Genomic DNA, 116,768 nt, shown 5'->3' with positions numbered 1-116,768 from the left:
CACCGTCCCTCCACTACTTCCCTATACCCCTAAAGCAGGGGTTCTTAACCTGGGGTCCATGGACCCCCAAGGGGTCCATGGATGGGATACAGGGGTTCCGTGAAGGTCAGAATAATTGAGAACAATTTAGCGAGATTGCGTGATGCCGTTTGGCATCATTAACATAAAAAACAAACAAACTCGAAGTCTTGAAATATTCTGGTGTTCGTTGACACAAGCCTACCCTCGTCTGGCAAAGCAAGCTATGGTGCTGTGATTCCGTTTGCAACTACATACCTTTGTGAGTCAGGGATTTCAGCTCTTGTTTCTATCAAAACGAAAAGTCGAAATCAACTGGATGTCAACGATGACACGCGTGTTGCCTTGTCAAAGACCACTCCACAGTGTCATCTTATTCAAGCCAAACAGCAACAACAACTCTCTCACTGAAATGAACTTTTGAGCAGACTTAAAGTTTTGTTTTGTTTAATTTGCTCAAGTTGGATGTATTTCATTTTTTCGAGTGGCCATTAGTTTTTGCATGAAAAAGAGTGAGGAACATAATTCTTTGTAAAGACTGTTTTATACTTTGTGATACACTGCGTGATGTAGTTTTCAGTAAAATAATGTATATTTATTCCATGCAAAATGTCGTTTGTGCTTATGTGCATTTTTGCAGGGAAGGGGTTCATAGCGGTCACCAGATTCTCGAAGGGGTCCGTGACTCCAAAAAGTTTAAGAACCACTGCTCTAAAGGATGATCCTGGGCTGCATGAGGGCAGTTTAAGCCTGCACTCCACGCGGTTCACAGTTCAGATGGACCTGCGACTACTACTACTACTACTACTACTATCTCTATCTATCTATTGCCAGACGCCTCAATTCCGTTTGGGGTGGCCACAAACAAATCGCCTCCAAGTCGCCCTGTCCCCCGCCATTTCACTGCCCTGCTCCCAACTCACACCCCCCTCTCTCATATACCTCTCCACCCCATCCCTCCATCTCATCCTCGGCCTCCCCCTCCCTCTTCCCCCCTCCACCTCACTCACATACACTCTCTTCGTCAGTCTTTCACCCTCCATCCTCTCCACATGGCCAAACCACCTCAGTGTGTTCCTCCTAACGCTTCCTATCACATCCATATCCACACCACAACGCTCCTTTATATCCTCATTCGTCAGCCTGTCTCTCCATGTGACTCCACAGGCTCCTCTTAAATAACTCATTTCCACTGCTCTCACTCTTGACTTGTGTCCTTCCAACAACGTCCAAGCTTCACTTCAGTACGTTAGAGTTGGTATCACAATACTGTCATGTAGTAACTTTTTCACTTCCATGCTCACTTCCCTGTTTCTTATCACTGCTTTCAAGGAACTACAACTACTAATGTTACTACTACTACCACCACCATTACTACTACTACTGCTACTACTGTTTTTATTATTAATATTATTATTATTATTATTATTATTATTATTATTATTACTACTACTACTACTACTACTACTACTATCACTACTACTACTACTACTACTATCACCACAATTACTACTGCTACGACTACTACCGTAATACTACTGTTATTATTATTATTATTATTTTATTATTATTATTATTGTTCTTGTTATAATAATAATAATAATAATAATAATAATAATAATAATAATAATAATTATTATCATTATTACAGGGCATTACTACTACAACACTACTACTACTGTTATTATTATTATTATTATTATTATTGTTATTATTATTATTATTATTATTATTATTATTATGATAGGTGAGGGCGCTTTGTGGTAGGTGGGGGCGCTCACCACCCACTCACTCGATGTAGTGCTGCTCTCGGGTGTCTGCCCTTTCCTCTCCATCCTTCTTTCCTTCCATCCTCTTCTGTGTTTCTTTCCTTCATTCTTTCCTCTTCCTTCTGCCTGTGGGTGACTCTACATTGAGTGACAAGCCAAATGGTTTCCTGTACACCAGGAAACCATTTACTGCGCTGGGTGGTAGCCATAACACCAAATTATGGCGCCTGGTGGTTTAGTGGGTAATTAAGGCGCTCCATTCGGATTGAGCCGGTGAAGGTTTATATCCAAGGGGTGGTTGGGGTTTATTGCTCATGTAATGCCACTCAGGGATGAGTGAGGCTGGTCACTCTCATCTTAAATGTCAGCACCAACTTGCCTAGCCCCGGGCTCCTACGCTCCTCATGGGACAAAGTAGAATTGGATGATGGATGGATGGAAATAGGGAGGTGAGTATGGAAGTTAAGAAGTCACTGCATGATAGTATTGTGATCCCTACCCTGACGTATGGAAGCGAGGCGTGGACCTTGCAAGAGGGGAACAAGTCAAGAGTGAGAGCAGTGGAAATGAGTTACTTGAGAGGAGCATGTGGAGTGACATGGAGGGACAGGTTGACGAATGAAGAAGTGAAGGAACGCTGTGGGGTGGATGTGGATGTGGTTGAGAAGATTAGGAGAAATACACTGAGGTGGTTTGGACATGTGAAGAGGATGGAGAATGAAAGACTGACTAAGAGGGTGTATGTAGGTGAGGTGGAGGGAGGGAGAGGGAGAGGTAGACCGAGGATGAGGTGGAGGGATGGAGTTGAGAGGTATATGAGGGAGGGGGGAGGATGAGTTGGGGGGAAGGTAGTCAAATGGTGGGTGACAGAGCGACTTGGAGGCGTTTTGTCTGCGGCCACCCTTTGCGGGATTAGGGCGTCGGGCTATAGATAGATAGATAGATTATTATTATTATTATTATTATTATTATTATTATTATTACTAGTACTACTACTACTACTACTACTACTATTGCAACTACTTTACTACTACTACCAGTATTATTCCCATCATCATCACCATCACCATCCTACCATCATCATCATCACCATCACCATCACTACCATCATCATCACCATCACCATCACTACCATCATCATCATCATCACCATCACTACCATCATCATCATCACCATCACCATCACTACCATCATCATCACCATCACCATCACTACCATCATCATCATCATCACCATCACTACCATCATCATCATCACCATCACCATCACTACCATCATCATCATCACCATCACCATCACTATCATCATCATCATCACCATCACTACCATCATCATCATCACCATCACCATCACTACCATCATCATCATCACCATCACCATCACTACCATCATCATCATCACCATCACTATCATCATCATCATCACCATCACTACCATAATCATCATCACCACCATCACTACCATCATCATCATCATCATCACCATCACTACCATCATCATCATCATCACCATCACTACCATCATCATCATCACCATCACTACCATCATCATCATCACCATCACCATCACTACCATCAGCATCATCAACATCACTACCATCATCATCATCACCATCACTACCATCATCATCATCACCATCACTACCATCATCATCATCACCATCACTACCATCATCATCATCACCATCACTACCATCATCATCATCACCATCACTACCATCATCATCATCACCATCACTACCATCATCATCACCATCACCATCACTACCATCATCATCATCATCACCACCATCACTACCATCATCATCATCATCACCATCACTACCATCATCATCATCATCACCATCACTACCATCATCATCATCACCATCACCATCACTACCATCATCATCATCACCATCACTACCATCATCATCATCACCATCACTACCATCATCATCATCACCATCACTACCATCATCATCATCACCATCACTATCATCATCATCATCACCATCACTACCATCATCATCATCACCATCACCACCATCATCATCATCATCATCACCATCACTACCATCATCATCACCACCATCACCATCACTATCATCATCATCACAATCACTACCATCATCATCACCACCATCACCATCACTATCATCATCATCACCACCATCACTATCATCATCATCATCACCATCACTACCATCATCATCATCACCATCACTACCATCATCATCACCACCATCACCATCACTATCATCATAATCACCATCACTACCATCATCATCACCACCATCACCATCACTATCATCATCATCATCACCATCACTACCATCATCATCATCATCATCACTACCATCATCACCATCACCATCACTACCATCATCATCATCACCATCACTACCATCATCATCATCACCATCACTATCATCATCATCATCACCATCACTACCATCATCATCATCACCATCACTACCATCATCATCATCACCATCACCATCACTACCATCAGCATCATCAACATCACTACCATCATCATCATCACCATCACTACCATCATCATCATCACCATCACTACCATCATCATCATCACCATCACTACCATCATCATCATCACCATCACTACCATCATCATCATCACCATCACTACCATCATCATCATCACCATCACTACCATCATCATCACCATCACCATCACTACCATCATCATCATCATCACCACCATCACTACCATCATCATCATCATCACCATCACTACCATCATCATCATCATCACCATCACTACCATCATCATCATCACCATCACCATCACTACCATCATCATCATCACCATCACTACCATCATCATCATCACCATCACTACCATCATCATCATCACCATCACTACCATCATCATCATCACCATCACTATCATCATCATCATCACCATCACTACCATCATCATCATCACCATCACCACCATCATCATCATCATCATCACCATCACTACCATCATCATCACCACCATCACCATCACTATCATCATCATCACAATCACTACCATCATCATCACCACCATCACCATCACTATCATCATCATCACCACCATCACTATCATCATCATCATCACCATCACTACCATCATCATCATCACCATCACTACCATCATCATCACCACCATCACCATCACTATCATCATAATCACCATCACTACCATCATCATCACCACCATCACCATCACTATCATCATCATCATCACCATCACTACCATCATCATCATCATCATCACTACCATCATCACCATCACCATCACTACCATCATCATCATCACCATCACTATCATCATCATCATCACCATCACTACCATCATCATCATCACCATCACTACCATCATCATCATCACCATCACTACCATCATCATCACCATCACTACCATCATCATCATCATCACCATCACTACCATCATCATCATCACCATCACTACCATCATCATCATCACCATCACTGCCATCATCATCACCACCATCACCATCACTACCATCATCATCACCACCATCACCATCACTACCATCATCATTATCATCATCACCATCACTACCATCATCATTATCATCATCACCATCACTACCATCATCATCATCATCATCACCATCACTACCATCATCATCATCACCATCACTACCATCATCATCGTCACCATCACCACAATCATCATCATCATCATCATCACCACCATCACTACCATCATCATCATCATCATCATCATCACCATCACTACCATCATCATCATCACCATCACTACCATCATCATCATCACCATCACTACCATCATCATCACCATCACTACCATCATCATCATCATCACCATCACTACCATCATCATCATCATCACCATCACTACCATCATCATCACCATCACTGCCATCATCATCACCACCATCACCATCACTACCATCATCATCACCACCATCACCATCACTACCATCATCATTATCATCATCACCATCACTACCATCATCATTATCATCATCACCATCACTACCATCATCATCATCATCATCACCATCACTACCATCATCATCATCACCATCACTACCATCATCATCGTCACCATCACCACCATCATCATCATCACCATCACCATCACTACCATCATCATCATCATCACCATCACTACCATCATCATCATCACCATCACCATCACTACCATCATCATCACCATCACCATCACTACCATCATCATCATCATCACCATCACTACCATCATCATCATCACCATCACCATCACTACCATCATCATCATCACCATCACCATCACTATCATCATCATCATCACCATCACTACCATCATCATCATCACCATCACCATCATTACCATCATCATCATCATCATCACCATCACTACCATCATCATCATCACCATCATCATCATCATCATCACCACCATTACTACCATCATCATCATCATCATCATCATCACCATCACTACCATCATCATCATCATCATCACCACCATCACTACCATCATCATCATGACCATCACTACCATCATCATCATCATCATCACCATCACTACCATCATCATCATCATCATCACCATCACTACCATCATCATCATCATCATCAACACCATCACTACCATCATCATCACCATCACCACCATCATTATCATCATCATCATCATCACCATCACTACCATCATCATCATCATCATCATCACCATCATTACCATCATCATCATCATCATCATCATCATCATCATCACCATCATCATCACTACCATCATCATCATCATCATCATCACCATCACTACCATCATCATCATCATCATCATCATCACCATCACTACCATCATCATCATCATCACCATCACTACCATCATCATCATCATCATCATCAGTTCCTTTTTCGCCTCATCAGGGTGAGAGGGGCCAACCAGCTTGCCACTCAGTGCATAGTCACCAGTACGTACGCTGCATCGAGTGAGTGGATGGTAACCGCGAAAAAGGAAAAAAAAACAGTTAAAGCAAAAAAAAAGAATTATACGCATTAGTGGTAACTGATGGAGAATTAACAATATATACATTAATGTCCACGGGGTTATCGCTGGCCGTCTCAATGCCCTGATCATGTGAAGGTATTTGCCGTAGTATTGAGGTCAAGGTGGGTGACGCAGCCGGGACGCTACACACCACACTCACCCTGACGCGCGTGTGTGTGTGTGTGTGTGTGTGTGTGTGTGTGACAGAGAGTGAGAGAGAGAGAGAGAGAGAAAGTCAGACAGACAGACAGACAGACAGAGAAAGAGAAACAGACAGACAGACAGAAAAACAGAGAGAGAGAGAGAATCTTGCTCAAACCTTTCGTAATGTAGGAGTTAATTAAATCCAGCTCTAACCTCTCTAGTCATATACGCTCGTCTTCTCGTCGGTGAAGGAAGCTCCCAAACACCTTCTCCTGAGCGATTTATTTTGCTTATTACACCTTACTGTCCTAGTATGTGTAAATAACGTACCAAAGGATAGTAAACATTGGCGGTAATTTTTGGTGTGGTGTTGTGGCGGTAATTATAGTTGTGGTGTTGTGGCGGTAATTATAGTTGTGGTGTTGTGGCGGTAATTATAGTTGTGGTGTTGTGGCGGTAATTATAGTTGTGGTGTTGTGGCGGTAATTATAGTTGTGGTGTTGTGGCGGTAATTATAGTTGTGGTGTTGTGGCGGTAATTATAGTTGTGGTGTTGTGGCGGTAATTATAGTTGTGGTGTTGTGGCGGTAATTATAGCTGTGGTGTTTTGGCGGTAATTTTAGCTGTGGTGTTGTGGCGGTAATTATAGTTGTGGTGTTGTGGCGGTAATTATAGTTGTGGTGTTGTGGCGGTAATTATAGTTGTGGTGTTCCTTGCCTCATGTTAACTGTAACCTCTTCTTCCTTTCAGATAGACACGGCACAACAAGATGGCGTTGCGCGTCACGGTGCTGGTGTTGGTGCTGGGCGGTGTTGTGTTCTGCGAGACGTTTATCCCGTCCTCGAGGAAGGTGGTGGCTGACGAGGATCCGCCCCGCCCCACCACCCTGTCGCCCCGTCCCCTGCCCTTCCCGGCCCGACCCCAGCCAACCGTGGATGACCCGGACTCCGACCCCAACGCCGCTCCTGATGACATCCCCGGCTGGGACCCTGACGTTCGCAGGGAGTCTGGTCTGCCACCCACAGTGTCCACTCGTAAGATCCCGTCCCTGTCCTCGTCTTCCATCCGTGTGCGTCCAGCCATCGCCTCACGCAAGAGACCCGCTCCAGCCCTGGTGCCACGCATGATCTCAGACTCCCCCTCTCCGTCTCCCGTCGTTGTCTCACGGAGAATCTCCCCACTCCCAGCCCTTCCCAAATCCCGTGAGATCGTCGTCTATGATTCTCGTTCAATCCTGAGGCCTTCCGGTATTTCCCCGGAGGTCCCCACTGCACGCAAAATGCCGTCTTTCCCCTCACGCAAGAACTCTGCAAGCACCGCCTCCACTGAGATTATCATCGCGGATCCCGACCCAACATTCGACGCACTCAAAGTTCCGACCTTCAGTTCACTCAAGGACGACCTCCCAGTGTCCACCCCACGCGACAACCCGACCCTGTCCATCCTGCGCATCCGCCCAGTCCCATCATCACTCCTACGCAGCCGCAAGGAGCCAGAGCCATCGTTAATCCTACCCACGCCTGTTGAGTTCAGCTCACCATCAACGTCCTCCCCTATCATAATAAGGAGACCAGTGCCTCAGCCAGCATCTTCAAGCCTGCCACAGGGTTCCAGCTCTGAACCCAGCTCTCCTGTCCTACCAGAACGTACCCCTGTTGAACGGGTTTCTCCTCTACTACCCAGACGTCCCTCTCTTGAACCGGCCGCTCCTTCCTTTCCCCGACGCTCATCTCTTGAACAAACCTCACCTGTTGAAGCCCAACGAACCTCTCCTGAATCAACCTCTCCTGTCTTTCCCCAGCGGCTTCGGGAACCACCCTCTCTCAGCCTCCCCCAGGGCTCTCAGGAATCAAACTCTTCCATCGCATCTCAGAGTCCCAGTCCTGTCCGGTCCCCATCAGTCGTCATCAAGCGTCCTTCTCCAGTCCTCTCCTCCCCTATCGTCATCCGGCGACCCAGCCCCGCCCCTTTGTCCATCCGTATCAAGCGGCCGGAGTCCTTCACCACATCGAGGGAGAGAGTTTCAATCCGTGTTCCCCTGAAGCGCATCAGTCCAACCCAGACCACTCCCTCCCTAGCCAAGAGTTTTGACGCCTCACCCGCGCCTGCCCAGTCCACACCCGAAACCAGGCCCGGCATCAAGTTCCCATCCCTGCCTGTGAAGCCGAGTCGCCGCATTTCACTGCAGTTCCCCACCACCACCACCACCACCACCACAGAGGAACCTGCCACCACAACACCGTCCTCCACACAGCGGTCTGCCATAGCCTCCTTATTCCCAACAACCACCCAGGACACCCCCGCCACCGAAGACTCAACTCTGAGCCCTCAGCAGACGCCTGTGGAGTCCTTCTTCCGTCTGAGAGATAATTCCCCTTCATTCTTATCCTCCTCCGTCAATACCTCCACCGCGTCATCAGTATTCCGAGACACCCCAACCACAACTCTGTCCTCCCCTGAAGAAGAGAGTACCACCTCGCCCTCCCTGCCTGGCTCCTCCCCCGCCGTGCGACTGTCCTCCGCGCCTATGATGCTGGTGGCTGGGTCCCGCAGGCCGCCGCCGCCGCCTGTACCGGTACCCACGTCGTCGTCGCAGGATGAGCAGACCAACACCGCCGACACCTTTGACCCTCGCAACCGCTTCCTCTTTAAGCTGAAGCGCAAACAGGCAGAGAAGGTGAGTGTGTTGATGCTCACGGCGGCCCACAGCCTGAAATACGGTAGTGGTTGTGTGACATTTGATGAGTCTTGATTATTAGGCAGGAATGAGTCACCTTGGATACTGTGCATGGTGTGTGTGTGTGTGTGTGTGTGTGTGTGTGTGTGTGTGTCCATTTAAAGTTGGCCTAAAATTGCTCTCTACACACCTCAAAATCTGTGCTGCAACAAATCGATTGACACTAGAATACACTGCAAGTCACGAACATTTCTATGCAAAGGACTTAGTGGTAGGTGGTGGCGACCATCATCCACTCACTTGATGTAGTGCTGCCTACTTCTTCCTTAACCTTTATCATTCTTTTTCTGTGTCTGTCCTCCTCTCTTCCTATTTCTCACCATCATCCACTCACTTGATGTAGTGCTGCCTACTTCTTCCTTAGCCTTTATCATTCTTTTTCTGTGCCTGACCTCCTCTCTCCTATTTCTCACCATCATCCACTCACTTGATGTAGTGCTGCCTACTTCTTCCTTAGCCTTTATCATTCTTTTTTCTGTGCCTCCCCTCCTCTCTTCCTATTTCTCCCATCTTTCCTGTCACTTCTTATTGCTTTTCTTTCCTTTAACCATCATCCACTCACTTGATGTAGTGCTGCCTACTTCTTCCTTAACCTTTATCATTCTTTTTCTGTGTCTGTCCTCCTCTCTTCCTATTTCTCACCATCATCCACTCACTTGATGTAGTGCTGCCTACTTCTTCCTTAGCCTTTATCATTCTTTTTCTGTGCCTGACCTCCTCTCTTCCTATTTCTCACCATCATCCACTCACTTGATGTAGTGCTGCCTACTTCTTCCTTAGCCTTTATCATTCTTTTTCTGTGCCTGCCCTCCTCTCTTCCTATTTCTCCCATCTTTCCTGTCACTTCTTATTGCTTTTCTTTCCTTTACAGGTGGCTTTACATTGAGTGACAAGCCAAATGGTTTCCTGTAAGCCAAGAAACCATTTACAACGCTGGGTGGTAACCATATCACCAAACCATACGTGCTCCCTACGTGTCAGCAAGTGGGTTGGTGGAGGGTTAGTGCCCCTCCCCGTAAAACAAATAACTCAAAGTCAAATGGCCACCCCTTACGGGATTATGGCGTCTGGCAATAGATAGATAGATAGATAGGACAGAGAGCCGTAACATTGTCTTACTTTTCACTGAGCTACAAGAATTAAAGTCCAAAATTAAATCTCCAACAAGTCAGAGTGAGAGAAGTATTGCATTTATTCAGGCCTTTGGTTCCTTCTTTCTTGCTTTAAAAAAAATAATAATACGTCCTTCATGTGACCATATAATTCTTGGCCCATACACTCGCCGGGTAAGGAAGCTCCCCAACACCTTTTCCTAAGCGATTCATTTTGCTTGTTACACCTGACCGACCTCTTCTGTGTTATATAAATCCTCCCAAGCTCCCCAACACCTTTTCCTAAGCGATTTATTTTGGTTATTACACCTTACTGACCTCTTCTGTGTTATATAAATCCTTCCCAGCTCCCCAACACCTTTTCCTAAGCGATTTATTTTGCTTATTACACCTTCCCGACCTCTTCTGTGTTATATAAATCCTTCCAAGCTCCCCAACACCTTTTCCTTAACGATTTATTTCGCTTATTACACCTTACTGACCTCTTCTGTGTTATATAAATCTTTCCAAGCTCCCCAACACCATTTCCTAAGCGATTTATTTCGCTTATTACACCTTACTGACTTCTTCTGTGTTGTATAAATCCTTCCAAGCTCCCCAACACCTTTTCCTTAACGATTTATTTCGCTTATTACACCTTACTGACCTCTTCTGTGTTATATAAATCCTTCCAAGCTCCACAACACCTTTTCCTAAGCGATTTATTTGTTTATTACGCCTTACTTACCTCTGTGTTATATAAATCCTTCCAGCATCGCTATACAAGAATTAATTACCCATATCCAAAAATAAATCGCCAAGGAAGAGGTGTTAGGGAGCTTCTTTAACCAATAACAAGACGAGCTGTTGGGCCAGAGTTACGTACGGGATTTAGGGCATGGCAGAGTGCTGGAGAGGGGCCCCTTCGCTTGGTGGCACTGAAAAAGCTGGGCGACTCCACTGCCTGGTTATGTGAACGTTCCTTAGCCTTCCCCTTATCTCCTGAAAGGCGGATGGTGGACTGAAGGAGGGGGGCATTCTCAGCCTGCAGTCTACGGGGTTCAGAGAGAGAGGGGGGGGGGCAGTAAGCAGGTAGAGGAACACGTGCTGATGTAAATAAGAGAGAGAGAGAGGCAGTAAGCAGGCAGGTGGAAAAACACATGGTGATGTAAATAGGAGAGAGAGAGAGAGAGAGAGAGAGAGAGAGAGAGAGAGAGAGAGAGAGAGAGAGAGAGGCAGTAAGCAGACAGGTGGAGGAATACATGGTGATGTAAATAAGAGTGAGAATAACATGTTGGAGTGGCCCTGGTGAGAGAGGATAGTGTTTGGAAACTCCCTGTGCTGTTGTTTGCAGATGATACTGTGTTGTTGAGTGAAGACGAAGGGGAGCTGCAAGGCTTGGTGGATGAGTTTGGGAGAGTGTGTAAGAAACGGAATCTAAAGGTGAATGTAGGGAAGAGTAAAGTGATGGTCTTTGAGAGAGGTGCAGTCAGTGAATGTACAGCGAGGTTGGATGGTGAGGAATTGGAAAATGTGAGTACGTTTAAGTACTTGGGTAGTGTGATGAGTAAGGATGGAGGTTTGGAGGGTGAAGTGCTTGAAAGGGTGCAGCAGGGAAGAAAGGTTGCTGGTTCTTTGAAAGCAGTGATAAGAAACAGGGAAGTGAGCATGGAAGTGAAAAAGTTACTACATGACAGTATTGTGATACCAACTCTAACGTACGGAAGTGAAGCTTGGACGTTGTTGGAAGGACACAAGTCAAGAGTGAGAGCATTGGAAATGAGTTATTTAAGAGGAGCCTGTGGAGTCACGTGGAGAGACAGGCTGACGAATGAGGATATAAAGGAGCGTTGTGGTGTGGATGTGGATGTGATAGGAAGCGTTATGAGGAACACACTGAGGTGGTTTGGCCATGTGGAGAGGATGGAGTGAGAGACTGACGAGGAGAGTGTATGTGAGTGAGGTGGTGAGGGGGAGTGGGAAAGAGAGGCCAAGGATGAGATGGAGGGATGGGGTGGAGAGGTATATGAGAGAGGGGGGTGTGAGTTGGGGGGGAGGGCAATGTAGTGGCAGGGGACAGGGCGACATGGAGGCACTTTGTTTGTGGCCACCCCTTACGGGATTAAGGCGTCTGGCAATAGGTAGAGACTGACAGACTGAACTAATGGCAAACCTCGAATTATAACTGGCTTTGGGAGGGCGCGTATCGGCTCTTCCTTAGGTATTACACAGCACATCACACCACAATGTCCTTACGTAACTGAGGCCTGCTTTAAAACCCCTTATATATCATACGTGAAAAATATATCAGGCTCCTCTTTTACTTATAACACGGTTTGCTGTCCAATGTATCGTCAGTGTCGTTACTGGCTCCCTTCAGCCTCTGTCTCTTCGCCGCACTGTTGCATCTTTATCTCTTTTCTATCGCTACTTCAATGGTCACTGCTCCTCTGCACTGTCTGCTTGCATCCCTCCACCTCTACGACGGGCGTGTAGCACCCGTCTAGCAGCAAACTCTCATCCCTTTTCTGTCCAACTCTCTAATGCAAGAGTTAACCGTAACTCCCAGACCTTCGTGTATGCAACAGGTCAGCTCTGGAACTGTCTCCCTCTTTATGTATTTCCTACTTCCTATGATCTCCAGTCTTTCAAACGCAGTGTGTCCAGGGATCTGGAAATGAACGCATCTTGAATTTGGCTCTCTTTTGTACTTTTTTTTTTTCTTGGAAGGAACAGTTTGCTGGCTCCTGGCCTTTGGTTCCTTCTTCCTTGGATAAAAAAAAAAAATCCACTGATTGGGGTCACGGATGCATAACATTATATATATATCGTAGTTCGCTGGCCCAGGAATCAAGAGGCCTTTAAGTACCTGAGAGTGTAGGTGATGTGCCGCGGTGCTTTGCTCTTTACAACGCGTCTCACAAGTACTGTTAGATCTCTAGTGTCCGTTGTAAGTCGTGCACCATCACCGTAACGCGGCTGGTACAAGGAATTACTGTGTGCTCTTACTTCCTTGACTTAGAGTACGGGTGACATTTTACGTACATGCTGATTTAAGTAGTACATGCTGATTTAAGTACTTTCTTGAGTACATTTTTCCGCCAGAGTTCGAGCAACATTACAGCGCAAAAACTTACAAAATATTCAATAATTCAGAAGAACAGAATTGGCTTCCTGATTCCATATTTCTCGCCTATTTCTCACAAGCTTCGATCCTGTATCTGTCTATCTATTGCCAGACGCCTTAATCCCGTAAGGGGTGGCCACAAACAACTCACCTCCATGTCGCCCTGTCCCCCGCCATTTCACTGCCCTGCTCCCAGCTCACACCCTTCTCGCTCTTATACCTCTCCACTCCATCCCTCCATCTCATCCTTGGTCTCTCCCCTCGTTCCCCTCTCCCTCCATCTCACTCTCATACACTCTCCTCGTTAGTCTCTCACTCTCCATCCTCTCCACATGGCCAAACCACCTCAGTGTGTTTCTCCTAACGCTTCCTATCACATCCACATCCACACCACAACGCTCCTTCACTTCCTCATTTGTCAGTCTGTCTCTCCATGTAACTCCACAAGCTCCTCTCAAATAACTCATTTCCACTGCTCTAACTCTTGACGTGTGTCCTTCCAACAATCTAGTGTGGGCAGTAATAACAGTGTATATATATTTTTTTTATTACCTCACCGTCAGGGTATATGATTAAAATTCTCTGATTCTGTTTCCTCAAAGTTGCTGTACGTGGAGAGACAGACTGACAAATGAGGAAGTGAAGGAGCATTGTGGTGTGGATGTGGATGTGATAGGAAACGTTAGGAGAAACACACTGAGGTGGTTTGGCCATGTGCAGAGGATGGAGAGTGAGAGACTAACGAGGAGAGTGTATGTGAGTGAGGTGGATGTGGAGTTACATGGAGAGACAGACTGACAAATGAGAAAGTGAAGGAGCGTTGTGGTGTGGATGTGGATGTGATAGGAAGCGTTAGGAGAAACACACTGAGGTGGTTTGGCCATGTGGAGAGGATGGAGAGTTATAGACTGACGAGGAGAGTGTATGTGAGTGAGGTGGAGCGGGGGAGAGGGAGGGGGAGTCCAAGGATGAGATGGAGGGAATGCGTGGCGAGATATATGAGAGGTGTGTGAGCTAAGAGCATGGCAGTGAAATGGCGGGTGACAGGGGGACATGGAGGTGATTTGTTTGTGGCCACCGTTTACGGGATTAAGGCGTCTGGCAATAGATAGATAGATAGATAGATAGGACACCTGTAACCTGCCATATGGAGTTATTATTGTCATTATTATTTGTTTTTTCCTTCTATTCCTCTCTATTCATCTCTGTTCCTCTCTGTTCCTCTCTATTCATCTCTGTTCCTCTCTATTCATCTCTGTTCCTCATCTCTGTTCCTCTCTGTTCCTCTCTATTCCTCTCTGTTCCTCTCTATTCCTCTCTGTTCCTCTCTATTCCTCTCTGTTCCTCTCTATTCCTCTCTGTTCCTCTCTATTCATCTCTGTTCCTCTCTATTCATCTCTGTTCATCTCTATTCATCTCTGTTCCTCTCTGTACATCTCTGTTCCTCTCTATTCCTCTCTGTTCCTCTCTATTCATCTCTGTTCCTCTCTATTCCTCTCTGTTCCTCTCTGTTCCTCTCTATTCATCTCTGTTCCTCTCTGTTCATCTCTGTTCCTCTCTGTTCCTTTCTATTCATCTCTGTTCCTCTCTATTCATCTCTGTTCCTCTCTATTCATCTCTGTTCCTCTCTATTCATCTCTGTTCCTCTCTGTTCCTCTCTATTCATCTCTGTTCATCTCTGTTCCTCTCTATTCATCTCTGTTCCTCTCTGTTCCTCTCTATTCATCTCTGTTCCTCTCCATCTCTGTCTTTCAGGAGGACAATGTTATCGGTAGCAGCCCGTGTCCTCGCGGTACGGAGGGTCGTGCCTGCAGACGCCGCCTAGCCATGTCCTCGCGTACGTGCACTGACGGTACGTATGCATGCTGTGTTGTAAGGTGTTAGGGGCGCCTGCACGTGATGGCACTGATCTCCAGCTGGTTCCCGGTTACACACGCGTCCCTCTACGTCCCAGTCCCGGGTTCACGTTCAGATGGGATTGCAAAAGAGGCATCACGAGTTTTACGATCTCTCAAACACACACACACACACACACACACACACACACACACACACACACACACACTCACTCACTCACCCCCCCCATACACACACCTCCAAATATTCACTTATAAATCCACACACACACACACACACACACACACACACACACACTCACTCACTCACCCCCCCCCCACACACACACACTCACTCACTCACCCCCCCCACACACACACACCTCCAAATATTCACTTATAAATCCACACACACACACACACACACACACACACAAGGTGAAGTCAGTGGGGGCGTCGGCTAATGTCACTTATCAAGGACGTCTGATATAAATAAGTTAATTGCCTAGACTAATTATGCTTGCAGGGGGAATACACCCTGTGAAGAATTGCAGGCGGATTTATGGGAGTGAATATTTGGAGGTGGATTTATAAGTGAATATCTGTGTGTGTGTGTGTGTGTGTGTCTGTGTGTGTGTGTGTGTGTGAATATTGGGAGGTGAAATCTGGGACTGCAAGTATTTGGAGGTGAATATTAAGCCTATTTTTAATGTTGCAATAGTTGGTAAAAGGACTGCATATATTAAGTGATGTATTTATGCAAGAAAGAAGGAACCCAAGGCTGAACACCTGCAAGACTATACCCTCCATGAAAAAATAAGAGAGCTAAATTCAAGATCATATGTACAGTATCTTTATCTATCAGTCGGTCTATCTATCGATCTGTCTACCTACCAGATAGACTGATAGACTGATAGATAGAATAGTAACAAGATAAAAAAAAAATCTTTGTCTCATTAATTCCGGCTTGCAAGACGCACTGCTGGGGTGGTATTCTCTCCCTAACACCTCTTCCTTAGCGATTTATTCTCAGATACGGCTGGTTAATATCCTTTTGTACGTTATTTATGCAGAGTGTGGTGACGTTAGAGAGCTTTAAATAACACTTGCGAGGACAGTAAGGCGTAATAAGCATATTAAGTCGCCTAGGAAAAGGTGTTAGGGCAGCCGACAAGAACGGGAACCCTGAACTCATAGGCCGTACTCTCCCCGGGTAAGTAAGCTGCCTAACACCTTTTCGTAAGCGATTTATTTTGCTTACTTCACCTTACTCTTCGTGTTGCATAAATCCTTTCAATATCGCTATACTCTGCATATATATCGTGGAAAAGGATATTATGCAGCCATACCTAAAAATAAATCGCTAAGGAAGAGGTGTTAGCCAGCTTCCTTGAAGCCCCCTTCCCATACCCCCTCCTCCCCCTCCCTCTCCTCCCCCTCCCCATGCACTCTCCTCCCCTCCCCATACCCTCTCTTCCCTCTCCCATCACTCCCCTCCCCTCCATCTGCCCACTCTACATTCCTCCTACCGTCTCACTTCTTTTCCTCCTCCCCCTCCCTACTCCTCTTCCTCCCCCACCCTCACTTCCTCCCCCCTCTTGCCCTCTCCAATCTCATTTTCCCTCTCCCTCACCCTTGCTCCCTCCCCCACCCCCACCCCCACCTTCCCACACGGGTCACAGCATACCTCTCAGGTGTATACTCAAGCCTACAGTATATTCTTTGCGTATGCTTGGAAGAAAACAGATTCGTGGATTAATAATAGGAATTTTAAGTCTATAAATATACCAAAAGAGTATACTGTGTATGTCTATCTATCTATTGCCAGACGCCTTAATCCTGTAAGGGGTGGCCACAAACAAATCGCCTCCCTGTCGCCCTGTCCCCCGCCATTTCACTGCTGGGCTCCCAGCTCACACTCCCCTCCCTCATATAGCCTACCTCACCACTCCATCCCTTCACCTAATCCTCGGCCTCCCCCTCCCTCTTTCCCCCCCTCCACCTCACTCACATACACTCTCCTTGTTAGTCTCTCCCTCTCCATCCCTCCTTCTCATCCTCGGTCTTCCCCTCCCTCTTCCCCCCCTCCACCTCACTCACATACATTCTCCTCGTTAGTCTCTCGTCCTCCATCTCATCCTCGGCCTCCCCCTCCCTCTCTCCCCATCCACCACACGCACATACACACTCCTCGTTAGTCTCTCGCTCTGCATCCTCTCCATCTCTACACACAATCCCTCCATCTTATCCTCGGCCTCCCCCTCCCTATCCCCCCTCTACCTCACTCACATACACTCTCCTAGTTAGTCTCTCGTTCTCCATCCTCTCCATCTCCACTTCATCCCTTCATCTCATCCTCGGCCTCCCTCTCCCCATCCACCTCAAATACATACACTCTCCTTGTTAGTCTTTCGCTCTCGATCCTCTCCATCTCTCCACTCCATCCCTCCATCTCATCCTCGGCCTCCCCCTCCTTCCCTACCTTCCACCACCTCGTTAGTGGCTCTCCATGTCTCCACTGCATCCCTCCCTCTCATCCTCGGCCTCCCCCTTCCTCTCCCCCTTTCCACCTCACTCCCATACACTCCTCGTTAGTCGCTCTCCATCCACTCCATCCTATCCTCGGCCTCTCCCTCCCTCTTCCCCCATCCACCTCACTCACATACATTCTCCTCGTTAGTCTCTCGCTTTCCATCCTCTCCACTGCATCCCTCCGTCTCATCCTCGGCCTTCCCCTCCCTCTCTACCCCCTCCACCTCACTCACACTCGCCTTCCATCCACATGGCCAATCATTCATACGCTTAATCACTGCCTATATCCTCACATCCTATATCCTCACATCCTATATCCTCACATCCTGTATCCTCACATCCTGTATCCTCACATCCTGTATCCTCACATCCTATATCCTCACATCCTGTATCCTCACATCCTGTATCCTCACATCCTATATCCTCACATCCTATATCTTGACATCCTATATCCTCACATCCTATATCCTCACATCCTATATCTTGACATCCTATATCCTCACATCCTGTATCCTCACATCCTGTATCCTCACATCCTATATCCTCACATCCTGTATCCTCACATCCTGTATCCTCACATCCTGTATCCTCACATCCTATATCCTCACATCCTATATCCTCACATCCTGTATCCTCACATCCTGTATCCTCACATCCTATATCCTCACATCCTGTATCCTCACATCCTATATCCTCACATCCTGTATCCTCACATCCTATATCCTCACATCCTGTATCCTCACATCCTGTATCCTCACATCCTGTATCCTCACATCCTGTATCCTCACATCCTATATCCTCACATCCTGTATCCTCACATCCTATATCCTCACATCCTGTATCCTCACATCCTGTATCCTCACATCCTGTATCCTCACATCCTATATCCTCACATCCTGTATCTTGACATGTTATTTCTTTATACACACACACCCACACACACACATGCTTATTACCAACACCTCTTGTCCCCTCCTTTCTCTCTCTCTTTCTCTCTCACACACACACACACACACACACACATCTACTGAGGCGAATGACTGAGAATGCGAAGAGAATTACGTTTATGGCTGTATTGCTGGCTTTATAGGAAGGTACACACACACACACACACACACACACACACACACACACACACACACACCGGTATATAACAATATGAATTATAGCCAGGAATGTTGCAGTATTGAGGTGCAGTATACTCAGTGTTGCAATGTTTGGAGGTGAAGTATATTTAGGTATATTTGGGTATATTTAGGTGTATTTGGGTATATTTGGGTATATTTAGGTGTATTTGGGTATATTTAGGTGTATTTGGTTACATTTAGGTATATTTGGGTATATTTAGCTATTAGGCATAAACAGCGAGGGATGTTAAACCAACTATATGCCATATCCAAAAATAAATCGCTATGAAGGAGGTGCTAAGGGTTAATGGGGATAGCGGTGACTCTCCCAGGACCTATTTTTTGCCTATTAAAATCGTCTGGGGTCCGCTAGAGTTGAAAAAAAAATGGATCTGTCCCGATCATGAGACGGTTAATATTTAAAGGAGGGGGAGAGGGATGATCTTCCCCTTGGTCTTGTCTGTTTATACTCCATATGTACAAACACTAAACAAACGAAGCAAAACAACAAACAAACGAAGCAAAACAATCATGTAAACAAACGAAGCAAAACAACGTAAACAAACGAAGCAAAACAACAAACAAACGAAGCAAAACAATCAACGTAAACAAACGAAGCAAAACAATTAACGTTTAAACAAACGAAGCAAAACAATCAACATGTAAACAAACGAAGCAAAACAATCAACGTAAACAAACGAAGCAAAACAATTAACGTGTAAACAAACGAAGCAAAGCAATCAACGTACACTGAAAAGATGAAAGTAAAACGCTGCGCAAACACTGAGTTCTAGTGTAGCTGATGCATTAATCTTCTGTCGGGATTCATTACATCTCCCACAGTTTAAGGATTGTCAGGGTACAGTTAAATTTCTGCAAATGGCTGATAAACTTTTTGATGTACTGAACTCGAGAAACAAATTTGCTAGAGGAATGGTGCAGCACTCAACCTGAGACAGAAGTAGTTTCAATGTCATTCTTAGATCAAGCATTTGCTATCTAATGACTATCACTAATTCTGATGACATCCTCATGTACAAAACTTCTAGAAAGACACCTTTCATTGGTTTTGGCTGCCATTAAGAGTGTTCAGGCACTTTATAAACAGTTTGTAGGTGTAAATAAGCCACTCCAGTACTTTCTAACTTATAAGCTGTCACAGGATCACTTAGAACTCCTTTTCTGTGCAATTCGAGCATCTGGTGGCTTTCGAAATAACCCTTCTGCGTTAAACCTCATGGCAGCATACAAGAGACTCCTTCTGAGGCATGGAAATAAAAACGTCAAACGGGAATGTCTCTGCGCAAGACCTCACTGAAGTGCTCACATCTGCAACATCTAGCAGTGTCATGAAGAAAGCTTTAGAGGATAAAACTGAAGATATTATGATGGCAAGAAGATATGATATCATTCCTCGTAGTCCTGCCCAAGAAGATCATGATTATGTAGACTGTCCAAACTTTACAGATGTGTCAGATTATAAGGAAGCTGCAGTAGGTTACATTGCCGGATATGCAGTTAAAATGGTAAAGAGAAATATTTTATGTCCAGACTGCTTGTCTGCACTTACAGCAACAGAAATTAAGAACAATGATAAAAGTTGTGCATTGATACTGGTTAAGGACAAAGGCGGCTTGATAAAGCCCTCTATGAGTGCTGTGTCTGTCTGCAGATCCACAGAGAAAATATTTCAGAAAATGTTGAAAAGTCATGACAAAGAGCTAAGTAACATTCCCAGAATTTCCTCTCTAGTTGCATATTCTGTATTGAAAGAGACTGGTAGCACTGCATTTAAAACACATAATTCCCATATGTTTGAATGTTCACCTGATAATAATCACATTTTTTCTCTTATTAAAGCAGTGAAGCTTGCATATTGCAAGATACGTTTGCATCATCTTACAAAAGCAACCACTGCTAAAGTAAGAGGCTGTTATGTTAGGAAAACACTAAGTTAGTATTATTTAAGAACCAGTAAGTGAGGGCACTCACCATCCCTCAATTAATGTAATGCTATTAATAAATTGGTATATGTTCGCTTCTAATCGTTGATTTTTGTGTATCCAAAGTAAAATGGTGCGTAGAGACAAGGTAAGGGGACCGGGAATAACTTTTCTTCTCACTTCATTCAGAGCGCAATAGTAATGGAGAAAAGGCTTAAAATAGCTAAAGTAATTATATTGATAACTGCTGTATCTATTTACATCAGGATATAATGCAAAAAACACTCGGGAAAGGTTAGTATTTATGAATTATGATGAGCTGTACGGGAAGGTCGGGACTCGGTAGAGTGGGCATCCTAAGATGGCCGCCGCGCCGGGCCCGCTGGCTTCACTTATCGCCCATACCACAACACAGGGACGCGCGCTCTATATGTATAACTCTGTGAAACCAAAGCATAACAGTTTGAACATGTTAAACAAAGTAAGGCAATCAAGCGAAGGAAAATCTAAACAATGAGAATCCTGTACACAAACAAATCAAAACAATCCCAACACTGCATGCCTTTACGTAACAATGATTGGTCACGATTTAAATGGAGAAAGACGCTCACTTCAAGGCAATTCGTAAATATAACAATTCGTAAATTCAACAACGACCCTATATCTCAGATCCCACAAAAACATCGGCACAAATAATTTAGTAATATTGTGGAATGCAGTTTAAATGGATGACCCTTGACCACCCCTGGGTAAACACGAACTGGGTTGGGTGGGCGGGAATTTCAAATCTTCAGTCCGCTGACGTAAGAGTTCCTTATATTCTAGCTAAGGAAACGATTTTATTCAGCTATGGAGAGACTATTCATGTTGGAAGGGTTAGATATAAACCTCAGCAGCCTCATCACTACTACAGAGCCTTGCAAAGTTGAATTAATACGTCTGTTAGTCCCCTGATTCAAATGGCAGCTACGTCATGGTGTTGCATGGACTAACGGGTTGTGGTCCGTTCCTGCACCGCCAGCCATGCACACAAACACGATTCGTTAATTGTGGCTCACCTTGGCGGCCGTGGTTTTAACTCGAACCGTCTGACATTTTCATTTCGCGGGGAAAAACAGGCGAGCTCCTAAGATTAACGCAGAGATGGAGTGGGCGTCCTTACCAGCACCTTGTAAGACTGGACAACACATTCACGAGTTGCTGGTTACACCGGACATGTCGGCGTATTATTGGAACATACCCGTCAAAGAGTGCAACTGATGTAACCTCTGAGTACAGCAGTGTATGAAATTATATTAGTAATTCTTTTTTTGTAGTTTTGCCGTGCTGTAAAATGGCAAGTGAGTACAAAAGTTAACTGGTAGAAAATGTTTTATAATTCCACCAACGCCGTACCGCCTCTGCTGCTAATGTCAGTTGTGGGGACGCTGCTTGACCGAATACATTTTTCTTTTTAATAACAGAACGGAGGAAGGAAAAACGAATGAACGAAAAAATAATCCATACATCCTTTTCACAGCATATGATGTCTAGCAGTACGTCAAAGTTTCGCCAACATCGGAATTGAAACTGAATTTATCATGTCTGTTTTTGCAAGCAAAGTTCAATGATAGGCTAATTAAGCTGTTGGTAATAATACTTTCATAATGAATACGGTACATGGATGAAAAATACGATACGTAAAGATAAAAATAATCCATACATCTTTTTCGTGGCATAAAATGTTGCCTAACAGTACTGTCAAGTTTTCGCTAACATCGGAATTGAAAGTGAATCTAGCATGTCCGTTTTTGTAATCCAAGTTCAATGATATACTAATTTTGCGGTTGGAGAAATAATACTTTGATAATAAATACGGTACACTCGATCAAAAAGGTATCGGTGCACAGGGGGTGCGATGCCAACCGAAAAGGTTGGAACAACTGCTGACATTACCAATGTGTCATTGTGTATCATCAGTGTCTGTCTATATAAACATTATATTTGCTGTATGTTTGCAAGAGGATATTGCTAGTTGGCGATATATAACACCTGCCGACATATAAACATTACATTTGCTATATGTTTGCAAGAGGATATTGCTTGATGGCGGTATATAACACCTGCCGACATCAGGGCCACCAACGTGTGGTAGGTCGGATACTAATATTTCAGTGACCTTCGTTCTGTGGTGCCAAATGTTTCACGCATATTGTACACCGACACTTTTGTGATCCAGTGTACACGTGCCTCCCTTGAGCGTCAATTAAAATTTAAATACTGCAGTGACGGTAATAGCTATATGTCTTTTACGCTAACTTGGCCTAGATTTTCGGCCTTTAGTAGCTTATTTCACGTGGCTCAGTGGCAGAAAAGGCGGTACTACTCCTCTACGATATTTTCTTAGCACTTCTTCGTGACTAGGACCATATCCTAGTGCTCGTCTCTTGTTAAAACTCAGCATTCAGGATGGAGAGACGGCAGTTTTAGGCCAAGTTGGAGTAAAAGGAGTATGGTAACCCCGCAGAATAAACATTGCCAATGCCTGCGCACCTTAGCGTGGTACAGTGAGAGCTGAGCACTTCATCTCTCAGTCTAGTTCACTTGGCTTCTCCGTTGCTCCTGTTTACTCGACAGCACAAATAGGGAGCTGGATGTAACAGTACCGTTGCGTATCGTTTTAACTGTTAGAGGAAGGTGAGTAACAGTTGTAAAATCATAAACAACCATTTTCTTACCATTGTGTACGAACTGCGGAAGGAGTTAATAAATACTCTTTGTCTGCAACACTACAGGTGGAGATCTAGCCGTTCTTTTTGCCATATCAAGCGACCTCTCAACCACCATCTCCCTTGCTCAGAATAAACCAGTCATAATAGATGATAAGGAGTAGGTTCCGTACATGATAATTATTTTAAATATTGCACCCTCATTATCCGAATTACCTCAGTCAGTCTCCCAGAAAATAAACCAGTAATTTAGATGATAATGAGTGGGTCTCGTACATGATAATTATTCTGTTTACTGTACTGTCTGTCTCTACCCCGACGCCCTAATCCCGCAAAGGGTGGCCGCAGACAAAACGCCTCCAAGTCGCTGTCATCCACCGTTTGACTGCCCTCTCCCCAGCTCACTCCCCCCTCCCACATATACCTCTTAACTCCATCCCTCCACCTCATCCTCGGTCTCCCCCTCCCTCTCCTTCCCTCCACTTCACCTACATACACCCTCTTAGTCAGTCTTTCATTCTCCATTCTCCCCACATATCCAAATTGTATTCTCATTATTCAAATTACCTTCGTCTACCTCCCAGCAAATAAACCAGTCACATTAGCTGATACTCTGATGCATAATTTTATATATACAGCAGTAAGGCCGAGGATGAGATGGAGGGATGGAGTGGAGAGGTATATGAGAGAGGGGGGTGTGAGCTGGGAGCAGGGCAGTGAAATGGCGGGGGACAGGGTGACATGGAGACGATTTGTTTGTGGCCACCCTTTACGGGATCAAGGCGTCTGGCTATAGATAGACAGCAGTAAGCAAAAATTCGCCTACGTTTCTCAGCTGAACGTTGCGGTGGAAGACACAACAAGAGAATATGGGGAAGAAGGATAGTCTGTCTTTTAGGGAGGAATGGTGGATATGGAAGGCAGTGTTGGGAGAGGACTGTATGCGAGCTTTTGCTGTGGACTGTACATAATAAATTCTTGGGTCATAAAATTTACAAAAGGCATGGAGGTAGGGGCGCTCACCATCCACTCAGTCGATGTAGTGCTACTTGCCTTTCCTCTCTTCCTTGCACTTCCTTCTTTCATTCTTTCCTCTTCCTTCTGCCTATGGGTGACTCTACACTGAATAACAAGCCAAATGGTTTCCTGTACACCAGGAAACCATTTACTACTCTGGGTGGTAACCATATAACCAAATTTTGGCGCCTGGTGGTTTAGTGGGTAATTAAGGGTCTCCAATCGGATTGAGCCGGTGAAGGTTTATATCCAAGGGGTGGTTGGGGTTTATTGCTCACGTAATGCCACTCAGGGATGAGTGAGGCTGGTCACTCTCATCTTAAATGTCAGCACCAACTGCCTAGCCCCGGGCTCCTACGCTCCTCATGGGGCAATGTAGGACTGGATGGTGGATGGATGGATTGAGACTTCCAGAATGCTATATATTTTGAAAGAACGGAAGAAGCGTTTTGAAATTTTGTGATGTTTTTATGTAATTGTTTACCATAGCCTGCTGGGACTGTAACCCCTTCATTACGATGACGTGTATATTCTTCCTCCTATCCCCAAACTATTTCATTTGGCTGAGGGTAGGTGAGGAGGGAGTAGGTGTAGATAAAGGCGTAGATAGAGATACATAGATGTAGATGTTGATATAGATATAGATAAAGATGGAGATATAGATAAATATATAGATATAGATGGAGATAAAGATATAAAGGTGAAGATATAGATATAGATGAAGATATAGATAAGATGAAGGTAAAGATATAAGGATAGATATGTAGATAAAGATATAAAGATAGATATGTAGATAAAGATATAGATAGAAATACAGATAAAGATAAAGATAGATATAGATGAAGGTAGATATAGATATAGATGAAGATAAAGATATAGATGAAGATATAGATATAGATGAAGGTAGATATAGATGAAGGTAGATATAGATACAGATGAAGATAAAGATATATAGGTGAAGATATAGATTAAGACAAAGATATGGATATAGATGACGATATAGATATAGATGAAGGTAGATATAGCTATAGATGAAGATATAGATACAGATATAGATGAAGGTAGATATAGCTATAGATGAAGATATAGATACAGATATAGATGAAGATACAGGAGTAGATATAGATATACATGAAGATAAAGATAGATATAGCTGAAGATATAGATATATATTATAGATGCAGATAGATATAGATATACATGAAGATAAAGATATAAATATAGATGAAGATAGACATTATAGATAGATAGATAGATAGATATAGATGAAGGTATAGGTATAGATATAGATAAAGATAGATACAAATGAAGATAACGATCTATCTATCTATCTATATACCTAGGCTGCTTCCCCCAAGGAAAGGGAGGTAGCCGAGACAGGACGACACACTCCCCATTTACTCATCCATTCAAACACATTCATTCGCATCTTAGCCCCAAAGGGGAGAACGGACAGATCCTCACCGCACCACACCGCACAAGGGTCAACTGCGCAGTGCAGTCAGTGAGATCCGCAGCAGGGCCCGACAGCAGAGCTGGTTTACCCCTGCCACATCATAATAGATATAGATATAGATATACATAATAATACAGATATATAAAAATACAGGTATATAGATTTTGTCATTAACTTCTTCACTGCCATACGTCTTTAGGCCCGTTTCTAGCCGGTTAAAGAAGCTGCCTAACACCTTTTCCTAAGCGACTTATTTTGCTTATTCTACCATACTCTCCTATTCTGTGTTGCATAAATCCTTCTCATATCGCCATACTCTGCACAAATAACACACAGAAGGATATTAACCAGCCATATCCAAGAATAAATCGCTAGGGAAAAGGTGTTAGGGAGCTTCCAAGTCAGACATCTTTTCAAATTAAATAGAAAAATAAATCCTCGGAGTGAAGCGGCTGAGTTATAGCAATAGATTAGCACTAAAATATTATACTAGTCACGAAGAAGTGCTATAGAAGGGACGTAGAGCCATAGTATTGCCATATTACACCACTGATGCTAGTCACGAAGAAGTGGTATGGAAAGGACGCAGAGCCATAGTATTGCCATATTACACCACCGATGCTAGTCACGAAGAAGTGCTATGAGAAGAACGTTGAGCCATAGTACACCACTGATGCTAGTCACGAATAAGTGCTATGGAAAGGACGTAGAGCCATAGTATTGCCATATGCATCACTATCTATCTAGTTATCTATTGCTAGACGCCTTAATCCCTTATACGGGGTGGCCACAAGCAAATCGCCTGCATGTCGCCCTGTTTCCCGCCATTTCACTGCCCTGATCCCAGCTCACACCCCCCTCTCTCATATACCTCTCCACTCCATCCCTCCATCTTATCCTTGGCCTCCCCCTCCCTTTCCCCCCTCCACCTCATTCATATACACTCCTCGTCAGTTTCTACCTCTCCATCCTTTCCACATGGCCAGGTTTAATACGCAGAATAAATCGCCAAGGAAACGTTGTCAAGAAACCGATGGGAACATGGGAATTCAAAATGACGAGACAAACTGGAAATATCGCGTATGGTCGTTTCCACCTTAACTTGGCCCAGATTTTCGTCCTTATGCAGCTTATTTCACGTGGGTCAGTGGCAGAATAAGACTACTACTACTCACTATCCTCTCTATGGCACTTCTTCGTGACTAGCACCATTTACAAGTGTCATTTCATCATTACAACTCAGTATTCAAGATGGAGAGGCGAAGAAGAGCTATATTGCGCGATCGTTATTTTTTTAAACTGACGTACGGTTTTGAAATTCGAATACTACGGCTCAGTATCCTCTTCATGGCACTTCTTCGTGACTAGCATCATTTATAAGTGTCATTTCATCATTACAACTCAGTATTCAAGATGGAGAGGTGGTAATTTTGGACCAAATTAGAGTTAGAAGAATACGAGCTTCTATGTACTGAATGAGATTGTCAGAGAGAGAGAGAGAGAGAGAGAGAGAGAGAGAGAGAGAGAGAGAGAGAGAGAGAGAATCTTACCAGCCACTTTTAGCGACGATTTTGTTCAACAAAATGAGAGAGAGAGAGAGAGAGTGTGTCCCGCCATTTTTTTTAAACTGGCTATGGTTTCGAAAATTAACGGCTATGTATTTCTATGTGTCTGTCTATTGCCAGACGCCTTAATCCCTTATACGGGGTGGCCACAAACAAATCGCCTCCTAGTCACCCTGTCCCACGGCCATTTCACTGCCCTGCTCCCCGTATACATTCAGTAAGATAAATAGACAGCGAATGATAACTTTTGAAACCCACTGATGTCATGTTCGCAACCCTGTTCGCAGCCCAACAGAGACTGCGAACGATAACTTCTGAAAACCATTGATGACTTGTTCGCAGGCCAACGAACTTTTCAAAATGCTGTGTACGAGTTTCATAATTAATCCTTAATAATAACAATAATAATAATAATAGTAGTAGTAGTAGTAGTAGTAGTAAGTAAATAATAATAATAAAATAATAATGAGTAAATAATAATAATAATGAGTAAATAATAAAATAATAATAGTAACAGTAAATAATAATAATAATAAAGGTGATATAATTGTCCTGTACATTATTAAAATTCCTTTGCCTTTAGTACGCAACATGTCCTTCATTTAGGTGTCAAAATCTTCGTTCGGGAGGAATTTTAAAAGTTCCCCCAAAGTCCGGAATTTTCAGCTGCCATCACATTATCTCAAAAAATTTAATATACCATTACACTCTAATGACGAGAGAGAGAGAGAGAGAGAGAGAGAGAGAGAGAGAGAAAGAGAGACCTTCGTTGTTTTCGTCAGCTGGTAAGTGTTGCCAACTTGGCTGGTTTAGCGCCAGCAGTTAGCTAAAATGTCCTGCCTTTTCCTCTTGTTCAGCCACGAGCTTTTATCCTTTCCTTCCCTAGTGCTGTTATAGACGTAAAATACATGGTAACTGCACACAGTTATTGGCTTGGTTTTCATTTTTATACACTGTGGCATTTGTTATTCTTGTGACCTTATCCTGCATCTAAGACGCTTTAGTTATTTTACAGTCATAAACTAGCCAATTCTTTACTTTGCTTGCTTTTCACGATATTGTAAAGGGATTTAATTCCCGAGCTAGGTAACTATGGCCATATAGCCCCGCTAGGTTACAGGAGCGCGCTACCACTCCCGGCACGGCAGTCCCGGGCGAGGCTCGAACTCGCAATCCCCCGATCACGACTCCGATGCTCTACCACTGAGCCACCGTGCCCTCATTATATTGTAAAAAGATTAGACTCTTATAAAGTACAGCAGTACTGGTGTGTGTGTGTACAATATATATATATATATATATATATATATATATATATATATATATATATATATATATATATATATTACATCATCATCATCAGCCATTTGAGTATCCACTGCGGATCGGCCTATCCCGACCGAAGTCGGGACGATACAGCCAATGTATCTCTACCAAGTGGCTTAGGCTGTCTGGTAGAGATTGTATGTAGGGTGAGAAGTGCTTGTCTTTATCATTCTATTTCTGTGCCTGTCTTCCTCTCTTCCTATTTTTTCCCATCTTTCCTGTCACTTGTAATTGTAATTGTACTGGCTTTGGATGTGTGTGTAGTCTGTGAACCAAGCCGACTGGGTGCAAGCATACTTTACAGTAAGCGACACTGGTTCAACCACAGCACCCATTGTGTCCTCCAATACAGTACGTGGCCGGGTGAACACTCCCAAAATTTATTACCCTGGCGGGGCGCGTACCCTTTCTCACCCGTGTACGAAACGCACACTACCACCGTACCACAGAGGCTCATATATATATATATATATTTATATATATTTATATATATATATATATATAAAAGGTTTCATAACGTCATAGGCCCAAAGTGTGTGTTGGGGGGGGGGGCATGGGTGTCAGCGGGGGCGTCCAGTATTTTGACAGTTCAGACATGGCAACCCTGGCCTTCAGCACTACATGGAACCCATTACACTCAGCCTCTCACAAGAACTTAATTGGGCACCGGTGGGATATTATAGGGTGGCCTCTGTGCTGCCGGTATTTCAAAATGGCTTCAAATTTCCCGCTAAATCGAGTAGAGGAACAGAGGGAGTGGACAAGTGAAGAGGGATATGAGGGACACACACACAAACACACACACACACACACTACTAAGGCCTTGGATGTTGTGCCGCCGTAACTCCTTCCCTGTAAGAGATCTGCGCTAAGATATATGAATTCTTCTGGATGTGAGAAGACTAACATTTAACACGCACCATTTTGTCATTTGTGAGTTTGCGGGTACAAGAAGGTTCAAAATATATGTCTATTGCCAGAAGCCTTAATCCCATAAGGGGTTGCCAGAAACAAATCGCCTCCATGTCGCCCTGTCCCCCGCCATTTCACTGCCCTTCCCCCAGCTCACATTCCGCTCTCATATGCCTCGACATCCCCCCATCTCAAATTATCGACATACATTATTTTCGCAATATTTGTGCAAATCATATTTTTAACAGATGAATACCTTGTGAAAATAGCTTTGACAATATTAAACGCTTCGTGAACAATGTTATATTTCGAATTAGCCGAAAAATTAAAAAAAAAAAAATCCTCAAGCACCATGAAAAAACGGACGGTCTTCGATTTTGCACTGTCCTTATATACGGCTGAATCGAAGCATAACGGTGTTTGGCAAGCAACTGATATATTGTCGAAGTTATTTTTATAAGATATTTTTCTGCAGTAATGACAATTTGTGCTAATACTACAAAAATCATCAATGTCGACATTTTACAGTTCATGCAGCCTCAAAATCATCTTGAATTTGGCTCTCTCTTGTATTTTGTTTTTCTCTTGGAAGGAGCAATTTTGCGGGCTCGCGGCCCTTGGTTCCTTCTTCCTCACACACAGAAAAAACTAAGGCTTTCTCTAACTCCCATACATCAAAGTCTTCCCATAACTGAATATAATCGTGTGGTGGTGGCGAGGATGATACGCAGAGACGCCATTGTAGTGAAGGTATTGAGTGCTTGAAGCTTACAACAAGGAAATTAACTGTTTTGGTAAGATTTCTTTTTATGCGAGGAAGAAGGAACCAAAGGCCAAGAGCCCGCAATAACTGTTCCTTCCAGAGAAAAGCAAAATACAAAGGAGAGCCAAATTCAAGATGCGTTCATTTCGAGATGCCTGGACACACTGCGTTTGAAAGACTGGAGATCATAGGAAGTAAGAAATACAGACAGAGGGAGACAGTTCCAGAGTTGACCTGTTGCATACATGAAGGACTGGGAGTAACGGTTAACTCGTGCATTAGAGAGTTGGACAGATGGAGAGAACATGCACAAGTTTGATATCTATGTTTGTGTTATATTATCGATTTATACATGACCGTGATGGGTGAGGGTATGGCTGCTTTCACTGGGCAAGATGCTGACAGTTTTCTCAATTCTCTCTCTCTCTCTCTCTCACACACACACACACACACACACACACACACACACACACACACACACATTTCTGGATTCTGCGTTGCCTCATTTTTAGTTGGGAGTAAGGGTAAGGGTGAAGACGACAACGAATATAATAATAATAATAATAATAATAATAATAATAATAATATTGATGATAATATTAATAGTAATAATAATAATAATAATAATAATAATAATAATAATGATGATAGAGAACAATAATGAGATAAACTACAGGTAAAAAAAGGAATATGAAGGTGGCTGGAGTGTGCTACATGGAACGAGGAAGAGTTGGGGTTGTGTGTGTGTGTGTGTGTGTGTGTGTGTGTGTGTGTGTGTGTGTGTGTGTGTGTGTGTTCTTACCTAATTGTATCTTTACAGGAATGAGTCCAGCTCGTACTGTCCCGTGTCTTAAACCATATTTATCGTACATATCCTTAAATTTGTGAATTGTTTTGGCACACACTATTTCATCTGAGCATTCCACTGATCAATTGCCCTGTTTGGGAAGCTGAATTTCCTTACGTCTTTATCGCCTCTCTTTTGTGTGTGTGTGTGTGTGTGTGTGTGTGTGTGTGTGTGTGTGTGAGAGAGAGAGAGAGAGAGAGAGAGAGAGAGAGAGAGAGAGAGACTAACCCTGTCCCACACCCACAGGGTCGTGTCAGAAGTGTCGCAGCGGGTGTTCGAACCTCGACCCATCTGAGTGGCCATCTTGCTGCCGCGACCACCTGCTGTGCTGCCGCCACCTGGCCGCAGCCTGCCGCACCTGCAACCACCCGCAGCTGCACCCCTTCTGCTCCGCCGCCTTCAACAAGTGCACGTAAAGAGGGTTGAACAGATGCACACCCAACCCTTGATCATGGTGTACACAGAGCGGATCAAAGCTTTATAAGAACTTCATGTACGAATGTGACTGAGTGTACTTGAGGAACAGTGGGTAGAACTGCACGTCATTTTACCCACGTGTTGTACAAGACGCCATCACAGTCATGAGTGGTGTACACGGGTTCAGGGTAATGCAGCACAGTGTACTAAAGGCACAGCATCACGTCAGCAGATGGGTTGATATAGTAATGGCTAAAGTAGGTGTGGGAATGCCTAGTGAGGTACACCCGAGGAAAGTTCTGCCTTATACACCTGTCTGCCAGTTGGGACCTTTATGCGTGAAACAACCACTAGTGAAGCTGTAGCCAGACACTCAAATGTCTGTGTGGGAGGGGAGAGGTTAAGGGAGGAGGAAGGCTGGGGCAGCTGATGGTTCCTACCCCTCCCTCTTCCATCCCCATCCTTCTCACACAGTTACCAGATAGATCAATGTTGGCTCCTGCTTCACTACCACTTGTCTCACATTTACAGTTTTGAAATCGTGAGTGAGTGTGTAACGTGGAACTTTCCTCGGGTGTACATACATATAATAATCCATTAATCATACTCTGTCACTGCTTCGACACTCTTCCCGTGTTTACTGCAGCAAGAAACTTTGTTTTCATAAAACATTATCTTGCACATAGAACTGAGACCAACTGCCCATAACAATCAGAAGCATGCAGAGCCGTCGCATTGGAGCAGATTTGGATGATGTTCGTCTGCTTTAGAGTAGGTTTGGTGTAGTTTATAGTGAGGATAAAGTGGAAAGGAATGACCCCCCTCCACCTCCCCTCAGTTATCCCTCCACCTCTCCACCCCCGTCCGTCCCTCCACCTCTCCACCCCCGTCCGTCCCTCCACCTCTCCACCCCCGTCCATCCCTCCACCTCCACCCCGTCCATCCCTCCACCCCAGACTGATGCTAGCCAGTGTAACCTTATAAACAGCCACTCCTACATCTCACCGTCTCTGCCTCTGATTGGCTATGGGAAGGCTCAGTATAATTATCTCTTATGGTTGTATTTTATTCAGCCTTACTTAAGAATGGAAGGATATTATATGGACTGGTTATATTATAGTTGTCTAGTTATCCTCAGCATGACTCTATATATATATTTACTACGTAGCACAGAGATCTATCTATCTATATATAATGTATTAGTTCAAATATAGTTTTATAAAGCATGTATAAGCACAGTGCGACTGCGAGTTAGCCTGGATGAGAATGTGAGAGCAGTGTGCCTGTGAGTGAGTGAGTAATTGTGAGAGAATGAGTAACTGTGCGAGAGGGGCAGCTGGGCGGGCTGGAGGTCGGCGCTGTTGTGTGTCTTCGCCAAAACAGACATCGGCTCCCGCGGTCTTTTCCTTTACGTAAAACCCACCACACTTCACGCTCTTGGGAACTGTCGGCTTCTCCCAGGCGAATCACATCATCTGGTAATCACATTCTAATCATCTATAACTGCAGCAAGAGCAATCAAGGGTCATTATTGCAACGAAGTAACTGTATTCGTCATTAGCGCACTCCCGCCAAAATATCTGAAGAGAAACAAGGGTGGTGAAACAATCCGTAGTCTACTTCTTACATTTATCCTCCTAAGTGATATTAATGGCAAAGTTAATTATATTCAGTGCTTAGTCTTGTTGATATATTGGTTCTGGGAACTGCTAACAGAAGCGATCGTTTCAGTGGTGGTGTAAAGCCGAGTTTGCACCAACATCCCTGCTGGTGCGGGCGGATAAAGGCGGGAGTAATTTGAACCACTGTAGCCCATACAATTGGCCCCACTGGACGTGGACGGGTGTGGGCGAGGAATTCTATGGGTCACAGTGATACAGAACTCCCGGCCGCACCAGCATGCGTTTGGTGTGGCCGTGCATAATTCCCCAGTGGCCATCAAAACGAAAAAAGAAAATATTGTGTTAATAAGCGATCCCTTGCCTGCCCAGCGTGCCTGCCTGCCGCGGTGTACATAGCCTCTGTTGTTTTGTACAGGTTTTATCCGCTACTGACAGTACATATAAGCTTTTTGCAATTATATGTTTAATAAAGCTATTTTTTCTACGTGTGTTTTTTATTTCTCCTTATATCATCATCACCACCACCACCACCACCATCATCATCATCATCATCACCACCACCATCATAATCATCATCATCATCATCATCATCACCACCACCACCACTACCATCATCATCATCATCACCACCAACACCACCATCATCATCATCATCCGGACCTCCTTTCCCACCCTAGGGCAGGGTGAGGAGTAGCAATGTCCAGACAGCCCAGATCTGCCCAATCCAATGGGCCACGTTTCCATTCACTCACCATTCGAGCCCCCGGAATCCTGGCTCTATCCGATACGCCAAAAACATTCACCACGTTCTGTAGCTTCACATAAACGTATCCGATAGAGTCAGTCCAGACGCTGCCACGTTAAAAAGGGGTGCCAAATCCCTGATCATGCACTTCTCCTCACAACATTCATCCAGCCAGCTCGATCTCTTGTCAGTCCCCTAGCCTCACCAACTTCTTAAATCTATCTCTATCTATCTATTGCCAGACGCCATAATCCCGTAATGGGTGGCCATTTGTCTTTGAGTGTATTTGTTTTACGGGGAGGGGCACTAACCCTCCACCAACCCACTTGTTGACACGTAAGGAGCATGTATGGTTTGGTTATATGGTTACTATCCAGCGTTGTAAATGGTTTCTTGGCTTACAGGAAACCATTTGGCTTGTCACTCTACGTAAAGCCACCTGTAAAGGAAAGAAAAGCAATAAGAAGTGACAGGAAAGATGGAAGAAATAGGAAGAGAGGAGGGCAGGCACAGAAAAAGAATGAAAAAGGCTAAGGAAGAAGTAGGCAGCACTACATCAAGTGAGTGGATGATGGTAAGAAATAGGAAGAGAGGAGGACAGACAGAAAAAGAATGATAAAGGCTAAGGAAGAAGTAGGCAGCACTACATCAAGTGAGTGGATGATGGTGAGAAATAGGAAGAGAGGAGGACAGACACAAAAGAATGATAAAGGTGAAGGAAGAAGTAGGCAGCACTACATCAAGTGAGTGGATGATGGCGAGAAATAGGAAGAGAGGAGGACCTTCAGCCGTGGACAAAAATTCTATACCATATCTGAGGGTCCTTCTATAACTCTATTAACACAGGGTGACCCAAAAGCACCGTCCCACTAGACTCGCCTGGCATTAGCTTACGTGGATGTGGGATGGCTCAGGCTGCTGGTGTGGGCGTAGGTGTGGCAGTGGAGTAAATACACGACAAATTTCCCGGAGAGGGGAGCGTTACACATGGATCAGCTTATAGTACATGTTCTATCTATCTATCTATCTATTGCCAGAAGCCTTAATCTCGTAAGGGGTGGCCACAAACAAATCGCCTCCATGTCGCTTTGTCCCCCGCCATTTCACTGCCCTGCTCCCAGCTCACCCCCCCCCTCTCTCATGTACCTCCACCCCATCCCTCCATCTGGCTGTAGCGAAAATAAATCAACACAACTCGCTAATATCACACACGAGAGCTTTAAGGCGCCTTAGGTAAAGGTAAACCAGTCATGAATAAGTGCTTTAAGGCGCCGTATGTAAAGATAAACAAGTTATATATGTGAGAGGGGGGTGTGAGTTGGGAGCAGGGCAGTGAAATGGCGGGGGACAGGGCGACGTGGAGGCGATTTGCTTGTGGCCACCCCGTATGGGATTACGGCGTCTGGCAATAGATAGATAGATAGAACAGGTGGCAGCCCTATGAGAATGCGGTCCAGTACTTCAGCTCTTCGTGGTGATGTGTAAAGACGGGTGTGGGGAAGGAGGAGGGGGAGTGAGAGAGGCCAGTGTACCGCACCACACCCCACTTCACCGCCTTTGTTTTGCCCTCCCTTCGCCTGAGACAACGCAATCACTTCACCAGTGTAAACAAGGAGGAATTACACCGCTGACCAACCAACACCAACAACGGCAAGAGTGGGGGAGGCACGCCACGCCTTCATGTGACTGGCGTGTGAAGATTAGCGAAAACATTGCATTTCGTGTACTACTGCTGCTGCTGCTACTGCTACTACTACTGCTACTACTACTATTACTACTACTACCACCACCACCACCACCACTACTACTACTACTATTCCTGTTGTTGCTGCTGCTACTACTACTACAACTACTGCTGCTGCTGCTGCTGCTACTACTACTACTACTACTACAACTGCCACCACCACCACCACCACTACTACTACTATTATTGTTGTTGTTGCTACAACAACAACAACAACAACAACAACTACTACTATTACTACTACCACCACTACTACTACTGCTGTTGTTGCTGCTACTACTACTACAACTACGGCTGCTGCTACTACTACTACTATACTACTACTACTACTAACAACAACAGCAACAACAATTACTGCTACTACTACTACTACTACTACTACTACTACCGTTGGTGCTGGCGCTACTATTACTGTTACTACTACTACTACTTCTATTACTTGTACTACTTCTATTACTACAACTAGTGCTACTACTACTATTGCTGCTGCTGCTCCTATTACTACCACTACTACTACTACTACTGCTGCTACTTACTACTGTGTGTGTGTGTGTGTGTGTGTGTGTGTGTGTGTGTGTGTGTGTGTACAAACCCTAGGGTCACGTGTACACAAGAATAAAGTTCAGTAATAGCCAATGACTCGCCATTCTCACGCTTCTTAACCTCTCGGTGTTGACCCTGACCCAAACGGGATGAAGTGGGGGGTTTTGAAAGGTTAACTATACGCGGTTTTATTTTATTTTATTTTTTTAACTGGGGCGAAGATGCAGCTGACAGGTTGGTCATGACTGGCTGAATACGTGTCCGAATAACATTTACTGACCCAAATGTCCCTCAGATGTGTGTTGTGAATTATGCTGACGAGTAAAGAGATTATGAAGGAACGTTGCATTCAGCCAACCATCACCAACCTGTCATGTGCATCTTCGCCTCGATAAACATAATCATAATAATAATAATAATAATAATAATAATAATAATAAAACTGAGTAGTGTCATCATCCTCCATCCTCTTACCACGCCCAGACCATCTCTGTCTACCCCTCCTCATCACAATACTAGGGTAAAAAAAAACACTGGGTATACGTAAGAAACCTAAAAGCTTAGACTCATGAACGTCGCAACTATAAGCCGGTAGGTGAAGGGCGGTACGCTAAACACCACCCACGCAAAAACCCACGTGCAGCATCCCTGGACGAAAAGGGGGTTGATCGGGGTGTAATTACGCAGATACCGTTCCCATCGCGGCGGCCAGTGCGAGTCCTCTCACGCTCAGGCGATATCGCGGCACGACGGTCGCAAAGAACAAGGAACCAAAGGCCAGCAACCCGCAAATTGTTGCCTCCAAGAAAAAAACAAAAACAACTTGCTGGTCTGCTTTTATCTGACGTAACTGGACCATTCCCTCAATTTGAATACTTAGTCGAGAGTGCATGAAATAGCCAGCCTTAGTTACCGTATGTGGTAAGAATGAAACTCCTTGGTTACTAGTCAGATCAAGGCTCCAGTCTGACTACACCTGGCCACCAATTGCGCTGTAAGGGGTTAAGGATTTTTGTCGGGTTAATAATGAACGTGCTATAGTGACCAGAGGAACAAAGATGGAGTCGTGAGAGAGGTTGCCACTGAACTCATATTTCCATCCATCCATCCATCATCTATTCCTACACTGCCCCATGAGGAGCATAGGAGCCCGGGGCTAGGAAAGTTGGTCCTGACATTGAAGATGAGAGTGACCAGCCTCACTCATCCCTGAGTGGCATTACGTGAGCAATAAACCCCAACCACCCCTTGGATATAAACCAACACAGGTTCAATCAGATTGGAGCGCCTTAGTTACCCACTATACCACCAGGCGCCATAATATGGTTACATGGTTACCACCCAGCGTAGTAAATGGTTTGCTGGTGTACAAAATTTCACTATCAGTAAATAAAAACTGCGTCACATGAGCTTACTCAGTCAAACTAACATCACATTCATACTTTTTTTAATGCAAGAAAGAAGGAACCAAAGGCCAGGAGCCTGCAAACTGTTCCCTCCAATAAATAAAAACAAGATAAGAGAGAGCCAAAGTCAAGTGCGCTCGTTTCGAGATGCCTGGACACACTGCGTTTGAAAGACTGGAGATCATAGGAAGTAGGAAATACAGACAGAGGGAGACAGTTCCACAGCTGACCTGTTGCATAAATGAAGGACTGGGAGCAACGGTTAACTCTTGCATTAGAGAGTTGGACAGAAAAGGGATGAGAGTTTGTTGCTAGATGGGTGCTACGCGCCCGTCGTAGAGGTGGAGGAATGCATGCAGACAGTTCAGAAGTGCAGTGACCATTGAAGTAGCGATAGAAAAGAGATAAAGATGCAACAGTGCGGCGAAGAGACAGAGGTTGAAGGGAGCCAGTAAGAGCAGGAGAATTAATGAGGCGAAAAGCCTTTGACTCCACCCTATTGGGAAGAGTTGTATGTGGGGAGCCTCCCCACACATGAGAGTTGTACTCCACACAGGGGTAAATAAAACCCCTGTATAGTAAACAACTGTGCAGGGGTAAAGAAGGTGCGGAGTCCAAGGAGACATCTTAATTAATTAAATGTGTCCATACTGTTTGAAGTAGTGTGGGACAGTGAGAGGCCAGATTCTTCTAGGCTGTGTGTGTGTGTGTGTGTGTGTGTGTGACTCGAATCAAATGACTACTGGGTCGACTCAGCTTCACTCTGCATGACTCTTTTGATGTGAAGATGGGGTCCTGTTGTTGGTTCACTAAAAGCAGTGATGAGAAATAGGGAGGTGAGTATGGAAGTTAAGAAGTCACTGCATGATGGTATTGTGATCCCTACCCTGACGTATGGAAGTGAGGCGTGGACCTTGCAAGAGGGGAACAAGTCAAGAGTGAGAGTAGTGGAAATAAGTTACTTGAGAGGAGCATGTGAAGTGACGTGGAGGGACAGGTTGACGAATGAAGAAGTGAAGGAACGTTGTGGGGTGGATGTGGATGTGGTTGAGAAGATTAGGAGAAATACACTGAGGTGGTCTGGACATGTGGAGAGAATGGAGAGTGACAGACTGACTAAGAGGGTGTATGTAGGTGAGGTGGAGGGAGGGAGAGGGAGGGGTAGATCGAGGATAAGGTGGAGGGATGGAGTTGAGAGGTATATGAGGGAATGGGGAGTGAGCTGGGGGAAGGGCAGTCAAATGATGGGTGACAGAGCGACTAGGAGGAGTTTTGTCTGCGGCCACCCTTTGCGGGATTAGGGCGTCGGGCTATAGTTAGATAGATAGATGAATGAGGCGGTGGCTCATTCGGTAGAGAGGTGGCCTGCAGTCCTAACGGACCCAGGCTCAAATCCCGGCTGGGGCAGAGAACAGTTTATGTATTTGCATTTCATTAAATCAGGCTTTACTGATCTACCAGAAGACCCGCCGACATGTCGTAAAAATACCCCCGCTAATACCCATACACCAGTCCTGTATGAGACAGCCCTAGCATGTATACAGTATGGACGGTTGGTGTTAACGCCGAAATGGTGACATGTAGAGGTGTATGGTGTGTTGGAGGACTGCTGGGCCTTGACAGCAGGCTGTGAAGCCTATGCCCAGAGTCGCACACTAAAAATGAAAGAAAGAAAGAAAAAAAACTCGAACTTGGCCCAGCTTCTCGTCCATCTGCAGTTTATTTCACGTAGCTCAGTGGCAGAGAAAGACAATACTACGGCTTTACCTCCTTCCGCAACACTTCTTCGTGACTATCACCATATTCTAGCGTTAATCTATTGCTACAACTCAGCATTCAAGATGGAGGGATGGCAGTTTTAGGCCAAGGTAGACAGAGTATAGTGCCTCTTCTTTGGTAATTCCCTTAGCAGTTTCTCGGATGCTATTTATCTTTTTTTTTTTTTTTAATTAATAACATTCAGGATAATGGTAGGTGAGGGCGCTCACCATCCACTCACTCGATGTAGTGCTGCTTTGGGTTTTTGCCCTTCCCTCTCTTCCATCTTTCCTCTTGTCTTTCTTTTCTTCATTCTTTCCTCTTCCTTCTGCCTATGGGTGACTCTACACTGAGTGACAAGCCAAATGGTTTCCTGTACATCGTGATATCACGTATGCTCCTGCTATCTTCTCCTGAACACTTGCCCTGTTATTCGACATATACTAAGTCACTGTATCACTGTTACGCTAAATTTGGGGCAATATCACACTTAACATAAGTCACTTATGTGGTGGGGGCGGCGGGGAGACACGCCGGCGACAACTTTGCTGGAACAGGGGCACCGCCAGGGGAGGGTGTGCCGAGCAGGCACGGGACGACTCGCAGGGGCGTCTTCTCTCGTCCAGGGCTGCAGGTGGCGAAGGGGCCCGTAGTCTCCGGGCTGGGTACAGGGGTGTGGCCCTCAGGCCTGGGGCCAAACAGGTCCAGGAATCTCTGGCTCAGGTCTCGGCCGGAGGTGGAGGTCTTCCGCCGTCGGGGCGTGGGGAGATCGCCCAGGGCGTCCCGGGGAGGGCCTGGAGTACCCTAGGACTGCGGCCCCCAGAGTCAAGGGGCACCGTCAGGGAGGGGCTGCGGCACCGACCTGAATCAGGGTCCATCAGGTGGGTCTTCTCCAAGGCCAGGGTAGGGAGCAGAGGCCGGGGGAGGCTGTAGGGCGTCTCTGGGGTCCTTCTGCGTTGGAGGTCCGGACACTCGTCTCACATAATAACAGTTACATTGACAGTAGGCCTAAGACCCCTAACCCAGTATTCGCAGACACATTAGGTCAACGCAGTACTTGATCCCCATCCCATGTACCTATTTTGACCCCAATAATTCTTTCTATAGCACTTTTTGTACCTAGCGTCATATTCTAGTTTTACTCTAATATTACAGTACACCACTTGAGAGAGAGAGAGAGAGAGAGAGAGAGAGAGAGAGAGAGCAAATTTAGGCCAAGATTAATGTTACGATTCAGCATTCAAGATGGAGAGATAGCAGTTTTAGGCCAAGTGAAAATGAAAATGGTACAGCAACAATTCAGCTTGTAGGGAGTGATTCAATCCACATACAATCTCTCAGAGAGTAGAAAACTAACATGCGGATGTGGTTGGGAATATTAGGAGAAATACACTGAGGTGGTTTGGACATGTGGAGAGAATGGAGAATGAAAGACTGACTATGTAGGTGAAGTGGAGGGAGGGAGAGGGAGGAGAAGGCCGAGGATGAGGTGGAGGGATGGAGTTGAGAGGTATAAGAGGGGGGTGGGTAGTGAGTTGGGGGGTGGGCAGTCAAATAGTGGGCGACAGAACGACTTAGAGGCGTTTTGTCTGCGGATACCCTTTGCGGGATTAAGGCGTCGGGCTAGAGATAGATAGTAAAGCCTTTAATGCATGGTTTGCCAGATACGGGGCTGGGTGTACATGGAAGGAGGGTTAGCAGCTACATTGGGTGACCTGGAATTATTGATCTTGTCGCTGTAACTGGTTGGTGTTAGGAGAGGATGGAGAGTGAGAGACTGACGAGGAGAGTGTATGTGAGTGAGGTGGAGGGGGGAGAGGGAAGGGGAAGCCAAGGATGAGACGAAGGGATGGAGTGGAGAGGTATATGAGAGAGGGGGATGTGAGCTGGGAGCAGGGCAATGAAATGGCCGGGGACAGGGCAACATGGAGGCGATTGTTTGTGGCCACCCCTTACGGGATTAAGGCGTCTGGCAATAGATAGATAGATAGATAGAATTTTGAGAACAATAAAAGGTCACAGTCACAGGGCAGGGTCAGCTCAAACAGTTTTTATTTAATTTGGACTAAAGTTGGTGGAAGTGTTGGTGGTCAAGGAAGAATGAAGTGATTTGATTTTAAGGGCAATCACACGAAGGTCAAGGTCACAGGTTGAAGTCAAATGTTCGGCTCCTAGACCAGTTAGTGGGTACGGGTGCTGCGAATCTACGTTATCGTCCACAGAGAGGTTAGTTTATGCTTCTGTAGGCACCTTTAACACACCTCTCAGCAATATAAGAGACACAGGCAACACACAGCTTCTTGTCGGAATGTCTCCCAGTGCGTCCATGACAAAGCACTCTTGCATTTCCTCTCCAGAAAGAAAAATAAAGCGGAAAGCCAAAGAACGAAGCAAACATTCACCAGCATTTCTTGTTTTGTCTTTTATTCGGCACGTAGTCTAACCTGGTGAAAATTCCAGTATTATGCTTTTTCCCAAATAATGCATACAGCCCAACCTCTGGTCTGGTGACAAAGCTGCGAGAACTTAGCACAGCTAGTTCAAAAACGGCAAGAATGAATGTAGGAATATACTTTAAATTTCTCCCATCACTTGTCACACAACCGAGGACCATTTAGATTGTTTACATCCAGCCAGGCCCGTGGACTGGGTTTGATCCTCTAGGAAGTTGAAAATATCGACAATAATAATATCTGCCCATAGTAATATAAATCGCATTTTAGATAGACAAATATCATGTGAAAATAGCTTTGCCATAATATCAGGTACTTGATGAACAATGTTATGGCTGGATTTAGTTGAAAATAAGGAAAATAAAAAGCATTTCTCAAACACTGACAAAGATGGGCGGTCTTGGATGTTGTGCGTTCCTTTTTACGGCCAAATCGTGTCATAACAGTCTTCGGCAAATACTCGACGTTCTTTCAAAAGTATTTTCACACGATATTTATTTATTTTAAAAATAATTTGTGCCAATACTAAGAAAATTATCAGCGACTATTTTCAATTGCCTTGGATCCCGAGACTCGTTGGTGGTGAGTTAAATCCATTCCCTGCTGTCATATACACTCAGGCCCAGTCAGATCATCCATTTTATTTTATTTTAATTTATCCATTGCACTTCAGACCAGCCATGATCAGCGCCAAATAAGTCAATGAAGGACTAGGTCAGGTTATTTCGGTCCTTTCAAGTTACTCTTGGTTCATGAAGTTGGTAAGATTAATACAGATTGAGTCAGGTCAGGTTTATGAATGCGTATGCCAAAAACCAGTCCTGTCAGTGAAATGATTACCTCCGCCCACGCAACTGCACGGAGGTTATGCATTCACCCGGGTTTGTTTATGTACAATATATTTCAAGGGGTTGCTATAGGATTTAAATAAATCTGGTGTTTACGTGGGCACTGGGACAAGGAAGTGTTGATTAGATTTTGAGGCTGATCATGATATGGATGCAGAACTAAATCACACACACACACACACACACACACACTCGAGACTGAAAAGTCGTGAGTTCTCGCCGCGGCCGGGTAAGCTGGGAGAGGTAGCACTCTCCTGTCACCTATGAGCCGTGGCTCAGTGGGTTAGAGCGCTCTGACGGAAGGGTCGGAGGTTCGACTCTACCCAAAGGTCATTGGTAGACATTAGGAAGGGCATCCGGTCATAAAATGCTACACGCTCCAAAACCAAAGTCCTCTACGCAACGGCAACGCCTTAGCCCTTATGGAAAAAAGGGGACACGGCGTAAAACTCTCTCTCTCTCTCTACCGTATATATATATATATATATATATATATATATATATATATATAAATGAAGGTATGTGCCGTCTGAGTGTTCTCTAGTTTTTGATGTACGACATTTCAAGTCTGTCAGGGCTGGGTGGGCTGGGCAGAGGTGAGTGGGTGACAGGACCTGGGATGGTGGTGAGCAGTGAGCCACGACAGAGGAAGAATGCATTGTGAATACAGTATTGGCATTATGGGTCGACTGGTGGTCGAGGCAGTGAGTGACATGTTAATCACCACATCAGAATGACGGAATGAGAGCGTTAGGTGCAGAGCAGTGGGTGGCAGGGCATGCCAAGGAAAGGATATGCAGTGGAGCCTGATGTAGCTGTGCTGGTGGAGTACAGGTCAAAGGGGAAGGAGGGGAAAAATGGGTGGGGTGGGTGGAAAGGGACGGGTGGATGGGCTGAAGTGGCAGTGGCCTGGCGAGCAGGGTCAGTTGACAGCACGCAGTGAGGCAGGGCGTTGTGTGAAGGGCAGTGGTAACAGATTTCTCCAAGAAGTTTGTTGTTACACGTGGAGAGGCATAGGCGTAACAGGCAGGGATGGTGGTGAATGGCAGTATGGGGAGGGGCAATACACCCTGTGAAGATGGCCGCTGTAAGTTTGCCTGTGCCAGCGTGACGGCAAACTGCTTCAAAACTTTCTACAGGGGATTCATGGAGTTACACGCTTTGGCCTGAGCGGATTACAACTGACATTCTGAAACTTATGTTCTCTGACAAGGAAAGCACGTTTTTACCCCTGTTTGTTAGTCTGTCTGTCTGTTAGCAGGATTACTAAAAAAACTAAGAGAAAGATTTGGACCAAATTTGGTGGGTAGACAGCCCATGTCCCAGGGAACAATTGATTAACTTTTGGGACCGATCCGGGTCGTATTACAGATTCTGATTCTGGCGAACATTTTTTGCGAAACCCTAATCGGTGATGAGAAAACCTAACCCATTATGAAGAGTGGTTTGGAAATTACGTTGCCCTTGTCGGAGAGAGGCGCTCCACTGAGTGCCCCTCTAGATGGTAAGAGTTCCTGAGAGCCTGGCAGACCTATAAGAGTTGACACTTTTAATCACCTGCAAAAATAACACCTACCGTACCAAGAAATTATATATATTCTGTTCTTGATGACAAACGATTTTATTTAGGCAGAGATTTGCGTGAAGAGTATGACTATATTCGTCAGCTTCGCTTCAGATTTTACATTTTGTGTGTGTGTGTGTGTGTGTGTGTGTGTGTGTGTGTGTGTGTGTGTGTGAGAGAGAGAGAGAGAGAGAGAGAGAGAGAGAGAGAGAGAGAGAGAGAGAGAGAGAGAGAGAGAGTCTTAATCACAGGTAACGTCACATGATTTTATTCAATTTAGGAGAAACCTGGAGCTGAAGGTGTTACAGGCAAAAACAAATAGCAAATAAAAAGAAATAAAACAAATAAATAACGGGGTAGGATACAGAAATTTATTGGAGCTATCTATCTGTCTGTCTAATGCCAAAGGTCTCAGTTCCGTAAGAGATGGCTACAAACAAATCGCCTCCACATCGCCCTGTCCTCTGTCATTTACCTGCAGTCCCTACAACTCACAACGCCCTCATTTTCTCTCTCAATCCCTCCAAGAGCTCCTCGGCAACATGATAAAGGCAGCAGTACGTAGGCGTTGCATCAAGCCAAAGGGACTGTATTGCAGTGCAGACGTACCCACCCCGGATCGTAGGGCGACTAAACCCGGTGTCCTATGCTCGGAGTGACATGCTGGAAGTCACCGTTCCGCTCAGTGCGCATGCGCCGAGTGGCCGCTTAGCTTCTGTTTTGAAAGTATCCGCATGTTATCTCAAATTTTGTGCCATTTATCAACAACATTGTATGAAATACATGTGTCAGGAAGATAGCTGGATGTCTTATAGACCTGTAGGTAACTATAGGTCGATATATGGATATATATAAATAAAGATATATATGTATGTTACAGGCAGATTGTGAAATTAGTCATTTCGTGATTTAAGATTAGTTTAATTTAGGTTTATTTAGGTTAGGTTGATCTAGGATAAGGGTAGGTTAGGTTTGGTTAGGTTAGGTTAACTTAAGCTTAACAGAGAATCTATCTATCTATTGCTAGACGCCTCAATCCCGTTTGGGGTGGCCACAAACAAATCGCCTCCAAGTCGCCCTGTCCCCCGCCATTTTACTGCCCGGCTCCCAACTCACCCCCCCCTCTCTCATATACCTCTCCACCCCATCCCTCCATCTCATCCTCGGCCTCCCCCTCCCTCTTCCCCCCTCCATCTCACTCACATACACTCTCTTCGTCAGTCTTTCACCCTCCATCCTCTCCACATGGCCAAACCACCTCAGTGTGTTCCTCATAACGCTTCCTATCACATCCACATCCACACCACAACGCTCCTTTATATCCTCATTCGTCAGCCTGTCTCTCCATGTGACTCCACAGGCTCCTCTTAAATAACTCATTTCCACTGCTCTCACTCTTGACTTGTGTCCTTCCAACAAGGTCCAAGCTTCACTTCCATACGTTAGAGATGGTATCACAATACTGTCATGTAGTAACTTTTTCACTTCCATGCTCACTTCCCTGTTTCTTATCACTGCTTTCAAGGAACCAGCAACCTTTCTTCCCTGCTGTACCCTTTCAAGCACTTCACCCTCCAAACCTCCATCCTTACTCATCACACTACCCAAGTACTTAAACGTACTCACATTTTCCAATTCCTCACCATCCAACCTCACTGTACATTCACTGACTTCACCTCTCTCAAAGACCATCACTTTACTCTTCCCTACATTCACCTTTAGATTCCGTTTCTTACACACTCTCCCAAACTCATCCATCAACCTTGCAGCTCCCCTTCGTCTTCACGCAACAACACAGTATCATCTGCAAACAACAGTACAGGGAGTTTCCAAACACTATCCTCTCTCACCAGGGCCACTCCAACATCCACTACCCTACCTTGTACCTCTTTTATTACCCCATCCATGTACAGATTGAACAACCATGGAGACATGACACATCCCTGTTTCAACCCAACTTTCAAAGAGAAAAATTCACTTAGTTCACCATCCACACGCATTGCAGCCTTCGCAACATCGTACAGACTCTTCACAACATTCAACAACTTCCCATCTACTCCATATATTCTTAACACTTTCCACAATCCTTGTCCATCCACCCTGTCATATGCTTTCTCCAAATCCATGAAAGCCGCATACAACTTCTTTCTCTTCTCTAGAAACTTTTCCACTAAAGATCTAAGAATGAATATCTGATCTACACAACCTCTTCCCTTCCTAAAGCCTCCCTGTTCTTCTCCAACTAATTTTTCTGTTCTTTCCCTAACTCTGTCAATAAGTATCCTACCATACACTTTTCCTATTATACTAAGAAGACAAATGCCCCTATGATTACCACACACTTCTTTTTCCCTTTTTCCTTGGTACAAGGGAATAATTATACCTGACTTCCAATCCTCCGGGACTCTACCTTCCTCCCAGACCAATCTGCACATCTTCCACATCCATTCTACTACTATCTCTCCCCCATGCTTCAGCATTTCACCACACACTCCATCAATTCCTGGGGCTTTCCCCGATTTAACTTTCTTCATTGCTTCCACAACTTCTATCCTACTGATTTCTTCCTGTCTTCTCACCTCCCTCCTTCTCCCAGCCATTCCCCAGCCACTTATACTCGCATTACTTCCATCCTCTATGATCAACAATTCCTTAAAGTGTTCTCTCCATCTGCTCACTTTTTCTCCCTTCTCCACTAGTAATCTACCATTTTTATCTTTCACTCCCCTGCTAACTTCACTTCCACCCTGTCTTGCTCTTTTCACCTCTTTCCAGAACATTTTCTCCACTTTACACTCAAATTCCTTCCAAATTCCTCATCCACTCTCTTCTTACTCTCTCTTACTAATCTTTTCACCTCTCTTTTTCTTTCTACATATAACTCTCTCTTCCGCCTCTCAACTTCTTCCACGCCCCTATTTCTCATCCATTCATTGTATGCTTTCTTCTTTTGTGCCACAGCCTGTCTCACCTCTTCAGTCCACCACGCTGTTCCTTGCACCCCCCTCCGTCTTCTCTTCCTCCCACACACCACATCACATGCTGCACATATTTCTTCTGTAAATATCCTACACACACCTTCCACGTCCCCCATCTGCTCCAATTCATATTTGCCCAATCGTTCCTCCACTTCTCTCTTATACTCTGCCTTTTTCTCATCCTCTTGTAACCTTTCCACTCTCCTTGCAACTACTTCCTCTCGTCTTTCCCTTCTTCTATTCCTCCATCTTACTTGAATCCTAATTCTGGCCACCACAAAGTAGTGGTCAGAAAGTCCACTCCCCCAACCTCTATAAGCTCTTGCATCCATTACACATCTTCGCATCCTTTCATCCACACACACATAATCAATCATTGCCTTCCTTTCATTCAGTTCACCACCCATCCTTCTCATCACTCGCCATGTATACCTGTGGATCATTTTATGCCTGAAGAGGGTATTGGCTATCACCAACCCCCTCCCAGCACAAATGTCCATTAACGCACTCCCATTTTCATCTATCTCCGCAGGCACATGCCACTCACCAACTATTCCATACACCTTCACATTCCCAACTTTACCATTCATATCATTAACAGAGAAGGGAACGGTAATATCCAGCATAAAGTCACTCCGTGCATATGACACCGGTCTGCTTTGTTAGTACGAGTGGCCCAGACTGAGGTGGTTACTGGAGGCAGCTGAGAAGGTAGCCTACACACTGTAATAGGAGTAAGTGTCCTGAAGTTTTTCTTTTTTTAATGCAAGGAAGAAGGAACCAAATGCCAGGAGCCCGCAAACTGTTCCTTCCAAGGGAAAAAAAAAAAAAAAAAAGAACAAGAGCCAAACCCAAGATCCGTTCATTTCGAGATGCCTGGACACACTGCGTCTGAAAGACTGGAGATCATAGGAAGTAAGAGGTGTAGTAATTCCAGCCTGGCATGACTTGGCTGTCCTTCACTGCCTATATACTCCAGTCTTTTAAATGTAATGTAGGCTATTCACGCATCTCGAAACGAACGAATCTTATATATGATTTTCTTTCTTACTCAGTTTCATTTACTTTAATGTTTGAATATTTGAAGATGCCTGGATACTCTTGCTCACAGTCATGGTGATCCACCGCTGCACCCCAGTTCCGTGTCCCTTCTCTTGAGGTCCAGCTGGTCCGGGATATATCTTGACGCTGCCCTGCAAAGCTGTGTTTGTCCTGATACTGCTGGTTCATTAGGGATCACACGGAGGAAGGTATGAAGTGCAGCTTTGAATTTTTCTTCTGATCACCCAGTAAGGTTTCTCAGCTTCTGGGGGCAGTTGCAGATCTTTGTTCCAGTTACATTGAAGCTGTTAGCCAGAATGGTGTTAATTCTGTGTGGTACCTCAGTGACTAGTGTTCTCACACAATACACCGGCAAGGTCGTTGACATGGGGCACTTTTCCCGCAGTCTCAGATGGATTCAGTATCAACACCTGTAGGCTCTCGCATACGTATCTGTCCCTTCTTCGTTGCTGAGAGTACATTTTCGGTGTTCTGATCCTCTGCCAGTAGTCAGCATCTTCCATCCCTCTAATCTGGCACATAAAGGAGTGCTGGACAGTTTCCAAGGCCTGGATGTCCGCAGCCTTATGACACGACCAAGATGCATGGACTGGACTAATTAAGGCTCTTCACAGGGTGCCAAGGCAATGTTCTTTCCTGGTGTGGAAGGTGCAAAGTATGCAACCAGCTACTTTTTTTCCTACACTGTGCTGAGTCCCCCCCTCCCCCAACTCAAATGGATGCTCAGACATTTGATATATGCGTTGTCTTAAGGACCCGTCCACTCCCTGCACGGAGTTATGTTGATTCTTTGATGTGCTCCATTTTTAATACAACAAATATTAAAGTTTTGCACGCTGTATGCCCTGGGATTTTTCTTTTTAACATGAAAAGATGGGAGGAAGTCCAGGCATCTCTTTGCAATACACACTCCAAAGAACTGGGTCTGGACCAGTGGTGAGCCAACGGCATTTACTTGATATGTTTAAATAAGTCAAGTACCGGTAGATTACATACAGTACAGTACATCTCCTTGACCTGTACTTCATGTGCTCATGTGTATGTCTTGCACTGCCATCACCACTCCTACCAAACTGTGCCCTGCCACCTACTACTGGACTTTTCATGGTGCACAGCCATGGAGAAAAATACATCAGTTAATCCACACACTATTCCCAGTATGTAGGCTACTCTGTCTATTGTGAACAGGACAAAAAGAGTTAGTCCAAATCATTCTAATTTTCTTTGATTCTTCATTGTAGAAAATGAAAATAAATAGGTTAACTATAGTAAATTAAGAAATTTTATTACATTATTATTATTATTATTATTATTATTGGGTCGGTGGGGGCATCCATCATCCACTCAATCGATGTAGCTCTATACTCTTTGGTAGTACTACTCTACTCCACGGTAAACCCTACACTGACTGACAAGCCAAATCATTTCCTGTAGTAAACCAGGAAATCATTTAAAATGCTGTAACCTTTTAACCAACCAACACATGTTCCCAACATGTCAACAAGTGGGTTGGCGGGGGGTTAGTGCCCCTCCCCGGAAAGTAACTTAAAATACAAAATGCCTTGAACCAAGGACTGACAAACAGGTGACGACCAAGGACTGGGCAAAGGACATGGTGCGGATAGCAACGGAATTTAACGGGTGTAAATGATGAGGTAAGGAGAGAGAGAGAGAGAGAGGAGATTGTCCAGGTGTTTGAGGGCGCACAAGTGGATACATGTGGACTGACTGAGACCAAATGGTGATGTGAGAGAGTGAGGGAGTGGAAATAAGGATTGGGTTTATGTGGGGACGAAGGTGAGAATGAGAGGGCAAAAGAGGGTGTATGTATTGTTGTGTGTAAAAGATGAAAGATTATACAAAAGTATGGATCAATTAGTTCAAGGTTTGTGTGGGTAAGACTGAAAGTAGGAAAACAAGCGTGGGCGATTGTGTGTGCACGAATATATACGCCAACGGAGGATAGTGTGAGCAGAGTGAAAGAAGGAAGTCGGAGAGGAGAGAGCGTTTTTGATTGGATATATGAATGGAAACCTAGGGAATGTGAAGGTGGATGGAGTAGTTGGTGAGTGGGGTGTGCCTGCAGAAACGGATGAGAATGGCAGTGCTTTAGTGGACACAAGTGCTCGTGGGCCCTTCGGGCCCCTCGCACTTGCTCCTGTGGGGGGCTCCCGCGTTTATGTGCTGTTCTAGTGTAACACTGTCACTTGGATTTGTTGCAGTTAACAAACTGATCGTGTTATTTGCAGCTTCGGGAATGGAACCCAAGTTGTCCGAACGCAAGTCCGAAATACTTTAGTACCTCTGGACAAAAAATTCTACGGAGATCCGATGCCGGGCGCCAGGAGCGGCGTTTTATTGGTCGAGATGTGATCGCTCATTAAATATAGTAAAAGTTTTTTCACATCAGCGATTTTTTTGCGATTTCTATGCCAATTTAGGTGCGATTTGAATGTGTAGTTTCGGCTGCCCAAAACACACACACACACACACACACACACACGGCTAGTGCTACAGTATATTAGATTTGTGCCGGGAGGGGGCTGGTGATAGCCAATACCCTTTTCAGGCACAAAATGATCCATAGGTATTCGTGGCGAGTGATCAGAAGGGTGGGTGGTGAACTGAATGGAAGACAGTGATTGATTATGGGTGTGTGGATGACAGAATGAGGTGTGTAATGGATGCAAGAGTATATAGAGGTTGGGGGCGTGGACTTACTGACAACCACTTGGTGGTGGTGAAAGTCAAGGTTCAAATGTGTAGGATAAATACAAGGAGGGAAGGACAGGAGGAAGTAGTCCATACAAGGAGGTTAGAAAGGTTGCAAGAGGACAAAAAATAAATAAATAAATAAATAAAATAAAATAAAGCACAATATATGAGAGAAGTGGAGGAACGATTGGGTTAATATGAACTGGAGCAGATGGGAGACGTGGAAGGTGTGTGCAAGATATTCACAGAAGAAATCTGTGCAGCATGTGAGGTGGTGTGTGGGGTGAAGAGAAGACGAAAGGTGGGTGTAGGGAACAGCATGGTGGAATGAAGAGGTGAGACAGGGCCACAGGCTGTGGCGCAAAAGAAGGCATATAGTGAATGGATGAGAAACAGGGGTGTGGAGGAATCTGAGAAACGGAAGAGAGAGTTATATGTAGAGAAGAAGAGAGAGGTGAAAAGATGAGTAAGAGCGAGTAAGAAGAGAGTGGATGGGGAATTTGGAATGAATCTGAGTGCCAAGTGAATATAAGAAATATTCCTGAAAGGGGTAAAGAGAGTCAGGGTGATAAAGAATATAGCAGGGGAGTGAAAGATAAAAACAGTAGACTGATAGTAGAGAAGGGAGAAAAAGTGAGCAGATGAAGAAAACACTTGAAGGACCTGAACATCAAGAATGAAAGTAGCGCGAGTATAAGTGGCTGGGGAATATCTGGGACAGGGAGAAGGTTGACAGGGAAGAGATCACTAAAATAGAAGTAGTCTAGTGGAAGCAATGAAGAAAGTCAAAATGGGGAAAGTCCCAGGAACTGATAAAGTGTGTGGTGAAATGCTGAATCATGTGTGAGAGATAGTAGTAGAATGGATGTGGAAGATGTGCCGATTGGCCTGGGAGGAAGGTACAGTAGAGTCCCGGAGGATTGGAAGTCAGGTATAATTATTCCCTTGTACGAAGGAACAGGGGAAAATGAAGTGTGTGGTAATCACAGGTGCATTTGTCTTCTTAGTGTAATAGGGAAAGTGAATGGTAGGATACTTATTGACAGTTAGGGAAATAACAGAGGAATTAGTTGGAGAAAAGCAGGGAGGTTTTAGGAAGGGAGGAAGGTGTGTAGATCAGATATTCATCCTCAGGTGCTTAGTAGAAAAGTTTCTAGAGAAGAGAAAGATGTATGCGGCCTTCATGGATTTGGAAAATGCATGTGACAGGGTGGATTAACAAGGAATGTGGAACATATTCCGAATATATGGAATAAATGGGGAGCCGTTGAATGTCGTGAATCTTCTCTTCATCCACATGACATTTTGCTGAGCCTCAAGATCCTTCACAGCCCACCAGACAGGAACATTACATAATCCTCGTATGGAAGCAGCTGGTAGCACTTCCAAAACAACGCCATTAAATCCATTGCAAGTCAAATAGTCCAAAGCATGGCCACTTCTCACTCACATACGGACGTGTCTTACCTCAAATTTAGGAAACTGTTTTGCTACAGAAACAGTTCACCTGGCTTATTGCGAGAGGGAGAGCTCACAATCTAAGACGAAAAACTACACTCTGGCATCACAATTTTGCTCCAGTGGACCAGTTCACCACATACCATTTCATGCACAGCAGCTGATGCACCACTGTCCTCCTCCGTGCGCCTGTTGATGGGTCGTTGGTGTCGACTGTCGTTTCGCCGTACCGCAGGTACTGCCGTGAAGGCCTTGCTGCAATCCATGTTCGTTGGTCGATCGATTCCCGTGCTTGTTGTTGTTTCTGCCCTTCCCCGTCACTCTCCGAGGTCGAGAGGCTATCACAGCCTCCAGTCTGTCCCATGATGCTGTAGGTGTGATCAAAGGCCAAAGCCCTCGGCGTTAAATGCTTGATCTCATTTGTAACAATAATTTCTGAACAACATAACAATGCCGAGGGCCATAATGCTGCTTCTTTATTATATTTACATAGTAAATAAATACTTCTTACAGCAATATACTGTATATTTCAATCACTTTGTAATATTAGCGCTCTGTACCTTTTACAACATTAAATATTTCAATTCAGTTAAATCTGACTTTAACTGGATTAAAATAATAGAGTTGTTCCGATCATATGACTGTATTACGCTATTATTATTTATGTCACGTATGATATTTCTTTGTAAATGTCGTTAATTATGAATGAAATATGAAGTAGAAGCCAGAGCCAGGGAGAGGGTTGGGAGGAGTTGGCGACCAGCTGGTAGTGTTGTGGGTGGCCGCCAGGGTGGTCTGTATTTACCGGAGGTAGGTGTCGGGATGGTTATACATTTATTAGCTATATTTTGCATTCCCAAGCCTATAATAGGTGTCAGTTGGAATGACAGGATATTTAGTGGCTGAATATAATTACTGCCATGGGTGATTTTGATGGTTGTATTGACGCTACGATATGAGGTTATGGTGACCCGGCTGGTGTTTATATTTACGAGCAGCAGTGTGTTTTGGAATACAAGGAAGGTATATTGGGCATAATTATAGGTACAGGCTGAGGGCATGTAGCAATATACCTGGTTGGTAGGTCAGTATATGGGAAAGACTCGAGATGCCAAAATGAAGTTTGCAGTTGTCCTCTGAGGATGATGCCAATTTATAGTGAAGTTTATCGTATTTGCTGTGTTTAAGATTACTGCAGATCATCTGTGGGTGTACTACTTTTTTTAATATATTTTAAGATAATGGTATAACATTAGAAGTAACCAACGTTACCAATTTTCATTATATTACGTCCTTGAACTATTCTAACTAAGACTTACCCGGTACCTTTTAAGCCTAGTTTGAGTTGGGGGAGCAAATTTTGTAGGAGATAGTCATGTAGTGGCTTAGGTTAGGCTATCACTCAGTAGCGGATGAATGTCGCACCATATTGGCGCAGGCGTTTGCACCCTGTTTATGTCAGGCCCTAGTTTAGGTTAGTTTGGGTTAGTTTAATGCAGAATAGTGTGTTTTTTAATGAATTTTGATCTTGATTTTGGGGGATAAACCCTCTTTGGGAAATTTGCTCAAAATTCCAAAAGGGGGATTATCCCCCCAAAAATGAAGGTCAAAACTAATTAAAACAGTATTTTGCATTGGAAAACATAAAAATAATAATACAAGAAAATGGTTACTTCTAAAAATGTACTGGATTATTTTTTTTTTAAGTATTTTGTTTGGTATAGGTACGGTGGTATTTTGAGATGCATGCTAAGGTCTGGGTTAAAAGAATGGGCTCTTTAATTAGGCTAGTTTCATTTTTTATATTCTCGCAGTCTGAACAATAAGGTACTGCTCAGAGGCTGTCCAGGTTATATGTAAATAATACCAGTTTATATATGGTTAAGAAGTCACTGCATGATAGTATTGTGATCCCTACCCTGACGTATGGAAGCGAGGCATGGACCTTGCAAGAGGGGAACAAGTCAAGAGTGAGAGCAGTGGAAATGAGTTACTTGAAAGGAGCATGTGGAGTGACATGGAGGGACAGGTTGACGAATGAAGAAGTGAAGGAACGTTGTGGGGTGGATGTGGATGTGGTTGAGAAGATTAGGAGAAATACACTGAGGTGGTTTGGACATGTGGAGAGAATGGAGAATGAAAGACTGACTAAGAGGGTGTATGTAGGTGAGGTGGAGGGAGGGAGAGGGAGAGGTAGACCAAGGATGAGGTGGAGGGATGGAGTTGAGAGGTATATGAGGGAGGGGGGGTGAGTTGGGGGGAGGGTAGTCAAATGGTGGGTGACAGAGCGACTTGGAGGCGTTTTGTCTGCGGCCACCCTTTGTGGGATTAGGGCGTCGGGCTATAGATAGATAGATAGATTATATATGGTACAGTATATTAGCTGCCTGTAAGAATGTCAGGGTATTTGTAAAAGTGGTTCCAGTTCTTCCATTATTGTTTGATTATTATGTTGAGAGTCGGCCTTTTCATATACTGTACCATACTGAAAATAGGCATGGATTTTTTTTTTTTTTTTTAAATGGAATTCATTATTGCTATTTCATGTCAATATGTGGGACAAACTACAAGGGAACTCCCATTAACAAATTATGAAAAGCTTTATGGCAGGGATCCTCTTTCATTATTGGGTAAACCTATGCTTTATTTTATGCAGTAGAAGCACGCAACCAATCATGTCTTCTTCCTGGTAGTTTGTTATGGTATATTTATGTGATTATTTCTGGGGTGGTAAATAAATGTTTCTTGTTAAATCTGTTTCCCTCTTGTTTTTAGCTGCTCTGCTGTGACAACTCTTGCTTGATTCGTCGGTATTTATTTCCATTATTGCAGTTTCTTTAACGGGCAATCTTACCATAGCCAGTTGATTTGTGCTGTCATATAGCATATGCCTGTATGCGTTTTTTTGTGTGCAAATGAATATTACCAAATCTTGCTCAACATACTGAAAGGCGGATTTTGTGTCCCAACTGGTTGCTGGGTTGGGTTAGGGTAAATTATTAGTTACAGTTAGGCTATGTTAGGTTTAGTTAAACACTTAGATTAGGCCAATCCCTTCCACCATCGCTAATACAGTAAGACCTCACTATAACGGACTAATTGGGGCCCAAACCGTTCCGAAAAATGCAAAATTCCGATTAGAGCGACATCTGGACTTCCCCCTGCTAGCCTGGACTTTATCCGATATATCAGACATTGGTCCGGATTGCATGAACGGGTTTTTAAACTGTTTTGACTACCATTGTGGTACTGTACTGTGTTATACCTTCACTACATTAATCAAATGGTATAATATAATAATACTGTACACTGATAAACATGTCTTTTATTTGCCTTATTGTGGTGAACATAGCTGAAGTGGTCAAGCAGTCTGGACTGCTTCTGGCTTTATTGGACTTTTTCCATTATATTGTACCGGTATAGGAATTTAGTCCAGTAGCTCATCGAGTCCGATAAAAGCGAATTCTGGTCTATTGAAGTCCATTATATAGAGGTTTTACTGTATTTCCGATCAGATTGTCATAGTCATATTGTGGTTATTAATGATTTGCATTACAAATGAGGCCTCAGAACACTCAAATGAACTAAAAAACTATCAGATGGGAAAAAAAAGAAAAAAAAAAGAAGGAAACGTCAATAAAGGAAATACTGTATTTACTGCTTCGAAAATGTAATGGCAGAAGGGACCGCCCTACCCTAAGTGTTTAACTAAACCTAACCTAACCTAGCATAACTGTACCTAATAATTAAATCTAACCTAACCACCACTTGGGAAATTGGGGAACGAAATCCATCTTTGAGTACGTTGAGCAAGTTTCTTCCATCATGCCGGAAACAACAACTGTAGTTATGGCTTAACCCCTTAAACGCGGCTGTAAACAGTCGACCCCCCCCCCCGAGTGGCGGGGTTGTATCGCGGTCTGAGTACCTGTAGGAAAATATTAGCCAAAAATCAGAGATTAACCCTAGAACATTATACTTGGTATGTCAGATAGTACTTACATTCAGCTTTCTCCAGAGACAGGTGTTGAGCCTTCGTGGACTACCCAAGGACTTGTGGAGACTTGCAAAGTTGGGTAACCAAATCTTCACTTTCACACCTCCAGCAACCCGGTTTCCCCTCTACCACAGCCTCATTCTGTCACAGTAAACTTTATACTACAACATAAAGGTAGTTTGGAATCCGTATTTGTACAATAAGCACTGAAAATAAGGCTAAAATCAACGAAGCGTACGGCTGACATGCAGCGCGGCGGCGGTCTTCTCGTCACTCAACAAACATTTCCATTTTCACAGCTAAAAACATGTACACTACATTATTTTCAATCATATTACTTCCCAAAAGATCACCGGGTGCGCTTTTTATTCTGCCTTAAGCCCGTCACTTTATTCTCGTTCCTGTCGGCTGCTTGCACTGACTCGGAAGAGCTAGAACTCGCCATAATGTCACTTTGAAAGCCTGCGGTAAACTGACGCTAAATAGGGGCAAACCGTGAGAAAAAAAGCTAGTGTTACAACTGGGGAAACAAGCGTTTCCTATTAGCATAAACTGCTTGTGAGAGGAGAGCGCAGATTTACAGTTCTGAGCAGTCAGAGCGCTGCCATGTATCACAGCCAGGCTGGCCAGGCCGTGGTGGGGGGGGGAGGGGGGAAAAAACGCGATACTTGGCAACAACGGAGGTCAGTAGTACAAAGGTAAAGTATGCTAATTGTAGCTAAAGGGTGGTGGTACTGATAGACAATACCAGCTGGAGCCTGCTTGCCCGTGGTTATTCAAAATGTACTAGAATCACAAACACGACGCTCTGCCGTTATGTCCTTTTCGCTGAGCGTCGCAAACGCGACGATCCGCGTTTAAGGGTTAAAGAATGCAATTATTATAATGGGGGAAATTTTTTAGCAGGAGGTCATTTACCACCCAGAAAATAGCCAGAAAAATACAGAAAACACACTGGAGAATTATGAATTCGTAAGGTCTTTCTGCAGCTCAAAGTAAAGCATACATTTACTCATAATTGTGTACTGCACTGGTAATTAATTTATAACAGCCAAATTTTGCAGAAATAAAACCCACCACTAAAAAGCACCTTGTTGATGGTGGTAGTGGTGGGGGTGTCCTGCAGAGGGCAGTGGGTCGATTCACACCTGAAATTCGTTCATCCTCAAATTGTTCTGTTTATTTAGGTTACGGTGTGTTTGAGGGAGGGTGTACGGTTGTAAATTCTATGTCGTCACCTGGTGGTCAGTCCTGGTCCAAGGCTTCTTGTTCGTATTTTTAGTTGTTTTCCAGGGAGGGGCACTAACCCTCTGCCAACCCACTTGCTGTCACATAGGGAACACATGTTGGTTGGTTATAAGGTTACCACCCAGCTTTGTAAATGATTTCTTGATTTACAGGAAATTATTTGGAATGCCACTCAGCGTAGAGCTACCCTTAAAATAAGAGTACTGTTACACTAAGTGGGTGGATGATGGGTGCCCCCATCTACCATCATGTGGAGAGGATGGAGAGCGAGAGACTAATGAGGAGAGTGTATGCGAGTGAGGTGGAGGGGGGAGAGGGAGGGAGAGGCCGAGGATGAGATGGAGGGGTGGAGTGGAGAGGTATATGAGAGAGGAGGGTGTGAGCTGCAAGCAAGTCAGTGAAGTGACATTGGACAGGGAGACATGGAAGCAGTTTGTTTGTGGCCACCCCTCACGGAATTAAAGCGTCTGGCAGAAGATGGATAGAGAGTAAATTCTATGCATGGGAGCTCCTGTAGTTTCACCAGTTCAGGGTACAATAGTTGTGGAGACAAGACCACCTTTTGTTTTTTGCAGTTTACCTTTTTTTTTTTTTTGTAATACCAAAGCCTTTCTGAGCATTGTTTTGTTTTGTTTCTGACTACAACTTTAAGATTGTGCTCTGTCTTTTATTTATTATTATTTTTATCGATTTTTTTTTTATTATTGCTGTATTTTTGTTTATTTTATATTTAGTGCATCATGTTTAAAAAGCAGGTTATGTGTATATCACAGTGATACTAAAGAGAGGCAGCCACCATCTAGGAACACTATTTGGTACCAGTCTAACCCTCTCTGTGCCAATTTATCCCTCCATAATTTAACCTAACCTACAAGGTCCCTTCAGAAAGTATCCAACCTTAGGCTCTAGAAAACAAATAGCTTACCTGTTGAGCTAAGACTAATCCCCTCAAAGTAGGCCCCGTCTGACTTGAAACACGTAGCCCAGCATTCTTTCCACTGCCCGAAACATTTTTCAAAGTTGGTTTTCAGTATCTCCTGCAAGTGCTTCATTTCATTCGTCATGATCTCTTCTCTTGGATGAATGTTGCTGAAGACATGCTGGAGTGTGCAAATTGTGATCCAGACTTTCGGAAGACTGCATCACTGGAGATGAGACTTGGGTGTACGGGTATGACCAAGAGACCAAAGCACAACCGTCTCAGTGGAAATATGCACGGTCGCCTCCCACGGAAAAAGCACAACCGGTCTGCAGCAAGGTGAAATGCACTAGCATGTTGACAGTTTTTTCTTACTACAGTGTTGTTGTGCATCACAAATACACATTAATACCTCGACATTATCCATTGTCTTTGTGACGCAGTTTGGCGGAAGAAATCATACCGCGGGGCGTCGCTTTTGTGATTCTGTATTATTTTGAATTCACCCGGGCTTCCAAGTGGGGGCTTGTATCATCTATCAGTACTGCCAATGTCCAACACTAGTCAGCACTCCTAATCTCATCTGTACTCCCACCCATTGTTGACAATTTAGCCATTTCTCCCCGTTCTTGAGTCCCCTTCCTACCCCCCCTCCATTACCTTATCCTCTCGCCTGCCCGGCCGTGCTACGCTAAGTAAATCTTCCCTGGAATTTTTCACTGATTTCATCCATTGAAATAAGCCCTATGCTCTATTCTTATACCAAATAATATATACAAGAAAGAAATAAGGTAAGTGAGAGTGCCATACACCTGGAATTGGCTAATTATCACCTGACAACACCTCACGTGCACTCGTTCGCTAATTTTCGCTGTTTATTTCCCCTTGAAATATGCCGTATAATCTATTTTCGTAATAAATATACATATAAGGAGGGAAGGGAGAAGCCTAAGTGATATTTACATTCACCTGGAACTACCTAATTTATAATGTATTGTCTACATTTCCTGCCAATCATTTCACTGCTATATATTAGCTGTGTCAAGAGGCTAACATTGGCAGTAATGCATTTCCCTAGGTAGGCCACCACCCCAGCCCACCCTTATCAGTTCAGTCTCATCTTCCAATGTGGAGGTACGTCTGTTCGCTCTTGCTAGCTTCAGGGACTTTTCACCCCCATGCCATGGCTCCGTGTGACTTTTGGTTATTCACGAAGCTCAAAACTCTGCTGAAGGGTTCCCAATTTGACCCGAGAGAAGAGATCATGACGAAGCACTGCAGGAGATACCAAAAACCGACATTGAAGAATGTGTCAGGCAGTGGAAAGAATGCTGGTCTACTTGTCTCAAGTCAGAAGGGGCCTACTTTGAGGGAGATTAGTGTCCTAGCTCAGCAGGTCAGCCATTTGTGTTTTTTTGAGCCTAAGGTCGGATACTCTCTGAACAGACCTCGTATTGTACTTTGTCCTAACATAACTCCACTTATCACTGTAAGACCTCATCAGTTCTAATTTATTCTAACCTAACATCACTTATTCCAACCATTATTTATGAAAGAAGAGTCTTGTCAGGGTGCCATAATCACAGCTCAAAACTGCTGCTGTGATGGTAATGAAAAGGACATGCTAAGGCTGGGAAAAGCAATTAAAATCAAACAAGTACTGTATCATCTTTGTAGTTTCAGATCAACCAGAATAGAGTGTTGAATCTGATGAGACAGGATGACTTTTGCATCTGTAAAATTAGCCATGATTTGATCACAGTGGAGAGCACAGGAAGTAGCCTGCTTGCCTTCACATAATTATGTCTTGTATGTAAATTGTATTTGCCCATTTATGCAGTACATGGATTGTCTCTACACTGCAGAATAATGTAAATTGTATTTGGCCATTTATACAGTACCGTATGGTACAATAGAGAGATTTCCTTTGGAGCATCTGGTACCTTTGGGGAGTAAAATTATCTGATTATTGCATTAATTTTATTATTATTGATTATTATTATTATTATTATTGTTGTTATTTTCTGTAGTATCATCAACATCACTGTCATCTCTTGAAGTAGTCGTATATAACATTTCTGTGTTTTATGTAGATGGCGTTGTCTGTGGTGCGGGCTGGAGTGGCATCCCTGCGGGGTGCTACTGTACGCACTTTCCTTGCCCCCAACGTGGTATTGAGGCCGCTGGTGAGTAAAGTTGACATACCTTCTCACTTATTCACACTGTCATGAGGCCACAGTGGTGCTTTGTGTTCATTGTGTACCACCTACAGTACTTTCCATGGCTGTTGTTTATTTTTTTTTTTTATGTACAGTACAATATGTATAAATACAGTCAGGTCTTATCATACATTCATTCCCTATGTGATAAATTGCTAGAACAGTGAACTAAAAGCTTTGGCCTGGGAGAAGGTTTTTTTTTCAAGAATACCGGTACTCCCCCAGTATCCCTGCTTGTTGTACGAGGCGACTAAAAGGGTTGACGGGGGGTTAGTGCCCCTTCCCGGAAAACAGCTAACTAAAAAAACAAACAAGAAGCCTCGGCCAAGAACTGACCAAAAGATGATGACCAAGGGCCGGAAAATGGACATGGTACAGATTGTAACATGGAATGTAAGAGGTGCAAATCATGAGGTGAAAGAGAGAGAGATTGTCCAGGTGCTTGAGGGTGTGAAAGTGGATGTATGTGGAGTAACTGAAACTAAATAGAGAGGAGAGAGTGTGAGAGAATGGGAGTATGGATGGGGTATATGTGCAGGAGTAGGTGAGAATGAGAGGACAAAAGAAGGAGTGTGTATTGTTGTGAGTAAAAGATGGAAGAAGAACATAAGAGAGTATGGATCAGTTGGGTCAAGGATTGTGTGGGATTGAAAGTTGGAATACAAATGTAGACGATTGTGTGCATGTATGCGCCAATGCAAGATCCTGTAAGCAGAGTGAGAGGAGTTCTGGACAAATGTGGAATTGTGCATGGAAAGGTTTGGAAGGAATGAGAGAGTGTTTTTGATTGGTGATATGAATGGTAAAGTAGGGAATGTGAAGATGGATGGAATAGTTGGTGAGTGGCGTGTACCTGCTGAGATAGATGAGAATGGCAGTGTGTTAGTAGACACTTGTGCCGTGAGGGAGTTGGTGATAGCTAATACCCTCTTCAGGCACAAATTGATCCACAGGTATACATGGCGAGTGATGAGAAGAGTTCGTGGTGAACTGAATGAAAGGAAGGCAATGGTTGATTATGTGTGTGTGGATGAAAGGATGCGAAGATGTGTAATGGATGCAAGAGTTTATAGAGGTTGCGGGAGTGGACTTTCTGACCACTACTTGGTGGTGGCCAGTATCAAGATCCAAGCAAGATGGAGAAATAGAAGAAGGGAAGGACAGGAAGAAGGAGTAGTTGCAAGGAGAGTGGAAAGGTTACAAGAGGATGAGAAAATGGCAGAATATAAGAGAGAAGTAGCGGAACGATTGGGTAAATATGAATTGGAGCAGATGGGGGACATGGGAGGTGTGTGCAGGATATTCACAGAAGAAATGTGTGCAGCATGTGATGTGGTGTGTGGGGTGAAGAGAAGACGGAGGGGAGTGCAAGGAACAGCGTGGTGGAATGAAGAGGTGAGACAGGCTGTGGCACAAAAGAAGAAAGCATACAATGAATGGATGACAAATAGGGGCGTGGAAGAAGTTGAGAGGCGGAAGAGAGAGTTATATGTAGAAAGAAAGAGAGAGGTGAAAAGATTAGTAAGAGAGAGTAAGAAGAGAGTGGATGAGGAATTTGGAAGGAATTTGAGTGTAAAGTGGAGGGACTGTAAGAAACTGTTCTGGAAAGAGGTGAAGAGAGTAAGACAGGGTGGAAGTGAAGTTAGCAGGGGAGTGAGAGATAAAAATAGTAGATTACTAGTGGAGAAGGGACAAAAAGTTAGCAGATGGATGAACACTTTAAGGAATTGTTGATCATAGAGGATGAAAGGAATGCGAGTATAAGTGGCTGGGGAATGGCTGGGAGAAGGAGGGAGGTGAGAAGACAGGAAAAAGTCAGTAGGATAGATGTTGTGGAAGCAATGAAGAAAGTCAAATTGGGGAAAGCCCCAGGAACTGATGGAGTGTGTGGTGAAATGCTGAAGCATGGGGGAGAGATAGTAGTAGAATGGATGTGGAAGATGTGCAGATTGGCCTGGGAGGAAGGTAGCGTCCTGGAGGATTGGAAGTCAGGAATAATTATTCCCTTGTACAAAGGAAAAGGGGAAAAAGAAGTGTGTGGTAATCATAGGGGCATTTGTCTTCTTAGTGTAATAGGAAAAGTGTATGGTAGGATACTTATTGACAGAGTTAGGGAAAGAACAGAGGAATAAGTTGGAGAAGAGCAGAGAGGCTTTAGGAAGGGGAGAGGTTGTGTAGATCAGATATTTATTCTTAGATCTTTAGAGGAAAAGTTTCTAGAGAAGGGAAAGAAGATGTATGTGACTTTCATGGATTTGTAGAAAGTATATGACAGGGTGGATAGACAAGGATTGTGGAAAGTATTAAGAATATATGAAGTAGATGGGAAGTTGTTGAATGCTGTGAAGAGTATGTATGATGGTGCTAAGGCTGCAGTGCGTGTGGATGGTGAACTGAGTGAATTTTTCTCTTTGAAGGTTGGATTGAAACAGGGATGTGTCATGTCTCCATGGTTGTTCAATCTGTACATGGATGGGGTAATAAAAGAGGTACAAGGTAGGGCAACGGATGTTGGAGTGGCCCTGGTGAGAGAGAGTAGTTTTTGGAAACTCCCTGTACTGTTGTTTGCAGATAATACTGCATTGTTGAGTGAAGATGAAGGGGACCTTCAAGGCTTTGTGGATGAATTTGGGAGAGTGTGTAAGAAACGGAATCTGAAGGTGAATGTAGGGAAGAGTAAAGTGATGGTCTTTGAGAGAGGTGAAGTCAGTGAATGTACAGTGAGGTTGGATGAGGAGGAAATGGAAAATGTGAGTATGTTTAAGGACTTGGGTAGTGTGATGAGTAACAATGGAGGTTTGGAGGGTGAAGTGCTTGAAAGGGTACAACAAGGAAGAGAGGTTGCTGGTTCCTTGAAAGCAGTGATAAGAAACAGGGGAGTGAACATGAAAGTGAAAAAGTTACTACATGACAAAATTGTGATACCAACTCTAACGTATGGAAGTGAAGCTCGGCCCTTGTTGGAAGGACACAAGTCAAGAGTGAGAGCAGTGGAAATGAGTTATTTAAGAGGAGTCTGTGGAGTCACATGGAGAGACAGGCTGACAAATGAGGATATAAAAGAGCATTGTGGTGTGGATGTGATAGGTAGCATTAGGAGAAACACACTGAGGTGGTTTGGCCATGTGGAGAAGATGGAGGGTGAGAGGCTGATGAGGAGAGTGTATGTGAGTGAGGTGGAGGGGGGGGAGAGGGAGGGGGAGGCCAAGGATGAGATGGAGGGATGGGGTGGAGAGGTATATGAGAGAGGGGGGTGTGAGTTGGGAGCAGGGCAGTGAAATGGCAGGGGACAAGGCAACGTGGAGGCGATTTGTTTGTGGCCACCCCGTACGGGATTGAGGCGTCTGGCAATAGATAGATAGATAGATAGACAGACAATATGTACTGTATAAATACAGTCAGGTCTCATCGTACATTAATTCACTATGTGATAAAGTGCTAGAACAATGAACTAAAAGCCTTAGTCCAGTGCTGCTGTAACGATGGCAAAATGATCATGAATCGCTAAAATAATAATTCTGGTGGTCATGTTTGATAATCCTGCAAGTACATGGTGCCTCTTACACAAGCCAACAGTCGGCTTTCAAACCAAGATGGCCAGTCAGTGTTTACAATCGTTGCCATCATCTCCCCTTTGTTCCATTTGGTGTGTGAAAGGCCATTGACACACCATTGCCATCACCAAATACCAGTGCAGGTTTGTTTCGTTTAGTTTAGTTTTCAAAGGCTCCAACATGCTTGCATGCGTCGGCCTTGGTCACCTAATTGCGGCTCTCCATGCAGCACGATCTATTGCAGCCTCACTGTTCAGTCCCTTAACCCTGAGGTCACACTTAATGACCTCATCCCATGTCTTTCTTGGTCTACCCCTCATAACCCCATCCCCAATATTGACACTTCTCACCTTCCTCACCCAATTATCATCCCCCATCCTCTCCACATGTCCAAACCATCTCAATCTACCTCTCCTCATCACAACACCAATACACTCCAGTCCCATCCTACCTCTCAACTCTTCCATCGTAAACCCAGCCCCCCCCAGACCTTGCACGCAGGGACGCACTACACATCCACCTAATCATTGTCATTTCTGTACTTCTGAGCCTGCGAATATCCTCCTCTTTTACTGCCCAGGTCTCACTACCATACAGCATTACGCTCCTAACACATGCTGCATACAAAGACCCCTTAGCACGTAGGGAGAGTCCTCTCAATGTCAGGAGAGGCAAGAACTCCCAGAACTTCTTCCAACCACTTCTCATCCTAGCCACAGAGCTAGCTCCAGCCCCACCTCCAGCACACAACATGTCTCCCAAATAACAAAACTCTTCCACACACTCAAGAGATTCACCAGCAAGTTCAATCCTTTCATGCCTGACAATTTCCACTTGCTCTTCCCGACACGCCGTACACATGAAATCAGAATTATCTCGCAGTCTACCTCTAATACCACTACATCTCTTGTGCACCAATTTATCACAAACACTACACAAGATGGAATTACTTTCCACACCCTTGTGGCAAACTGCACATGGCCACTCTCCCTCGTCTTTGACAGTACTGTCACCAACCCTGGATATCATCACTTGTTTTATCTGCATTTACCCTTAAGCCCTTGTGCCCCATACCATCTCTCCACTTCCTAAATCATTACTCTGCCTCCCTTTCGTTCTCTGCAATCAACACCAAATCATCAGCATACAACATCTCCCACGGGAGTCCATTTCTGAAGTCACTTGAGAGGGCTTCAAGTACCATGATAAACAACATGGGACTCAAAACTGACCCCTGATGCACACCAACGTTCATGGAAAACTCATCACTCAAATCTCCACTTCACTCAAATCTCCACTTCACTCTTACTTGGGTGCAAGCACCCACATACATAGCCATAACCACCCTAACCAGGTGCAGGTGCATAACAAATAGTGTAGTGTGTGCTATTAAGCAAAATGATAATTTTTTTGTGTGTGAAATACTGTAGCTTGTGACATGGAAATCATGACTTGCAAGTATGCTACCCCTAGTGCAAGGTGTGGTGCTACAGATGATGCTGAGGACAAGCCTAGAAGGATAAGTTTTTTTGAGATTTTAGGTTACGTGGCCATAAACCTATTCCAGTCTCCATTGAACCCGTGTTATATTGACTGCTATACAATATATGGCTATGTAATGGATTTTCACATGATGTAACCTCATCATATAGTGAGATGTGACTGTACAGGCAGGTCCCATTATATGAGAAACCGATCATGTAAATATGGGCAATTTAGTTTAGGGGGTGCAAGGAACAGTGTGGTGGAATGAAGAGGTGAGACAGGCTGTGGCACAAAAGAAGAAAGCATACAATGAATGGATGAGAAATAGGGGGGTGGAAGAAGTTGAGAGGTGGAAGAGAGAGTTATATGTACAGTAGAAAGAAAGAGAGAGGTGAAAAGATTAGTAAGAGAGAGTAAGAAGAGAGTGGATGAGGAATTTGAAAGGAACTTGAGTGTAAAGTGGAGGGACTGTAAGAAACTGTTCTGGAAAGAGGTGAAAAGAGTAAGACAGGGTGGAAGTGAAGTTAGCAGGGGAGTGAAAGATAAAAATGGTAGATTACTAGTGGAGAAGGGAGAAAAAGTGAGCAGATGGAGAGAACACTTTAAGGAATTGTTGAACATACAGGATGGAAGTAATGCGAGTATAAGTGGCTGGGAGATGGAGGGAGGTGAGAAGACAGGAAGAAATCAGTACGATGGAAGTTGTGGAAGCAATGAAGAAAGTTAAATTGGGGAAAGCCCCAGGAATTGATGGAGTGTGTGGTGAAATGCTGAAGCATGGGGGAGAGATAGAAGTAGAATGGATGTGGAAGATGTGCAGATTGGCCTGGGAGGAAGGTAGAGTCCTGGAGGATTGGAAGTCAGGTATAATTATTCCCTTGTACAAAGGAAGAGGGGAAAAAGAAGTGTGTGGTAATCATAGGGGCATTTGTCTTCTTAGTTTAATAGGAAAAGTGTATGGTAGGATACTTATTGACAGAGTTAGAGAAAGAACAGAGGAATTAGTTGGAGAAGAACAGGGAGGCTTTAGGAAGGGAAAAGGTTGTGTAGATCAGATATTCACTCTTAGATCTTTAGTGGAAAAGTTTCTAGAGAAGGGAAAGAAGTTGTATGTGACTTTCATGGATTTGGAGAAAGCATATGACAGGGTGGATAGACAAGGATTGTGGAAAGTATTAAGAATATATGGAGTAGATGGAAAGTTGTTGAATGCTGTGAAGAGTATGTACAGTATGATGGTGCGAAGGCTGCAGTGCGTGTGGATGGTGAACTAAGTGAATTTTTCTCTTTGGAGGTTGGATTGAAACAGGGATGTGTCATGTCTCCATGGTTGTTCAATCTGTTCATGGATGGGGTAATAAAAGAGGTACAAGGTAGGGTAGTGGATGTTGGAGTGGCCCTGGTGAGAGAGGATAGTGTTTGGAAACTCCCTGTACTGTTGTTTGCAGATGATACTGTGTTCTCGAGTGCAGACGAAGGGGAGCTGCAAGGCTTTGTGGATGAGTTTGGAAGAGTGTGCAAGAAACGGAATCTAAAGGTGAATGTAGGGAAGAGTAAAGTGATGGTCTTTGAGAGAGGTGAAGTCAGTGAATGTACAGCGTGGTTGGATGGTGATGAATTGGAAGATGTGAGTATGTTTAAGTACTTGGGTAGTGTGATGAGTAAGGATGGAGGTTTGGAGGGTGAAGTGCTTGAAAGGGTACAGCAGGGAAGAAAGGTTGCTGGTTCTTTGAAAGCAGTGATAAGAAACAGGGAAGTGAGCATGGAAGTGAAAAAGTTACTACATGACAGTATTGTGATACCAGCTCTAACGTATGGAAGTGAAACTTGGACATTGTTGGAAGGACACAAGTCAAGAGTGAGAGCAGTGGAAATGAGTTATTTAAGAGGAGCCTGTGGAGTCACATGGAGAGACAGGCTGATGAATGAGGATATAAAGGAGCGTTGTGGTGTGGATGTGGATGTGATTGGAAGCGTTATGAGGAACACACTGAGGAGGTTTGGCCATGTGGAGAGGATGGAGGGTGAAAGACTGACGAAGAGAGTGTATGTGAGTGAGGTGGAGGGGGGAAGAGGGAGGGGGAGGCCGAGGATGAGATGGAGGGATGGGGTGGAGAGGTATATGAGAGAGGGGGGTGTGAGTTGGGAGCAGGGCAGTGAAATGGCAGGGGACAGGACGACGTGAAGGCGATTTGTTTGTGGCCACCCCAAACGGGATTAAGGTGTCTGGCAAAATATAGATAGATAGTTTCGTATATGGTGATGCAAGCACTGTCAGTTAATCTAACTATATTTTTCCCAAAAGTTATTTACTCCATTCTGCAGATTTGATGATCCTCCTTTTTCAATCTGTCATATAAGTTTCAGCTATCTGAGTAGTCATCCATTAACATATCCCACTTGTATAACTGGACCCCCCTGTATTCTGTATACTTTTCATCTATTACCGTAAGTCGGTACCAGCAGTTGCAGCTTCATTTCACCAAAGTAAGCAACGTTGGGTCTGGTTAGTACTTGGATGGGTGACCGCCTGGGAACACCAGATGCTGTTGGCATCCCTACGTGTCAAGTGGGGTTGGTGGAGGATTAGTGCCCCTCCCTGTAAAACAATTAACTCTAAGCCATTGGCCACCCCGTCTGGGATACATGGCGTCTGGCAATGAATGAATGAATGAATAATGATTTTTCATTTAGGTGTTGAAGTGTTAACGTAAACTTGCATTTAACATCTTCACCTTAAGTATGTATCTCCTAAGCTGACTGAGACCCTAAAGTCTTATAACCATACCCATTAACAACTTCTTTAATATTAAAGTGTTGTATACAGTAGTACAGTATATGTTTGTGATGTTTTATACTGGGATCAGGTCCCTAAAATGGTTTTATGGGCTTAGAGGAGTAATTTGATACTGTATGGACATTTTCTGGGGGGAGTGTCCAAAATTTGCAGATTCCCCATTTGTGGGGGTCTGTTCCCCCAACCCACACAGATATGCGGGGAGACCTGTGTTTCACACACAAAAAGTTATCTCTCCACCTGCTATCACACACTTCATTGTTTGTTGAACACTCACTGTTATTTGGTGATAGCAATGGTGCTTCAGTGGCCTTAAACATGCAAGATGGTTATGTAACACGGAATGCAAGAGAGACAATCACAGCTGTGGGTCAAGTGAATGAGATGGGGTCTTCAAAGGGGTGGCATGAAGGAGGCTGGATGTACAGAGGCATAAGGTAGGGGTTCTGCATATGAAAGCATTAGGTGGCCAGTTTGGGTTGGATGTCTGACTGTTGACTTGTGTGCGCCACTGTGTCTGCACGGGAGTGACATGTGCAGCCATCACAATGATCATATAAGTGAATTTCACCATTATTATCATGCAACTGGATATAGTCAGGTCTTGTTATACGTTTGTTTGGTATGTGATAAATCAGTAGAACAGGAACCTAAAAGTTACATCCAGTTTCACAATAATGATACTGAAATTTGCATGCATGGTAATTGTGGTGGCTGCTGACGACAGTCCCGTGTGTATGTGATTGTATGGTTCATCCTGCACAAGCTGACAGTCAAACGTTGGAGGCAAGATGGCAGCCCGTTGTTTATGTTCATTGTGATCTTCTCCCTTTGTCCCGTTTTATGGCTGGAAGACCGATAAAACACCATTGCCATCACCATATTACTGTGCAAGTGAATAAAAAATAGTGTAGTGTATGATATTGAAGTAGAGTAATAGCTTTTTTTTGTGTTAAATATTGAATCCTTTGACTTGGAAATCATGTCTGGTGAGGATGCTGCCCCTAGTGAAAAGCTTGGTGCTACTGAAGGTGCCAAGAGCAGGCCCAAAAAGGTAATGTTATTTGAGATTTTAGATTATGTGGTCCTTGCCCACCCCCCATCCCCATTGAACCCATGTTATGTTGATGGCGGTATATGATAAATTGTTATGTGATGAGTTTTTACTTGTTGTAACCCCATCACATACCGAGGCATGACTGTATAACTTTTAGTTCTTTGTTCTGTTTTTTATTGCATACAGAATTGATGTATACCAAGACCTGACTGTAACTTGATGGCTCCGCTGCCCAGTTATCCTCTGAGGTGACTGCAGAAGGGCGACTTTAGCTTTGGGCTATAACACGTCCTGTTTTGTAATATAATACTTACCTTGTGCTCTCTTCCAGGTGGCGGGCATTGTCAGCAAGGCACTACGGCCGAAGGACTACAAGCGCCCTGCTCCTTTTCCATACAAGAACACTCCCTATGGCTTCTGGCAGTCCCTTATTGATGGTACAATGCATCGCCTGGATGAGAACTCAAAAGTAATTGTGGTTGATGGACCTCTTGCTGTTGGCAAGACCAAGTTTGCCAAGGTAGGGTCTTGGGTGTGTCACTGTGAATTTATTTGTTAATGCCTTTGAGCAGCATTTTTTTTTTTTTTTTTCTCTGATTTCAGCAGCCATTCTACATCCCATTCATATTCATATGTCACCACTTTGGCACTAATCATCGTCCATGCAGAACATTGTACAGTACATGCTGCGGTTGTGTTATGCAGGATTAGGGTGTGTTTTTATGATTTTGTTGGGTCTTTTAGAAGATCAATAAAGTCTACTCTGATGAAATTCAAGTCAGACTGTTTCCTGCTCCATTTTTTGATCTTTTAGGAGAGCAGATCTCCAACCACTGGACCACCACTTCCACACATCATATGTCTGTTGTCAGTTGTCTGATTTTTAGTTCATTTGCAGTGGCTGTGGCAAAATAATACTCAAGCGTCTATAGTTAGGAAGCAGCATTTGGAGGGGGGGGGGGGAGCTGAATTGCTTTGATGTGGAGAAAGAGTGGCAGTAGATATGTGTTGCAATTATACCATTAACAGAGAGAATTTCCTTCCTTCTCCTCCTCCTCCCCCCTAGTTTGAAAGTGGGAAGTGGTATGATAGGCCAAGATGAAGGTGGAGGGATGTGGTAAGTGAGTGTGTAAGAAGTGAAGTATAGAAGTTAAGACCTATGAAATTGACAAGTTGTATATGGATGAATGAAGTATGTTTCTATCTATCTATTGCCAGACGCCTTAATCCTGTAAGTGGTGACCACAAACAATCGCCTCCATGTCGCCCTGTCCCCTGCCATTTCACTGCCCTGCTCCCAGCACACACACCCCTCTCTCATATACCTCTCCACTCCATCCCTCTATCTCATCTTTGGCCTCCCCCTCCCTCTCCCTCCCCTCCATCTTACTCAAATACACTCTCCTCATCAGTTTCTTGCACTCCATCCTCTCCACACGGCCAAACCACCTCAGTGTGTTTCTCCTAATGCTTCCTATCACATCCACACCACGTTGCTTCTTCACTTCCTTCATTGTTAGTCTGTCTTTCCATGTGACTCCACATGAAGTATGTGTGATTTTTTAAATGTGGTTGTCCATATAGTGATTTTTTTCCCTAAAGATGTGTGCAAAGTTCATCTAAAAACACTTTTAGAATGTGTTCAGATGGTATTTTGATCATGAGGTAATGTCAGGACTTAGCAGGCTTGAATGGTAAGTTTACTGTTATCTTGTCTTTTGTGAGGTTGAAAGGTTGTGTGGTCCATGTCATTGTGCTGGTTGAAAGTTCTGCTTTTGTGTAATCTTCATTTTTTATTCTTTCTCACCCCATTTCTTAGCTGGGAATTAGAGCTGAGATGATGACGATGATTATGACAGCGACAGTTATACAGCACAAAAGTCACTATATGTAGCTTTTTTAGATGTCAGCTGAGAGTTGAATGAGAAATAGCTGAATACAGGCAGCCCATGATTTGTGACCAGCTGACACTTACATGTATGGAAAACAAGTTGGATAACAGTTGAGTGTAAATGAGTGGATTACAACATGGGTTCAGTGGAGATATGTTCCTGGACTGGTATTCTTGCCAGTTAAGGAAGCCCGTGGACACCTTTTTATGTGATTTACTTTGCTTATTACACCTTACTGTCTTCTTTTGTCTTATGTAAATCCCAATAACATTGCCATACTTTGCATAAATAACGTACAAAGGGATATTAACCAGCCTTATTTGAAAATAAATTGCAATGGAAGAGGTGTATGAGAGCTTCCTCAGCCAAGAATACGGACTCTGGAGTTCAAGGTTCTTAGTGTTTAAATTATTCTCTGACCATTCCCACTAATTATTTTTTTGAGACAGAATCACTCTCATCTTAAATGTCAGGACCAACTTGGCTAGCCTCAGGCTCCTACGCTCCTCGTGGGGCAGCGTAGAATTGGATGATGGATGGATGGATGGACAGAATCACACATATTTGTATTTAAAGATGTATAAAGAGACAAGATAAATACTGTCCTGTAACAGAGTAGAGGAATTAATAGTACAGTAGATGAGTGAAAGCAGGCAGACAAGGGAAAGCCAACCGAGGAAGCAGAGCGAGTACTACAACACTACCTTTGAGTGATACACAGTGGGGTAACTGCCATGTCAGTGTTTTGGCAGTGACATTGCACCCTGTGTACTGGACCTGAGGCTATTTTGAAGGAGAGAGGACTGTTGGCTTGCACTCCAGGTTCAGTGGAATAGGTTGAATATTTTGGGGAGCTTTTGGTGGCATTTGAGATTATTGCCGCAAAAATGTATAACAGAAAATGAAAAAAGGTTGGAGTAAATTAAGATTGTTAGAGTGAATGAGATAAAATTTAAATCAGGGATTGCCTTTGTTAGAGATCTGTCTTAATTTAAATAGCGTGGTTCCATCGGGAGGAAGCAAGAACAAGGTAAAAATATGTCATCAGTTTGAAGGGGTTAATGAACACTCAATTTGTGCAGGAAGTTGCAGAAGAACTGGACATGATGTATGTGCCTGAAGCCAACATGGACATGGTATACATCAACAAATATGGCTTTGACATGCGGAAACTGGACCCCAAGTTGCCCGAGACCTGCCGCAGTTTTGACGAGAAGGATTTCCACAGGGACCCCACCCACCGCAATGTGGCCGCCTTCCAGTTACTCATGTTCCGCACCAGGATGATGCAGTATGTTGATGCCCTGGCTCATGTCCTCAGCACAGGTTGGTGAAATTATAACTAACAGCCAGTTGCTTATCACCCATGGAGTGGACAGTGAAAGAAGACTTGAGGAAGGATTCATTATTTAGAATCCAAGTATGGCCACCTGATAGTTCCCAGTGTTTTGCACCTTGTTGATGCTCTAGTTCAGGACAGGTAAAAAAATAATAGTCAGTACTCTTTTCCATTTAACTTTGCCTTAAGTGGTCTTCTCCTTCAGTGCTGAGCTGTGAAAATAGATTTAACACAAGAGTATGGTGCTAGTCACAAGAAAGTGCTGTGGAATGAATGTAGACCTGTAGCCTTGATTTTTTCTGCCCCTGAGCTGTGTGAAATAAATTATGAATGGATGGAAATCTGGACCAGTTGAAGATGGAAGAACTAGAACAGCCTAACTCACATAACCCTCCAACTTCCTATAAGATGCAAAGGCCCAAGAATTGGCTAATACTGTTCAGCTCATTTAAAGGTTAAGGACCAGCTTAATTTTCTCTTTGGTATCATGATTAAAAAAAAAAAAAAAGTCACATCTTTGGAATACTCAAACTAATGTAGAGTTTGGTTAATATTTGTAAGTGACATTGTGTAATTTGTTGAATTAAGAAAGATTTGATTGTGTATAGTATTATAAATACAGTGCCTTGATACAGTAATACAAGTATTTTTCATAATGTTTATAAAGGCTTCAACAGGCATGCACGCTTTGGCCTTGGTCACCTAATGGCAGCTGTCCATGCTGCTTGATTCCTGGCAGCCCCCCTATTCTGTCCCTTATCCCTGTGGTCACACTTGTGTGACCATGTCTTAGGTCTTTTTTGGTTCGCCTCTTGTAGTCCTACCTCCAGTGTTCACACTTTTCTGTTTCCACACCCAGTTGTCATCCTCCTCCCTTTCCTTATGCCCAGAGTGTGAAAAAAAGATTTGAAAACTGGACATACTCATACAAGAAAATAGCCAGTGTTGTGAAGGCCATATTAGGTAACAGACAGTCAAGTACAGGGCATGTGAAAAAACTGTATGAAGGTGTGTTAGAACCATCTACCCATCATTCAGTCCAGTAGTGCCCCATCCCAAATCTGAAGATCGGGAACGAGGCTTCTCATTCCAGATGATTAAGGTGCAAGTGATTAGTTTCTACCCCTTTGAGCAGCATAGTTTGAGCAATAAACCCAACCACTCCTTGAAGGTAGACCCTTATGAACTACATCCAGTTTGGGATCCTTAACTGGCAAATCCACTTGGCATCTAGAAATGATATGAGGGCCATAGGGCTAATTTGTAATACAGTGTAGCCTTGAAAATTCGAATATCTAAAGTTCGCAAACATCCAAAATTTGAATACCATAATTTATGAAACTCCCCTACCCCCCCTGGGAGTAGGAGTTTTTTTCAAGAATACTCCCCCAGTATCTCTGCTTGTCGTAAAAGGTGACTAAAAGGGTTGGCGGAGGGTTAGTGCTCCTCCCCGGAAAACAACTAACTAAAAAAACAAACAATAAGCCTCGGACAAGGACTGACCAAATGATGACGACCAAGGACCGGACAAAGGACATGGTTATCGGAACGTGGAATGTAAGGGGAGCGAATGATGAGCTGAAAGAGAGAGAGATTGTCCAGGTGCTTGAGGGTGCGAAAGTGGATGTATGTGGAATAACTGAAACAAAATGGAGAGGAGAAAGTGTGAGAGAATGGGAGTATGGATGGGGTATATGTGCAGGAGTAGGTGAGAATGAGAGGGCAAAGGAAGGAGTATGTATAGTTGTGAGTAAAAGATGGAAGAGGAGCATAAGACAGTATGGATCAGTTGGGTCAAGGATTTTGTGGGTAAAGTTGAAAGTTGGAATACAAATGTGGGCGATTGTGTGTGTGTATGCGCCAACGCAAGATCGTGCTAGAAGAGTGAGAGAAGAGTTCTGGACAAATGTAGAAGTGTGCATGGAAAAGTTTGGAAGGAATGAGAGAGTGTTTTTGATTGGTGATATGAATGGTAAAGTTGGGAATGTGAAGGTGGATGGAATAGTTGGTGAGTAGGGTGTGCCTGCTGAGATAGATGAGAATGGGAGTGCGTTAGTGGACATTTGTGCTGGGAGGGGGTTGGTGATAGCCAATACCCTCTTCAGGCATAAAATGATCCACATGTATACATGGCGAATGATGAGAAGTGTGGGTGGTGAACTGAATGAAAGGAAGGCAGTGATTGATTATGTGTGTGTGGATGAGAGGATGCGAAGATGTGTAATGGATGCAAGAGCTTATAGAGGTTTCGGGGAGTGGACTTTCTGACCACTACTTGGTGGTGGCCAGAATTAGGATTCAAGTAAGATGGAGGAATAGAAGAAGGGAAAGACGAGAGGAAGGAGTAGTTGCAAGGAGAGTGGAAAGGTTACAAGAGGATGAGAAAAAGGCAGAGTATAAGGGAGAAGTGGAGGAACGATTGGGCAAATATGAATTGGAGCAGATGGGAGACGTGGAAGGTGTGTGTAGGATATTTACAGAAGAAATATGTGCAGCATGTGATGTGGTGTGTGGAAGGAAGAGAAGACGGAGGGGGTGCAAGGAACAGCGTGGTGGACTGAAGAGGTGAGACAGGCTGTGGCACAAAAGAAGAAAGCATACAATGAATGGATGAGAAATAGGGGCGTGGAAGAAGTTGAGAGGCGGAAGAGAGAGTTATATGTAGAAAGGAAGAGAGAGGTGAAAAGATTAGTAAGAGAGAGTAAGAAGAGAGTGGATGAGGAATTTGGAAGGAATTTGAGTGTAAAGTGGAGGGACTGTAAGAAAATGTTCTGGAAAGAGGTGAAAAGAGTAAGACAGGGTGGAAGTGAAGTTAGCAGGGGAGTGAAAGATAAAAATGGTAGATTACTAGTGGAGAAGGGAGAAAAAGTGAGTAGATGGAGGGAACACTTTAAGGAATTGTTGAACATAGAGGATGGAAGTAATGCGAGTATAAGTGGCTGGGGAATGGCTGGGAGAAGGAGGGAGGTGAGAAGACAGGAAGAAATCAGTAGGATAGAAGTTGTGGAAGCAATGAAGAAAGTTAAATTGGGGAAAGCCCCAGGAATTGATGGAGTGTGTGGTGAAATGCTGAAGCACTGGGGAGAGATAGTAGTAGAATGGATGTGGAAGATGTGCAGATTGGCCTGGGAGGAAGGTAGAGTCCTGGAGGATTGGAAGTCAGGTATAATTATTCCCTTGTACAAAGGAAAAGGGGAAAAAGAAGTGTGTGGTAATCATACGGGCATTTGTCTTCTTAGTATAATAGGAAAAGTGTATGGTAGGATACTTATTGATAGAGTTAGAGAAGGAACAGAGAAATTAGTTGGAGAAGAACAGGGAGGCTTTAGGAAGGGAAGAGGTTGTGCAGATCAGATATTCATTCTTAGATCTTTAGTGGAAAAGTATCTAGAGAAGGGAAAGAAGATGTACAGTAGAAGTCCTATTTTTCGGCATCTATGGGACCAGGCATGTGCCGAAATATCGAAATTGCCGAATTATCAAAAACCCTACCCACTCAGTACCTTATATGTTTCGGTGAACATTATCATCACTACTCATATCATTACAAATGTGTTTGGAGAGAGTACTGTATACTGTTTGATACTGTACAATACTGTAATGAATACAGTACTATACATGAATATGAAAAATAAAGAAATTAGTGAACATACTGTATATAAATGTAATGATACAGTAGGCCTACAAGTTCACATGCACTTACCTAAACTTATAGTAGGTTTCTTATTTACATATGTACAATAGAAGGGGTTGATTGGAGTCTGCTACTGCTGGAAGAAGTCCCTAGCAGTATAGGGGACGAAAAAAATCGGGAAATCTGCCGAACGATCAGAGATTTTCATAAATGGGACTATTTCTCAAAACTGCCGAAATGTCAGATTTGCCGGGGAATTGGATGCCGAAGAATTGGACTTTTACTGTATGCGGCTTTCATGGATTTGGAGAAAGCATATGACAGTGTGGATAGACAAGGATTGTGGAAAGTGTTAAGAATATATGGAGTAGATGGGAAGTTGTTGAATGCTGTGAAGAGTATGTACGATGGTGCGAAGGCTGCAGTGCGTGTGGATGGTGAACTAAGTGAATTTTTCTCTTTGAAAGTTGGGTTGAAACAGGGATGTGTCATGTCTCCATGGTTGTTCAATCTGTACATCTATCTATCTATTGCCAGATGCCTCAATCCCGTTTGGGGTTGCCACAAACAAATCGCCTCCAAGTCGCCCTGTCCCCTGCCATTTCACTGCCCTGCTCCCAACTCACATTCCCCTCTCTCATATGCCTCTCCACCCCATCCCTCCATCTCATCCTCCACCTCCCCCTCCCTATTCCCCCCTCCACCTCACTCACATACACTCTCTTCGTCAGTCTTTTACCCTCCATCCTCTCCACATGGCCAAACCACCTCAGTATGTTTCTCCTAATACTTCCTATCACATCCACATCCACACCACAACGCTCCTTTATATCCTCATTCGTCAGCCTGTCTCTCCATGTGACTCCACAGGCTCCTCTTAAATAACTCATTTCCACTGCTCTCACTCTTGACTTGTGTCCTTCCAACAACGTCCAAGCTTCACTTCCATACGTTAGAGTTGGTATCACAATACTGTCATGTAGTAACTTTTTCACTTCCATGCTCACTTCCCTGTTTCTTATCACTGCTTTCAAAGAACCAGCAACGTTTCTTCCCTGCTGTACCCTTTCAAGCACTTCACCCTCCAAACCTCCATCCTTACTCATCACACTACCCAAGTACTTAAACGTACTCACATTTTCCAATTCCTCACCATCCAACCTTGCTGTACATTCACTGACTTCACCTCTCTCAAAGACCATCACTTTACTCTTCCCTACATTCACCTTTAGATTCCATTTCTTACACACTCTCTCAAACTCATCCACCAAGCCTTGCAGCTCCCCTTCGTCTTCACTCGACAACACAGTATCATCTGCAAACAACAGTACAGGGAGTTTCCAAACACTATCCTCTCTCACTATTTGAAATTTTGGTATTTTTTATGATTACAGTACAGTGGAGCCCCATGTTTCGTGCCTGTTTGGTTCCATGAAAAGTGCCTTCATTCTTTCCTCTTTCTTCTGCCTATGGGTGACTCTACACTGAGTGACAAGCCAAATGGTTTCCTGTACACCAGGAAACCATTTACTAAACTGAGTGGTAACCATATAACCAAATTATTGCGCCTAGTGGTTTAGTGGATAATTAAGGCGCTCCAGTCGGAGTTAGCCGGTGCAGGTTTATATCTAATGGGTGGTTGGGGTTTGTAGTTCACGTAATGCCACTCAGGGATGAGTGAGGCTGGTCATTCTCATCTTAAATGTCAGGACCAACTTGCCTAGCCCTGGGCTTCTATGCTTCCCATGGGGCAGCATAGGTTTGAATGATGGATGGATAGATGAACATAGTAGGCAAGGAAACTCATTTGGAAGGCTGGAGTGAGGTACTTCATGGAAGGGATGTAGGTGTAATGTCCGAGGCAGGTGGTGAGGCTACTGCTCACTGCCACCTCTGGTACCCCCACAAGTGATGATCGCTTTCTGTGTGCGATGTTTATGGATATTTTTCTCGCCGTGAACGGAGGGGTTTTTGCGGAAAACCTGGTGTTTGGAAATTTTTGCAGGCCACTGTTAACCATGAAACCATGAACGATGATGTCGCTAAACTTGGGGCTCCACTGTAATGCAGACTTGTATAAATGTGCTTTATAATAAAATACACTATAAAAAATAAACTAAGCATTCTGTGGATCAACAGTGCACAGTATTTGGAGAATAGGGTGACATCACACCAGATGCATTGGTCAGCAGATTGTAAACAAACAAACATCAGCTGATTGGCTCTGTGCAACAATAGGTGGTAGTGGAAGATGTGTTTATTCGTATATTTCTCTTTCAAATAACTGATTTCAGAATTATTTTTCCTTACAACGTATTCATGGATGTCAAGGATGAATACATGTGAGAAATGATTTAGAGCAATGGGGCATACAGGAGGTGAAGAGAGTCAAGAAAAAATTCTCCATGGTTGGTATTGAGAATTATACTGATTATCAACATCTTGAGACAAAAGACAAACTGCTGCATTATTAAGATGGTGGAAATGGGATGCCTGAAGTAAGGAGGTCAGCCGGTACTACAAAGCTCGTTTCAAAAGTAATAATAATAATAATAATCTGGCCTTTTGTTTCTCAAAAGTGCCAGTTCTTCCTTTTGGGAATTCACTAGCGCTCGACACACATACATTATTTTTACAGTTACAAGAATTGTGACATTTCTTGTATATAATACAACCTACATCATATATACATGAAAGTGGGAATAATTAAACCCAATAATCATCCGTCATAGTACCTCTCTTCAGGTCATAGCATTCTGAAAAAAGAAAGGCTTTCAGCTGTCTCTTAAAGGATTCAACAGTAGAGAGTTGTCTTATGGACAATGGCAATCTGTTATATAATCTAGGGGCTCTATATGCAAAAGAACGATCAGAGAAAGATGACTGGTGAATGGCTCCTGGCTTGTCAAGACGCAAGGAATCATCTTCACTGCGTAACATCACACCCGGGCGTGTCGATGGGAGTTTTAACAGTTCAGCAAGATACTTCGGTTCTCCAAACTTAAGAACCTTGAATGTAATAAGACACAGTTTAAATTCAATTCTAGTCTTTACTGGTAACCGATGCAACTCAATCAGAAACGGGGTAGTTGAGGTTCTCGGGGGGAGACCAAAGATAAGCCGTGCCGCCCTGTTCAACATAGACTGAACTTTTGTTAGTATATTATTTGGAAGACCAACCCACAGTGAATTACAATAATCAACACAAGACAAGACCACTGCATGGACCAATGTTAAGAGGCACCGTCTATTCAGGAATCTTCTCACAGAGTACTGATTTCTGATATGCAAGTTACACCCTCTCACAACCTGATTATTATGTTCTTTGTAATTTAACTTAGAATTAAAATAAACACCCAGATTTCGAACAGAGCTGACTGGATGCAGCTGTGACACGCCAATGTTCAATGCCAGGGCATTGTCAGTGTCATCACCCCTTCTGTTTCCTCTGATGATGATGATCTCAGTTTTACCATCATTCAGCTTAAGTTTCCTCTTAGCCATCCAGATCTTAATATCAGACTTTAGAGATTCAAAGTGTGTCTTAGTATCGTTGATATCTGACATCTTAACATGGAGCTGGGTGTCATCAGCATAAAAATGATAGGACACATCATGAGCATCAAGTAGAGACGATAAACTACTTGTGTAGATAGTAAATAGAATTGGACCCAAAACTGATCCTTGAGGGACTCCAAATAGAAGAGGAGCAGAATCAGAGCTAGCGTAATCAACAACCACTCTCTGAGATCTGTCCAACAGATACGACTTAAGGAGCAAAAGGGCACTATCACGAACGCCATAAAAATACAGATCATCCAACAATAGTTTATGATCTACAGTATCAAAAGCTGCAGACAGATCCAAAAGAACTAGGAGAGAGGACATCCCACTACAAGTGTTTGCCACCAAGTCGCTCTGAATCCTTGTTAGTGCAGTTTCAGTCGAATGGTATTTTCTGTATGCTGATTGAACAACAGGAACAACTCTGTTGTGTTCCAGTAGTGGTAAGAGTTGGTCGAGTATGGCCCTCTCAATAATCTTGGATAAAAAAGACAGGTTAGAGACAGGACGATAATTTGTCATGCTCTCGACATCAAGGCCAGGTTTCTTAATTAGGGGCCTAAGCAAAGCACGTTTCTCAGACTGCACAAAATTACTTTCTAAGAAGCATCTATTTATTATGTTGCAGATAAAGTCTGCAGCATGCTCATACACGTCTGGCAGTTGTGACATGTTACATGGATCGAGTGAGCAAAATGTTTTATTAAGTTCTCTGATGTAACATTTGACTTTGTTTACATCCAGCAGATAAAATGTTGAAAGCAAATGATCCCCGGTGCACAGTGGCTGGAAGTCAACTGAGTATGCTTCACTAGGAGAACTGCTATCTAAATCACTTCTTATGCGAGATATCTTACTTGTAAAAAGTGAAGCAAAATCAGAAGCCAATTGGGCATCAGATAAAGAAGTTGGTTTAACAATTACATTCCTCCGACCAACCAAATTGTTCACAACTGCAGACAATTTTTTTTGATCACCACCACATGAATCAACTTTATTTTGATAATACCTAGCCTTTTGGGCTTTTACAGTGTGAACGACTGCTCTTCTCGCAAAAACATAACGCAAACGAGTTACTTCGGTCCACTGCAATCGCCACTCACGTTCTGCCCTTCTACGTTGTCTACGCAAAGAATTAATGGATGGACCATACCACGGAGAATTATCACGTACAGTGATTGTTTTTACTACCTCAGGACAATAATGGTCAAAAATTGACCTGAGCTCGTTGTTGTAAATATCAACCAATTCACCAGAAGAAAGACTTAAAGAATCGATGGAGTTTAAACATTTATCAGTTTCAAGACACATCAACTGGCGGTCAACATTGTTGTAATTTCTGAACCTGATGACCTTTTTATATGAAGGGGATTTTGGGACATCAAAACTAAGAGTAATCAGAGCATGGTCAGAGATGAGGGGGTCAAATGAGTCAACCTCCACATCTGATACGCGCCTGCAACCAACAGGGGACAAGATCAGGTCAAGGACATGTCCTGAGACATGAGTTGGATTGCTCACATGATTGAAAAAATTGTTCAGGGTGATCAGCTCAAGGAATTCTGAAGAAAATGGCTTTGACTCTGGACTGTCAACCCAATAATTGAAATCACCACAAACAAGAAGTCCTCCAGGTTTAAGAGAAAACCCTTCAAGAAACTGCCCAAACTCCTCCATAAAACCTTGATCTCTGCTCGGATGACCTGGTCGATAGACAATTGCAATTCTAATGGTATTCTGATGGAAATTTATTAATACTTCCATAAATTCAAATGAAGATGGGGTCAGGTCTGAGTCAATGAGAGAAACGTTTGCAAGTGCTGCAGAGTAGATGAGTGCTACGCCTCCTCCTGGATAGTCAGCAGCAGGCCTGGGAATACTAATAATAGAATGTGTCTTAGGCAAAGCATTACGAATAATATTGATATCAGACTCATACAACCAGGTTTCAGTCAAGCACAAAATGTCAAGCTCGTACTGATTTAGGGTTTCATTAATATAGTCTATCTTATTACGGATGGAACGAATATTTAAAAGACCCATCCTTAACTGGTTCAAGAGGGACGTAGTCAGTTTTTTGAATGGTCAAAATTGGTGTTTTCAATCAATATATTCCTATGAGAAATCATAATTGGACATTTCTACTTGATGCAAAATGGGCAACCACCTGTGACTTTGAATTAGCATCTTGATGTCTTAAAGAGGAGCAATTGATGCATTTGGGAGAATTTCTGTTACTACAGTCCTTAGACTTATGGGCTCCAGCACAAAAGACACATTTAGGTTCATCACTTTTCCTAGAACATCTCTCAAATGTATGACCAAAGCCTTGACAGTGATGACACTGTGTAACCCAGAATCTATCGAAAGCGCGGCATCTTGTAAGATCCACATAGGTGTAATTGCCCTGTTCTACAATGGAGGATCTTACCTCTGGCGACATCTTCAAGACAGCAGTTTTAGTGTCATTCCTTGTCCTCGTGAAGAGAAGGTTGAGGGTACAACCTCGATCAACAAGCATCTTAATTTTATTGTTTTTTCTCAGAATATTTGGGATGATGTCAGTGTCATCCAAGGAAGAGGAAAGGCCTGTCACGGTCATTTTAGGCAACATTTTCTTTGGCTCTGATATGCAAAAAGTGCCCTCAGAGCCAAAATGATCAATCAGCACCCCAGTTGCTTCACCCTTGGCCTCAGCTGATGGAACTTCATTACCAGCCCATCAGCCTTGGTCTTAAGGATCTGATGTCTTCTGGTCCCATCTGATTTGTCAGGGCACTAGCGCTTCTCTCTGGTTTCACAATCAGTACATGCTGACTATGAATGGCTTTTTTCTGGCCATGAGCACTGATCTCAATCACGCCCCAGGCAGATCCTTCCCTCCCCCCACGAGAGACCCGCGAACAGCATCCGCAAATGACTTGGCCTGATCTTGTGTGACCGCCATGGGTGATGAGACCTTGGTCTCTAGTGCCTCCAGTCTATTTGATACGTCTCTGATTGCTTGAAAGATCGGCCCAATAACTTTATCTTCAAACTCCTTCTTGGTACTACTTCCTCCACCAGCCAAGACCTCGTCTGCTGGTGCAACACACTGGCTACACAGCCAGCGAAAGCCCAGCTGGTGGCTCCTCTTCATGAATGGATAGTCGCCTGCATCCAAATTTTCACAAGCTATATGAATCCACTCGTCCAAACTACAAGAATTTTGACAGTGATATCCAGGTAAATGTTCCGCCTAAAGTTTGAATAGTTTGTGGACAGAAGCACTTAGAATTTTAGAGGTTGCATTGTACTACATCTTTGCACAACACGAAGGGCCACCTTTAATATCCCTGGGTGTTACTATCCATATTGTTTTATCAGTATGATATGGTTATGTATCAGCAGTTTAGAAATTCAGGAATGAGAGCAGTAGAAATAAGACTGTTAAGGAATATACATTGATTGAAATGATTATATAGGAAAAGAAATAGAGATACATGAAATAATGTGGAGGAAAGAAGTTGATTAATGAAAGGAGTTGGATTAGGTGATGGATGGATGGATAGAAGGAAACATTTTTTTAAAAGTTAGTTTAATTGGCTACCATTATCTCTAGGAGGGAAAGAAGTTGATTAATGAAAGGGAGAAGGAAACTTTTTTTTTTTAAGTTTAATTGGCTGCCATTATCTCTAGGAGGTGCTGCTGTTAACTGAAATTAGCTTGGTAATTATCCCCATAGCTGTCACTCATGGGCAGGAAACTCATCTGCAAGCACGTTATTGTCTAAGCTGAAATTCTGACATTCCTTCAGGTCAGCATGTCTTGACTTTCATATTTCCAGCAATTTAAAAAAAAAACATTTGTTGGAAAGTAAATTAGCAGGTTATGGCTCTTGGTTTAGCATCCAGTCCATAGAACACAAGATCTGGCCACCCTCAGTGTGGGGATTGCTGAATAGAAGCATTGTGTCATTTAATTGGTTTGATTTGAATAGATTCAGGCATCTGGCAATAGATAGATAGATAGATTTGAATAGAAGCATTGTATCATTTAATTTGGTTTGATTTGACTATGATTGGATGATTGATGGATGGATGAAATAGCATTTGAAATAATGTCTAACTACTCCATTTCAGAGAGCAGAGATAGTAGTTCTACAGTATTTATGTTTTCTAGTTTTTTTCCTCCCTGACATTATACACTGCATTGAGAGTAAAAGAAGGGGAATTGGAGTTATTATTATGGCAAATTTCCCTAAGTAAAAAGAAGCTTTAGTTAGAGAAGAGAAAGAGAGGTTTGTAGTAAATTAAGAAAAGTATTTATTGTTTCAGTATCATACCTGGAGAATTCATCTGTACATGTATATACTTGAAGACTGAATTATGTTTGGTACAAAAAAACAAAAAAACATAGAGATGCAGCATTCTGTCTGTCAGTCTCTGTTTGTCTCTGTCTGTCTGTCTGTCTGTCTGTCTGTCTCTATCTCTCTCTCTCTCTCTGTCTCTCTCTCTCTGTCTCTGTCTCTCTCTCTCTCTGTGTAGTAAATGGATACTACAGTATATGGATTGACTTTTCTCTGGCAGATGTGAATGAAGTGTGTCTGTAAAGGGCAGTACCCCAAATATAAATAGGTAGATAAGGCAGTGAGGTGGAGGCAATACCGCGAGGGATGGAATGATGACGGAATGATAATCTCACCCATGTCACTGGCCATGCTGCTGCTGGTTCTCATGATATCAGGTTATCTCTTTCCTCATTTCCTGGACTGTACCTCGCCTTATCCTCTTGATGGGAAAGACAGTCAGGATAATAATGATGATGAGGATTATCCATTTTTCCTGATTACTGTAGTGCGTTATGGATGACGGTGTAGAATGCTGTATTGTGCAGTGTTGGCAGAATACTGAAGTCTTCCTATTCTTCCCCAGGCCAGGGTGTGGTGCTGGACCGCAGTGTGTACAGTGATTTTGTCTTCGTTGAGACCATGGCCCACTTTGGCTATCTGAGCAAGGGAGGTAAGATTTGGTTCTCACTGTTAACATTATATGCATTTGGTAAAGGTGCCAAACTTTTGTACCTGCTGCTTCCTTGTGATTAAATCCTAGCCACCTCATCCTGTCATTAGGTGGGAGAAAAGTGTTTGGGTGGTTATTTATTTATTTACAAGCATGTTGGAGCCTTTTTAAAATGATGTGATTTTATTCTTTATTTGTATATGGATAATAGTAGAGTGGTGAAGGGGGTGTGTCTGAGGAAATTTGAGGGAGGGAGGGGGCAGGATGAGCTGGGGTGGGTGGGGGGATGTGGTGGATGGGTGTGTGAGGAAGAGAGGTGTGGGGTCAGTGAGGCTGGGGGGCTGACGGGAGGTCGAGCTGGCTTGATGGGTGTTGTGAGGGGGGGATGCATGACGTGACAGCATTTGGATTAGCTCTGTTGGATGCTGTCACGGGGCTTTTATAATATCAGGGTAATTTTGATATAAATGGTTAAATATTATTTAATTTGATAATAATATTCAATAATATTGAAGAGCAGAGACAATGATTGTCTTGCTACATCAAGCAACGATTACTTTACACTGACTTGCTAAGATTCTCAAGAACGAGAATTTATAAACTTTCTCAACAGTACACAGCAGAGACTAATTACTCACAATTGCTGAATTACTGTACTGTTAGCCTCTGGAGAAAGTTACATCACCCCTGACAATAAATAACTAATACTAACATCAGGTTCTTGCCGATGCTTAACTCCCAGGTGGCACAACGGATATTAAGTTAATACAACAAGACTGGTCTAAGTACCAGTTATGAAAGCAAACGTTTATGCAAGCTAGGAGCTATATGGAAAATAAGCTTAATTATGGAGAAATGAAACAAGATTTTACTTTACATTAAGCTCGAGAAAGGAACTGTTAAATTTATTAATTACAAAAATAAATTTAACGTTACAATTCAAATCAAATTAAATGAGACGCACTCGCTCACTCACACAGAAGCTAAATACTTACGCCTAGGAAAAACACCTTAACTAAACTCTTAAAATTAGGAAATACACAAAGGAAATACTATAGTCGATGAATGCTGCGTATCACCCAAGCTGAACTAGGATGGAAGTACTGAAGAACTGTGGAGTTTGGGTACTAGCTGACCTCACACTGCTAACACAGGACCTCTCTCCGTCGCAGCAACAACTGGACTGAATTCAAATACATTGTATGGGCAGGACGCAAGGCGTGGCTAACGGTTGAGGGAAGCAGAGGCGAACGATAAAGAAACAATTGTATCGCTCAGTAGCGCACTTAGTGACGTGCATTAAATCGGTCACCTTTTGAAAACGGTGACGAATGATTTGAAAAGTATACTCCGAAATGGAGGGAGAAACGGTTAGCTGAGCGATACACAGTGAGTTTTCCACTAATAGTTCGTGGCTTCTCACAAAAGGGAAATGTCGCGAACTGATTCGTGACATTACGCCCTTAGAAAGTTAAATTTTTTCCTTATGGGAAAAAATTTGTGGATATATATATATATATATGTACACATCCTAAGTCATTCGCACAAGATTCACACTGTGGTGTGTGTGCTATCCTGCTACAGGAGAAAGTCGCAGTCGCCAGTGAGCGAAAAAACCTCGTATTTACGTTAATAGAAACAAGCTTGAGGGAAAAACTCCGTGACGACTGTGAAAATCCTGTACTCAGGTCAAACTGAGCGAAAGTTCGCTACATTTACATTAACAACTAATTGTTATGTAGTGTAGTGTATGTAATACACGGTGTAGGTGTGACAGTTGTAGTGTAACTGTACTTATGTGTAAAATGACACAGTAATACAAATTTATAGTAAAATAATGATGACGAGGCAGAAGAGAAGGGGCGGCAGCATGCAACAGGAACGGCCAGCTGATCTGCACGGCAATGCTGCACCCACCAGCTACACCTGCGAAAGGAATTAAGGTGGAGCATCAAAACTGTTATTTCTGTCTCTCTCTCTCTCTGCCTAGCAATCAGTACTTGTCATTATTAACCAGGAAACGTAATTCTTGAATTCACAAATTGCTTAGAACCCTTATAGCTTACTGGTTAACGCTTATTAACTAGGAAATGTGCCAATTCTTGAATTACTCAAATCTCTTAGAACGGGCAGTTTACTAGTTAACCTAACATTATTAACCAGGAAACGTGCCAGTTCTTGAATTCACAAATTGCTTAGAACGGGCAGTTTACTGGTTAACCTAACTCTACACTTACGAGTAATACAGGAAGCTGAAAATCGCTACGCAATCTCGGGCAGGTCACGTTTTAACACCCACCGTGGGTGTGAACACTCATGTGGGTAATGTGCATTCTCCAGGAATCCTCAGAGAGGCCCACAGCTCGAGACATTCCACAAGGTAATTCATACACAGCCCCGGACTGTCTCTGCAAGGTTCTCAAACTTCCCCCTTAACTTATGGTATACATGTATGTACTAGCCCTGGATATACTGTGTCCTGTAGGGCCGACGAGTGAGACGTCTGGTCTACACTTTTAACTGGGAATCAGGCTGGTCCTTGGATTACTCAAATTGCTTAGGATGCCTATTACGGAACCCAACATACAACAGTTGCTAGTTAGTAAGCAGTTAGTAGGTGAGACATCAGGTCTACACCCACATTACCACTACCCTGTCTCTCAACTGACTCAGAGATTACAGGTGTGGTTTCAAATGGCACAGGAAGGACATGTCCCTGATTAGTGGTGTTACTTTGACACACACTGCAGGAACGGACAAAACTATCTATGTCTCGTCCCATCCCTGGCCAGAAAAAGTCAGCTCGGATACGGCCCTGGGTCTTCCTTTTGCCCATGTGACCTCCTGAGGCTGAACAATGACCCCATTGTAACACTGCTAGGCGGTACTTGGCGGGAACGACAAACTGCAATCGAACCTCGCCCTCGGGTGTTCGTGACTCACGGTAGAGCCGTCCTTGTTTGCGAAGGAACTTGGCTTGACCTCCCCGTGAATACTTAATCACTCGACCCTTTTGTTTGTTCCGCACGGTAGCAAGTGTCGGGTCAGAATGTTGTTCTTGCACAAGTTGACTACACATCAGATCTTGCGGCGATTCAATGATCACTGGGGTGACACAGTCTGGAGCCTCAGTCATGGCTCGTGTTACCGCAGCAGCCGAAGTCTGAGTAGCGTCATTGGAGCAACTATCCTTGACTCCATTAATATTGCCTACTATAAAGTCAAATAGAGGCTCTGGCATGACAACCGCAAGTGTCGTACCAGTATAAAATGGAGATGCCACCTGGATACATGCCTCAGGGAACAATCTCACTGATCCATCAATAAGCTTTGCATGGATCTGTCGACCTGTATACTGCTCAGGCCGAACTAAACTCTGCTTAACAGAGCAACCTGAGGAACCATTGTCTCTCAGGACCTTCACAGGAATGCCTCCCACAAACCCTGGCTGTACAAGGAAGGTACTGTCACCTGTGGGAGGGCCTGTGGAGGAAGCAGCTAGCCACTCATGAGGCTGCTGAATTGATGTGGCAAACATTGTGCCTTGAGGGTTATATTGAGAAGATGGAACATTGGCCATCTGTGGAGGGGGGTTCACTGTCACTGTGGGACTAGTGAACTGTGGGGAAGTACCCACACTGGTAGGGATGTGACCACCGTGCTGCTGCTGAGGAATGAAGGCTGCATTCGCTTCCTGCCTCTTTTGAGCTGGTGGTGAAAAAGTTTGTCCCGAAGGTCGATTGCGTGGCTGATACTGCTGCTGGTTAGGGTACTTGTTGTACCTCTTCCACTCAGGTTTCTGAGTGTTTTGCCCCTGGTCCTTCCACTGCGGTTTTGGACCTTGGCCATTACTCTGAGAATGGCCTTGGTGCTGGGATTCAATCTGAGACGGTTTCCCAGATTTATCTTTTCTGCTCCAGGTGTTTCGCTTACGAGCTTGATACCCGTATGCAGTAAAGAATGCGTCAGCCTTCTCTACCATTTGGCTGGCATCTTTCACCTGGCAGATCTTAAGCTGTGCTATGAGCTCAGCAGGCCATGACCTCTCTAGCTGTGTACGCAGCATAAGGTCAATTATCCCCTCACGCGTGGAAGGAGTTTCATCTTTCTCCATCCACTCACCTAGGTAAGCAGTGAGACGGTCGAGGAACTGAACAGCTGTCTCCTTGTCTTGGAGACGAGCTCGCATGAACTGAGCTTTGGCGTCGTCTACTGTGAGACCACACGCCTTAATGAGTGCAGCTTTCATCACTTCATACGTGAGATTGTCTCCACGAATTCTGTGGAGAATATCGAGGGCAGGGTCCTCAAACAGGCTAAGAAACTGAAGCCGCTTAGCTGCATCATCAAGCTGGTAAAGCTGAGCCATGTCTTCAAATCTAGCTATGTATGGCTCGATTCGCTCGCCATCTTTGTATGGGGGAAGCTTGATGTGTGGGGTTGCCATAACATGTGCAGGGAGAGCGCTCGTGGAGCTTGAACCAACTGCACCAAATGTGTCTGAACCCAAGGAATCTCGCTTGAGCTTCAGCACTTCAAGTTCATGTTCTCGTTCTTTGTCTCGTTGTTCACGCTCGTATTCGCGCTGTTCACGCTCGTATTCGCGCTCTTTCTCACGCTGCTCTTGTTCATATGCACGCTCTCTTTCATGTTGTTCGTGCTGTTCTCGCTCGTATTCGCGCTGAATCTTACGCTCTTCATGGGCATCATTCTCGCGCTGCTGCTCCTGATTATGCCGTGAGAGTATGTATTCTTTAATTTCAGTTGGGTCTGTAAGACCCATATCTTTGGCTTCCTGTAAAAATATGGTGGTAGCCATGTCGCTAACTCAATCTAAATAACTAGCGACTCAGTACTGATTGCTGCTTCGCAAACGAATGCTAATAAACACAAGTAAAGAGTACAGACACAAGCTAGTGGTGACCTGTCTTATCCAGTTAACTGGCAAAGAATAAATAAAAAATGTAAATGACTGGGAAGACTCAATAATAAACACAATGGGTACGCCGACTTCCCAGGAGCGAATAAAATCGTCTGGCGTTACCAAGAATAAACTAGAGTTAAGTACTCTATTGATTAATAAAGCAAAAACTCACTTGCTAAATTAACGGTAACCACCAGTAAACTTGTGCCTATAAACTTTAATAATAAATACCTAAATATGAATGAGTGAGCACTATCTCGTGAATAGCTTTAGAGCTAGGAGTTAATATCCTGGAATGAGGTCGCCAATTGTCACGGGGCTTTTATAATATCAGGGTAATTTTGATATAAATGGTTAAATATTATTTAAATTGATAACAATATTCAACAGTATTGAAGAGCAGAGACAATGATTGTCTTGCTACATCAAGCAACGATTACTTTACGCTGACTTGCTAAGAACGAGAATTTAAAAACTTTCTCAACAGTACGCAGCAGAGACTAATTACTCACAATTGCTGAATTACTGTACTGTTAGCCTCTGGAGAAAGTTACATCACCCCTGACAATAAATAACTAATACTAATAATAATAACATCAGGTTCTTGCTGATGCATTAACTCCTGGCACAACGGATTTTAAGTTAATACAACAAGACTGGTCTAAGTACCAGTTATGAAAGCAAACGTTTATGCAAGCTAGGAGCTATATGGAAAATAAGCTTAATTATGGAGAAATGAAACAAGATTTTACTTTACACTGAGCTCAAGAAATAGAACTGTTAAATTTATTAATTACAAAAAGTAAATTTAACGTTACATTTCAAATCAATGAGACGCACTCACTCACTCTCACAAAAGCTAAATACTTACGCCTAGGAAAAACACCTTAACTAAACTCTTAAAACTAGGAAATACACAAAAGAAATACTATAGTCGATGAATGCTGCGTATCACCCAAGCTGAACTAGGATGGAAGTACTGAAGAACTGTGGAGTTTGGGTACTAGCTGACCTCACACTGCTAACACAGGACCTCTCTCCGTCGCAGCAACAACTGGACTGAATTCAAATACATTGTATGGGCAGGACGCAAGGCGTGGCTAACGGTTGAGGGAAGCAGAGGCGAACGATAAAGAAACAATTGTATCGCTCAGTAGCGCACTTAGTGACGTGCATTAGATCGGTCACCTTTTGAAAACGGTGACGAATGATTTGAAAAGTATACTCCGAAATGGAGGGAGAAACGGTTAGCTGAGCGATACACAGTGAGTTTTCCACTAATAGTTCGTGGCTTCTCACAAAAGGGAAATGTCGCGAACTGATTCGTGACAGATGCGTTTGTGTGAAGCTGCAGAATGTGGTGAATGTTTTTGGCTTTTCAGATAGAGCCAGGATTCCCAGGGCTTGAATGATGTGTGAATGGAAGCGTGGCCCATTGGATTGGACGAATTGGGCTTTCTGGACATTACCCTCAGGTGAGAAAGGAGATTCAGGTGATGATGATGATGAATTTATATTTATTATTGTAATGGTGAAGTGGCCGTATACAGTTTGAGACAAGGTTGTGGGAAGTAACTCCATCTTGTGCTGCGTTTGTTTTAAGAGGGTGCATAAGAGATATAGTGGCATTAGAGGTGGGCTGCAAAATAACGCAGACTTTTGTGTGTGTAGTGTGTAGGGGAGAGCATGCAGAGGCAGAGAAATGAGAAAGGATTGTCTTTACTGGAGAGTCTCTTGAGTGTGTGGAATTTTTTTTAATTTGGGGTCATTACTGTATATGTGCAGGGGAGCCTCTGTGGTACAGTGGTAAAGTGTGCATTTTCGTACACTGAAGAACAAGGGTTCGCCCCCCGCCAGGGTAATAAACTTTGTGAGCGTTCTTCTGGCCACATACTGCAATGGCGGACAAAAGGGGTGCTGTGGTTGAGCCAGTGTCGCATACTATAAAGTATGCTTGCACCCAGTCAGCCTGTGCGGGCCAGTTACACTTGGTTCACAGACTACACACACATCCAAAGCCACTCCAACACTACAGTCACACTTACAAGCACATCTTACCCTACATACAATCTCTACTAGACAGCCTAAGCCACTTTTTTTTTTTTTTTTTTTTTTTTTTTCTTTTTTAATGCGAGGAAGAAGGAACCAAAGGCCATGAGCCCGCAGTAACAGTTCCCTCCAAGAGAAAAACAAAATACAATAGAGAGCCAAAATCAAGATCCAATCATTTTGAGATGCCTGGACACACTGCGTTTGAAAGACTGGAGATCATAGGCAGCAGGAAATACAGACAGAGGGAGACAGTTCCAGAGCTGACCTGTTGCATAAATGAAAGACTGGGAGTAACGGTTAACTCTTGCATTAGAGAGTTGGACAGAAAAGGGATGAGAGTTTGCTGCCAGACGGGTGCTACGCGCCCGTCGTAGAGGTGGAGGAATGCACGCAGACAGTTCAGAGGAACAGTGACCATTAAAGTAGCGATAGAAAAGAGATAAAGATGCAACAGTGCGGCGAAGAGACAGAGGTTGAAGGGAGTCAGTAAGAGGAGGAGAGTTAATGAGACGAAAAGCCTTTGACTCCACCCTATTGAGAAGAGCTGTATGTGGGGAGCCTCCCCACACATGAGAGTTGTACTCCACACAGGGGCGGATAAAACCCCTGTATAGAGTCAACAATTGTGCAGGGGTAAAGAAAGGGCGGAGTCGGCTTAGCACACCCAATCTCTTGGAAGCAGATTTTACAAGAGATGTAATATGATCTTTCCAAGATAAGTCCCGAGTAAATGAAACCCCAAGCATGTTCAAGGATGATGCAGGATTAAGCTGAATATTATTAAACATTAGTGGGTATACCTGTGGAAGATTTTGTCGGGTTGATAGGTGTAAGAACTGAGTCTTAGATGCATTAAAGACGACCATATTATTTTTACCCCAGTCAGAGATACGAGCCAAGTCAGACATTAGGTGTGCCATAGCCTCATCCCTTGTTTGTTGAAGTAACTGTTGAGATGGGCGTTGCGGGAACCGAATGGAAAGGTGAAGGGTGGAGTCATCAGCGTATGAGTGGATAGGGTTAGATGTACAGTTTAGAAGGTCATTGATGAATAAAAGGAAGAGAGTTGGTGATAGGACAGAGCCCTGAGGAACACCACTGTTGATAGATCTAGGAGAAGAACGATGGCCGTCTACAACAGCGGCTATAGAACGACCAGAAAGGAAGCTAGCGATGAAGGCACAGATAGAAGGATAGAAACCGTAGGAGGGCAGTTTGGAAATTAAAGATTTATGCCAGACTCGATCGAAAGCCTTTGAGATGTCAAGTGCAATGGCAAAGCTTTCGCCAAAGTCCCGAAAGGAGGATGACCAGGAGTCTGAAAGGTAGGTGAGAAGATCGCCAGTGGAGCGTCCCTGACGGAACCCATACTGACAATCGGAAAGAAGGTTGTGATAGGAAAGATGCCTTAAAATTTTTCTATTAAGAATTGACTCAAAAACTTTTGAAATACAGGACGTTAAAGCAATTGGACGATAGTTGGAGGGTTGGGAGTGGTCATCCTTCTTTGGGACTGGCTGAATGAGAGCAAACTTCCAGCAAGAAGGAAAGGTACAAGTTGACAGACAAAGGCGAAAGAGTTTGCCTAGGCAGGGTGTAATCACAGAAGCACAGTTCTTGAGAACAACAGGAGGGACCCCATCAGGCCCATATGCCTTGTTAGTACTGAGGCCAGTGATGGCAGAAAATACATCCAATGAAGAAATTTTAATGTCAGCCATGAGGAAGTCAGAGGGGGGAAGTGATGAAGGAACAGCACCGGAATCGTCTAAGGTGGAATTGGAGGAGAAAGTCTGTGCGAAGAGATCTGCTTTATCAGTAGAAGAAATAGCTACAGAACCATCAGAGTAGAAAAGAGGAGGGAAGGATGATGAGGTAAAGTTGTTAGAAAGATTTTTGGCAAGGTGCCAGAAGGAGCGGGAAGAATTCGAGTTGGAGAGTTGAGAGCATTTAGTATGGATGAAATTATTTTTAGTAGAGCGAAGAACAGACTTAGCATGATTACGGGCAGAAACGTAAAGATGATGTGATTCAGGGGTGGGTTGGCTCCGGTACCTTTTGTAGGCCCTCTCCTTGTTGCGGACAGCATTAGAACAAGCGTGATTAAACCAAGGCTTTCTTGCGTTAGTCAAAGGATATGAGAAAGGAATGTATGCTTCCATGCCCGAGAGAATAACCTCCGTAATGTGCAAGGCACACTCAGATGGCTCACGGCCATGGAAGCAATAATCATTCCAGGGAAAATCAAAGAAGTACTGCCTGAGGGCCTCCCAGTCCGCGGCTCCAAAATGCCACAGACGACGTTTCCCTGGAGGGTCCACAGCCCGTACCGGAGTGATAGGACAGGTTAAGGTAGAGATACATAATTTAGGAGCCATTTGTTAATGTACAAACCCTGTGATGTTTAAGTAATCTAAATTTTAAATGGACTTCTTGTGGAGGAAAATAACTTGGTGCTAAGAGTGACTGGTGACAACACAAATAAAGGCTTTTTTCATCATCATCATCTAATTCAGTGTTGCCTTATGAGGAGCATAAGAGCCCAGGGCTAGGCCAGTTGGTCCTGACATTGAAGATGAGAGTAAGCAGCCTCACTCATTTGTAAGTGGCATTACATGAGCAATAAACCCCAACCACCCGCCCATGGTTATAAACCTGAACCAGCTGATTCTGGTTGGAGTGCCTTAATTGCCCACTAAACCACCAGGTGCCATAATTTGGTTATATGGTTACCACCTAGTGTAGCAAATGGTTTCCTGGTGTACAGGAAACCATTTGGCTTGTCATTCAGTGTAGAGTCACCCACAGGCAGAAGGAAGAGGAAAGAATGAAGGAAAGAAAGACAGAAAAGGAAGGATGGAAAGAAAGAAGGAAAAGGGCAAAGGGGAGGCATCCGAGCACAGCACTACATCGAATGAGTGGATTTTCTGTGTAATTTTTTTGTCCTGCTCTTTCATTTGAACACGAAAACAATCTGAATAAAATTATAGCATACCATTTCCACAACCTCCCTTCCGATATATTGTCAAAAGAATACTTAGTTGCCAGTGGATTCTTAATGACAACATATTTGAGTAGTCATGTTGTGGCATTGTTGAAAAATACAAGACATTAAAGCTGAATCGAGTCCATCAGGTGTGTTGGAACTTCGTAGCCACCATTTAAATATATGTAACTCTTTAGTCTTGTAATAGGTGAGTCTTGAGTTTTGGTTAAAGTTATTTTGGTAATTGAAGAGCAGGAGGAGTTAAAGATGAATACAGGGAGTTGACCTTGATTTATTATCTTCAAAGAAAGTCTAAGTTGAGCAGCGTGTGTATTACACAGGGACTTAATTTACTAACTAAGTCTAGTCGGACCCCTCTTCTTATTTGATCTCTCCACTACCTGCCGGTTCTTTGGCTTGCCCCGTTCTGAGCTCTGATTGCTACATTCTCGTTTAGCAGGGGTCGTGTCATGCGTGCTATACTGTCGTGGAAACATCTAGAACACTGTATGTCTGTGTGTATGTACAGCTTCCAGTGCAGGACCAGCATTCCTTCACTTTAAGAGTTGCAAGCTAAGTTCCTTTTGCTTGATTCTCGCTGATACACTACTATCTCACACCCTGGCTTGGTGCTTCTATATATCTATCTATCTATCTATCAATCATGCTATCTATTATGATTTGTATTTATAATATGTAGTCCTGACAGGTGGAGCAAACAGGCACCTCCCATTTGCTGCTTCTGTCGTGTCTGTTCAGTTCGTATGGTCGTATCTTTGTCTCTCGTAATTTTCCATTATCTTGCATTATCTTTTATTTTAGCTCTTGTCACCAACCATGGTTACTTGCTGTGAAATATGGGTTAGGTAATTTGATTAATGTACTGTATGTATTCTCATTTTTGCCCTCATGAAACCAATTCGTCATGGTTCATACCCAGTGGCACGTAAATATATTCTGGCATAAAAGAACGAATGCACAGAATACACACAGCTGGTATCTTCACAACCATTCACTCAGTGTGTTATTTCACTCATTTGTAATATTACTTTATATTATGTGCAATATATAGTGGGATGTAAGTAGTGGAAGCAATGAAGAAATTCAAAATGGGGAAAGCCCCAGGAATTGAGGGAGTGATAGTGGTAGAATGGATATGGGAAATGTGCAGATTGGCCTTCGAGGAAGGTAGAGTCCTGAAGGATTAGAAGTCAGGTACAATTATTCCCCTGTACAAAGGAAAAGGGGAAAAAGAAAGGTGTGGGAATCATAGGCGTATTTGTCTTCTTAATGTAATAGGAAAAGTGTATGGTAGGATACTTATTGACAGAGGTAGGGAAATAACAGAGGAATTAGTTGGAGAAGAACAGGGAGATTTTAGGAAGGGAAGAGGTTGTGTAGATCAGATATTCATTCTTAGGTCTTTAGTGGAAAAGTTTCTAGAGAAGGGAAAGAAGTTGTATGCGGCCTTCATGGATTTGGAGAAAACATATGACAGGGTAGATAGACATGGAATGTGGAAAATAGTAAGAATGTATGGAGTAAATGGGAAGTTGTTGAATGCCGTTAAGAGCATGTATGAGGGTGCTAAGGCTGCAGTGCGTGAGGTTAATGAATGGAGTGAAATTTTCTATTTGAATGTTGGATTGAAACAGGGATGTGTCATGTCTCCATGGTTGTTCAATCTGTATATGGATGGGGTTATTCAAGAGATACAAGGTAGGGCAGTGGATGTTGGAGTGGCCCTAGTGAGAGAGGGCAATGTTTCGAAACTCCCTGTACTGTTGTTTGCAGATGATACTGTGTTGTTAAGAGAAGATGAAGGGGAGCTGCAAGGCTTGGTGGATGAGTTTGGGAGAGTGTGTAAGAAATGGAATCTAAAGGTGAATGAAGGGAAGAGTAAAGTTATGGTCTTTGAGAGAGGTGAAGTCAGTGAATGTGCAGTGAGGCTGGATGGTGAGGAATTGGAAAATGTGATTGCATTTAAGTACTTGGGTAGTGTGATGAGTTAGGGTGGATGTTTGGAGGGTGAAGTGCTTGAAAGGGTACAACAAGGAAGAAGGGTTGCTGGTTCCTTGAAAGGAGTGATAAGAAACAGGGAAGTGAGCTTGGAAGTAAAGGAGTCACTACATGACAGTATTGTAAAACCAGCTCTAATGTATGGAAGTGAAGCTTGGACCTTGTGTGAGGGACAGAGGTCAGGAGTGAGAGCAGTGGAAATGAGCTATTTGGAAGGAGCTTGTGGAGTTACATGGAGAGAGAGACTGACAAATGAGGAAGTGAAGGAGCGTTGTGGTGTGGATGTGATAGAAAGTGTTAGGAGAAACACATTGAGGTGGTTTGGCCATGTGGAGAGGATGGAGAGACTGATGAGGAAAGTGTACATGAGTGAGGTGGATGGGGGAAGGGGGAGGGGGAGGGGGAGGCCAAGAATGGGATGGAGTGGAGAGGTATATGAGAGAGGGGGGTGTGAGCTGGGAGCAGGGCAGTGAAATGGCAGGGGACAGGGTGGCATGGAGGCGATTTGTTCTTGACCACCCCTTATGGGATTAAGGCATCTGGCAATAGATATTGTAGATAGATATAGACCTCACTCATAGAATTGGATACTGATATGTAGAAGTCAGTATGATTACAATAAGTGCCTCTGGATGACTGATAAAGCAAGTCTTGTCGTGGAAATGTTTATGCACTCATTTTTAAAAATTGCTTGTTTTGTGTATGTTCTAGCATGATAACATTTTTCATTTTGCCTAGAGTGCTTCTTCACTTAGTCATAATGTTCGTATACATTTATTCATAATCTTCATATACATTTATTCATAATCTTCATATACATTTATTCATAATCTTCATGAGAGGGCGAAAATATTTGGAATGTGTTTGTTTGAGGAATGATTATGAAGAAATAAAGTGATTCTGTATTTTCCTTCCCCACTCAGGTGGCGGGGATATCAGTTGTTGAGATTTACGCCAAGTGGGAAAAAAAAAAACGATTATACTACAGCAGGGTGTGTGTACAACATGAGATAGGTTGTGTAGAATTTTGAGTTGAATCAAGTTCCTGCTAACATGTGATATATATTTACAGGTAAAATAAGCGGTTAGATCTGGGAACCCCATACTTTTCCTTAAAATTATATATAAAGATCAGTTCCTCTCAGTATTTCTGTCCTAGGTTCCCACTGCAGTGTGATTGCAGTACATAGGATCACTTTGGCTAGGCACATCAGTGCATCCTAACCAAACCTAACCAGGTGGTTTTATCTCCCAGTGTACCCCATGATTATAACCACCTAGAATTGTATAACCTACAAAGCCCCCAGTACCAACCAGGTGAAATTTTCTGATAATCAATTTGTGGAAAAATAGCCACAGGACATCACGCATATTTCACCGAAAATATTTTAGGGACATTTATTTAAAAAAAAAAAAAAAATGCATGTGAAGCTTTTTGAAATTATCTTTAGTCATCAGCAATAAATGAAAAAGTACAATGAAAGCTTCAGCTGGGAGTGACTGTGTATAGCTTCCGTGGTAAACACAAATGTAGCCGTCATGAATAATAAACAAGTCAGCCAAGTACCTGTAGTATAGTTTATATCATAGTAATTCATGAGAATTAAACTCACATAATTATCTTACTTAACGTCTTATGTCAACACAGAGACTCTTCACGTACCATGAGAACCAAATTTTATAACCCCGAGTCCATCAGTTCATAACAAAAATCGGTGGCAAAACCCTCTTCACTCTCGTTGCGCTAAACATGAGAACATAAATAAATACTACTCCCTCATCATTAACCTCTGCAGTTTGTAATCACTCCAACAAAGAGCCAATCCACATTTTAAATATATGAGACTCTTTTTATCAGATTGTCTGAATATTACTCTTGTTTGCATTAAGCTCCCACACCACATGCCACTTTGTCCAATAATGTTACTTTTTCCTTGGGAATGATTGCTTTTCTTCTTTTCTTAGCACTTCAGGGGACCTAGGCTTTAACCGAAGTTAATTTGGAACCATGTGCTTAGAGTTCTGGGATGAAATGAGCAAGGAAAAAATAAATTAATACACGCATACCCCACCACACGATCAGTCGCTATACAATACCCTGCCATAGCGATGGAAAAACCCTTCCCTGCCCATCAGTGGTCAGTCCCCGGTTATCCAATGGGTTTTTTCTGATGGTTTCTTTTTTAACTGATTTTGATGATACAGTATTGTAGACTTAAATTTTGTGTTTAGGTTGATTGATAAACTGTTTTTAGACTTAGATTAATGTGTTTTAGTCATAGCTGGGGTGAACACTGTCATTTTTGGGTACAGACTTATTTTTTATGATTTTCAGATTTTATTTTTGGGTTTAGGTGAGTTATAGACTGCTTCTTGGCTTAGTTTAGCTTGTTTTAAAGTTATTTGGAGGTTTAGGTGAGCTAGAAACTTGTTTTTGCACTCATTTGGGTGGGTTTTGGACATGGTTGGGTGGGGAGCCCAAGGCTGTCCAGTATATCTGTATAATTTCTGTTTAATGTCCCCGGTTAACGATACCCCGGCTCAATGATGTGTTTTCTCAAACGCGTCTCATTGTTATAACGAGGACGGGTTGTATATAAATGCTTCTAGACACAACGACAGTCAACACAACAGTGGGGCTGAGGCAGGGAGTGACAGGTATTGGAAAGGGTCACATGGGTTGACTTGGGTCAAGGGTCAAGGAACCCTACCAATGAGTGAGAAAAGCACACTGCACAAGTTGTAAACAAATGCAGCCATCTGGAATCCAATACCACAATGCACCCATGTAGTTTCTCCTGTGCAGTTTAGTGATATTATTGTGTTAATGAATAATACAGAGAGAAATTAAAATGCTCTAGTTATTGTAAGATTGTTGCTTCCCTTTGTTGTAAATTGCAACTCTACTGTATTATGAGGGTTTTCTTAATTCGGTAATCGTGTACTGTTTGTTATCTAGTGCATGATTTATGAGTGTTGTGTCTTGCTTAATAATTCCCTTTTCTCTTACCTTCTGTGTGACTGATGGTAGTAGTGTTTGCAGTACTTAATGATTTCTTTTTCCTCCATAATATATAACTACTGTTGAATGGTCTCGTAAATTTAATTATCTTTTCCTCTTTCCTGCCTGATAAGTGTTGTGGTCACAGGCTCAGCTGAATGAACCGAGTGGACTGTAGATTGATGTTTTTGTTTTTCCTGCTGATAGGGAGGGGACTGAGGGATGTTTTTAAATTTATTGCCACGACACGAGAGCAGCCTTCTCCAGCACCGTCTGGTACTAAGTGTATGCCTATTATTATGTGTCTGTACACTGATGATCTCTTCCTTTCTCTTACCTAATGTGTGACTGTTACAAGTGTTCTCTGCTTAATGAACTTTTCCTTTCTTCCCCCTAGTGCGTGATTACTACTATGAAAGCAGGCAGTTGTGTATGCCTGAACTATTGCGGCCACACCTGGTGATTTACCTGGACTCCCCAGCGGATTTGGTGGCACAGCGTATCAAGGCGCGCGGACGACCACATGAGGTATCATCCAAGGCCCTCACGCCCCAGTTTTTGACCTACATGGAAATGGTCTACAAGCAGCAGTTCCTCAAGCAGATAAGGTGAACAAGTGGCCCTGCACTTGTGTGTGTGCATGCATGTGAGTGTGTGCGTGCACGTGCGTGCATGTGTGTGTTCACTTGTGCATTCGTATACAGTACTTTGATATTTTGTTCATGTCCAGTAGTCCTCCTGTGTACAGCACACTTTCGCATCACCACTCCAGTGCTAACTTGGCCTACACTTGACAGCTCTTTATATTAAATGCTGAATTATAACATGAGATAAGCACAAGGACAGCATTAGTCATGAAGTTGTGTGGCATGGATGTACAGCTGTATTTAGAGCTGTAGTATAGTCAAACCTCACTATAATGGACTAACTGGGGGGGAAACCTGATCCAAAAAAGCTGAAAATCCATTATCATTGATCCCCTCCCCCCCGAGTGTGGATTTCAAGCACATGTTCGAATGTAAATGAATATAATAGCATGTTATAGTACTAAAAATGAAAACTACCAATTTTTCATTAATTTGACCCATAATTTCACGCATTTATAGTTTATTTCAATTATAGTTTATTTTACATCCTTGTCATTGCACTTCTTCATGAGACAGACATGTTTCACCTCACTGTGCCCCATTGAACTGACATTGTTTGTTATAGCAGACAAAAGTCCAGTGGCTTTGTTGTGCCTGTTAAATCCGATATCTGGTCCATCAAGGCACAGTACATTAAATCGAGGTTTTACTGTATTGTCTTATTCAGCCATCAAGCTACAGGAAATAGCAGCTAAAGGACAAAAATCTGAGCTAAATTAAGGTGAAAGCTCTGTAGTGCTGTAGTTATAATGTACACTGTCTTTTTAGCACACACGCTGAGATGCTGATCTACGACTGGTCTGAGGAGGGTGACACAGAGGTGGTGGTTGAGGACATCGAACGCATCAACTTTGACGCGGGCAAGCACGATCCCAAGATGGATGACTGGAAGATTGACAATGATGATGTTTGGGGCGAGAAGAGAATGCTGTAAGTAATTTTGTCATGTGTTCCTACAGTGCACAGTTTTAAAGCTTATGTGATGTTCCAACAAGACCATCATTAAATTTGGTTTTGCCTGATCAAGGTCATGGCTTTCAACATTTCATCCATTGGATGTTAATAGTGTTGAATGTAATATCAGAGATCTTAGTATACCATGTTGCCCAGTTCATCCATTCAGTATGTCACGGTGGCCAGATGTGTATAAGTGTGCAGCAGACTTAATTTTGAAAGTACAGTAAACCCTTGATATAATGAACCCTTTTATAGCAAACTTCGGATATAACGACCCACCATATCCAGAGCGAACTTCCGCCGGATATAGTGAGCTTTGGTTGCTATATCCAGCAGAAGTTCGCTCCCTGGCATGGTAAGTGTACTGTAACAGTACTACATTACATTATAGGCATTGTATTTTTATGTACAACTTCATACAGGATGGTATTTACTGTACATGTACTGTATAACTACATAAACCATTGAATTCTCCATGTGAAACTTCGTAGAGTAAATTGTGGTTGCACACTCTGAACGACTCCACGGATACAGCGACCTTGGGTTGGTAATCCCTCGGTTAATAACGACCATCGGATATAGCGAACATTCAGATATAACGATCCACCCCTTCCCCCAATTAGTTCGTTATATTGAGGGTTTACTGTAGTAAATCATTAAGTCTTAAAGAGTAACTTTGTCAAGTCCAAGAAACTTTGACCCCTACTTAACCCATTAGCTCCTAGGGTTCCTATGTGAGGGATTGTGCTAGAAGGATACTAAGTGTACTGCCCTTCACCGCTCGACTCATAGTGGTGAAGCTGATAGGTCCCTACCCTGGGGTTCCAATCTTTATTAACTTTTGAAAACGCCCAGTTCCTTCCTATACTGAGGACACTGGGTGCAAGTGGGTTAAAAGGCCTGGTCTCTGTGTTGAGAGTATGTGAAAGTATTGTCCTGTTTCCAACTTCTCATTTTTGTCAAAGATTACTGAGTGGGCAGTACTAGATCAACTTGCACCATTAGTGGAACAAAACAGAGTTGTTCCTCCCATTCAGTTGACATATTGGAAAGACCACTCAGCTGAAACTCTTGGTTTCTGTTTATGTGTTTGTAGCTTTTGATACAGGGATAGATCATGAGCCACTGCTAAATGACCTGCATTTTTGTGGTGGCAGTGATGATGCTTTTTTGCTCCATTAGTTGTATCTGTCTGACAGATCACATAATTACTGTGATAATTATTTGTGCTTAGTTTCCCTTCTGTTTGGCATTCCTCAAGGGTTCTATTTTAGGTCCCATTCTGTTCACAATCTGCACAAGCAGTTTATTGTCTCTACTTGATTCAGATGATGTGTCCTAATCATTTTATGCTGATGGTATTTGAGCTTTATGTTAAAGTGACAATGATACCAGGAGTAAACTGGAATACCTGATAACCAATACTGAAATTTGGATGACGAAGAAGAGACTTAAACTGAATGATGGTAAAATGGAAATCTTCATCATTTGAGGAAACAGGAGGGTTGGTGATGCAGGTATTGTCCTGACTGAAGATTGGCAAGTCATAGCTTCATGCAGCTTGTTTTTTGTGAAACTTCGGTGCATATTTGAATTAAAAACTTAATTATATAGAACATATTAATCAAATTGTCAGAGGTTGTAATCTGCACGTCAAAAACCTATATTTTGTGAGACAGCTGCTGAATAGACATTGCCTCTTAACACTGATCAATGCTGTGGTTGTGTCTTGTGTCGATTAATATACTGTAATTCATTATGGATCGGCCTCCTGAACAATCTTTTATAGAAGGTTCAGTCTGTCTTGAATAGAGCAACAGGGCTTATCTCTGTCCTCCCCACAAGAATCCCGATCTCATTTCTGGTTGCTAATTGAGTTGCAGTGGTTGCCAATAAAGGCAAGAATTGAATTTAACCCGTACCATACCAGGCATTTTTGCAATTTTATACCCACCCAATCCCAGACCAAAAATGGGAAAAAAATTTATTGCATAAAACAATCCAAAAGGACATATAAATCAAGGAAAAGCCAAAAAAAAGTACTCCTTATAGGAGAAATAAGTGCAGGATGGCCATCCATCGTGTTTCTAGCCCAGTTTCCCAAGCCGTGAGCTACGTTTTCCTACCCAGCTGGGCGGGATGAGAGAGAACGGGGGGAGGAGAGTGGGGGAATCCCCATTCTCAATATCCTTCTCCACTGGCTTATATTCCTCCCCAGAAGAGTCATCCAGGTCTTCTTCTTCTATAGAATCACTAAATGAAGGGACAGAGGGTCCATGTGACAGTTTCAACCACCTCCTCCAGCCCAATGAGGCGGAAAAATGGCGTGACTTCCTCAACATTCTAACACTGTGATGGACAGTGGCACACTGATGTTACCCAGCCATGCAAAACCAAACTCAGTGCAACAAGTGCTTGTGCACAATGTTGCCAATACAATAAGCTACTCCTTAGCAAAAAATTAGCTTGATTGAAGCAGTTAGAGATGAGCTACAATGCTCGAATTTTGCTGTCGGCACCATCACGTCGCTGGGATTACTTGAGACGTTTTGTACTGTCGGCACCATGCCGACGGCAGGATTGTACGGGTTAACCTGTCTTATTACTCACAAGGTTCTTAAGTATGGGGAACCAAAACATCTTGTGCTGTGATGAGGAGGGGTAGATTGAGATGGTTTGGGAATGCAGAAAGGATGGAGGATAACAGTTGGGTCTGGAAAGTGGAAGTGTGAACATTGGGTGGAGTTGCAAGGGGTAGACTGAAAAAGACCAGGGATGAGGTCATAGAGTGTGGCCTCAGGGGTAAAGGACTGAAGAAGGAGGCTGCCAGCGACTGAGCAGCGTGGAGAGTTGCCATTAGGTGACCAAGGCCAATGCCTGGAAGCATGTTGGAGCCTTTATAAACAATGTGATATGATACTTGTTAACATTTCAGTTGGTATGCTCAGGTATGATGTTAAGTGAAGATGATGCCTTGTGCCTTAACGAGCCTGCAGCTGCACATTAGTCGTATTTCTCAAATAGTTCTTTCTCATGTACAGCCCGTAGGTTGTGTAATAAATTGCCATTATTCCTGAGAGACAGTAGACTTCTGTTGAATCTTTTAAAGGGCAGTTTAAAGCCTTTATCTCTTCAAGAATCTACAATTTGGGGAGAGGTGTTGTAGTGGATGATTTTAGGGCTTAGTTGTTGCCTGCCACTTTTCTTTTGCTGTTGACATCTGTATTATGTATGAGTGATATCATTTGTGGTAATTGTAATAGTAAAAATGAATGTTGAGTGCCTGTGAATTCCCTTGGAAGAATAGGTGCTTTTTAGGAGCAAAGGACCACATTATTATTATTATTATTATTACTATTATTATCATTATTATTATATTATGATTGACTATCAAATAGGTATACTGTATGTGAAGCTACAGAACATGGTGAAAATATTTTTGGCCTATCGGGTGGAGCCAGGATTCTGTGGGCTTGAATGATGAGAAAATGGAAGCATGGCCCATTGAATTGGGCAAACTTAGGCGGTCTAGACGTTGTTACTCCTCACCCTGCCCCTGGGTGGGAAAGGAGGTCCGGATGATGATGATGATGATGGTGATGATTACTTTTGTTATTATTATTATTATTATTAGTCTGTGTCGTAGGTGGGGGCGCTCACCATCCACTCACTTATTGTAGTGCTTCTCTTGGGTGTCTGCCCTTTCGTATCCTCCATTGTTCTTTCCTTCCATCTTCTGTCTTTCTTTCCTTCGTTCTTTCCTCGTCCTTCTGCCTATGGGTGACTTTACACTCCCTCTTCTGTCTTTCTTTCCTTCATTCTTTCCTCTTCCTTCTGTCTATGTGTGACTTTACACTCCCTCTTCTGTCTTTCTTTCCTTCATTCTTTCCTCTTCCTTCAGCCTGTGGGTGAGTGTACACTGAGTGACAAGCCAAATGGTTTCCTGTACACCAGGAAACCATTTACTACGCTGGGTGGTAATAACCAAGGTTTGGCGCCTGGTGGTTTAGTGGGTAATTACGGCACTCCAATTGGATTGAGCCGGTGAAGGTTTATATCCAAGGGGTGTTGGGGTTTATTGCTTACATAATGCCACTCAGGGATGAGTGAGGCTGGTCACTCTCATCTTAAATGTCAGGACCAACTTGCCTAGCCCCAGGTTCCTATGCTGCACATGGGGCGACGTAGGATTGGATGATGGATGGATGGATTATAATTCCACAGGTCTGCAAAAAGGAACGTTTCAAAAATTGTTTTGATAATAAAATGTGTTTATACATATTTTTTGGGTGCTGATTCCGAATATCATAACAGTTTTTTCACATCATGTAAGGTTTCCCCACAAAATGGTATCGAATAAACGACAATTTGTAGGCAAGATCCCATATGATAGAACACAATGAAATCATTAAAATGTGTCTGGTACATCATTTAACAAAGATGAAAGAAGAAAGTGCAACTCAACTTTAGTAAAATATATCTTTAAAAAGTTTTTAAGTTTCAGTAACTTAAAATCTCCTCTTTTTCACTTGAAAATTACGCCTGCAGCTTCTCCGTTTGTGAGCATTTGATGGAGTCTCCCGATGCAGCATCCAGCAGTAGTCAGCCATCATACTGACATTCCATCTTCCTTGGTATCTTCTCTCCATCTCCTTTATATCTTGATGGAATCTTTCCCCTTGCTCTTCACTCGCATCTCCTAAATTTTCTTGGAAGTAATCTAGATGTGCATGCAAAAAATGAACTTTACGGCTCATGTTACATCCTAAGGCTTTAAACTTCTGTAGCATTCTTCCCACAATGTCTCGGTAATTTGGATCTTTGTAATTACCCAGAAAGTTCTTCATCACATCCTTCAAGCCAGTCCATGCATCTTTTTCGGCATCACTAAGACAGTTTTCATAATTTTCATCTTGAACCAGTTTCCTTATATCCGGACCAGTGAATACACCCTCTTTAATCTTGGCATCTGATAGATCAGGAAACTTGCTGCACAGGTACTTGAAACCGTCTCCATCCTGTGGCAAAGTTTTTACAAATTGCTTCATCAGGCCGAGTTTTGTATGAAGTGGGGGCAAACGAACCCTCTTTGGATCCACTAAACTCTCTCGAATGATGTTCTTCGTTCCTGGTGTAAGTGAATCCCTACCTGGCCATTGTTTCTGAGTCCAGTGAAGGTCCTTTGCTCTACTATCCCATTCACACAAGAAACAAGGAAACTTTGTGTACCCTGACTGCTGTCCAAGTAACATGCAGATTATCTTCAAGTCCCCACAAATCATCCAGTTGTGATCTTTGTAATTGATGTTGTTTAAAAGTAACACCAAATTCTCATATGACTCTTTCATGATCACTGAGTGTCCAACAGGAAGTGAAGCATACTGATTGCCATTATGTAAAAGGACTGCTTTAAGACTTCTCTTTGATGAGTCGATAAAAAGTCTCCATTCATCAGGGCTGTATCTTATGCCAAACTTTTCTACTAGTCCTTGAGGATCTGTACAATAGACCAAATCATTTTCCTGGGCAAAATAAGGTGCAAACTCTTTTTCTCGGTGACAATACCAAGAGAATGATGCACCAGGAGCTAAAAGATTCTTGGACTTAAGTCTGGAACCTAAAAGCTCTGCTGATTCGTTGGCAAGGCCTAGATCCCTCACTAGATCATTTAATTCATGCTGACTGAATACCTGAGGTTCTTTACTTTCACCGTCATAGCTGAGGTCTGCATCATAATCGCTGCTTTCCGAATCAGAACTCAGATGTATGTCCTCAAAGTTGTCTGGAGGTGATGGAACTGGCACATCTGGTCCTTGGGGAACAGGTCGCAATGCAGATGGAAGATTGGGATAGATGATACTCTTCCTGGTCTTAGAACTGTGTCCTTGTACCTTACATGAGCAAAAGTAGCAGTCGTCACCGTGATTTTTCGGTTCCCTCCATATCATTGGAACACCAAAACGAAAAGACTGCTTTGTACCCTTTGTCCACTGCCTTAGTCCTTCAACACAAACTGAGCACACTTTATGAGGAGCCCATGTCTTATCTTGGTCTCCCAGCTTCACTCCAAAGTATGCGTAGTATGATTTTTTGACAAAGTCTGTAATGTTTCTCTGCTGTTTTGTAACACTAAATTCACCACATATGTAACAAAAGCTGTCAGGGCTGGTTGACATCCTCTGGAAGCCATCCTCATTTTTATTCAAGTTCGTATCTTTAAAGAACAACAAATGGCTTTAATTTTGTGACAGGATATTTGGCTAAAATAGCAAAAAAACAAAACTCGATTTTGTGAAAAAACTGTACGTGATACAGAAATTTCGTTGTGATTTTCGAAATCAGCATGTGCAAATTGGTATAAGTCACCTACTAAAGAGGAAACAATTTTTTGGTCGCAGACACGTTATTATTATTATTATTATTATTTTTATTTGTGGGAGTTTATGTGAGTGAGGTGGAAGGGGGGAGAGGGACAGGGACAACTGAGGATGAGATGGAGGGATGGAGTAGAGAGGTATATGAGACGGGGATGTAGTTGGGGGGAAGGGCAGTAGAATGGCAGGGGACGGGATGGCATGGAGGTGGTTTGTTTGTGGCCACCCCTTACGGGATTGAGGAATCTGGCTATAGATAGATAATACCTACAATCTTCTGGCCTGCAGGCATGTTCGTATACGTCAGAGGTTCATATAATCATAACTGATATTAAGAAATTACCATGTACAGTAATTTGTTTTGATGATGAGATGTGTTAACTTTGTACACCTAGATCCCAGTGGACTTCATATTTAGGTAGGAAAATGATGATGATGATTATGATGATGATGATTATTATGGTGGTGGTTGTGGTGACTGATGGTGACAGTGATGATGATGATGATGATGATGATGGTGACAGTGATGATGATGATGACATTATGATGGTGATGATGATGATGGTGACAGTGATGATGATGATATTTATGACGATGATAATAGTTGTGTGTGTTTGGTGCAGGTTCACTAAGGGCAGGGAGTGGATTAGTAATTGGATGGAGGTGCCCAGTGTCACTGTGCCGGAGTTGCTGATTGATGCTGAGGACAACAAGGTGCTGCAGGATGTTTGGAGTAGTGTGAGTACACAGTAATGGTTTTCTTCCTCCTCCTCCAGTTATTATTATTATTACTGTATTATTATTATTATTATTATTATTATTATTATTATTACTGTTATTATTATTATTATTATTATTATTATTATTATTCAGAAGTCCTCATTCTGTAGAGTTCCTGTTGATGTTGATATTTCTTTTTTTGGTGGGGGGGGGGGGAGGTGGAGATCTAGAAGGCTGGCATTCCAAGACCATTCAAGGTAGAAACTTGAAATTTTCAGGAATGATGCATCTTGATTGTGGGCGTGTTTTGGCACAATTTTTTTTGTTTCCCCAGCACTAGCACTGTACTAGCACCCTCTGTCATTTTTTCAAAATTTGCTTGTGTGCAGCAAAAACTGCTGAATCAGTTGCTTTGTATATGTTGCAGTATGTAGTGGTCAACAAATGCCAGTGCACCAGGGTACTGATATTGAGATCCAACTAATACTTTCTGAGATACTGAGGAAAATCAAAATGGCCGCCTCATGCTTGAAAATGCTAAATGGGAAAGTATTTGGCTGATTTTGACCAAACTCAGTGGACATGTAGTGGATCATGGGTGACCATGATTTGCTTTGTATGAATGACCTTGACCTGGATCTCAGAGTCACAGATCAAAATCGTAAAAGTTTTTGAGTCATACCAAAAGTCCCTTAATATTAGATCCACAATGATAACTAAAGTATTTTCATCTGGAATGTGGAGTTCTTTGAATATTGTTTCAACAATTTCAGAATTGTAGTTTTTATTATTTTTATTATTGGATGGGGTGGAGAGGTATATGAGAGAGGGGGGTGTGAGTTGGGAGCAGGGGAGTGAAATGGCGAGGGACAGGGCGACTTGGAGGCGATTTGTTTGTGGCCACCCCAAACGGGATTGAGGCGTCTGGCAATAGATTATTATTACTCACTCGATGTAGTGCTGCTTTGGGTGTCTGCCCATTCCTCTCTTCCTTGCACTTCTGTCTTTCTTTCCTTCATTCTTTCCTTTTCCTTCTGCCTACAGGTGGCTTTACACTCCCTCTTCTGTCTTTCTTTCCTTCATTCTTTCCACTTCCTTCTGCCTATGGGTGACTCTGCACTGAGTGACAAGCCAAATGGTTTCCTGTACACTGGGAAACCATTTGCTATGCTGGGTGGTAACCTCATAACCAGATTATGGCTCCTGGTGGTTTAGTGGGTAATAAAGGTGCTCCAGTTGGATTGAGCTGGTGCAGGTTTATATCCAAGGGGTGGTTGGGGTTTATTGTTCACTTTATGCCACTCAGGGATGAGTGAGGCTGGTCACTCTTATCTTAAATGTCAGGACCAACTTGCCTAGCCCTGGGCTCCAACGCTTCTCATGGGACAATGTAGGATTGGAAGATGGGTGGATGGATTATTATTATTATTGTTATTGCTATTGTTATTATTATTATCATTATCATTATTATTATTGTTACAGGTATGATGATTATTTTTTTTTTTTATATATATATTGATGTATTGTTATTTTTATATGTATTTTTGTCAGACTCTGGACCAAGGCTTGATAATCCATTGAACCCCGGCACTCGGTATAAATGCTTTACACTTTTCCTTGCCACCAGTTCGGTTCTAATACCTACCATCCATGTTGAATTCATAATTATAAGGTGTGTTACTTATGAGGTAGGTCATATTCTGCCAATAGGTCATCAGTATGTGTAGCTCCATAACGGTTTTGAATTGAAACCATGTTGATAAAGCATTTCTGACTCAAAATTTGCCCTAGAATCACTCAATGAAATTCCTAAAAGTCTTGCAGGATAATTATACTGTATATATCCTGGTAGTAAGTGGCATAACCTTGGGAAATGAGAGATTAGGGAATTCTATCTATCTATCTACAGTTTAGCCTGACGCCCTAATCCCGCAAAGGGTGGCCGCAGACAAAACGCCTCCAAGTCGCTATGTCACCATGATTTGACTGCCCTCCCCCCAACTCACTTCCCCCTCCCTCATATACCTCAACTCCATCCCTCCACCTCATCTTCCGTCTCCTGCTCCCTCTCCCTCCCTGTCTTTCTTTGCGTTTCCATATCAGAACCGTTACCCAGCTACAGTTATTCTTGACCGTATGGATCAGTTATGAGGCCGTGTGAACCCATAGCACTAGTAACTGTAGCTGTGTAACTGCTGAGACAGGGACACATGTTGATATAACTTGTCTGTGTATTATCGTCTCATATATCATTTGCAAGAGTTATAGCCTTTCCACCAGGGACACACACACATACACACACACACTCCTATTTTGTGTTTAGAGAGAGAGAGAGAGAGAGAGCATTTTTTTTCTCTCATAGTGAAAGATTATTATTCATTTACCTGTAACATCCTCATGCATTACCTTTCCAAAATATTAACATTTTTGTATTTGTCTTCCTCCAGGCTCCCGGCAACAAGTACATGCCAGGCTTCAATGCTGATGTTGGTGATCAGTTCATTACCACCAAAATCAGAGCCTGAGGGATGGGTACGGACCTGCAGTGTTTCTTAGGGAATAATTTAAAAGAATAATTTGTTGCGCAGACAGAGCAGTGAATTTTTGCTACAAAGCTTAGTATAAGTGTGGCCCCATTCCATTAAATTATTATCTGACATTTGGAGCATCATTTATTTTTTGAATGGTGAAGAACTGTATGGATTTTCAAAACGTTATACGCTTTTAAATTTTAAATACCAGTCCTCAGTTGTTATCATGAAATTCTGACAATCTTTTTGGTCAGAGGTGTTTCCTTTGCTGAAAAGAATTGTGTTAGTAAAGAAATCATGGTCTCGTATTTTCATCGAGTAAGGACGCTTTCTAACTCCATTTCCTTAGTGATTATTTTCTATATGGCTGGTTAATGTCCTTTTGTACATTATTTATGAAGAGTATGGCGATGTTAGAAGGATTTGTAAATTAGAGAATGTAGGACAGTAAGCTGTAATTAGCAAAATAAATTGCTTAGGAAACAGATTTAGGGACCTTCCTTAACCAGTGAGATTACCGGCTGTGGTACAGTGGACTGCCACAACACTTATCCTGAGCTTTAGAATACCTCCGTGTCAGGTGATGTAAATTGTTGTACAGATGGATAATACATTTAATTATTAAATATATGTGTTTGTTGTGCCTCCTTGTATGGACACCAAGCATATGACAAGGAAACTTCAGGCACTTCAGAAAAGGGCAAGTTATCTGAATTTAGTTGCTGAATTATATTATCAAATTCAGCTATTCTGATTCTGGTTGGTGGAGGGTTAGTGCCCCTCCCCGTAAAACAACTAACTCAAAGACAAATGGTCAACTCTTACGGGATTATTGTGTCTGGCCGCAGACAGATACATAGATAGCTATTCTGATGCCTTTGATAGATTCCAGGGAAGAGAGTACTGGCACTGGTAAAGCTGGGGAGAGGATCCTAATTATTAATACCTTTAACCAGTCATATATGTGTGATTTATGCCATACAGTCATGTATTGACAACTCCAGTAGCTAAAGGGCATGCAGGTTCCAAGTGTTTGACTGACATTTATGGAACACCTTTGGTTATTGAATTTGATCATGCTAGTGTTTAGCATTACAGAGTGTAGTTAACAATGACATTCAGATGCCAGACTCATCCTGACTTCCTGATGTGTTCAGTAACTATTGTTAAAAAAACTGGGGGCTTGCCTTACCCTCTGAAATTCAGGGTTTAACGCCATCAGTCCAATGCCATATTTTTTCATTTTGTTTTTGCTTCCATATTTTTTCATTTTGTTTTTGCTTCCATTTGACAATTTTATTTATGGGCAGATTTCTAGTGGAAAAAGGTGTTACTGGAGATTATACCTGATGCCATTCCCTTGCAGCAGACAGTACCTTCCCACAGCAAGGTGTGGGGAAGAGTGTGGAGGTCCACTTCCAACAATTTGCTCTATTTTATCATAACAGTCGGAGTATTTGAGGTGTTTAGAATCGTAACATACCAAATGCCATCATATCTGAAAATGAGTTAAGTATACCATCGTCTTCCCCAATCATCCCTCTATCTAGAATGTGAGTCAGGGGTACAAAATGAACGATACAATAAGGTCAAAAATCCCCCAGAATGAAGTTAATTTTTTTCCTTACGCATCCTCGCCTGTAGCTATGCCCACATCTCTGAACCAGAGAACGTACCAAGAGTATTGTCTCAGACACGTGGAACTTCCAGCCAATGAGAATGAGTGAGACAAGGTGCTTACCCCCGCTGAGCGCTTCTAGGCCAATGGGAGCACGGGAAACATGCCCTTCTGGCCAATCAGCATCTGTGATTCCTTCCTTTCATGATTCTATCCTGGCTCGCAGTCATTATTTACACTCTCATGGCTGCTTGATTTATCTGAGTATTCTTGTTTCATGCCAAAATAACCTGTGTTAAACAATGACATGAGTGATTCCAGCAGCGAGAGTGGTGGTGGATATGTGGTAGACCAAGTGAGAGGTAGGAAGAGAGCGAGACAGCCCGAAAAGTGGAAAACAATCGTGGCCAAATTGAAGACGAACTCTGGCAAAGAGCATGTCGGCTGCCACTATTACTGTCATTATTATTGTCATGTGTGCCTGTATGTGTATTATTACCCATATGTGCATGTGTAGAGTTCTGTAAGTGAATGTGAGCTAGTGAGTATGTGAGTTTGTGACATAGTTGAATGTGTGTGCTTGTGTGTGTGTGAAAGAACAATCGGCACCTTAAAGGCAGGATTAAGAAAGGTACTGGGTAGAGCCTTGGTTACGTTAGAGGAGTTATCCACCATTCTTCTCGAACTAGAGGCCGCCATTAATGACAGACCCCTCACTTATGTAGATAGTCTATCACCCCATCTCAGTTGCCCAGGGGTCAAAGAAAATCCTTCCCACACAAAATTGATTCAGAAGTAGCAGATCCTACTTAGCCTATGCCTTCAGCCAGGGATTAAAGGATAGCATGTCCTGTATATCAAAAATATCAACAGTTTTATAGAAAAGGTGGTCTAATGAATATCTGTTGTCCCTGAGAGAATCACACAAATGCCTATTAAAAAACAAAGGGTTTCTGGCCATGAATCGGGGGTGTCGCCCAAATCTACAATGATGGTCCGTGATCCTGTTGGAAGTTGGATACAATCACTGACCTACATTTGGGGAGGGATGGGATTGCTAGGGTAGTGCAAGTAGAAACCACGAAGGGAACTGCCACCTGTCCTGTCATTAAGCTGTATCCCTATGAACTGGATTTAGAGGCCGGTCCAGTGAAGGATACGGATTCATCAGGCGCCAGGACACTGGTGCCAATGTATTTGTACGCCTTCTGGGGATCGCTGTTCCCACTCCGTGGCACCTCCGGCGCTCGTTAGGTGAGGACAAGACGGTTGAATTCCATCTCCACCAGACATCAAAAGGTCCCAAGGCTAGGGACGTCAGCGGGCCGGGGGGTGTGGCTGTGCAAGGCTCTGCCTATGCAAGGCAGTGCCCTACGGCCCGGTGGCGCTGGCCTGGAGATCGCCAATGTACTGGTGGAGTGGATATGATCGTCGCCATGTGCATCGCGATGGTGAAGGCATTCTGTGGAGACAACAAGGTTGCAATGCTGATTCTTCTCCCCCAGATATTTGAGAAACATAGGCTGCTGCACCTTGTTACCCCACAGAGCTTCGCCCATGATGCACAGCCAGCCCCTCGTCAGGAGTGTCGTGCCGTCACGCTGCGGCCTCCCAGACCCCGCACAACACCATGGAAAAGGCTGCAGCTCGACTCGTCACTCAACAGAGCAACTGCCTCCTCCACCACCACCTCTGCTGCACCTATGGACACCACCAGTACTGAGGACAGTGTAGCCACTCACCACCCGCCTTCAGCAACTGAGGAAAGGGCCGTTTCTCCTGCCTTCTCCATCCAGCAGGAAGAAGACGACCCTCCTTCCCCATCACCACCACCTTCTGTTGATGGCCTTTCTGCTGAGAGCCTCATGGACATCAGCCATCCTGCCACATCTGCTAAGGTTCCAGTGTCTTCTCCACCTAAAAAGAAGAAGGGAAAGCGCCAGGGCAAGCCTCCACCCATTGCCCAGCACATTGCCAACGCCCATTCCTTCCATTGATCCTGCAACGGCCTCCCACCTTGCCTCAAGTAACGACACAGACCTCCAGGAGATTCTGCTAGATCTCTTCGCTCCAGCCAATACTGATAACGCTTCAGCTCCTCTCTACAGGCAATTGCACGTCGACCTGAGGGAGGCGTACATAGCCCAGACCATCCCCGCCAGCCTTGAGTCGCACCTCTTCGATAGTCTTGCTGCAGATCCTAAGCGGTCTGCCATCTTAAATTTCATTGTCACATGGCTGCTCTCATAGAGCCCCCCAGCAACTACATCGATTTTTCTCTTGCAGGCCCATATTTGGCCCGGTCCTCCTGCAAGAGGTAAATCTATACAACAACAGCCCAATACACCGAACGTCGTTTGGATCTGTTAAACTGGCGCACGGGGATCAACCAAGGTCTCCTGTGAGTGAGTTTTGTATATAATTATTGGTGGCAGGCATAATGTCAGGATTTATTTTATGAGATTTAATCCTGACAGCATTACTTATGTATATAAGTTGTTATTCCCGTTTACTTTAAGGACTTTACCTATAAACAATATGATATCTATATTGGTTTGAAGGGGCAATGAATAGAATAGGTTTTTTGATGTAGAATTCTAGATAATTTGCCATTCGTACGGGAAAGCCATAGCTCGGTGCACCATCAAGAGGGGCGTTGGACTACTGGGTGTAAACACACACCATTATTTCATTCACTCTCCAGCGTTCCTACTGGGAACATTACTCACTCGCTTCACACCCTTCGTGCCGGCAGCACCTTTGTCCTTCCCATGCCATATTCTCCAGTATCGGATAGCCGGTTCCTCAGCTAAATCCCTACATCTTTATACAGATCTATATATATATTGGGGACCCTTTTACCTGGCATGCAACATAAATCCGTTTATCGGTGAGCATAGAAATGATTGACAACCTTTAGTTCCTTCATTCTTGCATTAAAATGTTTTTGAAGATTCACAGATTCAATATAATATTTGTTATTTGATCAGTCGGTAACATTTA

The 116,768-nt window shown here is 43.3% G+C and overlaps 1 protein-coding gene across 1 annotated transcript; it reads left to right on the top strand.

The window, feature by feature from the left end:
• The first annotated feature begins 54,001 nt into the window (after positions 1-54,001).
• On the top strand, positions 54,002-112,773 carry ND-42 (NADH dehydrogenase (ubiquinone) subunit ND-42). The gene is made up of 9 exons (XM_080268410.1): positions 54,002-54,041; positions 61,489-61,581; positions 70,839-71,027; positions 73,482-73,725; positions 85,850-85,936; positions 101,316-101,526; positions 102,334-102,495; positions 109,520-109,634; positions 112,064-112,773. Exons 2-9 carry the CDS (start codon positions 61,489-61,491, stop codon positions 112,139-112,141), a joined length of 1,179 nt encoding a protein of 392 aa, XP_080124536.1. The 5' UTR covers positions 54,002-54,041; the 3' UTR covers positions 112,142-112,773.
• Positions 112,774-116,768: the final 3,995 nt, after the last annotated feature.

The sequence above is a fragment of the Coenobita brevimanus genome, chromosome 27, assembly GCF_032717465.1.
Source record: "Coenobita brevimanus isolate Jiangsu-jjx chromosome 27, ASM3271746v2, whole genome shotgun sequence".
Lineage (NCBI taxonomy): Eukaryota > Metazoa > Arthropoda > Malacostraca > Decapoda > Coenobitidae > Coenobita > Coenobita brevimanus.
This window is presented reverse-complemented; position numbering and strand designations above follow the sequence as displayed.

Excerpts from the sequence above, each read along its gene's own strand:
- ND-42 (XM_080268410.1), top strand. The coding sequence starts at position 61,489 with ATGGCGTTGTCTGTGGTGCGGGCTGGAGTGGCATCCCTGCGGGGTGCT. Across the intron at positions 101,527-102,333 it reads CAGTTCCTCAAGCAGATAAG|CACACACGCTGAGATGCTGA; the intron begins GTGAACAAGTGG and ends CTGTCTTTTTAG. Across the intron at positions 109,635-112,063 it reads TGCAGGATGTTTGGAGTAGT|GCTCCCGGCAACAAGTACAT; the intron begins GTGAGTACACAG and ends GTCTTCCTCCAG.